This window comes from Pieris brassicae, chromosome 6 (assembly GCF_905147105.1).
Source record: "Pieris brassicae chromosome 6, ilPieBrab1.1, whole genome shotgun sequence".
Classification (NCBI taxonomy): Eukaryota; Metazoa; Arthropoda; class Insecta; order Lepidoptera; family Pieridae; genus Pieris; species Pieris brassicae.
In genome coordinates this window covers 917,061-1,038,956 of record NC_059670.1, presented here as the reverse complement: position 1 = coordinate 1,038,956, position 121,896 = coordinate 917,061, and the positions used below count along the sequence as shown (strand labels likewise).

The 121,896-nt window shown below is 34.2% G+C and overlaps 4 protein-coding genes across 13 annotated transcripts; 2 read left to right on the top strand and 2 right to left on the bottom strand.

Moving 5' to 3' along the window:
* Nucleotides 1-228: 228 nt before the first annotated feature.
* Nucleotides 229-40,156, bottom strand: LOC123710893 (myc box-dependent-interacting protein 1). Of its 4 annotated transcripts, none has more exons than XM_045663183.1 (10): nt 39,968-40,156; nt 8,243-8,378; nt 7,784-7,974; nt 7,475-7,579; nt 6,846-7,016; nt 5,868-6,006; nt 4,352-4,564; nt 3,795-3,938; nt 2,558-2,700; nt 229-1,934 (listed from the first exon to the last, which is right to left on the bottom strand). In XM_045663183.1, exons 1-10 carry the CDS (start codon nt 40,034-40,036, stop codon nt 1,854-1,856), a joined length of 1,392 nt encoding a protein of 463 aa, XP_045519139.1. In that variant the 5' UTR covers nt 40,037-40,156; the 3' UTR covers nt 229-1,853. The 4 variants fall into 4 exon arrangements, with proteins under 4 accessions (XP_045519139.1, XP_045519141.1, XP_045519142.1 ...); XM_045663185.1 differs by having other exon boundaries at nt 4,352-4,555; XM_045663186.1 differs by lacking the exon at nt 4,352-4,564.
* A 319-nt stretch (nt 40,157-40,475) lies between these two features.
* Nucleotides 40,476-44,546, top strand: LOC123711407 (meiosis-specific nuclear structural protein 1). Its single transcript, XM_045663981.1, has 9 exons — nt 40,476-40,621; nt 40,698-40,874; nt 40,980-41,210; nt 41,691-41,920; nt 42,924-43,088; nt 43,392-43,470; nt 43,546-43,749; nt 43,996-44,180; nt 44,268-44,546. Exons 1-9 carry the CDS (start codon nt 40,619-40,621, stop codon nt 44,470-44,472), a joined length of 1,479 nt encoding a protein of 492 aa, XP_045519937.1. The 5' UTR covers nt 40,476-40,618; the 3' UTR covers nt 44,473-44,546.
* A 3,349-nt stretch (nt 44,547-47,895) lies between these two features.
* Nucleotides 47,896-53,392, top strand: LOC123711199 (trichohyalin-like). 4 transcript variants are annotated; one of them, XM_045663653.1, is made up of 8 exons: nt 47,896-48,020; nt 48,104-48,180; nt 48,895-49,118; nt 49,400-49,564; nt 50,108-50,186; nt 50,417-50,620; nt 52,424-52,577; nt 52,820-53,392. In XM_045663653.1, exons 2-7 carry the CDS (start codon nt 48,121-48,123, stop codon nt 52,574-52,576), a joined length of 885 nt encoding a protein of 294 aa, XP_045519609.1. In that variant the 5' UTR covers nt 47,896-48,020; nt 48,104-48,120; the 3' UTR covers nt 52,577; nt 52,820-53,392. The 4 variants fall into 4 exon arrangements, with proteins under 4 accessions (XP_045519609.1, XP_045519607.1, XP_045519608.1 ...); XM_045663651.1 differs by having other exon boundaries at nt 48,099-48,180; XM_045663652.1 differs by having other exon boundaries at nt 48,099-48,180; nt 52,424-52,588.
* A 2,068-nt stretch (nt 53,393-55,460) lies between these two features.
* On the bottom strand, nt 55,461-66,490 carry LOC123710921 (IQ and AAA domain-containing protein 1-like). 4 transcript variants are annotated; one of them, XM_045663231.1, is made up of 19 exons: nt 66,373-66,490; nt 66,106-66,272; nt 64,969-65,165; nt 64,429-64,630; nt 63,962-64,096; nt 63,609-63,723; nt 63,104-63,252; nt 62,164-62,323; nt 61,483-61,650; nt 61,082-61,230; nt 60,558-60,711; nt 59,963-60,066; nt 59,206-59,351; nt 58,115-58,266; nt 57,741-57,840; nt 57,064-57,187; nt 56,205-56,324; nt 55,939-56,008; nt 55,461-55,634 (listed from the first exon to the last, which is right to left on the bottom strand). In XM_045663231.1, exons 1-19 carry the CDS (start codon nt 66,454-66,456, stop codon nt 55,482-55,484), a joined length of 2,649 nt encoding a protein of 882 aa, XP_045519187.1. In that variant the 5' UTR covers nt 66,457-66,490; the 3' UTR covers nt 55,461-55,481. The 4 variants fall into 4 exon arrangements, with proteins under 4 accessions (XP_045519187.1, XP_045519188.1, XP_045519189.1 ...); XM_045663232.1 differs by having other exon boundaries at nt 60,591-60,711; XM_045663233.1 differs by having other exon boundaries at nt 55,593-55,647.
* Nucleotides 66,491-121,896: the final 55,406 nt, after the last annotated feature.

Genomic DNA, 121,896 nt, shown 5'->3' with positions numbered 1-121,896 from the left:
ATTACGGACATCGTTACTGTAACATTCAATAACATGATTCATAATTTAGTTTAATTCCATAGTATCGCAAATTTTTGATTGATATTGATGGGCAAATTCGGAATTCATGATAAATCACTCCTAGAGGAGATTCTTAAGAGACGCGATTTGTTCTCAGCCTGCACATAGTTGTACATACTAGTGTATGTACAAATATATTTAATATAGGATATAAATAAAAATCACACGTGTGAGAAACATTTTATTTGCAGTTGTAAAAACTGTACAAATCCTAACAAACTTACATATTATCATCTATTATGGACCTTCTCATGGCACTGCTGACGACAAAAGCCAAGAACTCAATCTGATATTATCATAATTGTTTGTGTTAAACTCCAAATAAAACAAACAGATCCGAATCAAGCTTGGCCTTTGACCTCACATTTGCTTTGCATTGAAAACATTTTTACTTGAACTGACGTAAATTATTGGAAATTTCATAAAACCTGATGATCTTATTCTATAACTTCATCTTGAAATTGGAGCGATACTATTTTCTATACTCAAAAGCACCGTTTTTGACACGAATATTGAAGAAAAGTTAAAAATAAGGGACATGCTAATAATAATTAATTTAATGGGTAATGATAAAATGCTATGTTAAAATTTATCTATACCATGGATGATGCGTGAAACAGGTATTGCCAGTAAACAAATGCCAGTAAATAAAACCACCCCTAAAACACATCCCATCCACAAACAATGTTAAATAAAGCATACCAGTTTATAATTAGTAATCAGTTCACGATTAAAACAAAAACAGGAAATAAAATATGTCTACTTACAAAGCAAGTTTACATTATTGAATAATTAATAAAAAAATATAATTAACAATAACATAGGGTCAACAATATATTGTATTTTAAATGATTTTATATACATAGATCTAAATCTAAGTTGTGTCTATAAACAAACATACAAGTGAACCTAAAAATAATTAAAAGGAATTTCTGTTAGCAGTGCCAATTCTTTGACAATATTTTTTTGTATAGCAACATTGTAATTGAAACGTCAAGACGCTCAAAGTACATTATTTTTAAGTTTATTTGAATTTTTGTTCTGTAAATTTTATATTTATAGCTATAGAATAGTTTACGGTATTCAAAAATATATCAAATTTTTTGTATACCTACAAAATTTATATATTCTGACAAAGGTTTACACAAATTTTTGGGCTTTAAGAAGAATTATAAATAATAAAATGCGTTCAGACAATTGTTTAGTGAAATGCAGTGATTTTTAAAAAGTATCAAGCGAAGAAAGTGAACAATAAATAATTCATGTACATTCTTAATCATTATTTTATACAATTAATAAATAATATTATCAATGAATAAGGTCACTTTTTCAACTGAGCAATTTGTTCAGACGTCGTCCGTTCCTTAATCCAAATGTATCAAAAGTGAAAGATATGTCGGAAGTTGTAAATTTTAAGTGTTAAAAATTATATTTGGTTAAAAATACGAATAACAAATGATTTTATATTCCAGTTAGTAAAAGGTTTACAAAATCGATTACACTCTGCATACGTCACTTCATAATAAATAATTCGTTGTAATACAACACCGATAAATAGAATCTAATAATTCTCAAAGACTACTCGCTACATCTCGAAGACAATGATATCGGGACTCAACTCGGGAAGTATTTCGATAATAAACAGTTTAGTAAATAATTAACTATATTCTTGGAACTGTAATCGAAAGCATACGGGAAGGATGATTTAATTTGGGAATTTTGCAAATTTTAGATTGACGAAATACTCCATAGACAAAGGTTTCTGCGAGAATTGGCGACAGGCGACCGTTGGCTCAAATGGGCCGAGTGAAGTTGGCCGGGAACATGCCTTTCTCGTTTGTCGTCTCTTTTATACCCATCAACCAACCCTCCTCCTGCGAAAGCGGGAATCAATATTTCAATACGAACAAATGTAACTAGCAAAATGTTTTAATATATGTTATAACGATATCATTTCAATATCATCTGTCGCCATAAGATTTAAATTCAACGAAAACCTAGAATTAAAATTAATTCCATTTAGAATCAGTCGGACCAACAAGAAATGGCTTTGGTACCTAACAATTAAAGAAAACACTTTTTTAACGGAGTGAAGCTATGTATAAACTTATAATTATTTTTTTTTCAAATTAAAATCTCATCCGCGAAAATAGACGACACAGAGGACAGTGAGTCATTTCTGCAAAAACCCTTAATCCTGGGATCCGTATCCTCCGGGGAAATAAATACAGATAATAAAACTTTCTCTACGGCTGTGATACTTTTGAAACTCAACACCTTTTGTCTTCAGTCACCGTGACCACGCACGCTGTAAAGCACGCGAAACGTCGGAAAAATTATCTAAAATAATTATAATAATACGCTATGTATTCAATGCGTTAAAAAATTGTTTTCTTTAATCTTCAATTCAAGGTTCTCATTTTATTCAAATAATAAAATAAATTCATTTAAAGATTAATTATATTATTAATTTCGTTTTGATATACGAGTTCCTCACCTGCTCTTCCGGATCGTCGTACTCCACGACGCGAATGGTATCCCCGACCTCGAAGGAGAGCTCGTCGCTATCTTCACGCGTGTAGCGGTACGTCGCGCGTACGCGGTACAACGTGCCTGCCGGCAGACCCGCTAGCGTTGCCCCTGGGAATTTTATTACAGAGTATTAACGAAGACATACACGCAGAGATAAAAACGTCTAGGATTTTGGTTACATTCCGCCATTACAGTACGTACGTGATCAGACAATGCTTCAAGCAAATAAGGTCAATTAAAATAAATATTACCTATGAAATTGAAGATTTTTACGTTTTTTATTATTTTATTATTTATGTTCCATAATTGTCATGTATTTTAGAAAATATAGCTTATAACATACACATGTACATATATCATTATATGATCTATGAACTTTAATGATGCCACAATGCGAGATGTATAATTTATTATTGAATTTGTCGTAGTTGGCTGATCGGTGCCTCTGTCAGAAAACAATATTTCTCGACACTATTACACTATACACGAGCACAAACCGACGCGTTCTCAGTTCATTGATTTGTCCTCTGCCTTATTTAAAAGTCAAAAACTTTAAGTAAAATGAACAAAAGCTAATAAAAAGATTTTTCATAGGAATAAAATTAGGACAAGGAGGAGGGCCTAACCAAATAAAGACAATTATGGGTCTCAACATCCCTACTGCACCGAGACAAGCTGAGCATCGATTGGCGTGGAGGCAGCAAGCCGAAGTATCGCATAGGAATTTTCAAGGGAGAACTTTAAAAAGAGGAAGAAAATTATAAGATCCTCGTACAGTATATAGTTTAACTTAAAAATACATACAATAATTACTTTAGACGAACCATCTTAAACGATTTAATATGTTAGTACATTGTGTTAATACTAGCAAAGCGTTATCTATAAAAAAGCAGACATACATACAAAATAAATATTTACAAAGATTTATGCCCCGCCTGAAAACAAATTTAAATAAATATGTTCGTTAGTTGATAATATAAATAATTTTTTAACCATCGAAAGTATTAAAGTAATAAAAATATTGCAAATTATATATAAGAACTTCTACAACAGGGCTAATTATTGTGAATGGAAGTAGAAAGCTTATTCCTCAATACTTAAGGTGCATTTTACTACAAAGAATATTGAAGCTTTTAGTGACCCCACCTTGTCAGTAAATATATATATCCAACATATACAGTATACACGATGCACACACTCACCAACGGGTATGTCATACACATCGTCACTCTTCACGCGATTGTCTGTCTCTTTCCCGTCTACCGTCTCTTTTCCATCTACCGTTTCTTTCTCTTCTTTCTTCTTCTCTTCCACGTTATTATTCACCGCCTCAGTGGCCGGTAAACCTGAGAGCATTGTGTTCCTAGATACTACGACTACACTGCATCACGCTTCCACGAAAATCCATAAACTTGCATTTCTATAGTTACGTCTCAATATTATTCACATTAATTTATAATTTCTCGTGGAATTATAGATTATAAAGCTAATAATAGATATCGAGACTAAATACTGGATGAGGTGTTTAGGGCGTATTTACATTGTTTTTTACCTAGCGAAGAGAAAAAAGTGCAATTGAGAATTGTGTAAAACCTAAACACGCTACTAACATATTAAACACTGCATTACATTTGAAAAAAACGCGCCAGTTACTATGGCAACCGTTCACAGAATAGACAATCATGGCAGTTCCACTGATATTCCAAATTTAAATCACTCATTTACCTGTCTCACCAAAGATGGAGTTATCGTAACTTACCGACTGGAATGTCGTATAATTCCTCGACTTTTTTGTCGTCTTTCGTGTCGTTATCCCCGTGTCCGTTGACTGCGGAAGGCAGAAGGGGCGATCCACGAGGCGATTCCTTCTCCCGGGGCGTCTCGGGTGAGGCGCGGGGCGTCTCCGGCGAATCCTTCTCCGGCGTCGACGGGGTATCCGCCCGGGGCGAGGGGGGGGAAGGCGCTACACACACTGACACGTACACACACATGCCCAAACATTATGTAAACGCCGACAGTTGTCAAATTCAAAATCTCCAACCGTATACAATTAATCATACTTTCTCTTATTTTTGAAATAATCTTTGGTTGACAATAGCGGTTGTAAGAAGAATTAAACAAATGTTGCCATTTATTTTGTGTAAAAACTCATTTAAATTGTATTACTAAATAAGTTTTACTACAAAACTAGGATAACACGGCACAGTTTAGTTGTCAGTCAAATAAAACATGGGCACGTGTCGCACAAAACATTCTCAATTTATACACATTGTATTATTGTTGTCGTGATATAAAAACACAAACGAATTGTTAATTTAGAAAATGGTTGTAATAACTTGTACAAAATACTTTTGAAACAATCGGGAACAATTGGCGGGTTTTTTATACCTTCAAATATCTTTAATAATGAAGACCACAGATTATAAAGAGATATCACACTTCGAAATAATTTTATATTAGTTTTTAAAAATTATTGAAAAAATCTTCGCGATTTGTTTGCACGGAAGGGAGCGTTCAATTATCACGTAACGAGCTTCGGTTCTTATAAGGAATGTACGATGCGTTACAAGAGTTTGGACAACGAGGCGTTACTTAACTTTGTTTTTAATACGCCACATAGTGTTTAGGTAAACATTGTCATTTGGGTGGACACGTAACGTTTTACTAGGGGGAAAATGGGATGCAAAATTTACAAAATTACATTACGTAATACTAAGCGCTTGCCACTAATATATAAGTGTACACAACGTTGGAAGGATTTTGTAAATAATAAAAAGTAAAATTGGAGAAAAATCGAGGCTTAGTAATAAGTACGACTCCGTCATAGTTAGTGTATAAGACTCTATTAGGGAGCTTTCAAGTATTACGTAACGAATTTGTGGGGGGGGGGTGGTCCTCCCGTATTATATATATTAGTATTATTTCCGTCTTTACACCACATAATGGTAAGTTTTAGGTTAAAAGAGTCACTGGGGGGTGGCGAAACGTTTTACTATTAGATACAGAAAACGTTAGGACGGCGTTCCATGGGGGGAGGGGGGGGGGGGGGGTTTAAAGAATCTATAATCTACGTTATTATAGTTATTGAAAATATTGCTTTTAAAACTTACTAATTTACAGCATTTATTTAAGAACAAGTTATCACAACCAACAATTAGTTTTCCAACTTTTATATTAATTAGAAGTTATTTATTATTATTCAATTCGCCAAATACGAGACATCAAATAGCAATTCCACATTTGAACGCAAAAGACTGAAGTCAGCAACCACTCACTTTGCACGTTGGTGGGTGAAGGAGGGTTACCGTTGTGGGAAGTGAGAGTGGCAGACTTCACGTTGTTGGATTTCTTGTATGAGCCGCGTTGGGAGTCCGTTGCCAGCTTGTCCGTTATTGCCTCTAGTTCTAAGAACACCTGGAGTCAACAAACAAACAATTACTAATGCAACTGGAAGATGATATGTTTTATAACAAACATTAACGTTCATTGTACATTGTTACCTATGTATCTATATTAGACTGACTCGTGTACAAAAAATATTGTTAAGGGCTTTAGCCCTGAAATTGTGTAGTTTTTACTCAAAAGGAGAGATAGAGAGAGAAGATAGGGGAACATCTTACACGATCGCCCGTATTCCATGTGAACTCTATTTCTTCCAATAACGATATGTGATACATGTTTGGAGTTTATTGGAGTTTACTCCTTAAGAAACGATTTGAGTTATAATTGAGTAAAATCGAGTGTAACACGAAAAGTTGAGGCGTTACGTAGAAAGAGACAAACATATATATCTGTAGGATTGAACTCATTCTCTCTCTAAAATTGGATTTGTATAAATTGAACACAATTATTATTTATATTGTTTTGTAACATACTTTATGTAATACGCTTTATTGAAGTAATATAAATAATCCGAATAAATACAGATATATGTTTGTTTCTCTTATCATTTTAGCAGATGCGTTGATTTACCCTTTTTTTCTATTCGATATATATCATAATTATCGTTCGTAAGGAGTAAACTCCAATCGTGCGTCGTAGCTGACACGCAAACACATTTTTTTTCCTATTTGGATGTAGTTCTCTCAAGCAGTGATGCTGCATCCTTGGGGATCACGCTGTACAATCGCTATCCCTATTAGAAGTTACGGACTGTCAGCGCAGTTCAATTTGGTAGGTTTAAATATAGTATATTGTACCAATATCGGACATAAATAAAACTTATATACAAAAGATATGGGAAACAATATAACCTTGGAACTTTCCGAATGGAACAATTGTTCCGCCGAGAACAATGTCTGCAAATTGTTCACATAGAACAACACGCGCGAGTCGAACAACGCTGGCAGTTCGTCGTGGAGCTCCGAGTTGAGGATCTCGTATGTTCGCTTCGCCTCTTCCAGCTGCTCACGACCCTTCGTCACCTGGAAGCAGAGATTTGTGGGTGTAGTAGCCCTAAGGACATGGGAGACGATTCTGCTGCTCACTAAAGTAAATAATTTATTGAGAGCAGTGTTAGCTTAGTGACTTCAGGGTGAGACTCTCATCCCTGAGGGCGTAGGCAAAATCCACGACTGTGCACCAATGAACTTTCTTTCTGCGCGTTTAACACTCATTCGTACTGTGAAGGAAAACATCGCGAGGAAACCCAAAGTGTCAGGCACAACCTGATAACCTACTCGCCTATTAGATTGACAAATGATTTTCATGATGAAACAGATGCAGAAATCTGAGCCCCAGACCTAAAAAGGGCGTCACTGATTTATTTAAAAAAAATATTTATTTACAAAAAGTGATGTTGAGGTACTACACTCACTGTGATGTGTTTTCCTAATATTTCATATTTTCAAAAAAATAATAGGATTTAGAAAGAATCTGTCACCTTGACGTCGTCTCTTCTCTTTGCAGCGTTGGACTGCAGGTTCTGGAAACTATGCCTCTGTCCGTCATAGTCCACTAACTTGCGACCACGCTTTTCTATTTTTTTCTGGAAAATAACGGTAACAATTAATAAATTGAATAACTTTTTTTTTAACAAATAAAAGGGCCGGACGTTGTCGGCCTTACAACTGATAACTTTTGAATGGCATTATATAATTGCAAATACTAACTTTAATCAATTAAGATTTTACTTTGTTTTTAAAATTCCTGTCCTGTAGATATGTGATTGACATGAACTCAATAAACTTACCCTGACTTCAGGAAACTGATTGGAGTACGTGTTGAGCGGTATCAGCACTTGATCTCCAAGCTTGTGCGAGAAGTCCTGCCACAGCATCTCCATGTTCTGGGCCTGGACGTACAGTAGGTCGTGGCCTGACCACCCACTCTCGTACACCTCTGTGATTGCCTCCATTAAGGATTTGGACGCAGTTTGAACAGCTGTAATTGCAATAAAACTATGTTGCTAAAGTCAAAAAAAATACAAATTTTTGTGATGGTAATTAGTAAAAAAATTAAAGAATTTGTGCAATATAAGTTATAGTTCTTATCGTTCTCTTCTGCTGCCATAGAAGACAGCACACAATTTTAGGTGTCTATATTTCTATATATATGTGTATGTGTTACATATGTATGTAACTCAAATTAACAACAAATATAAACATTCTTGAATTCTAATGTAATTTTAAGTTCATATAGATTCTCTCACCACGTATACATCTTATATAATTGTTGAATTCCTTTTGAAGCCGAACTGCCTGCTGGTGCTGCCTATTGAAATTCTGAAGGTGTTCTTCGAATATGTCATCGAGGGTCCTGTCTACTTTGCCCAAGTTTTGCAATAACTGTAACAAACGTAAGTTTCATTAAAATAAATAAATACATTGTTACAACCTTTTCTTTAAGGACCTCAGATTTTTGTATCTGTTTCAATCTAATAGGCAAGTAGGTGACACAGTGCCTGACACACGCCTTCGACTTTTTGGCTCTAAAACAAGCCGGTTTCCTCATAATTCCTTCACCGTTCAAGCTTATGTTAAACGTGCACATAGACAAAAAGTCCATTGATGCACAGCCGGGAATGGAACCTACGACTTCAGATATGAGAGTCGCAGGCCGAAGCCACTAAGACAACACTGCTCTAGTAAGTTTCATTAACTAGATTGTTAATAGTTATTTGCATTTTTATTAAATCACGATTATCCCAGCCGCTATAAAGGTGAAAATAAAAACAATACAAGGTCAATGACACGTTGAATCAGCATGTTTTAGTATTCGTAACGTTATCGCGTGTCATATCAAATTATGGCGAACACTTGTCGCATCGGGCTACCGATTATATATCTTGCATTATGTTAAGAGGTTTTGTATGCCTTTTTTGAATAGAACAAAAACGGACAAGGGACTCATCTGATGTTGACTCTTAATGTAAAAGGGCTGTTGCGTTGCCGGCGTTTTAAGAATTTGTACGCCCTTTTCTTGAATGACCTTGAGTCGCAATGGTGCCATTTTCATTGCCATTATCAAAATGCGGCCGTTAGCTGTTTAGTGAGTACTGCTCCAACGTGAGGTCACACGTTCGAGACACAGTCCATAATTTATTTATACGCGCTCTAACTATTGTACTTAACGGCCACTGGTTAGCGGTGCAGATAAGACAGGCAAGGATTGCAATTACTACTGGATTTTTGCTTATTATAAAGTTCATACGTAGACATGACCCTATAGGCACAAAATATTCTCGATATTCCTATAAGCAATGTAGGTAGACTTTAAATTAATTCATTTTACACATCCTTACACATATTCACACACACAACCACACATGCTTAGGTTTTATTTCCCCGACCGCCAGCTCTACGCCAAGGGCGGAACTTTTCGCCACTCTTTTTAATCGCTAAGTTTTGAGTCATACGAATTGTTTGAACTGTCATCATTTATGTTCGTCAAATTTATAAAAAGCTTTATTTAATAAATTTAATTAAAATTAAATTTTTATTTATTTTATATTCTCTTTTGATTATTGTTATTTTGTGTGTTTCGTTTGTAATAAATGTATATATCTCCGTTTTGTGCATAGTAAAACTTGTGCAAAGTCAAAGTGCAGGAAGCCGTATAGTTATTAATAAACAATTCCTTGGAATTGTACTGAACGACATCTGAATGTACAATGATTGGGACATCCAAGAGTTCCTACAAATGCAAATACAGGCTACCTTGTATGGAACTAAAGCCTTTAATCCGTTGTCAACGACCGACCATTTGACTTTTAAGTTTATGTAACACGCGATTCATACGATCAAATACTTTGAAGGGATTTCATTAAACAAATCTGATATTTTGCTTATTTCATGGTAATAAGCTAATTTGTCCCTTAGTGTGAAGTCATGATTCTGTAGTCGCGTAGCGCCCCCTTTGTAATATCTATACACAATTATTTTACATCAACCCTCTCACAGAAATTGTTATTTAGATTAATTTGAAGGCTGACATAGCTGTGTCATCTTGACTTTTTATATTTTAGACCATTGTTAGTAAACCACCTCTGTATTTGCCCTCCTCGGGCAGCGTTCAAGTATTACGTAACGAATTTTGGGGGGGGGTCCCTCTTAATTGCTCGTTATTGATGTAAAGAGTCACTACGGTTGTTCACGAAACGTTTTACTATTGGATACAGAAAACGTTGCGAAACGGCGCGATTCATGAGGGGTCAAGAATCTCCAAAAATTGCGTGATGTAATACTGGAAAGCTCCCTAATACATAATTATTACTATAAAAAAATTAAATTGTTCCTTTAAGAAACTTGAACGATAGATAGGGTTTTGTAAAATAATAATAATATTCAAAACATAGTGAAAAACTGAAATTCAAATTCCAAATAATTTTTATCAACTATCGAATAGCCATCTTAACGATCAAATTCCCCTGCGAGGCTTGGGTAGCAGCGTAATAGACCTTTTTCATATACGTAACGAGTATGTTTGTTCATACATTACCCGCTAATTATATGCAAAACACTAACAACCCACAATCAAGTGTAACAGGCGTATCGTGTGACGTCACATCCGTTACGTTCGTTTTCGTTTTCGATTGTCTTTGACCGAGGCCTCCGATTACGGTATTGTCTCTGTCAGGTTGTAATTACACTTTTTACTTAATCAGCTGATTAAAAGTTACGTATAGTAATTCTTAACGTTTACAAAGTCTCGTGAATTTTTATTTGACAAATAAACTAGAGGAAACCTTTGATTAGTTACATTTTCTATATTATGCCTAAGTCTTGTATGCCTGACGTGTTTACGGTTGTCTTTGACGGTTTTCTAATGATGTTTCCTTAATCGTATCGTCGATCAAGTATTAATTGAGCACAGAGGTAGGAAAATCCATTGGTACAACGTCGCAATTAGAACGCACGACAAGCAATGGTTGAGTCGTTTAGCCGTAAGGCTTTATTAGGCAAAAACCTTTTTAAATAATCTCAAGTTCAACGCACTCCAAAACTGCTATTTTGACCTGACGACCAACTGTCGCACATAACTGTCCTGTTATGCGTGCTAATATTTAATAACGACAGTATATCGTTGATAATTGATAAAATACCACGTAACTTGTAATCTGTTTGTAAACATATGACATATCAGTCAAGTTAATTATCTCGAGTTTAATTAGTTATTAAACAATTTCCTATGACCGAGAAGGTTAGCCAGTGACGTTGAGTTGACCCTATAACATACGTACTATAAATCTCAACTGTTTGTAGTTATATGAAATATAGGATTACAAAATAAATAACTATAGAACAAGAGAAACGAATATATAATGTAATAAAGGACGTTGTTATTGGCTTTTGTAATTAATAGCTGTCTTCCGAATACAACAAAATCAATTATACAATTCATTATAAAAACAATATGACTTGAAAATAATTATTGTGTTTCACAAGTTACCGACAAATAATCGGCAATATTACAAGAAAATCATTTTCATTGTATTTTTTATTTACGTCATCTCTTTTCATTTAAGCGTAAACACAGTTTGATAGAAAGAGACTAAAGAGTATTTTTGTGTCAAAGCTGCAATTAGAACGATTTGGTATTTATACATTAATTAACATGTATTGTTTTGCTTACTACACGTCCTACTTGGTGGACGCCCTTAACTAAACAGACCTCCCTAATTCAAGTTAAATTTTCGGACCCTAGACAAAGAACAAGATATACTACTCCATTCTCGGTTAATACAATTAAAAAAACTTTTCTCGTAAGCCTAATGGCTTCAGCATGCGACTCTCATCCCTGAGGTAGGTAAGTTTGATCCCCGGCTGTGCATCAATGGAGTTTCTTTCTATATGCGCATTTAATATTCACTCGAACGGTGAAGGAAAACATCGCGAGGAAACCGGCTCGCCTTAGACCCAAAAAGTCGACTGCGTCAGGCACGGGAGGCTGATCACCTACGTGCCTATTAGATTAACAAATGATCATGAAACAGATACAGAAATCTGAGGCCAAGACCTAAAAAGGTCGTAGCGCTATTGATTATTATTTTGTTCGCTACGTAAATAATAATAAAAAATTAGGTTTTTTTTTTAAATGTAATAGCAGGCAAACGGGCAAGAGGCTCACCTGATGTGAAGCGATACCGCCGCCCATGGACACTCACATTGCCAGAAGGCTCGCAAGTGCGTTGCCGGCCTTTGAAGGATTGGTGAAGTACCGTCTCGCCTTGCTGAGCACACCAAGCTTTTTGGAGGCTAATTTAGCCTTCCCTTCCAATTGACCGCGAAACTGGACGTTATTCGATATGTCAACGCCCAATATTCCGATGTTAGCTGAGGCTTTAAGGAGAGTGGCTTCAAAGAGGGGAGTAGCGACAAAGGGCGTATTTTCTATACAACAGTAGGCGGTCTAGTCCAATTCAATTGACGATTGTCTTCGATACCGTCATATAGCGTATCCGTCTACGATAATATTCACCGAAGTCTTAATTAATTTTTTTTTTCTAAACACGTGTAAATCTATTTGTGTATGCAATAACCTTTAAATTTATGCCGTCCTTCATAGCTTCCTTAAACTGAACATACAACAATAGTTATATCTTGCAAAGGCTGTTTCAAATCAACTGAAGACGATTGGAGAAAGTGAATCACAACACAAACACTCCAAGTCAAATGTATTTTATGGCACGCAAAGGAATTAATGAATCGCTTCATTTATTTTAAGCTTTTAAATGTTAATCGTAATGCGAAATAAAAATATTAATTTACTATCAACACTACATAATGTTTACGATGATATTAATTCAATTCAAGTAGGCAATTATGTAGACTACAGCGTTCTCTATTGTATAATTTATTTTATTTATTGTATACATATTCGGAAAAAAGAGGAAACATACACTGGACACAGTTTCTGTCCATCAGGACATCGAACAAATGAAAAGCTTAAATAATATATATACAATAAAAATATAATTATTATATTGCGTATAAAATCGCGTCTAATCAATACTATTCATTATAATAAAATGTAACAAATCATTGGATTTATATCGGTGCAGTCTTCTTCTTTGGTACCATATCCCATCACTCCTCCATTATCTAGATAGGTCTCCAAAGGAAAAGTAATTTCAACAAAAATCCAATTTTCATTATATTGTTCACGTTAAATTGTGTCTTCTTTCGTGTTTTCTAAAGTAGGTTCTATATCGTTAATATGTCATCTGTTAAACCCAGTTAAACTACAAGTAAATTACCTTTAACACGACAAATAAACGGAATTTTGGAAGTCGATTAGAGCACATATAAGAAATCAAGAGTTTGATCATATATACTGATGTGCAATGTATATTGATGCACAATCTGTACGGTGGCAACAACAAATAAGCCCAAGCGGCACTCCCAGAACAGAGCACTGGCTAAATATAGAAACGATAAAAGTTGTTTGATATTCGCAACATACATCCTATTGGACTTTCATTACTGCTTATTTTAAAACGACAAAGCATATGATTCAGTTATATTCACTCCCTAAAATCTCCTGGACATGGATTTTCCAACATAGGTTAGGTTCCTTAGATTAGGAGCGTCGCATATCAAGTGCGAAACAATTTTTTTTAGAAAAATCTGTCCGTAACGTAATCTTTTTTTTTATTTTTTTATGTAATAACAGGCAAACGGGCAAGAGGCTCACCTGATGTGAAGCGATACCGCCGCCCATGGACACTCGCATTGCCAGAAGGCTCGCAACTGCGTTGCCGGCCTTTCAAGAATTGGTACGCTCTTATCTTGAAGGACCCTAAGTCGAATTGGTTCGGAAATACTTCAGTGGGCAGCTGGTTCCACATAGTGGTGGTGCGCGGCAAAAACTGCCTTAGAAAACGCTCAGTTGTGGAACGACGGACGTCGAGGTGATACGGATGGTATTTTGTATTTTGCCTTGACGTCCGATAATGAAACTCGGCTGCGGGTAAAAAATAAGCTCAAAACTCGACGGCTGGACAAATTTGAGTAATTTTATTATACTCCTTGAACTCTGACGAAGGTTTTGATTGAAACTCGGATAAAGGAGAAAAGTCATTTTCTATCCAAGCAATGTTCGCGGGGGCTACTAATCAATTCCTGCAACAACGAAGCTTACTAACCGATTGAAGGCCATTTTGTTTCGAAATAAATTTTCATTTTCAATTTACTGTCTAATCAATAAATCCTATTGTATAAAACATTCAGATTAGAGAATTAGTGATCAAAGAAAAATTCAATTATTTTACCTGTACGTACCTTTTTTTTTTTTTTTTTTTTTTTTTATAAAATAGGGGGCAAACGGGCAGGAGGCTCACCTGATGTTAAGTGATACCGCCGCCCATGGACACTCTCAATGCCAGAGGGCTCGCGAGTGCGTTGCCGGCCTTTTAAGAATTTGTACGCTCTTTTCTTGAAGGACAAAAAAATTAACAATTCCTATTAATGAATTAGCGAATCTTTTTTCATACACCAAGTCCGTGACGAATGGGCCACAACACAATTAATGAAGCATTTGAACGGACAATAAAGTTTTATGTAGTTCATTGTTCATGGTCTCTAAGGCTATCTTATCGGAACAAATTACTAATTTCCCAAACCAACACAGTATGGGGAAAAACTGTAAATAAATTTTCCGAATACAGTAGCCTTATTATTAATCTGGTATGTCAGTCAGTGTGCAGTGTTTCCCAACGTCTTGTACACACCACAGCTATAAATTCTAATGTAATATATATATATAATTTAAATATTTAAAATTATAATTGTTCACTGAACCCCCTGTATAGGGGCAATCGAAAAAGGCTGGATATTGCACTGTATGTAAGTAAATTTTCTAGTAATTTCCTCCTATTATATCCTCCTATATCCATTTAGTTTCTTCAGTGAAGCATATAATGAAAAGTTTAAATTCCAAATAATTTTAATAAAGATTTTTCTATCCTTGCGCTTGATGCTTCCTACACAGAGATTTTATATTAGGTTCAAATTGGGTCTCAAGTCTTCCACATTGTGTTATATCCAGCCGATTTTGATTGCCCCCTATAACCCCTGTGGGGTCCCACATGGGACTGGGAAAACTGACCTAGTAGTTTAAGCATGCGACTCTTTACGTCCTATCAATAATTTTTCTTTCTATTATGTGCGTAATTATTACTTGCTCCAACGGTGAAGGCAAAAAATCACCAAAAACTCCAAGAAATGGCTCAGACACAGGTATAATCTACTTGAAAATTTAAATTTAAATTTTCAACGACACTGATGGCTACGACCAAGACTAGGGGTTCTAGCGCCATTATTATTATTTAGTCAATGTTAAAAAAAAGTTTAAATGTTATGTAAACCTTTTCACCATTGATCTTTTGCTGGTTAAAAAAAAATATCAACACAATTAAGAGATCAGCCGTGAAGAACCTTGACCTTGCGCGTGCTATCAAGTTAGAAGCACAAACTGTGTCCACGACCGTGAAGGTCCGCGGAACAAGTAATTGTTGCCGCTACGTACATCATAAAGCCTTAATTCGCCGTAACATACACCCATACATACAGGTACTCTTTTGAAAGGAGTATATTTTTAGAATAAAACTCAAATGAATTAATAACGAACCTCAGTTACATAATATATATACTACATTATTTTTATTTCGCAAAACTATGCTTAAGATTAAAAAAATTAGATTAAGATTAAAAAAATCGTAATATTTTGAATATATTTAATTTAAAAGTCTGGAGAAAAAAAGTTACACGTTACACAAGTAAGGATACTTTATTATGTATGTATTAACTAAAATAGAAATTTCAGACACTCATAACAACTAACGAGTACTTTTAAAGCACATAAAATAAATGTTAGTAACCCACCCTAAACAAGTTGTGGAAACAATCATTATCACTGGAATTTACTGACTAATCATTTGCCATTAATACAAGTAAGGTCTCAAAGAATAATAACATCTAGACTTACATAACGCCCTTCGGATCTTTAGTTTGATATGCACATAATGACATCATTTCAAATGTATTAATGTATATTCAGCATCCTTATGACTTGTACAAAAACATGCGCGTCAAAGTTATTGCAATAAACAATTATTATTGCCACAACTATAAAGGTATCAATAAGGCAAGTAGGTATACTTTATTAAAAATATTTTCGTATATAGATATGTTAAGGTCAGCTTTTCCAGCAGGAAAACAGAGTAAAAATAATTTACGCCGCGATGATGTGCACGCTCCCACTCGGAGGTCGTATCACATAGGGAAGACCTTAACTTAGCGTTCTGTGGTGGGCCAGCCAAAAACAATCCCATTCTTTCAATGCGTCTATTATCCTTGAAAATTGTTCAAATGAGGCTGTATCGCGTATAATGTTTTACAAATAAATATGAGAATAGAAACAAACGTGTCCGGTGGGTTTCATAACAAGGCAGTTATTTCTAGAATGTCCGACACAAGTGTGATGTTAACCGCGAATTGCGAAACGTAACCAAATACGATATATATTGTATCGTGGGATTATGTCAAAAGCTTTCTAATACATATTTAAAACAAATTATTACAATGGTACATATAATAAAATAATTTAATCAACGACGCTATGACCTACATTTAGGTCTGGGCCTCAGTATTTTTAAATCTGTTTCATGATCATTTATCAATCTAATAGGCAAGTAGGTGATCAGCCTCCTCTGCCTGACACACGCTTTTCCATGACCGCGAATGTTAAATGCGCACATAGAGAGATAGCGTTTGAATAATAATACTAATTCTTAAACATCTAAAAAAATCTACAACACAACTATCCACTGCTTTCACGAATCCTATAAAAAAATGATTTATGGTTTAAATTGTCTAAGGGTTAAATTTAGAACTCGCTTTCCGTATAATTAATACAATAATATACTAACTCTAACCTTTGATCATTAAGTGTAGCTTTTAATTTTAATCAATACCTGTCGTTCCAAGCTATAAAATCCTTGCATTAGTTTGTACAGACATGAAAACAGACAGTCGAAATTTAGTGGCAATAAACGTATTCAATAGATAAGGTATACTATGTATTGTAATGAAAAAACTATTACCTATGTAAACTCGGTAAGAGTAGTTACAATATTCCTAGCATGTTTACGAAAGTACCACCTCAGTAGACCGCGTTATGAAAATACCAGTTTTGACACGGTCATGTGCATCGAATAAATAACGTGGTGTCTGAACCTGTTAAAGCAACGGGAATTCGAATTGGCCATCTAATCGAAAAACCTGTTAGTAGTGCTTATTAAAATAAAAAAGTAGTACTTTTCATTCACTACAAAAACCGCTAAACACGCACAATTTTTTTGTTATTTCAGCTGATATTAAAAATATCACAATTTCAACACTTTTTCGTTATAAAAGAAAATACCAAGATGAACTGATTCCCTTGTAAGACTTACTTATTCTCGAAATTAAAAAATACAATCTATAATACACAGAAAAATTACAAACGTTGTATTCTGTTGGCAGTAGATTTAACTGTATTATAAAGAATAGTTTGGACGCGTAAGTTATTTTAAATATATAATTCTCATAGTCACAGGAGGCTGACAACCTACTTGAATTTGATTGACAAATGATCACGAAACTCTTAAATAAAGAACGCAGACGTCTTATTAATAAAATAAAAAAAATATAAAGTAATATTTTAATTTATTAAGTCGGTAACATTTCATTTAATATTTGTTAAATATCAAATGCTAGCTTTAATCATAAATATTTTAACTAAACAGTATAATTATTTAGGACACACTCGACTCGACTAAAGTTAACATTCTTTAAAAATTGAAAAAATAGAAAGTTTTAAAACACTTGTCTTGTTGCCATTTGTACCCAGAACGGATGCTGGTACCATTGTTGAGCTGACAATACACACATCAATCAGCTAGTGACGATATTTGTGGTGTTTGCGATATCCAAATGCTGTGGTTTGCATTTGCATTGAATTATTGAGTCCTATTACATAATATAGTTGTTTCAATTAACTGAGCCAGTTTATACAAGCACACTGTACATGTAACCAATGAAATTTTATACTACCACAGATAATGTTTACGTGTTTGAATATATGACATTTCATTTGTACAGACTATTATATGTTCAATTGAATAAACGAGCTGCACTTGAGGGCCATCTGAACTTATATTTAGGCAAATACTTATCTCCTGATAATCGCAAACCTCGAGAAAGTAGGTTACAGGTCATGTTCTAATAATCCTATTACAAGATGCATTGCCTTGCAAATTGAGATACTAATATTAAAAAAATGTTTATAGCAATATATTTCTTGGATTGTATCGTTTAATCTGCGGTTAAAATTGAACTGAGCTGTTGCCCCAGTGACTTCACCGTTTGCTTGCTTGAAGTCGTAGGTTCGGTCCCCGGGTGCGCAACAATGTACTTTCTTTCTATATGCACATTTAACATTCGCTCGAAAGGTAAAAGAAAACATCGTGAGGAAAACCAGCTTGTCGTAAACTCAAAGTCGACTGCGTATGTCAACTGCTTGCGTATTTGATTGACAAATGATCACAGATAAAAAGGTTGTAGCGCCACTGATAGGTTTCAATAAAATTAACCTAATAATACAAAATAAACGAACGGTTCCACGGTGGACTTATTCTTAAGTTAGAATTACTAAGCTAATATTAACAATTAAGTTAATAGTCTTTCATCGTTTGATTAAATGATTTGGGTGGTATTTTTAGATAAACTATCAGCGCAATGTCTTAAAAAATGCACCAGCCTCTCGCGATTACGTGTTGGAGGACATCCAAGTGTAACAACGTCTGCGGATTGGCGCATGAGCATATTTTTATATTAATAGTTTGAGAATATAAACGTTGTTATGTGTTTGATTTGTATAGGGCAGAACCTATGGTTATAGTTGATTTATTTAATAAAGTAGGTATTATACATTCTCAATGATACAAAGAATTTAATACATTTATCAAATGTTCGTACACTGAACAGGATTAGGTCGGATCATCCTAAAATAGAATCACGAATGCTCAAAACGGACGAACTGGATGTACTTGACCAGGCCTGGCTTAAGGTATTACAATTTTAAAAAAACTTATCTGAATAGTAAATAGCCTAGTACAAAGAAAAATACGCTTTCAGTTTATTCATAATATCACAAGTTATACTTATTAACTGAAGCTGTTAAGAATTTTACCAACGAATTGAGTACAACATTTTTACAGTTAGATGTCATCTACACATATTGGCAAAGTTCCCAGATTTTAATAGAACTTTTTGTTCCAAGCTCACTAAAGATTCTTATTAAATCGTAGTGTATTTAAAAAAATAAGCCTAAATTTAATATTTCCTTGTGTACGAAAACTGTATATATAATGCAACTATGCATTTATTACTTTTCAGTAAATTAATTTGTGTAATCATCATTCTAGTACGAAACGTTGACGTCAAAGTATGAAAGATGAATATTAAATACATTTGTACTTAGTATTTCTATTTGGCAGTAGCGGACCCGAGAGACGTTGTCCTGTCTTAACTATGAATATTGATTTCGAATTGGTATAATTAACTAATATGCTTTATGATATACAACATTTTGTGTTTGTTTTTCTGGTGCGTATATAAATAGTTTTGCTGGTTTTCCGACATATAACTGGCCATGTGAAAAACATGGATTTCCAAGATTAATGCCACAAACAATTAGCGACTGTAATTATTTTATATGTATTTTATCAATAAAATAACTCCAATCGAAGCATTTATTTCAAACGACATTCATTTTTCTTACATCCTCTTAGACGATATTTGCTGCATGCATTCTGTCAATGTTATGTCAAACGTCATAAGGTTACATGAAAAAAGTTTGAATGATAAAGGCGCTATGCACTAAAAAAAATTGCAATTGTAACAAAAGTATTCTTAAATTTTCAAATTCTCCCTTTTCCCACATGAACTCTAGCTTCAAATAGACGTTACAAAGAAATCTTATTACAAAACACTGTCCTACATAACATTAAATCGTTGGAAAAAACGGAATATCAATAATATTTAAACGTCACGGCCTTGCATAAAGTCGTGCTAATTATCTAGCGCTGTATGTTAAGCTAATATACTATGAAAACAGATACATAATACACACAATGATTAAACTGATAATACTTTTTAAAACACGTTGACATTGCGGTTCATACAACAGAAACTATACTATCGTTCAGTAGTAAAATAAACATACAAGTAAGCGTAAAAAGGTACCCGGAGAACCTCAATACCTCGTCTACATGAAACAATAATAGTGTAGATTTGGTTTGCTGAACTTAGGTAGATCATTAAAAGAATTCATTACGTAGTATACTTTAAAAGGCTGTATTTTTTTAAGAAAGCAGTTGAAGACACAATTTTAACTACACAACACACACAAACTATATATAAATAAGTTTTAAGGAATTTATAACTAAGTTTGTTATATAAGAGCCTCGAACCCTGTGACACTGGTTTTTTTTACTTCAAAGGGTTCAGAAATCTTACACATTGTAATGCTACTATGCTGCTATGCTATGCTAATGTACTTAAAATGAATAAACACATTTTATTTATTTTACACTCAAAGCCTCCTCTGCCTTGCCTTAGAAGAATTACTACGTTCTTAGAGTGGATAATAAAACTGTCTGACAGTATTGTAAGTGTTAACTTATTTTGTGCATGCACCCGTACAAATGCTTTGCGGTATAACTGAAACGACTGTCGAGTGTAAATCAGAAACCCACAAAGCCTAGCTGAACGATTTTAGTTGCGAATAAATACCCTCTATTTGAATGTAAGGCATATTAAGAATTATGTTTTTATTATGTAATTTCTTAAGAAAATAAACAACCTTTTACGCCAGTAAAAACTGAACAAATAATCATGTACTTAAGCATTAAATGGATTGGTACAAATAAAATCATTTTATTCCAACTTATGATACGATATTTATTTCGCTAAATAACTTAGATGTCAGAGCTCTCTTTCTCGACAACCACACTTGAGGCGAACAGATCAATATCAATAGTTAACAATATATCTTCTTTATATTAATCGGCCCTCAATATTTATATTAAAAATGTATTGATTAATATTCATATACAAGATCCTAGGTTAATTCGAATACACGAAACTGAGATCGGGTCACGGACGAAGGGTTATACTCAAGTTTCTCTGAGTTTCTTGAAGTTTCATTCTCAAACAGCCTTCTGAAAGTTCTATGTTTCTTGACAAACCAAAAGACATGTATCAATATAATTATAAGAAACAATAAAGGAAAAATTATGCTTAGTTTCACGGCCAGTTACGGCCATGTTAGGCCTGCTATTAAGATTCTGTGATTAGCTGTAACGACTGTAAATGACAGATGGGTCAAAAAGACCCTTACTTGTCCAGGAAAAAAAGAGAAAACGCCCACCAGCAACCTGGGAATAAAAAATAAAAGCTATACGATAGCGAGGAAAAGTAGTAGCGAAGATGAGAGACAATGAGAAATACTTTTGAGAGGCTTTTGTTTACTAATATTAAATATAATAACATTAACTTAATGGAAAAAAATGGCGCTACAACCTTTTTAGTTCTGGGCCTTAAAATTCTGTAACTGTTTCATGATAATTTTTTAATCGAATAGGCAAGTAGATGATCAGCCTTCTGTGCCTGACGCACGCCATCGACTTTTTAGGTCTGAGGCAAGTCGGTTTCCTCACGATGTTTTCCTTCACCGTTCGAGCTAATGTTCTGCGCACCTATGCGCACATAGAAAGAAAGCCGGGGATCGAACATACGACCTCACGGATGAGAGTAGCACGCTGAAGCCACTAGGCCAACACAACACTGCTCTTAATGAATTATTTAAAGTAAATAATTTTTTCTATTAAAAAAGTTTGCTGCAGAATCGACTCCCATGCCCAACATCTGATTCCAGGTGATAAACTTAATGTAATCCTTTTTATACTATACGTAATCGAATGTAGGAATTTTTTTTAATAGCCCATTTATAATGTAAAACAAACGCGATATTTGTTGACAATAAATAACATTAGAACATAAAACAATGTCCTCCAGCGTCAATCCGTATGTTCATGACACATACAAATCTATATATTTGTAACAGGGGCTACAGAATTCAGTTTATTTTGAGACCTATTGTCAACTCTTCGAGTGACACAATAGACAGTTAACAGGTCAATTTGCACCTAACACTAATAGAAGTTCCAGGCGTATGAAACTGAATACCGCACACAAAAGGTTCTTGTAACTGTTACGAAAGGTGCATTTAACAAATCTTAATAGTTATGTAAATGTTTGCAACCATTTGTCTGCGAACCTTCTAAAGTAAAGGACATCAAAGCACTCTTTTGTCACCCACCTACTTACTCGTGTTATTAAGATGCAGTTACGGCATTTCCTGCATCTTGTTAAATTGCAGGAGTTTCATGCAAGTCCTCGCCCGCTCTACGATCTTCATTTTATTAAATATACGAATTAATTAATTGATTTAATCACACATATTTTACTACAAAAAATTATAAAACATATCTCTCATCTCACATATAATTATGTAGATACTCGAAGATAAATTATCAAAGAAAATGTTAGGCCTAGAACGAATCAAAGGTATTTGTGGAATAAAAATTGAGAGAGTAATGTTGGCCTAGTGGCTTCAGCGTGCGACTCTCATCCCTGTAACTGTAGGTTCTATCACCAGCTGTGCACCAATAGACTTTGTTTATATGCCCATTTAACATTCGCTCGAAAGTTGAAAGAAAACATCGTGTGAAAACCGGCATGCCTTAGCTTAAAAATCTACGGTTTGTGTGTGATCACCTACTTACCTATTAGATTGACAAATGACCATGAAACAGAAACATAAATCTGAGGCCCGGACCTAAAAAGGTTTTAGCGCCAATGATTGATTTATTCAATCAATCCGTCTCCAAAAATCAAGGGTACACAGCACACAATACAAACACCATTGTGAAAAGACTACACGCAATACGAGAAAATAACATGTTGCAACAATTTGAGCCGGCATTTTGATTTGAGTAGGAAACATACTTCAAAATTATATTACATTACAAATCGAAACTAGCATGCAACGTTGCACAGTGTAATCGCAATTACGACAATTACAATTAAAATTTACTAATAATTGAGATTGTTGAAGACGAATTACGATATTTCATTATAACTTTATACAAATTGGGTTTTATAATTGATTTATATTTTAATGTATTTATGCAAAGTTTACTGCATCATACATAATACTTTATATACGGTATACGTTGCAAACACTTTTATCTAACATATATGACAATTTAGGTAAACATAAATAAATTAAAAATACCAGAAACTTTTGTTAAACAGAAAAAAAAATTATTAGCAAAACGGCGGTTTACATTTGCTATAAATTCCGTGATAATTAGCATGGTTTTTTTAGCATGCTAAACTAAAGTGGTGCTAATTAAGATGCCGATATACATTTGCTATGCTATTTTCATCACAAGTTGTCTCAAAAGCGACGAAAGCACTCGCATCGCAAGTAGAAAATATGGAATCTCTAATTATTTTGCAAGCGGTGGAAATTTTTCGACAACTTTACCTTCTTAAGTTCTGTACTGTAAGAAGATCGAATATTCTTAATTTTTAGTTTCACATCATTTATATTTATGTTTAAAGTTTAACCGCACTTTTTTAAAACCACAGATAACGAACCACAGAGCGTGCTTTATAGCATACCACATTCACATTTGCGAAATGCGTGTTTTTTAGATTTCTTGGAAAAAGAATGCTAAAAACGTATTAAAAAGTAGCAAAGTAGTAGTAGGCTGATTTACAGCCTTTAGTTCCGAGATCGGCACTTCACAATGCTTTCTTGAAAAGTAATCAGCCCACTACCGTATATATTAAGCTCTGAATAAGTTCTGTTTAATCCGTTATAATCGCGAAGAATTCAAAAGATAGGTGCCTAAACTCATATTATCATAATAACGATATAGACGAACTTTAACAAATCGCCACGTCTCTATGGAGCTGACTACTTAAACAATTTATGTTAAACAGCTGTGCCGCTGTTGGTTTATTTTAACAATATCTCCACATTTTTTAACACATACCTTACTGAGTATTTCTTGATTAAATTCAAAGTAGATTGAAAATTGAATTTTCGTCTATTCAGACAGAACAGTAGCTAAGCTGTCTCTTTTTATCACAAAAGAAAAGGACTAAATCTAAAAAATGAAACAGAAAGAGATTTTCCACGACACTTATAATGCCGTGGATATTGGAGAGTGTGATACATCGAAATAATACTACCAAGAAGAGATTCATAACGAAAACAGAGCGCGATGAAACAAAAAACATAAATTGTTGACACTTAAACAAAATATCTTAATTTGTGGGAAATTAGTATAACAAAAAGTGAAACCATATCAAAACAATGGATTTAGTAAACGAATGTGAAATTTAAAGTGAAAACTTCAAGTTTTAAGAACAATGAACGCGCGTAAACTTGACATTTACATAATCGACACAATAAAAAGCAGTCTTATTCTAGGTTACGGTTACATTTATAAACCTTAAAATAAAACGTATTTTTTCACATTTCACACGGAAACATTTATTCGGATAAGAATCAAATAACACTAGAGCAGTGTTGGCCTAGTGTCATCGAGGTCGTAGATCCGAATCCCGGCTGTACAACATTCTCTGGAACGCCAAAGGAAAATGTCGTGTCAAAACCGGCGTGTCTTAGCCCCAAAAAGTCTACGGCGCGTGTCAGGCACAGGGGGCTGATCACCTACTTGCCTACTTTGATTTATTCCAAGTAAAAGTACCTAACAAACGTGAGACATAGTAACTTTATAAAATCCATTACAATAACGTGAATACAGCATCACCGACCGAACAACTAGTGTTAATCTTTACTTGTACAGATTCATATAGACTTTTTTTTACTATTTGCTATTTTCGGAGTGTCTCGAACGCGATGCGCGAAAATAGAAAGCAACTGAAGACAAGATGTATGTCACTTCACAGGTGGAGGAAAGCGTGTGAAGAGGACGGACGTATGCCGGAACTCAATTAAATGAACAAAGAAAAGGGACAGACGTCTCGTCTGACAAGTTCGGAAAAACATTTTCATAGAAACAACCAGTTGCCGCTTAGCGAAACGCATTCACATATCTGGAGCGAGATGTGATTGATGTCCCGTCGAAGCCGGGCGTGGTAACAAATTTCTGCGTTTGTTTTAGTCATTATTTATCAGTGACATATCACCCGGACGCACAGATAAATAATGCAAATATTTTTTGGAGTTTACTCCTTAAGAAACGATTTGAGTTATAAGGCCCGATACGGAAATTTTATGAGGAGTAAAATCAAGTGTAACACGAAAAGTTGAGGCGTTACGTAGAAAGAGACAAATATATATATCTGTAGGATTGAACTCATTCTCTCTCTAAAATTGGATTTGTATAAATTGAACACAATTATTATTTATATTGTTTTGTAACATACTTTATGTAATACGCTTTATTGAAGTAATATAAATAATCCGAATAATTACAGATATATGTTTGTTTCTCTTATCATTTTAGCAGATGCGTTCATTTACCCTTTTTTTCTATTCGATAATATATCATAATTATCGTTGGTAAGGAGTAAACTCCAATCGTGCGTCGTAGCTGACAGACACACACATTTTTTTTTCATATAACCACTATAAATAACAATACTAAATTTAAAATTAATAAATCAAAAATAACGACGTTCGTTTCACAATATTTCTCTCTCCGGAAAGCCAAAAATAATTATCAATGTATCCCAGTCGGTGGATAAAACTAAGTTTTTTTTTTTAAATAATTGAATTAATAATTTGAATTTATGAAGAACCTGCGATATAGGCTGGGCCTATTTCATCACTCACGCGTTTGCCTTCGTGGTATTTTGCAGGTGGACCTTCACTTGCCGCATTCCACCTGATAAATAGATAACTAGTGAAAATAACAACGATTGCCTTGTTAGCTTTAAGGTAAAGGAGTAAAGGAAACTAAATTTTTCGGCTTTTAAAAAAAATCGTCCTTTCCAAAGCTATTTTTCTCTATATAGTAATGGTAATGGTTACGTCAAAAGTCCACTTGTATTGGTTGGTTGTATTTAATTATTTATTTACAGCATATATGTGGACAAATTTCAACAAAATATATCATAAAACAATTATACAATCCAGTTATTTTTATTTAAATTAACAGAAAACATTTTGCCATCAATTTTTGGTTGCAATTTTGCTTTACAAGTTTTGTTACAAAATAAAATTCACTCAAAACGTTATCTTGACCTTCTACCATCGTTTTTCCCGGGAGACTCTAGCCAGGAACAGCAGATAATGTTACGTTGCATCACCAGCTCATAAGTGATCAATGCTCTATGAGTGTGAGATCAAGAGTTGATTCAGGGAGGCATAACCACTTAGGGAGTGGAAGTAAACCATGAAAAAATGCAGTTTAAGTTTACTAATTTAGAAGGCGAACACTAAAGTCGCTTTAGTTTGAGATTAAATCAAAGTCCGCGCTAAGCAAAATAAACACTTGATAGAAACATTATATGTATATAAGTATGTTATGTAGAAAAGCTTGATGATTAATTTTCATATGTTCATGCAAAATTACATATAATATATTGAAGTCATAGTGGCACTAGCATAAAACGTCGCGATCCCGAAATAATCCAAACGCGTAGCATTAATTCTTAACCCCATTTTCTTTTTAGGTCGCTACGTTACCAGGTTTTAAAATCTAATAATCAGATACCATTATTATGGTTTAAATAAATAAATAAATCTGTAAATGTATGTATTCAGATATACGTATCATTACAATTGTGTAAGCCTAATGATAGTGCACGACTGTTAAACCGTCAAGTGTTCGTGAGTTGAAGACTCTGATCGTCTTAGATACAAAAATCGATTCTCTTGATAGAGTAAAATTATGCAATAACAATCAGAAATGTGAACCAAGTTTTTTCTAATACAATCATGAGACTTAAACATATATTATACACCTAATCCTTTCGAAACTATAATGTTAATAATATTGGCTGTAGAACAGTTGATTTACATAGACACCAATATACGACTGGAAAACAAATAAAAACTGTGGCGATACAAACTTTTTAGGTCTAACTTCACATATCTGTATCTATTTCAGTATCATCTGTGAATCCAATAGTTAAGTAGGTGATCAGCCTCGTGTGCCTGACACATGCCGTCAACTTTAGATCTATGGCAAGCTGGTTTCCTCGCGAGGTTTTCATTCACCCTTCAAATGTTAAATGGGCACATAGAAAGTCCATTGGTGCACAGCTGGGGATCGACCTCAGGGCTGAGAGTCGCACGCTGAAGACAACACTTCTCTATATAGGATTATATCAATAAATATATTATTTTGATTATAGGTAATAGCCTAAATAAGCAAATAAATGTTGGCATAAATACAAGTTGGTGCGATTAGTCTAATTGTGAGTGATAGCCCAAATATTCACACGGCGTTACGACCTTGTTTTCATTTTCATTCGATCAAATGAATATCGATCGTTTATTGGAATCCGAACTTATTTCAATTACACAAAAATGTGTTTGTTTTTATATGCTGCAACCGAATGGCATACCCCTGCACTGTATTTTATCAAACTAAGACAGCTTAGCCATGGAGAATTTTCTATAGTTATTAATAATAAATTTGTAGGAAAATATAGTTACTTTCCGTATACTATGTATTATAAAATCGAATGTTTGTAGGCATCTCTTTAACATACACAAACAAAAATGTATTAATTAATTACACCGTTTAAACAATACAATTGTTTTGGGCATAATAATTATATCAAACAATACTTTCTGCTACAGGAAAATTTAATCATATTAGTTAAGTATCATTATTATTAGCATCAAATCTTCGTCTTAACAATAGATCGACCCCCAAACTTCAATCCCATAAAAGATTAAACAATTACAACGAATATAGACAACACCAAATACAAACATGGCCACAATATAAATATATAATTTGTATACCGAATTAACGTTAGCTAAAATTTTAATGACACACGCTAGACTTTGAAAAGATCAGCGCTACTGTATCTAGCTTCCCAGACAGGAATAGTCACCTCCCTGGCCTGGCTGCCGTCCATAACGGAGTCAATCGTGAAGCGCCGTAACATTCGAACAATGCCGATCAATTTTTAATCCTAAACCTTTAGATTTTAGGTTGACATTCGTGTAAATTTCATCTGAACAACGATCCTATGTCTGCTTCTTCCATAGTTTCGGTTGACGATGAACTCAATACGTCACTAAAACTCTTCCGGATGATGGATAGTTATTCTTAACCCTATTATAGTAAATCAGAACATTAGAGGTGCAAGGTTATACTGACCTTGTGAGAGCATAATCGTGTCACAGTTTGTGCCGACAAATGTTTTTTTCTTAAATTTAAAATGAGGCAGGAGGCTCACCTGATATTAAGTGATACGGAGGCCCATGGACACATTGCAGGGCACACAAGTGCGTTGCCAGCCTTATAAGAATTAGTACGATCTTTTCTTGAAGGACCCTAACTCGAATGGGTTTCACGTACAAACATTTTCGCTCAACCACATCCTCAAAAGCTAGAATTTTTTTTCGGCGCATTGCTTTCTTTTAATACATACGTTATTTAAACGTGATCTATATAAGCCTGAACAAACATTACAATTCATAGTAGTAATCAATTTTATTAAAGGAAGTTTCCGTAATATAAATCAAGAAATCTAAGACAAGCAAATAAAAGTGTATTTTTAGTGATACTGCGACTACTGGAGTCTGCACATTGGTTGCGCAATATGACGGATAATGAATTCTGCTTATCAACGATTCTAAAGAAAACACTTTTTTACCCGATTGAGGCTATGTATTATTATAAACTTACAATTATATTACATAATTTTTTTCCGACGCTTCGCGTGCTTTGCAGCGTGCGTGGTCACAGTGACAGTGAAGACCAAAGGCGTTGAATGTCAAAAAGTATCACAGCTGTAGAGAAAGTTGTATTATCTGTATTTATTATACATGTTCATAAAAGACAATACAACGATTCTAAAATTAAACAATTTTTTACTAAATCTTTTTCCGCACAACAGCAAATGCCAACATCATGTTCACACAGCGCAATAGATTAAATAGCAAAACCTATGTAAGTGATGTTAATGTGACGAAAATAGTAATCTTTCAAAACATTTTAGTATACTCTACCTAAGTACTTGACAGCCTTTTGCGTAACATTTTCGTGATGTCTCTATTAGGAGTGTCACAAGGCAAACAGCATCATGTATCAATTCAAATATAATTCAAGCATAATTCAAACATTGATAAAATATTTTACTTCGACTAAGTGCATACATAATATTTTATTTTGGCGATTAATTAAATATAATATCATTTAATTGATTAAAATCTGCGTTTCCTATACGTGGACATTAAATACAATATTTTAACTTAAAATAAGTTAATAATATATTGACATCTAATGTATAAAATTCTCAATTTCACGGTGCTTGTCATTAAACTCCTCCGAAATGGCGATTTTGTGTGCATATCAGTAAGGTCTGCGAATCGGACAATATTTATTTTTCATCCAACTAAATGCCACCCCTAAATTTTTATTTTTTAGACAACGAAGTGAGATATATGTCATTGCAATAACATGCAATAATATATATTTATAAGTTGTATGTACGTGTATGCATGAAATTATACAAGAAAATATGAAATCAAAAATTTTACACACATACACAACAAATATATTAGAACATAAGGAAGCTAGCAGAGGTAAAAAATAAACGAACAACCACAAAATAAAAATACTAGTTATAATAACTAAAACTAAATAGAGCATGTTAAACAAAGTTAATCATAAGTTAAATATTAATATGATTTTATATTTTTAACTACCAACGAGTCAAAAAACGATATATATAACACACGTATACACCATTATTTAAGAATGGATACAAATCCTAGTTTTTGAAACTAGATCTAGCCATTAATTACTAAAGTTATGTCACGATAAGTACACTGACTCCGCACACCGGCATTGACAAGCTGCCAAAGGAGTCAATGTGTTCGAAGTATGCAAAAATAAACCAGTTTCGCATTTAACAGTTCTCCAAGAATACCGTTTTATTAAATATCTTCGCTATTCATTTTCCCAAACTTCTAAAAGTCAAGTCAAGTCTAAAGACTTGAAGAATAAAAAAATCTAAGACCTCCGATCGCGATTGATATCTGTCTTGTTATGAGGCAGTTGGCAATCAATCTTGTTTCTAAAGGTATGAGTGATTCAGAATCGCGAACATTCTCGTAGATCGAGTCCATCATATGTATTCAGAGACGCTCCAAGTCAAAATTAGGCTCAGTTTATTTTACGTATTATAAGTAATAGAAATCGTCGACGCAAACGGTCAAATACATAGCGATATATACATATAATAAATTTAACACATTTTAATTAACTACTAGTACTAGTAGTTAATAATAGTTCTAATCCTGAGCCTTCTAAGCGACTAGAGGTAAAAGCTAGTAAAATCAAGCACTACCTATTTGATGTTAGTCGCGTAGGATGGGTCGTCCACCTTTAGGTCTCTGACTAACACTTGTTTTGGACCCGGGCCAAATAAGTTGAAACCAAAAAGGCCGCAACACTTTGCTCGCTTTATGAATATTTAAAATAATTATAAATCGGATATATTTCAAGGCTCACCAGTTTAGATGGTTTGGTATAAAATATGCCTAAACATTTCTTTTTAAATGTTATTATTGTGTTTCTCTCTCGCTGTAATAATATTACATACAATATGGCATACTTTTAGTTTTTACATTAATTTTGAGTATTTGACTGAAATAAAAATTTTGAGTATAGCACGACTTTTTGACTGAAATAAATTGATATAAAAAGGAATATATCGCTAAATGACAGAACAGTTTAATACTGTGTAAAGTAAAAATTGCAGGAGCAGTGTTGGCCTAGTGGCTTTAGCGTGCGATTCTCACATAGATCGCAGGTTCGACCCTCGGCTGTCCGCTAATGGACTATCTGTGTGGGCATTAACCATTAGCTAGAACGGTAAAGGAAAACATCCTGTGGAAACCATCCTGCCACAGGTCACCTACTTGCTTATAAGATTGATAGATGATCATGAAAACAGATTCATAAATCTGAGGCCCAGACCTAAGAAGGTTGTAGCGCCACTGATATAGTTATAAAGTAAAAAATACTATAAATTTATTAGAAAGAGACTGCTCTAGCTGTGATCTTCACATCTTAAATACAATTTGCATTCGGCATTCGTACGTACGTACAAGACGTAATTATCAATTACAGTTACCCGTAATTGTACGACCTTGCTACCAGAAAGGATCCATCACCAACTTGTGACTATTATCTTATCAGATAACGTCAATGGCAGAGGAAAAATATAAGATGGCATTTATCGAGATGGACGTGTATAAAATAACAAATATTAACATTTTTATTTCTGAAAAATAATCATTAAATATTTCTTAAATATAGCCCAATTCATAAGATAACCGCCCAAGTGCGGTTTTAATGTATAATGTTAAAGACGCTCACTAACCGAGTGTTTTAAATATACAATCTACTCCCTGTTGAATATACTCTTGTGCCTAACCACCGGTGGCACGGTAACATATTTTATATATATATATTTGTACGAATGATGTAATTATACAGTATAGTGGTTAGGTAGTGGTGGGGCGGTATATATAGGCCGCCAGCCCTCCTTTTGATTCAATTATATTCAATTTTTTTATATTGTAATGCAACCAAGTGTTAATAAATAAATCAAATATACACTGTCTTACTAAGGTCACACTTTTTTTTAGAATAGATCCAAAAATATCATAAGATATATAAAAGAAACAATGCGCTCAAGCAACGCTATAGCACCTTAACCTTTAATTGTCAAATGTGGCAATTAAAGGTTAAAAAAGGCACTTCGCTTATCAGCACTTGGTTAAATTTAACAAGTATTCAGTTAGCATTGTGTCATGAACATCGTGATTGTGCAATGATAACGTATTACATACCTGTCCCGTCACATACTACATAAGTAATATTAAGTACCTGAAACAACCATTCATATTACATACGATAATTAAAAAACATCTACACATACTATTAGAACTAAAGTTAGTTCCATAAGTAATATTAATTTATATACAACTAGCCTTTTTTTTTAAAATCAATTTACAGATCCCTGCGGGGTTACTTTTCGTCTAAAACCCAACATCCCCATCTGCTCGCTATAAATGGGAGGCACGGTAATAGTTTAACTATACAACATAGTTCTGTAACATAATTACCGTAACAGTACATTTTACGTCGTTTTTGCAAAATTTCTTCGAGAACGTATAAAAATATCGATAGTTTCGGCATTATGCACTCGCAACGCCCGTGTTAAGGCAATATGCCACAAATTCGTTCTGCGTCTAGGGACTCATAAATAAATATATAGATTCTAACATAGAATCTTAGACAGGCCTTAATTATTTATTTATTAAAGTACATCACATCATATCAAATGCATTTTCTATAGCATAAGTTACAATTTATCTATTCTAAAAAAATATATATGACAATAATTATAGAGATTATAAATTTTACATAGAAAACAAAATACTACCGAGTATATCAAACTCTGGATAAGTAGTGTTTATTCTGTTACAACTTTTTAAAGCAACTAAAAATAAAAGAGCCGTCTCCAGCATAGAGTAAAAATAATTAATCCAATCGCGACCATTCAAATTGAAGAGTTTCAATTTTGATTTCGGATTTCGTTGGTTCTTTGTTGGATTAATGCATTCCTTTGTGGTGATCTGCTAACAAATCCTATTTATTTAAAATACTGCTTAAATACAGCAAATAATACACCTGCCTTGACACAACTCCGGATACGGACTCGCCTGTCTACAATATGACACTGAGAATTATATCATATTTCGGCCATACAGTGCGGAGGCGATGAAAACTTGGGAGACACTGATCGTGGTTGGTAACACAGAAGGCAAAATATCACGTGGCCGTTCACCAACCAGATGGACTGATCAAGTGAAAGGCTCATCCGTCCTCGAAACTGTACACTGTAATAATAGAGGCGCTGCACAGAAACCGGTGGAAACAGATTGACCGCTCCAGATGTTTCCCTGCTGAACACGACGCTTACATGAACTGCCGACTGAAGAGAGAGAGTCCATACTCGATACCACATAAGACGATACCTCGATACATACCCATAATCACTCCCGCTTAATCACTTGATAAAGTAAGGAATCCCTAATAATTACTATAATGCATTAACCTTATCTTGATATAAATATATACTGATTTTCCGACTTAAGTACGAGAGAAAGTTTTCATGTGAGGGAGTAAGTAAGCATAGAAAGAGGAATTCGCTTAAAGGCAAAATTCTCATCCACTCGCTAAGTATTTAGGGCAACGCAATCTCTGAGGAAACCACAACAGGTATTTACATGATAGGTCAAATTAGACAATGTGTTGCACGGAACAATCATGACGATAATTATAGTGTTTTCGACATAATTACCTAATTGAATCTCGATCTATTGATGATAAACTGCTTTTGCGTGAAATTATGTACTAGTAATAAACGTACTAACACAATTCTTATTAAAGACACTTGCGCGCCCAGAGCTTTAGGTACTAACGTAGAACTTACGTAAAATTTTGACTGCCATCCATGTTTTTTGTGCGTTGATACTTTTTTTTTAATTCGGCAAGTTCCGACTCTTTTATTCCGAACACCGCTTTATATCATATATAATAAAATAAAAACAAATAGCCTGTATTCGGGTACTATAATAAGGATTACATTAAGCTTATTATTATGTATATTTAATATTAGTACATGACCTACGTCTCCTGCAAATCCTTCCATTTTTCTGAGACGAGAGCATCTTCGCTAATACTTTTCAATATTTCCACGCTACCTCTTTCACTCAGCTTCCCAGGTTTCTCGTCGACATCTTCCCTTCTTCTTCTTTCAAATTTAATATATAATACATAATATAGTGAAGTCTGTGCAAGACACGAGGCGATAACAAAACAGACAGTAGACTAAAAATTACATGTAATTTTTGATATACGGGAGTCACTAGCGCGTCTACCAAACCATTAAAACCCTTCCAGAAGGTTCTAATGTCTATAAAGAAGGAATTCAATAATTGTGGAAGTGAATGAATTAAACAAACTACAGGTGTCGAAAGTAATTAAGATAATATCTTTAAGCTTGTCCGAGTTTCTGATTTAGAGACTGGGTAGGCAATCGTATTGCTGGCAGATACAATTGACACAAAAATCTCTTCAAAGACATAATTAAAACGTTTACGCGATGGCAAAATTCTTTAATATAATTTACCTTGAGTATAGTTTTTAATTGTAGAACTTTTAACGATTTAAACATGTTAATTATCAATTATATACAAGAAGAACTTGATAATTTGCTTTTCTTTGTTTAGCAGAAACCCCACAGGAGCTATACAAATATTAAAATGTATATACAAAGTTTTTATGTTAAGATAAAATTGCAATAAATTAACATCTTCGCAACTCAAAACCCATTAACAAACACTAAAATGTGCTAAATCTACATTACAAGTGAATCCTTGAGGCAGAATGTCTTATCAATATGACCCGGAAACTGAACATTGAGTCGTGAGGTATACCTTAGAATTAATCCTTCCAACTTCGCTGTACATGCAAGATATAATCGAGAACAAATTGATTACTATCAACTCATGCGGAGTACTAACCTGCCGTTTTGTGTCACAACCGCATTGCATGCAGATATTTGCCATTAACTGCGATACCTTAAGTATGTCGTGCAGAAACGAGGTGCGTGCGCGCATAAATTTAGCATTTTTTTTATTTAATAATAGTCCGGAACGAGTCGGTTGTAAGCTATTGATACGAAAGTGGACCAATTGGCAAGTGGCTTAGGAAGTGGGCGAATTGTGACGGCAGCTTTCGTAATAGTTACCGAATATTCAGTTGCACACTGAGAGTGATCTTAACCTGCTAAATTATCACTGCCATTGGAGGCTTAATGCTCATTCATATTTTTAAGTTCATCTATGTAACTTATTGGATGCATAATTAACCAGTCGTCGTAGGTAATCTGCCATTTACGAATTACTGAAACTTCGGTGTGGAGTAAAATTACAACTCTGAGAATCAAGCAGGGACTGTATAAACACGATATATTTCAATCAATTTGATTTTATAAGTTTGTCACTCACTGACTGAACGATCACCAAACTTTAAGTTACAATTAGTAGAAAAAATATTTATCAAAAACTTAAATGTGTATTCATATGGTCACTATAAGTGTTAGGTTAGCTGTTTACGTAATTATTGGATTTGGTCATAACTTTTTACGGTGGAAGAACTGCGTTGCAAGACTTGGTGTTATTACAAGTTATGTTTTTGATGGCATCATAACATCGATTCTAACGTTACCAAATGTCTTAAAACTTCGGTCACGCACAAATTTGACAACACCATTGGGCCGAATCAGCTAGTTTCGGATCCTGTTTCAGACTAACGTTTTGTTGTCACAGTTAAGTAATAAAGCGAATGAAAGTGCTCGGGGTGGGCGTTGCGTGGGGTTGTTTGTCTGTGGGCGCACAAGGACACGGCCCACACAGAGGCGACATTGAATTATATTTCTATAAATTTGAGGTAATACTAAGAAATTAATAATGATTTGGAAATCATTTAAATGGAACGAGTTTTTTTTTGCCAATAGGTAATATGATAATTTGGGACCAATTAATACTTTGTATCAATTATCTCTTAAGTCTTAGCCAGGCGCAGCATGCCAAAGTGGTAAATGGAGGAGGTTGTGCGACTGAATATCTTTTTGTTTGCAACATATTTATTTGATTATTTGATACAGAAATAATTCAGAACACTAATGAACCAGGTAAATTATAACGTAATGTAATATCTGTGCAATGATGTCAGAGGTTAATGACCTCTTCATTAACTTCTGCGCAAAAGCAAAATTATTTTCCCTTATTCAATATACCTGTTTTCTTAACACAAATACCAAGATACCTGTTACTTGTATTATAAGTTACAATGTTACAAAATATTCAGCCTTTATCATTTTTACTAGAGGAAAATCATCGCAAAGATTAACATAACACTTGATAAGGTAGATAAATAGATTCAAGGTTAAAGTTCTAAATCTTTTATCTCCCACCTTTTATATGGCTTTAAATTTAAAAGGCTTAAAGGGTTATCAATGTTGAAACATTTACTTGAGAAGTTTTGAAAAAATATAAGCTTGCCGCGGCGGTGAAGACGGCTTTTGGAAACCTATAAATCCTTATTGGTCAACAGCATCTATACTACAATCACAGAAACGCGACAAATCCCTATCTTTCCGCTCGACGAAACAACAAAGCGAGTAGGTACGATTTAGATACGGGAGTCAAAGTTCGGGCTTAGACTCGTTCTGACTAATTATAATCTAACCGGGATTTCATCTGTATCAAAATTTCGCATAAAATCAATCAAATTTAAATATATATTTCACGTTCATTGCAAATCTAATCTCACAGACATACATCCAAAATCTTCAAATTTGTTATAGCTTGGAGATTTATGAATTTTCACAATTCAATCCCTTAGTAGAAAAGATTAAGTTTCTGTGTATTGAAAACTATCGTAGAGAGTACACAGTACACGCAGAACATCGTGTCTCGTGTCCAACGGGGGCGTAGAAAGTAATCTTGACAAGGTAAAAATGACCTTACAATTGTGGGTGTGGATTTGCATTATAAACATAGAGACTTTCAAATTGCTTAGTGTGTTACTAGTTTACGGCTATTTGATTACACGATTCTTAAGTATACTTTCTTCGAAAAAGAACTAGTTAAACACTTGAAAGATGTATCTACACCATTAAAAATTCCTGTCTTTGCCGTTGGCTTGAAATACTCGAAGAAAATCTCTGTTATGTTAGATGTATAATTAAATATAATATACTTATTAAGTTAGATGTAAAATAATTTAATTCATGGACCAAATAACAATAGGAAAATATATGGATACAACAGGGAAATAAACGATTTTTTTTTCTCTATCAGTAAATGTTTTTACAGTAATTATTAAGTAAAAATTTACATGGACAAATGGCACTATTTACAAAATTTACATAAAACAATATTATTTACGTTGAAATATTTCCGTATTTGAACATTTTGAAGTACCGTACGTACTAAACTACTAAAAATTTACAGAAAAATATTCCAAATAAATACTTCTATTTAACGTTCAAATTTCTATAATTATATACTACGGTGTATGAAAATATTTTCGGGAATCGCTCGGCGAGTAAAAACCATACAGGTGATGTGCGTCGAACACCCGATAAACACGATGATATCACAAACCGGTCTTATTGAGCCGACCCATTAAGGCAACGAGAAATTCCATTCGAATAACTTTAGATTTCTTCAACTTTCTTCTTTTTATTAAGGGACAAGGTGTGGTCTACAATCTCTTGCACTTAATATAATACTCACTACGTGTCAGATTAGGTCTCACTTCGGTTTGATATTATTTATGCAAAAATTAAACGTCTACGTAAGGTGCATTGCATATATACTTTCTATCTATAATGTATGTAAAAGAAATTTCCCTCCTCATTAGTACGATTCCCGCTGATAGTTTAGCATCTATCCCAGATCTTTATTCACTGTCTGCATCTTAATTCAACATATTTCGTATATATACGATAAAGGTTTCTTCTAATGTACATATGCAAAAGGTCTGGGAGTATTCAATAAAATAATTAATAAACTAAAAGTATGATAAAGGACTGGCTTATGAACGTACCTTACACAGTGTTGGAGATTCACCTGAGACCGAATATGTAGTTAACCGTTACATTCACATTCTCATTAATTAATTAAATTAAAAAAATAAATATACATTTACATACATTATAAATTTTATGAAATGTGCTATTAAGTTTGTTTTGGAAAAGCTGGGAACCCTGACACCTATTTTGTTTCCCAAATCTTACTTTTTATAATGAATTGGTGTCAAATAATTAATACTAAATACATATCTTTCATAGAACCTCTTGAATCAACTTGGGAACTCTTGAATAAGATTATTAATAAAATTCATTAAATAGTTCAAGAAAAATTTGGGAATCATCTACAAATGACCCCTACAACATTATTTATTGTTATATGTAAAACAATAATGTACGAATAGAAAATATCACAAGTAGTCAATACCTTAAGCAAAACATGTTACATAGCAGAGTATTGGCATAACTAGATAATCTGAACTGCAATAAGTGACTACTTTTACAACATTTCCCAAACTGGTGTAGCATATAATGAAAGAAAGTAAGTGTTTCTCTTAACATGGAATCAAAATATTTTATATAATTTAATGACATGCATTCATAATTTTGTTTATAAAAGCAATTTCATAATCATATATAAAACTGTTTGTATTAATTTGAATGATAATAGGTATTTGACAGATGACATACCATTTTATTACTAACGGGAATTGAATAGTATTCTCAAGTTACAACCAATAATTGGCAATCTAGCTGCTATTGTGTGAAGGCATCAGTTTTTTGTGCTTATAACATGTTATTGCTAGCCTTATTGTTATAACTGTTGGGGGTACTGACCTACAAGTTTATAACACTTTTCTACACTAAAATTATAAAGAGAGAGGATTTGATTGTTTGTTAACATAAATAGGCTCCAAAACTACAAGACTAATTTGAAAAATTCTTGAATATTTAGAATCTACATTAAAATTCTTTTGTACATGCGAAACTTCAATAATGTAAAAACAACACCAATAAAAATCCCAATATCACATACACTGTGCAAACAAAGAGATATACTACACTTTTAAAGATGACATAAATATCTACAAATCTGCAATACCATGTCTTATTATAACATATTTAATAAAATAAATAAATAGCTGTATGAAGATGGGACTGAACAATAGTTGTACATAATACTATTTTTAATAAAAGCATATAACATTAATTTATTAGCTAGTAATACTTTTCTTATATTTCTCATTCAATTGGCATAGTGAGCTCCATGTTGTGGGCCTGTTGCCAGATAGGGTCAATATCCTAATGTGAGAAATGTTGCATGTTTAATTTTAAAAATTACATATACATGTAAGATCACAATTGAATTCAACAGATGGATAATAATATAAAAAAATATTATAAATTAATATTCACCCCACAAAAATAAATTTGATGGATTAAAATAAAAAATATGGGTTTACTTTCGGGAAAATTGAATAACAACATTTTTTAAATACAATAGCCTTATATCAGTAGTATGAAACTATACTACTTTTTTCTTTCACAAAAATTCAGGTCACACCACCATTTCAATCCAAATTTATCACAACTGACGCAAACTATAAATAGGATGCTGCGTGCCCTGGAGATCTGCTTATCTTACAATTAACAGTATCAATGATAAGTCAAGATGGAGCAAGTCAGCTGAGTGTGTAAACAAGGATTACGTCGCTTGATAACCCAATATTCTACAGGTAATCAACAGGTTAAATTTGACCTACAACCGGCCACCTCTCATCAAATTTTACACCAATACGAAGAAATGAGATTCAAGAGACTCGCTCCTTGCAGAATCTTTCCGGAAACTTACTTTCACAACACTTGCACTAACAATCACCTGACCAATGCACAAAATGTATAAAATATTGAAAGATAAATACCTTTTCTTTTGCCCTTCCGGCGTGTTTTTGCACTGTTTTCGCTATTAACGCACCTTTACTTTCTGCCATTTTTATCACTGTTTCATTACCAATTGTCTTTATTTTATGCACTATCAAACGACAACCAATTTCGTTGCAGTGTTGTCTCACGGATTACACGTCAAAATCCAAAGGCTGTAAAATTACGAACTGAAAATTTAATGGCTCTGACAGTGACAATACATTGACCACAATTCGAGAAGATTGATAGTCATTGAAGTTGACATTCGATCTTGAAATTATATATAAATTAAAAATTTATTTAAAAATTCCAATATTTATTGATTAGATATACGATTCAATACCGTTCAGTGTTATCGTATGGTTGTTGCATAAATAAGTTTAAGTTCGGGTCATTCAAATCCAGAACGATAATCCACAGAATATTATTTTCATTTTACGATCCGCACATGTAGCCGGTCTTCTTGGTCTGTGCAGTTTGCATAAAACTGTCACAATTTCGACTTCCTAATTCTTATTCTGTAAACAACAAATATCGATTTGTTTTTGTTTTTAATAACAATCACACGGATTTTTAAATTACCTTTACATAATATATACGCTACAAAGCAGACTTGTTTTATATTTTTCTCTAAGTTTCGTATTTAAATCATGGTATACTATATTATTCAAGTCAATCATTTATTTAAGTAATTATACACATGTATAAGATTTTACTTTCTGCTTGTAGGAACCAAAAACAGAATTGCAGAAAAATGCAATTGCTGAAGCGCGCCGTAGAGAATTGGAAACATATCAACGAGCTTTAGACATTCAATGGCTCAACAGTCGAATGGAAGACGGTAGAATGGGCCGGTGTCTGGCCCTAATCCAGCGAGAGGCTGAGATGGAGAAAGACTTTCAGGAGGTAAAATATTAAAATCATAATTAACTTACAAGACTACGAAAACACAAATAACCAAATCCTTAATATAAAACTTTCCTTAGTTAACCCAAATAATTATCTATCCAGAGAACAGATCATGCTGCAATAGTAAATGCTAAAGCCAAACGCGAGGCAAACTTAGGTATGGAAATAGCAAAGGTTCGTCGGGAGGAAGCATGTGAACTACTTCGCCGTCATTACTTACGTGAAAAAGATCCTAGTCTCCGTGAGCTTATGAAGAAGCTGCAAGCTGGATATGTGTGTAGAGACTTACAGCAACAGATTTTGCACAATGAATATAAAAGATTACAGGAAAAGGTAAAAAGTATTAGGTTAATTTGCTGATTATTATAAGATGGTGTAAAGCATTTCTCTTAGCAAACATCTAAGTAATTAGTACAGTATACCTTAAATATATCTATAGCCTATATAAAAAGCATACAATTTTATTAACTCTTAGATTTGGCCTGTGCTGTTGAATATACTGTATTTATCTATTTTATTGTTGCAAGCTAAGTGAGACTTGTGGTAAGTTGAATATTTCTTTTCTTTCCTTAAAGCCTGTAAGCCCCATTTTGTCATGACAGATAACTCTTTTATTTTTCATTACATAAAAGTATGTACACACATATGCAGCACATATACCATACTAAATTACTTAAAAATTATAAAAATACTTTTTATTTTAATAAAAAATAAGCTCTGTCATTAAGTAACTTTTGTAATGTACCATTTATTCTATATAATTAAGATTTAGTCATAATATGCATTCATTTATATTTTCCTATTATGTTTCAGTCTGAACAAAATGTGGCAAATAAGATCCTTCAAAATTGTCTCTACAATGACCAAGAGGCTAAAGAGAAAGAAGAAAAGGATAAAGCAGAAAAGGAAAAGAAATACCGTTTGGAATTGCAACAACAATTGGTGAACAGACAGCTACAGAAGCAGTGTCTCTATGAAGAATCTCTTATTGAAAAGAAGATGCTAGAGGATATTGAACGGACAATAGCTGATGAAGATCAGAGGTAATCGACATTGACATTTGAAAAGATTTTAAAATGATTGAAAGCATTTCTAAATAAAAAAATATTTAAGGTGTATCATATTTCGGACTGGGGTAGACTAAACCTAGTCCAATTTAACCCCAAGAAGACACAAGTTTGCACATTTTCCCCGAAAAAAACACCCTTTGTTGCTACTCCTCTTTTCGAAAACACTCTTCTTGAAGCCACAGCCAGCATCGGAATAATTGGCGTTGTCATATCGAACGACGCTCAGTTTCGCGGTCATTTGGAGGGAAAGGCTAAATTAGCCTCCAAAAAGCTTGGTGTGCTCAGCAAGGCGAGACGGTACTTCACTCCGGGCCACCGCTTGCAACTCTATAAAGCGCAAATACGGCCCCACATGGAATACTGTTCTCACCTCTGGGCGGGGGCTCCCCAGTACCAGCTCCTTCCACTTGACCGTATCCAACGAAGAGCGGTTCGAATCGTCGATGACCAATCCCTCTCCGAGCGGCTTGATCCTTTGGCGTTGCGTAGAGATGTACCCCACATCACTTTGCATCATTTACCGCATCTACCATGGAGAGTGTTCAGAGGAGTTGTTCGGATTAATACCCGCAGCTGAGTTTCATCATCGGACGTCGAGGCAGAATACAAAATTCCATCCGTATCACCTCGACGTCCGCCGTTCAACGACTGAGCGTTTTCTAAGGCACTTTTTGCCACGCACCACCGCTATGTGGAACCAGCTGCCCACTGAAGTAATTCCGAACCAGTTCGACATAGGGTCCTTCAAGAAAAGAGCGTACAAATTCTTAAAAGGCCGGCATCGCACTCGCGAGCCCTCTGGCATTGAGAGTGTCCACGGGCGGCGGTATCACTTAACATCAGGTGAGCCTCCTGCCCGTTTGAACCCTATTTTATAATAAAAAAAATCATTTAATTTTTTTTTATAATTTCCATTGCAAAGACAATTGAGCATTAATATCAGTATTGTTATAATTAAGTTAGGAATTTATTTCAGAGAGCTACAACAAAAACGAGAACAAATGGAAAAATGTCGTAATGAAATGGTAACATTCAAAAAAGCACGGGATGCTTGGAAAGAGAAGCAGAAAGCAATGGTGATAAATGAGGAAAGACAGATTGAGGAGCAACTGAAAGCTGTTTCTGACAGGAGTTCCGCCATGTTAGTCTTTACTTTGATAATGTAGTAATTAAATGTATCAAAGTACAGTTATCCCCCTATAACGCGAAAGACCCAGATGGCGTAGTCTTACGAATTTAATAAAGTTATAACTACATAATTGAAACAGGAGCAAAAGTATAAATTTCACACTACAGAAATATAACTAGAGAAATCTCCTTTTTAGGAGGAGAAGAATATATACGATAGGAGGGAAATACCGCGTTATTTGGGGGGCGGTAATCGCGTTAAGTTTTTCATGTACACTAATTATATTATATTTACACTAAATGATATTTATTACAGAGTTGCAGAAAGAGAAAGAAAAGTTAGAGAAAAAGAGGCAATCAATGAGAGAATTACGGCTAAAATATTAGCTGATGAGGTATGAGATGTTGTTCAACTATCTCATTCTCTGAACTCTCTCTGAATACTTATCAATTTTTCATATATTTTTTAGGCTGAACAGCAAAAAAGAGAAAATATCATCAAAATGCTCCAAGAACAGGAGCATTTAGAGAAGTATGTAGAAGATGATGCAAGAGAAAGAGACAAAGCAGAAAGAACCAAAAGAGACACAAGGGAATCACTCATGTCTCAAATGGAGAACAGAAAGAGATTAGCTAAAGAAGAGAAAGAGAAGGAGCTAGTTATGAGGAGACAGGTGCAATGTTTATATTTAATACTAGCTTCTTTATTAATAATAGGTTTACATTCATCATCTACTGTAATGTTACATTATCTATATGTTAAATACAAGAACACAATACAAGAAATATCTTAAAGGATTATTATATAAGTATAACTTCCATATTTTGAGGTGGAACTATTGAGTGATTCCAACCCAAGTTCTTACGAATATTGAGGAAAAATCTAAAAGGATAGTAGCAGCAAATTTGTGTTATTACAGAATGAAGCAAAGATGGCTGCTGATGAGGAAAAAGAGAGAGAGAAAGAACGCAAGAAGAGGGAGAAGAGCGAACAGTATAGTAGAGATCTCCGCAAGCAAATAGAAGCAAATTCCAGAAGGAGACAGATAGAGCATGAAGGAGAAGAGAACAGAGCTAAATATGTTTGGGATTGTGATGCATCCTGGTAAGTTTCTTTTATGGTTTCTTCGCTATGACAGCATTAAAAAACAATTGTTTTAATTAAGTAATCTACTGCTATTTTAATTTCCAGGCGAAAAGAAGTAGCAGAAGAACGCAAGAAGATAATCAAAGAACATGTTCCCAAAGTGTTGGGCTTTCTTCAAGCGGGAGTTCTCAAAGACGAAGACGTGCCACAAATACGGGAGGTGACGGATTTTACTGTAGATATTACATCAAAGAAGCTGCAAAGAAAACCCAAATGCAACGCTCAGTGTAGAATTATTAGAGAATATTAAATTTTGTGACATTGTTGATTTTTATTATTAAATGCTGTATGTTATACAACAAAAGTAACGCATGCTCATTCTTATTTGTGACATTTCCAAAAAAATTGCTGCATTTTAGTCGAAACGCAGCGTATGATATCTTTCGAAGTTTAAATTGACATTTGACAACAGACAGCGACAGTCTAGACAACTAGAGGTGAGTCGTACTCACACACGACAGACTAGGTCTGTCTTTTACCGACATACGTATATACGTACGAGTGCAAGTACTTAAAAAACCAAGATACAAAGATTGGTTCCACGAGTATCTATAAGTGTGCAGCTGTGAGTGTCAACAAAATATAGGAATTAAGTACCATGAGTGAAGTATTTGTATAATGCTCCACAGACTACTGAACACAACAATGTTGGGCTTTTACTTTTCAAAACTAATAGACTTTTTTACAGCAATGCCAACTGCAACATGAATTTAAAAAATATAATCTGAAAGAGATATGCAATTTTTTTCAAAGTAAATGAATTATAAAATTATTTACGTTGTTTTTAAATTAATTGTAAATGTACACTTAACACGAAACTTATATTGTTAATTAAATAATTAAGTAAATTTTTACTCTATTATATAAGTAGTAGTTATTTAATTATAATTTAAATATAAGGTCAACTATTAATTACTCTATTACTGGAGTTAAGTATCCCAACATTAATTAAATTACATATAATTTTTTATGTAATAATTAGAAGCGGAAAAATATGTAAACAATCATCGCATGAGCCCTTTAGTTTATAAGTGTCATTTAGATTTTTGATCCCTTAGATAAGCCAAGTATGTTTTTGTTAGCGTCGCAATCAGAATACCCCTAATTTTATTATTTTATTAAGCTCATATTTGAAACCATTCAAAAGTGAAAAATCATTTATTCATATAGGTAACACAATGCACACTTATGAACGTCAAAAAAAGAAATATACATAAATGCTTCTAATTTTATATTTATTGCCAGATCTCAAATCAAGGGCGTAGAATGGAAGAGAAGTATTTGCAGTAAACTCTCCGCCACTCTTTTTAATCGCCAAGTTTTTTTGTTTTACACAACGTTTGTAAGGAGCCGCAACCAAGATATCATGTGGAACATGGTGTAATACTATATTCCACATGATATCTTAAGTAATAAATAATAATAAAATAAATTAAAAACAAAGATTTGTCTCAGATTGTCAAAGATCCTCAAAGAGGCATGGTGAAATAGGAGCACGCACTTACATTCTCGTGGAAACAACTCGTACTAGCCATATTTTAGGGAGAGAGACAACCCGACGCATGGACGCCGCCACAAGCTATGACATTTAAGCGAGCATAACGAGCCTTGAAATGTGAACTTGGGTACATAACAAAATAATAATAATACTAATTATACTGAAATAATTTGATACCATATGGATCACGGTTTGTTTCCACTTTACATTAAAATAGTCGTGGATGTTAACGATGGCCCCAGAGTCTGGAAATGCAGCCGAGAGATTCAGTCGCGTTACATTTTTATACTAGACAAATCATATCCAAGACATATGATCGTTTAAATATGCATTTATATTATAATACGCCTTAGTAAACAGTTTTACTTTTATGTACGATTTAAATTTATTTATTGACAACAGCTTTTTCTTACTAGGGATTTTGTTGAAAAAACGTGTACAATTGACATGGAAAGAATTACTCGTTTTATTCAGCCTGGTGGTTGGTGCGCTAATTTTGTCATTATTATGAGTACTATAATTATGGAAGCTATTCTTCTTTTTAAAGATATCTAGTTTTTAACCCGCTTCAAACAAATAGTTTTATTTGAACATCTCCATACAAAAACCGCCATCATACTTAATTCTGGATACTTTTTTATAGAACAGGGGCAATCAGCAACCTGATCTTAAGTGATATCACCGCCTATGGACACTGTCAATAGCAGTGCACTGGCGGCCTTTCAAGAATTGAGAACGATCTTTTCTTGAAGGACCCTAAGTCGAATTGGTTCGGAAATACTTCAGTGGGCAGCTAGTTCTACATAGTGGTGGTGTGGAACGACGGACGTCGAAGTGATACGGGTGGAGTTTTTTGCGGAAAACGTGCAAAATTGTGTCTTCTTGGGGTTAAATTGGACTAGATTTAGTCTACCCCAGTCTGAGTGTACGTGGAGTACGTAGCAGAGTTTTATACTAAGTATCCCTAGTACTGTCGTCCGCTTAGCAATGAATGTTTCTAAGTTGCAACATATCATTGATATGCAGAGGAAACAGGGTCGGGGATAGGACACAGCCTTGTGGGATCCCAGCGTTAACGGGTTTGATGTCGGTACACGCTCCGTCGATGACGACCTTGATGCTCCGATCGGCCAGAAAGCCGGAGATCTAGTCACATAGTTTCTTGGGAAACCCGTAGGCTGGAAGCTTCAAGAGAACCGCTTTATGCCACACCCGATTGAAGGCGTTCACTATTTCCAAACTAACCGCTAGCGCTTCCCCCTTGGGCTCAATGTCTTTTCCCATCTATGTGTAAGATATACAAGAAGCTGAACGACCATGACATAAGCCATACTATGATAATCGCTAATCAGCTGGTGACCCTCTAGATACCTTTAGTGACATTAATAATGGATTCCCTTATTTTAGAGAAGTTTGGTTATAGCAATTGAGCAATAGTTGGACGGATCAAGCGGTCTTCCAGTACCGGAAAAAGTGCGTTATGATCGGAGCCCGCTTGACTTATTAATGTCTAAGGAAGACAATGCTTTACAGACAGCACTTTGCCAGAATATGATTTCTGGCATCAAAAAATGACACCACGAAATGGTCGGTGATCTCCCTCCGTCATCAAAGGTCGAGTGGGACGCGAAGAGACAGCCCAAAAGGTCGACTTTCTCCTTTGAGGTGTGGACAAGCGAGTCATTCTCCCTGTGGAGTGGTGGAATGGAGGGCTGACAAAAATTCTCTTTGACAGCTATAGCTATCGCCGCTTCCGTCAATGCCTTAAAGGATTCTTGTTCTTGACTCGAGGCCACCTTGCAATAACGTTAAAACCAGGCCTGTGACCTGCCACCGATTGGCACCTCAGAAAATGGAATTAATAGTTCCGTGCCCTGCAGAACCACTTCAGCGACAGAGGCAGCAACGGAATCTGGAGCTTCGGACGAAAAGGATATCGGGATTCCCATCACTCACAGACGTGTAATTCAACATCTCGTAGTTAGACGTTTTTGTTACGCGTTGAGTGACTGGGGCTGAATAGGTTTGAAAAATGTTTTATTCTTACGAGTTTGTACTCGTCGCGGGTCGCTGGACAAGAAACGCTTTCGTGGCAAATGAAGGACTTAGTATTTACACGTCTCAAGCGAAACCTAGTGTTGAAACCTGTGATTTGATGTACTGTGCACGCCTCAGTCCTCACTACTCACCTCTTCGCTTGAGTCTTGACTCTTGACACTTACTGCGATTTTACCGTTAAAAGACGCTATTGAAGAAAAGCTGCGCAATAAAAGTATTAAAAACAATTATACTACAAACCGGTATTAATTTTAATTGTATAAATACTAAGATTATATATAATAAAAGTAAAATTGCAGTAATTGTAATAATTTTTGTAGTACAGATTTGTAAGGCGTAATTATGCAGAATTTTCCCGGTGGTGATTACAAAAATGTTTCAGAAAACGAGCGTAAAGATAAGGTAAGAAGGTTTTATTAATTTACACTAAAAAATTTTTAACTTATACTATGTAAGTAACCCGTTTATGACGTAATATCTGCAACGAACCGGCAAGCAACGGACTAGCCCATACCATAAGGAGGCTAAAATTCTTAATGCAATGCGCTAGCTTCACTGCGCAATTACTCCAATAGGTAACGATGTTTTAATTCAGAAAAGATTTATGAAAATCTCGACCGGTGGAAATTCCTACTTTAATTTTGTACGTTTCACCACTAAGTCGGCCATTTAATCGTTACGTTTTCGTTGTGCTGTAAATATATGTATAATTATGAGCCTCGAAAATGACAAATATTAAGGCGTAAGGCAAGCTTCTAGAAAGTTTTTCTGTAACTGAACCTGCACAGGAACATAAATGAACACTTTTAATTAACTTCTTTTTTGCTTTTTTTGCTAAATTTGCTATTTACGAATCAAATACTTTGTATTCATTTTTCTGTATATAACAATGGCCCCATTTAGGCGATCAAAGTATGACTGAATTAAATTCTTAACAAAAGAAATTCCTTATCATTAATAATGACTTGACAATTTGTAGTTTCTTTCTAATAAAAAGTTTTACTAATAAATTATAGTTTATTGTATGAAAACACCTCTTTTGGTAGTGGATTTCTTAAATAGAACATTTTGTACTGGATCTTGTTTAATTTATGATATGAATAATGTACTTTACAGTCTGATCTTCATACTCATATGAAAAACCTCGATGACTCCTTCAATGATGATTCCTACAAAGGGAAGGCTCAAGCTAAAGTGGATAAAGATATTAAATATCGTCATGAACTAAAAGAGCAGTGTGAGGACAACTATAAGAGGGCGCAGTATGATTATGAGGAGTCGCATGCTGAGACATCAAGAATCCAACAGGCTGGGAACTATATGACAGAACAGTATCACCAGTAAGTAAATTTTTTTGCAACTAATTTATAATTCTACTATTTAAATCTTATTCAATAAATTCTATAAAATTTGGTGATATTGTAGATAGTTAGATGGATCAAGTAGATTATTTAAAACTGTAGTTAGTGGAAGAAAAAGTTACTTAATTGTTTTTGCAATTGCATAAATTAGTAATAGATAAAATTAAACTTAGACATTCATGCGATTAAGACAAACATTTATCCTTAATATTAAGGATGAGTGATGCAGGACTACACTTTAAAGTCTTAAACAATTTCAGAGATCTTCAACAAAAACATGATGATTCAGTAAGACTTCACGACGATATTGAGAGTTTTAAGAAAGACTGTGTCGATTTTAGGGAATTGCAAACAGCATTGATAAATGTAGAGGAAGACCGAATTGAAAGACAGAGCCACGAGATCTCTGACAGGAGTTTAGTGGTGTAAGGTCCTAGCGTAGTGTCTTGCTTTGTGCTCAATTCTGAATTGATGTTATTAAACTTTTATATTATATGAAATTTCATATAAATTACTATTTCAATTCAGAGTTTCATAGCATCATTGCTCACAAAACTTATTCCTTCACCGCTTGAAATCCTTAATATTTTAATTGATGTAAAACAATTTTTTTTAATCAAAATTAGTCAATTCATGGCTTTATATCAATACTAATTACCTCAGCTACCACATTTGTGTCTTTGAATAAAGTGATCTCTGGTGAAAATGACATTTAACTTTGATTGTAATTATACTGAATTGGTTTCTATCGAAAGCTGGAAATAATGAACCTGGATGCTATTTCGAGATCTGTGTTATGCAAAGATTTGAAGTGTCTTACCTGCACGAAGCACTTATTATTGATTTAACTAAATTACACTACCCGTTGCCAAGCAATATCCCTTCAGGTTACGAACACCATTTTCCATAGCTCTTGAATATAACAACATAATGAATAGAACATAACTGTCAGAGAACACTTATTACAGAGATCACGAGAGGGAGAGGAAACTTAAAGACAAGGACGAATTGAACACCAGAATGTGTACTCGTATGGTGGCTAATGAGGTGAGTCCATATTATATATATAGGTTCTATTTCCTTTTAAATATTAAGTGAAATGTAAATTTTGATGTAAAGCTATACAGTTATGCCTAATTGTTCAATTTTATTGGTTTTTTTTTAACAATTTTGTCATTTGCTTTTAATTAAATTTTCTCATTACATACAACTGAGTCCTTCCAAAACTCTATTTAATATGGACTCACATCACTCAGTTATTCCTAAATGCTCTCCAGGTGGATCGCCAAAATCGTGAAGATGTCAGAACCGTCAAGCACGAAGATGAAGATCGTGAGAAGTTACGCCGAGAGGACGTGATGGTTTACGAGAAGAAACAAGAGGATAAAAAAGAACTGAGTGACGGTCTTCTTACGCAAATAGAGGAGAACAAGCAATCTGTGCGGGATGAAAAGCAGAGGGAACTCAATTTTAGTGATCGGGTGAATAACTCAATTTTTTTTAAGATTTAAAGGTAGACTCAGACTTGTTTGGTATTAGTTAAAGGTTACTTTAGGTAATTTCATCATCATCATCATCATCATCATCATCATCATCATCATCGTCAATGGCTACACAGCCCTTTGTGGGCCTTAGCAAGAATATTTCGCAATTGTTCCTGTTCATCGAGCTCTGTTACATCTCCATCCTACTGAAGCAGCCTCGGTCTACCGGGTTTTCTCTCGCCACCAGGTTTCGAGTTCTCCTCGGGATTCTTTCGTCCGCCATTCGGTACACATGTCTCGACCACTCGAGCCTGTTGCACTTTATGAATTTTACAATGTTGGATGTCAAGGATGTCATAAGGTTCTTCATTTGTTGGCAAGATACGTTCGAGAATCATCGATCCGAAAATAAGGAGAGCAAGTCCTTCTCGATGACTGCCTGGGTTTCTGGAACATAAGTGGACATCGGTCGCAGCAGAGTTTTATACTGAGCGAGCTCGGTATTCTCTTATTTTAGATTATTAGCACTAGTCACTATTAATAATAAACCCGAGTAAATAAAATCCTCACATTCTTCAACGCTTACGTCTTCCGCGTCAAAGGGGTTTCTTGCTGCCAATAGTGTTGTCGTCCTATACTTTGTTTTTCCACATTTCACTTCAGGCCCAGGCTTTTGGAGGCTTTTTATACATTCCGTTAAGTGGTTTTGTTTGGCGTGACCTTTGAAATCCAAGTCGTCATATAAAATATAGTACTTCAGCATCTCTAAGGTATTTCTCCAATACCAAGTTGTAGGTGGTGGCCGTGGGCAGTGTTGGCCTAGCAGGCTTCGGCGTGGTACTTACGTCTGTCGAGTTTTAGGCTCGTCGTAGGTCGGCGGTGAACCGATAATTTTCTACCTATGTGCGCATTTAACACTCGCTCGTAAAGTGAAGGAAAACATCGCGAGGGAGCCGGCTTGCCTTGGCCCAGAAAGTCGACGGCGTGCGTCACGCGCGGGAGGCTGACCACCGATCACCTATATGACTGACAAATGACCAAACCGATACAGAAATCTGAAGGCCAGACCTAGAAGGTTGTAGGGCCAAGGTCACCTTCTCTAAGGCCATTACGTGGGAAGTGCGGGGGAGACTTTGTACCTTAATTCGCTTGGTATATTGACCGAGGTCAATTTAAGGGTTCAAGTTTAAGACGTAGAACGCAATCGTAAGCCGATTTGATATCTATAAATAGATGGCGTGTGGGTATTTCGAATTCCGTCATCTTTACTAATATGGTTCTGAGTGCAAAAACTTGGTTCATAGTAGTTTTATTTATTTATTACAGAAATACATACATTATCCTTACAGACTATGGCAATACGATAATGTCGAGAAACGTCGCTCGTCGTTTGTTGGGACAAACCATATCGATACTGACCAATCGTATTCACGACGTAATATACTTTAGGTTTCCTAATCTTTTGGTTTTTGACTTAACAGTTGATAAGGCTATCGCAATCTAGACATTTGACCGAGCCTGGCACTTCATTCTCGGATATTGTTCCTCATCTGTTCGATTGCTGTTGGTTTGACAGAGTCAGAAATTGGCCTTCGCCCTGATGTTTCAGTTACTGAAAGACTCGTTCCCTAAAATGGAAGACACGCATCAAACTGATATATTCATTTTAACATGAATACTATCACTAAATAGAACTTATAATATTTTATATCTGTAAGAGACTGTCGTATTAAATTTGTTGTCTTGATTATATTTTTGGTTAATTTTCGATGTCTAAAGCTATCATCGATCGATTCGTAGGCCAACGCTCTGATGGAACTGGAAGACGAGAGAGAAGAAGAGAGAGCTCGCAGGAAGAAGGAAAGGGACGACCAGTACTTTGCGGACTTGAGACAGCAGATCGCGGACAACGCGGTTCGCAGGCAGAAGCAGAAGGAACAGGACGCCATGTAAGGTGAGAAGATGGTGAGTCGATGATCCGAGTAGGGCTATTCGCAATGAGTATAGGTCATTTAATTTGTGGGACGATAACTCGGCATTTAAATCAGAATTGCTATCCAGGGTATGTCTGCGGCTTTTAATTTTAAGAAACAAATCTCTATCTCAAATCAATTATTGTCTGTTTAATATGTTGATCTTTTTTTTCACTCCTGTAGAAGTGTACAAATAACGAACGATATACTCTTTTTTTTTCAGGTGGTTAGGGCTACGTGCCCGAGCTTGAAGACTGCATACAAAATCTCATTATAAAGCCTGCTATTTTTATTAACTTAGCATTAGTCATGTTTTGTATTTTGCACATCTAATGTATGCTCACTTAAAATTCTCTCCGACTCAGATTCACAATGACATCCGATAGATGGCGCTGAAGCCTGACATTCCGTATTCTAACCTTAGGGTCGTGTCAGCTGTCACGATTCGACATTAACTGACAGCGCATTGGAAGTAAATACATCTCCAAATGCACCATATTTGCAATCAAAAAAATCTGAAGTTTAACAAATTTCTACTTGTTACGGAGAGATGAGACTCGGCGAGAGGTTCTCGAGGACTGTGCGCTCTTCATTGAATAAAATCACTTGAATTAGAAAATATGGAAACGGAGGAATATTAAATAAATGCTCTAAAACAATGTAAACATTTTGGAGCATTAGGAAAGCTCAGCTTTTCGTAGTTGCATTTAAATTTTGCCTTTTGCCTTTAATATGGTGATATAGTCATTATTATCGGGCTTATGCTTTGATGTGAAAAATAAATATTGGAACTAAATGTTTTTTTATTTAATGATGTCCGTCATTTCTTCCCGATATCGCGAAATATTGAAGTTTATAATTACAATTTTACAGTTAACTTGTGTCTGTCCGATAGCGGGTGAGTCAAATATTGAATGAGTAAAAATAAGTTGCTGGGTTTGGTATACGTTAAAGTGTTGGATTGAACCGTCTAGGCGACGGTAATCTTAAACGTTAACACATGGTCTTTAATATATTCATGATCATGCGCAAGCGAGGAGTATCTCGATTGAGGCGCGGGCGGGGGAGTACTAACGGCATGCTGGCAGTAAAATATGGAAGAATGGATTATAAAGGCTTACATGGGTCTTTGCTATGGACTGCATGTGCCCTTTTAAATTTTATGATTAAATGGACTAAAGTTAATCTACTAATATTATATTTAGGACAATATTGTAACAATAATAACCATATGGACTTATAACGGTCTGCTTCAATAATTATTACCAAAACGAAAAAAAAACTATACATTTGTTGCGACATCTTCAGACTGCTGCTACTAATAGTACGAGGAGGCTCTGAATTGTGTGCTTAAAGTGCTTTCTACCACTGAGCACATGTTACTCTCCACACCAGACTGGTCGAGGATCTTCCGAGGAGGAAGAGTTTTGGAGACGGGAAACTGTCTATAACGGTAATAATACGATTGTACGCTTAGGTCTGAGGTTAAGCACCTGATAACCTATATTATTAATTTATTCGGCTTTTGAATTTATGAGAATTAAAAATCTTTTCATTTTCGGATATAAGTGTTAACGCATCACACAGACAAAATACTTAAAATGTTTTTTTTCTCTTATCCATATGGATAATTGTTCATACGTACTTGTACATATGTATGTAACTTTTCCACTTTTATTATAGATATTACCTATGTTTTTTTTACAATATAACGATGTGCAAGTAAAATTAATATCAGGTATGGCATTTTATATTAAAAAGGGTAGGTGTAGGATGACAATGATGTGAAGGAATAATTGCGGATTACAGATTAGATATACCAGATATATTAAGTTGTAAGTACTTAGTAAAATTTAAATTGGAAACGTGAGTGAATGAACTCCATGTCGTATTTTCGGTTTTTGGTGTATTTTGTGTGGATCAAGGAAATATATACAATTGAATTACTATAAACATTAAAACCGTCGATATAAAGCTTGTTTTTGAAAATAAAATTTGAAAAGTTTATTTACAAACTATCACCCTCTCCTAAATAATCAAAATAAACCTTTTATTCTTAACTAAGAAGGTGATATGTACGAACATAACCACTGCGATAACTATGTTCTAATTAAGGGGACCCTATTCTCCGTGGATGAAAGTCGCAGACATAACACCTTCGAATATCATAGAGTACCAATAATAATTCTTAAAAGGCCGTCCGGGCGCACTCGCGCGCTCCCTGTTATAGAGTGTGCAATATCAAATATTAAATATAAATAATTTCAGTAAACGTACCAAGATACTGAACACAATAAATACTCTTTTGTAACATTTAATTTTTAAAGTAACAAAGAAGTAAAGATTTTTCTTCGTACCTCTTGTACCTAGCTCATAAGTACGGTTATTTATGAGTAAAGGCCTTAGACCGCATCCTATATATATACAATATTCTTTAAAATATTAAATTCATATTGAACCTACAGTTGAAAGGGCTCGCATTTGGTCGCAATAAAGAAGTGAAATGGCCGCATCAGCAGTTCAGCAAACACGGTCCCATTGAGATAGATAAAAATCGCAAAATCCCTCCATTCAGGTTAAATTGACACTCCATACGGGTTTATTTGTAGAGTGCCATTACAACGGCTTATCGCCCTACAACAGACTAAATTTGTTTTATAAAAATTTTTGCTAACACTTTTTTATGGTAATAACTTTTGCCAGGATTATTTTTTGTATATATTTAATACTGGCCATTGTACGACGAAGTCTCGTTCGCGTGGAATATGGTTAACCTATATCAAGGAATTGAGACTGACCCTTCGTACCCTGTATTATTGAATTACAGTTAAAAACAATTAAAGCATTTATTGAATAAAGATTAAATGAATGCGATACAAAACATTTTATTCAGTTACTTTTTTCTTTTTGTTTTTCTCCATTTTTTCCATCCAACGTTCAACGTTGATTTTGAATTCAATTTGGTCTTCGGTATGTTTCTTTTCTATATTTCCCCAGTGTGTTTTCTCAATGTACCATTTGTGGTACTTCTCATAGTCCTGTAAAGTATTGCTTTATTCTTCATATACCAAATTTGTTTTGTGCTCATTTTTTTTAAAATGGAATGGAACATAGGTACCTTCTGTTGCGGCTTATAAGCGATTGATATTTATGAAAGTACTTTTTACTAAGTTTTAGAAAATTTATATTCGTATTTTCCACATTGCTACAAAGTCCGAGCCTCCACTTCAGCCTCTACGCAATTGTAAGAGATGAGTAGGTATATACCCGATAATCTACCTGGGGTACTAAGGCATCCTTAATACCTCAGGTAGATGCTAGAACGAAACCAATGCTACTAACTTCCGGTTCATCGTCGCTTTGTAAAAAATAATCGTAGATTTCATCGGGGGACAATCCACTGGCCGCTATTCTGTAATGACATTAAATAAACATTATTTTTTCTCTTACGTAACGTTAAGTTTATAAGGTATGTGTCATTACGTAAGGCAATTTTTGTGAGAAATCTTCCTACGATATACACTTAGTTGTTTTCATAAGTGTTTTCAGTTCTACCACATCGAAAAACTTTTCACGGAATTCTTAGATTTGGGTTTAAATGTACATACTTGATACTTCGATTCGCAGTTATGAATGCTTCTAGCATTCTCTTGAGATATCCTACAGAATGTCCCTGCAAATGACGTGCGACGCTCTGTATGTCCAATGAAGGCGGTACTATTCTGTTGCTAAAATCAATGCAATAAACTTGATTATAATTTGATATATAATATATGTAGAGTACCAGGTTGGTGTGTCCACTTACTTCAAATTAAACAAAGATTTTTTGCAATGTACGATATTTGTTATATTTTTATTTAGTCAATTAATCTGAGCAGTATTCTTGGCACGTTAACTTGTTTCGGTAAGAATGGCTGATGTCTGTATTTCAAAGTTCAAACTCACACTTACCACACATTTGGTATACTATACTACGCGAGTTTTACAAAGAAAATACGTTGGTTTCGATAATTTAAATAAAACTTTTTACGGATATGTTGCCGTCTTGCACGGTAGGCTGACGAGCCTAAGAAGTTGGTAGGGAAGATTGGGAGAAAAACGCTCAAGAGAGAGATGGAGCCAGTTAGAGGCAGACAGAACTCAAAGGTATTCATCATCCAAGTGAAGCTCCTTGGAAAAAAAAATAATTATTTTGGTATAAAATTTTTAACTGTATCTTTAATGAATTAGAATAAATGATGCTTAATTATTAATGATAACTATACGTTTCAGTAACAATGGCCGCGCCAGATGTTTCTTGTCTTCGGTTGAAAAATATACCTAATAATCTTTAAAGGTTTGAGCTTTCGATATAACAAAAATCTTTGTCTTGTTTCGGGTGTTTCATAATTACTCAATTGTCAATAAATACATTTTTCTGGAAGCTTTTACCGTATAAACAGTTTCAATTCTTTTGAAAAAAAGTACCTTGAAACCCAATTCCGTAATATAAGTTGCGTAGTTGCATACAGAATGGGCGGCATAAGAACCACAGTCGGAAAATGTTTGGTCATCTGTTTGCTTTTGGTTAGCCAAGGAACAACACACGATCCTGTAACAACATGAAGTTATATATTTTTGATTATTTATAATTGGAGTTTACTCCTTAAGAAACGATTTGAGATATAAGGCCCGGTACGGAAATTTTATGAGGAGTAAAATCAAGTGTAGCACGAAAAGTTGAGGCGTTACGTAGAAAGAGACAAATATATATATCTGTAGGATTGAACTCATTCTCTCTCTAAAATTGGATTTGTATAAATTGAACACAATTATTATTTATATTGTTTTGTAACATACTTTCTGTAATACGCTTTATTGAAGTAATATAAATAATCCGAATAAATACAGATATATGTTTGTTTCTCTTATCATTTTAGCAGATGCGTTGATTTACCCTTTTTTTCTATTCGATATATATCATAATTATCGTTCGTAAGGAGTAAACTCCAATCGTGCGTCGTAGCTGACACACACACACATTTTTTTATAGATTATTAATTTTATTGATTGACATACATTTCGATTGATAATCGCTGAATGTAGACACTTAGTTGATGGATGTCGAATAGAATTTGTTTTATATTAGACGTATAAAGTTATACCTATAAGAGAAATTTTGTCCGTTTGATGAATCTTTCTGGTTAACCGTTTCACTAACAGCTTCCTCAGCTCAGTGGAATTCGTTTCTTCACCAACTGGAGCCTTTAAATGAAAACATATAATCCTACCGAGCGAAATACTGAGATGGATAGTTGCACACAGGCTGAATTCATAAGAATTGCATTATTTATTAGTTTTATTGATTTATGTATTACATTATATATAAATATATTGTTTTATTTTGTATTGTATTAGTATTAAGTTCCTTGAAAAATAAGTAATAAATAAATAACTTCACCCAATTTGAATTTAATAGTCTATCAGTAAAAAGAGATTGCCTGTGGCAAGCTTCAATGCTAGTCATAATAACGTATACCTTTTTCAAGTACAGTCTGTTGATATGCCTAATATAGATAATTGAAGGTTGCGTAGCGTGAGCACAGAGCAGCAGAGCGGCTACCAAACTTTTTATTTCATCCTTCGATTTGTTTTGAAATTCCAATAGGTTCAAGTCATATAGAGTTGCATCTGTAAATCATATTAATTGCGTCTTCCGTTGAGACGTTCAGACGACAGACAACAGTTTCAAGTTAAATGGTTCATACACAAAGAGAAATAGTAAAAGTTACGTTTGCGTTGGTGATAGGCGCTTTGTTATATATTTGTTGTTTTATTTTATAATTATCTATAAAGTTTTTCATTAATATATATAAATATAATATAAAAAAATTCATAAATGTGCATTATATATCACTGCATCTCTAATAAATTCTATTTTTACTATTCAGCGTAGCATTCTTTTCTAGAAGTTGAAGATTTATTTGGTTTTAATGAATATTCAGCATTATAATCGAACTCTACGGCTTGTTTAACTGGGAAGCAGTGATGTATGATCCCCAGTGAGACAATGTGTCGTCTTAAAGGTTCGCAACGCCGAATTATTGAATCTAGTTTGTTAGCGATAGTGGTGGTTTTCCCATGAAAAGAACAGTGGCTATGCAAACAGAAGATGGGCTGACGACTTAAAAGAAATAGCATGAAAAGACTAGCAGACTCTGAAAATAGAGCCACCTGGAAAGGGTTGGAGGATGCTTCACCCTAGGTGGGTATACCCGATATCCACAGGCAACTACAACATTTATCTATAAGAAAATACTAACAACATTTGAAATGGAAAAAGGCTTTATTGAAAAGGATTACTAAAATTATATTTTTGTTGCACCTAAATAGATTTAGAATTGAAACTAGTTAAAACGAAAAAATGAAAGCTAGCAATGCACTCGCTAGCCAGTCCATGAGCATACCGCGAATACTGAACATCAGGTGAGCCTCCTACCCGTTTGCTCCCTGTTCTATAAAGAAAATAAGGTAGCTAGTATATAACGTGCGCGTGATTTTTGTGTAAGTATTTTTTGCTTAGTTTATATTCTGGTAAATAAATAAAAAGAAAATCATTACAATTCATACCATTAATAGTTGCCATTATGTGAACTAAAACAGTTTTGCCGCTACCACTCGGTCCAACGAGGAGAATCCTTCTAAACCCGTGGATCACTTCACGACATCTCTCCCACCATACACTACGGATTTCACCACCAAATGGATGAACTAGCCTGCAAAATAAGGATTAAAGAGAAATTATATTGACAAGCGGGAGTTCAACTCAGACAAAACGAGTTTAGTTTCGTTCCCTCTTTTCGCGAGATTTCAATTAAGAGAAGTAGCTGAACTCAAGTGAATATTTAAGCAAGTGTTAAGCACATAAAATTCATAATTTTAGCGTGTTATTCAATTTAAAAGGGCATTAAAGATACGTATCACAATGAGGCTAGTACACTAAAATTAGTACGGCTGTTTGGTGCGACGTTTGTTCGTTCGTATACATTACTAAGTTTGTCATGTAAAAAATAAAATGTTTGTAATGAGATATAAAGTTCTTTAAATATTTAATATTAACTCTGGTCCAAACAAACCGAAAATGATCTAGAGGCAAAACATATATCCGTTAGTAGTGTATGAGGAACTATTAAGTTTACCTTTTGTAAGTCTGTGGCGTTGCATATATCAACCCCATAATTAAGACCCTTACACAATATAACTTTCTATAATAGTATTTTTTTATGATAATTTAGTAAAATTAATTGTATTTACGGAATTGAGTCAAAAAACAATACATTAATTTCCGTTTTATTATATAAAATATATTGCAATAAATTAATCATACTTTAAGTCACATTTTAGTTTGTCGCCTACAAAGTTGTAGTCACCCAAAAAATCTTCAATCTTTGTTGTAGGATGTTCAACTAGGATGCCTTTCACAGCTAAGTCCTAAAAAGTGGACTAAATGAGGTCAATATTTATTTCATAAGTTTGATGCTTAAACCTACTTTAAATGCGTAATTTATATTCATATAATGATAATAGATTTATTGTATCTTATCGTAATATTGTCTTTACATTAAAAAAAACAAAAATCTAATAAAAATGTTAATGCCTTATATAAGTCTTATACTTAGAATAAACATTCTTAGTTACAATATTCCTGATTGATATAAAATCAGTAGCGCTACAATCTTTTTTGGTTTAGGTCGGATTTCTGTATCTGTTTCATGATCATTGACACGAATGACACTCTAACAGTAGGTGATCAACCTTCTGTGCAAGCTGGTTTCCCCACGATGTTTTCCTTCACCGTTCGAGCTAATGTTAAATGCGCACACAAAGAAAGTTCATTGGTGCGCAGAGGATCGCAGACGACCTCAGGGATGAGATTCACATGCTAAATAAATAACTCTATTTCTGACTGATCTGAAACTAACACATAATTTATCAAATAAAACATCCTCCTGTACTATTTTAGGTTTGCGTTTCTTTTTGACTCGTTGCGCACTTTCCTTTATATTTTCTGGCATATCTTCATTATTCCTTTTATAGTCTTCTTTTAAAGCTGCCATTAACATTTGGTATTCCCTTCTAGAAGGTAATAAATATCCGTTATTGTATAAATGAGTACATCTCGTGGCTATGTTGGTTGCTTAGCGTTTGACTGTTTAAATTTTCGGGTATTTATTGCTATGTCATGTAAGTTTGCTTTGCCTTCAATCTGTGATGACTACAAGATCCAAGAACAATTTTAAAAAATATCAGTCTGTAACTGAAATTGGGAAGGGACCACTGTGATTGTAAATTTTTCCTCGTTAACACCTTTTACATAGCTAATTATTTTTCATAAAATGCAGCGTTTAAATAATGCAATAATTATAATAATGTTTTCATATTTACAATACAACCCATTCATTATTGATAAAGTGATAAAATAATGTTAAAGTTAAAGGATAAGGACCTCATATCTTCATCAATTGATAGTAAAACTTCTTCATTAGCCTCACAATATATATTTTCTATGTCTATTTCGTTTATAAATCCTTGTTTAACTTCTAGAATATTCAATTTGTCCCAGTCTGACCAATGACTTTTATAATCTTCGATAGACTGAAAGTTATTAATTTTAAAATATGTATTATAATTAGCTCTCATTAACGAATCCAATTGTAGTCAAATCATGGTTGAATCGTTATTTAAGATTCCATATTATGAACATTATTCTTATTAAATTAACTTGCCGCTGTGGTAAAAATGTGGCTTTTGGATAAATCATTACAAATCAATATATTTAATAATAGTAATAATATTCCATATCAAAATTATATTAAAATAAAAACAACAACTTTACGTAATTATTACCTCTATTAAACGAATAACTTTCTTTGAAGCTGGGAAATTGTATCCTGGATGCATATTTGGATTTTTCATGATTTTCTTTAACAACTCTGCTTCCAGCTTCTTTTTTTTTATTTCCTCCTTTATTATGAGAATCTCTTCTCTTTTTGCTTCAATTTTCTCATATTTTAGCTAAAGAGACAACTAATATATATTTAATTGAATAGCTACCTAATTATGTTTATTTTTTACACTTCATTGCCTTAAACATACATATAAAAACCGGTTACATAAGTTATTAGGCAACGGCGGCCTGATCGCTAACAAGCGATTTCTTTCAGGCTTTTTGGGAAAATATAAAAAGAAACACCATAAACAAAGCGTATAAAAAAATATCCAAAACACAAAATTATCTGAGAGACAAGAAATAATAATTAAAAATAAATCAAACTACAATCTGAAAAAAGTAATAATAAAACATTTGTAAAAGCTAATCTTTGAGTTAATGTATCAGTTGCTAATAATGGAGTAGAAGAGAAATATTTAAAAATAAGTCTTTGTTGTTTTAGTAGGTGTTTTTTATTAAATAAATGATTTATTAATTATTTAGAGAGTTCTCTATTATTTATATATTACCAACTACATGTGGCAATTACAAGAAAACTTTGTTTTAAAAAAACCCTAGTTGTAAACAAAGGAGACTACCTCAGCTGCTGTTTTATTCTTTTTAGCTTTTTTTTGTTCCATATATGTCTTATACAATTCTAACCACTCAGACGGCGTTGGCAATTCTTCTTTTATTATATTTACCAAACCACCTTGACTTTCTTTGGGTATTGCATGAAAAAACTGCACTTCATCGAACCTAAAAATATGATTCTTCGTTAAAGTTGAATAAAATTAAAGATGGTACTACATTAACAGATAACTAAAAAAAAGGCTAATTTAATACTGTATTAAAAATACAACTTAGCATATATCATACATATGTGACGGTCGAACGGCTAAACATACATTACAATAATAATATTAAACTTAGAAGTAAAATTTACTACTAAAAAAAATTGAGCAGACAGAAAAAATAAACGGTTCAAATATCTTCGTCTCGCCTTTTCTCCAACTTCGATTTTGTACCTGTTTGCGCAAAATCGGTGTCAGTCAAGAAGTAGTAGTCTGATTGATTATTGGATGCCTTTTTTTATTATACTGACGCGCGATAGCTGAACCAGCGCCTAGTATTTTAGCAAGGAAAGAGAGCTTACGGATACCCAGACCCACACAGTACCCTTCGAAGTAGTTCGACTCTTGGGCCGTGGGGTTCAAGTGCACTGGCGCTAATTAAAGTTTAAAGTTGGAGCCTGGTAGATAGTACCGGTGACACCAGAACTGGTGCTTGTCTCGCTCAACAAATAAGCATCGCAGTACAGCGAGGAAATGCTGCCAGCGTTATAGATATACTGTCACACGGACCAAACTTTTAAATTGGTTTTAATTTAATTACTGTGTAGGTTAAGGAGATCGCAAATACTGTATATTTGATTGTTATGTTTAGGTTTAAATAAACTTTAGTTTACAAATGAAATGATTTTCAACAATATGACGGAATTTTTTAAAATTCTTATCTGAAAGGAACTGTTTTAATTACCATCGCTTAAACCAATCTCGAATAAAATCGCGATAATCATCAGCAATGAAATCTTTTCTTTGTCTAAAGAAAAGATTTTTCTTATTAATATAGTCATTTTTCCATCTTTCAGTAAATTTGTCAATGAGCTTACATCGTTCTAAATAAAGCTGAAAGAAAAATAAATTTTTATTCATATCAATTAAGCTTTTAATCCTTTTTTCGTATGGCTCTGCGTCTTCTACAGCATTTACCATGCATAGTGTTCAGCGGAGTTGTTCGGATTAATACCTGTAGTTCAGTTTCTACCGTCGACCTGGACGTATTGCCCACCTTGCCACTGAAGTATTTCCGAACCAATTCCACTTAGGGTCCTTCAAGAAAAGACCTTTCTAAAAAGGCCGGCAATGCACGCGAGCACTCTGGCAATGTGAGTGTCATGGGCGACACAGTAACAGGTGAGCCTCCAGCCCATTATCCCTGTATATAATAAACAATAATAAAACTGAATTAATTAAAAATAAACCTGTCTTTCCTTCTCTTGATAGCTGTTGTGATTTATGTGTCTACAAACATTCATGCCTAAAAGTTCTTCAATTTTACAATGTTTTATTCTTATTCGCTTCAGTTCAAAATATTTCCTGAAACAAAATTCTAATTTTATTTTCAATGTAATGTTTTTCGGCTACATTTCATTGTGGAAAACAGACGCAAAATTGTGGTCTGCTGTATGTTGGTTTTGAATCACGTTTATAATAGACAAAATTGTTTTAATTGTAAAATATAATATATAAAAGATACAAATACCTATAATAGGTACAAATAGGTACCTATAATATATTGCAATTATTTTTATCGATAAACATTCTTACAAAATACCTCATCACTTTTTGAATAATTGTAGCCCCTCTTTCCCTGATCTCCAAACGTGCTGGAGGCTTTAACGTCCCACTTAGTTCTTTTTCCCAAAGTATTCGTCTTTGATGTCTCAGTATATTTTGTTGTGTGATTTGTCTAAAAGAAAAGTATTTAATTACATTTTGTTTCTCAATTTTACGACATTACCATTATATCCGAGTAGATCCTAGTTGTCGAATAATCGTTTTTAACTCTTTAAATACACCCGATTTGAATTAAATTCAATATTAGGTAGCTGAAATGTGTTTTATTTATGGACAGCCTCCATAATAAGGGAAATCAAAAATAAATACTAAGGCTTCGTTTTTTTAAGTGATGTGAAAAACTAAATTACAAGTAACAGGGAAAATAAAGGAATGGAAATTTTTACGTTTCAAATGAAACTATCACAACGAAAGTGTTGTTTGAAAAGGTCCTGATAACTTTACCGTGTCTTTTCGTGTGCTTGTATGAGAGATAACAATTTCCTTTTTGTTAGTGTCTCTTCTGATATTTTCTCTTCAACTTCATAAATTTCTGTAATATTTATTCCCTTAGTTTTTGTAGATTCTTTAGCATCGTCAGGCAGATCCCACCAATTATCAATTTTAGGTTCCGAGGCTGTCTCTTCAAAATTCTCTTCTGGATTTTCTTTGAAACCAAATTGCACGACTTAAACAAACGATTGTTAATTACACTGATTGTCCCCAATGGGGCGAGGGGCACACATTTCTGTTTCATCATATCAGTTATTAAACAGGATATTCCTTCTGTGTTTACAAAACGAAACAAATATTAGTTAGTTATCAAATCTAGGTCCCCGAGATAAACGCCATTAGCACTGTCACTTCGGAAGTAAATTTTTACTTTAGTTAAACCTGTGTGTAACGCCGATGAATTTATACTTAAAGAGATTATATTAAATGGAACAGGTCTCATTTTATTATCAAAAAATTCGTCTATTTCTTTAAATGTAATTTAAAAAATACCTTCTTCGCTTTTGTATCTGGCTTTCTGAAAGGCTTCACTGATAATGCGTTGAATGTTTGCAGGTCTAATATATTTGGAAGGCAAGCATTTTAATTCCGTATCAAACGGTGTCAGTTTATGTTTAGTTAAACCTCCACAAAGGAACTCATAATAGCTGCCATCAAGTTTTCGAAGTTGTTCTTTCAGTTCTAAAATCCTGAGTAAGAATTTATCATCTATGTTCAATTATAATGGGTCCGAAGTCACAAAGTCAATCATATTTATTATACTCGTATATTATACGCATTCAGTTAATTACATATCCTAACGTAAGCTGTCAACACGCCTCGTTCATGTGGAAATACACGCGGAAAAAGTGTGAGTTTCTCATTTAGACAGACGCCTTAAAAACAACATTATAGCGTAATAAAACGCAATGGGCCGCGTAAAATTCAATTGTGTATCGTAGAGTTCTATAGTACTGACTACAGAGCATCAGATTCTTTAGATTCATAATTACATTTAATTTAATAAATATTATGTATCACGATAAAAGGTTGTAACACCTTATGTACCTATTTTATAAAACATTAGTATTACCTATAGTAATACGGATGTCTTTTAAGATAGACACATCATTTAGTTACATGTAGTATTATTGACAAACAAAGTTAGAAACTGTTCGCGCTAAATCGGTGTCAATCAAAGAGGGATGACAATTGTCGATTTGACTTTGACACACGAACCGGAGATGGTAGGTAGTTAAATTTTAACCGCTGTCGCGTGCGCACAAAATATATGCCGCATACCGTATAACATTTACTTTTTTTTGATTCATCATTGAAGGATCTAGTGTTTGGAGTGAGATACGCCACTGTTGATGATAAGTGCTAGTTCTAGTATTATCGATTATCGGATTCCTTTTTTTATTATACTGACACGCGACAGCCGAACCAGCGCATATTATTTCACCGAGGGAAGGGAGCACCCTGGATATAGCTTCCGGGTACCCTGGCCTACATAGAAACGATAAGAGTTGTTATTTTTAGGAACACCGTCACATATTGCTATTTATTGTGTGAATTTAGTCAATTCAAACAATTTTATAAATGTCGCGTTGTTTTTGAACAACTATAAATTGTAACTATTGACAGTACCTGGATGCAATGGTTTTTATGATCTTTTGTATATACACTGTCTTCTGGACTTGTAGATTTTGTTGTAGACAGTCCAAAGCATCATTATAGCAGCACATGTAGCTTCCCAGTATTCCAGAAATTCGAAGGACAGCATCGCACAGCTCTTTGTCGTGTGCTTTACGTTCCTGTCATAAATAAATAATACTTCATTAGTGGATATGAACAGAAAGTGCCCCCCCCCCCCCCCATCTCCGCTTATTGTTATTAAATTGTTTTAAAAACAACCTGATAATCTAAATCTACAAATATTGTTCTTTCTAAGTTCTGAAGTGCTTTTTTCCACTGTTGGAAGTTATAATCACTAGACATTTTAAAATTTTGGAAATGACAAATTAAAACTCTGAGATTGTTCAATCTCGGTGGTCACGATTTGAGTAAAGGTCCATTACATCGAAACGAGGACTTGTTTACAATACGTGTTCATTAGTTCATTTCTTTCCATTTTTTGTTATCGTTTCTTGAAGTAGGGCAAATGGAAAAAATATATGGTGGGGTTGAGTAGTTTTTGTATCCATTTTGAAAGATCGATACACGATTTACATAATTTCGCTTGATAGAAAAAATTCCAAACATAGTCAATTTTTGACACTTTGAATTCATTTTATGACGAAAATGTATATCGAATTTGATTTTGAAATTTACACGGTATATTTTAGCGCAAGTCAAGTCATCCATTTCAGAAATAAAAAATTGATAACATTATATTAATTTTATGTTTTACATAACCAATTGCTATTGCGGGCCGGCGCGCCTCAGTGCTCCAGCTCTCCATTGCGTACCGCAGTCCACCCCGAGACACTGACACAGCAATTCATGCTGGGATAGGACCTTAAATTAGGCTGTTAAAGATTTTTTCATGATTTAGTCCCGTTAATCACGAATTATATTTTTCTACATCATACATACGTATGCGAATGTAGGAAGAAAAATCGGTGCATGGTTGGGTTCAAATATCAGACTAGAATTTGCAATACAGTTTTATTACAGCGTTCAGCCAAGAAAAATATTGTAATATCTCAATGAGATGGTTAACAGTGCCATTTAGTGGAAGCAAAGGGCAAACGATCACCATTACGTGTTATCGCCTGAAACGGAAACCCCTACATCATACCCGATGAGGGAAATAAGCGATCGCACTTGACGACGATGTCCTTTCATCTTTTCACATCATTTTAAGTTACACAACCACCAATAACCAAATATATTATTTACAACCTTATAACAAAGACACAAGGTTTGAAAGTTAAATGTGAGATATTCTTTTTGGTTATACGTTTCGGTCTTTAAATGTACGGATGCAAAACAAACTTTATGTTATGTAAAATATGAACTTGTTTACTATATTTAATGTTTTGAGCACGCTACAAGGATCGATTTGCCTTTTTCCATAATATACCTTAGTTCATTAGTGTTCTCGTAAAGTGCAATTATAATTTTCCATTCATGACATAATATGTTATATATAAAAATATATTACTAAATAAACTAATTCTTCCCTATTTAAAACTAAATGTTGTTTAAGAAGTTATTGTGTCGCGTGTAAGTCACTAACATACTTAATTTAAAATTGTTTATACCTATTAATTAAAATACTGAGGTCGAATAACTAAGGCACGGCAAATATTAACATAGATAGAAGAAGACATAAATAAAACATTTCAATTTTCAATAAAAGGTGTTTCAATTCTATAAAATATTTTTCTAAACAACTTACAAGCGTGTGTCAGAAGCATATATCAAATTTCTGGGTCGTGTCGTATCGCGTTGTATTCGTTGTAGCTTCCTGTCGCGCTCAATGCCCGCCATCTTGCCACCGGAAGTAGTAAAGCCTTCCGTAGCGACCTCTACGTAACGTCGGTGTTCATTATGTTTTTAAAAAGAATATTTGAAATGACCTTTTCGGGAGATATCATAAAAATAAATTATAATTCCTGGCTAGTATTACATTCAATCCTGAATTTTGTTGACTTTGGTCATTTTACTAGCGTGTTTTATTTTTAAAAAGAATATTGTAGATAGTTATTTGCTAGCTGACAAAACTGATGTAATAAGAATTTGGAACTGTTGCATGAACACGCTTTCTTTAAAACATTTAGGATTGTGTTTTGTGATATGTTTTTCAACAATAAAAAGTGAATTGAAAAAAATTCACAACTCTCAAAGGATAGGTAATCGACACGCTAATGGAAGCCATCAAAAACTCTCATAAGAGATCTCATAAAAATTCGATACACCCTCAGGGGATGAAAAATAAACTATTTTGTATTCAATATTGAGGCGTTATCGACGCTTACATGTTATTCAGAACATGTCACAAATGGAAAACACGTTCATTGTGATTTTTCCTTAAAATATAAAGCAATAATTCACGTAAAAGAAACTTAGTGATTACCGCACAAGACGTATATTCCCACCGTTTAGGCAGGAAATAGTATTACTGTTATGATATGAAGACAAATTGCCTCACAATTTTGAGACTATACGGAAATAATTAATCTCTTCATCGTTTGTCCTAAATCTTGTGAAGGTTAAATATAACAGTCATAGTTGACGTCTATGCAAATAAGTAAAAAAACTTGTCTACAAAATTGTTGACACGTATAATCGTGCGCTACAAACTTTAAAACTCATAACAAAATGAACACAAAGAGATTAAAACAAGACTAATTCGATTGTAGTTTTCGCTCAAAGTATTATTAGAGATAATATAATTGTAATAAACAACGCGAAGACACGCCATTCCAAATTAACTTTGGTCGTAAATTGGGCACGCAAACAACTTTCAAATTGGCCCGCGGAGGCGACGTTTTCGCTAAATACCTATAAAAATGTCCACCCGTAGTGAAATATTGTTACTAATAATGAGGTGCAAGTAAAACGCGATCTTAGGAAGTACGCACTATAGTTTCCTGATAATATAAATAAACTTTAAACAAAAAAATACTTAGTAGTACAAATACAAATTAATTAAATAATTTTAACAAAAAAAAATATGAAATTTTTAGGCGTTAATCCTCGAGTACATTATATAAAATAACGTAAGCATCGTAGCTTTTTTTTACTTGGGGATTTTCATTGCGCAAATTGCCACCGTGCGACTGCTGAATGAGAGAGGGTTATGGGGTACTCGTGATTATGGATACCCACTAAAATCAGCAGAGCCTTATCCGCTTTCCGATATGCGATACGGCTGTTTGTGAAGATACTTGACACAGCAAGTATCCTTTACAGAGCGGGCCCTTCGCTTTTAGTAACAGCTAGGGGAATTCGGGTCAAGTACTTGCAGGGATAGATCACCTTCTTTTGAACGCATGGACTCCTGCTTGGAAGATATTCGTTGCTAGAGCGCTACGACGCTACGCTCCAGCATCTACGTTACAATGTTCTACGAATAACTGAATACCGCTATTTGATTACCTTAATACATTATTTACAATACAAAATCGCTTGGGCCTATGGCTGGTGCCTTCACGGTGTAGGTTCGTATATAAATTGCAGCACTTACCACGTCCGAATGGCACATTTGGCTGATAGCGCGTCGAGATATACTTTACCGCGCTATGAGTTATCGCCTTCTATCTTTTATGTGAATCTCAAACTTACTTGACGGCAAAGGAAGGATGTGTGTACCGTACAAAAACGGGAAGATCGGGATCTATTAAAAATATATTACATTTTTGACATTCTAGTCTAGTAGTTTAGGTCAAGTCCGAATTATGTTTTTAAAAGATTTGTTATTAAAAAAATGCAAAGATGTTTCAAAATTGTGTTTAAATAAAAGTAACTTTAAAATATAAATGAATAAAATTCTTTCAAGTATGAATAAGTATATCATCCAGTCCACGACAACCCAGAATAAAGATATGTTATACTCTAGTTGCATTCATATTTTACGCTGAACGTATAGTTTAGAAACAGGCATATTTTTATTAACTCTATTGAGACGAACATTACGTAGTTTATATAGGGATATTTTAATATATTATATTTATTTAAACTATAACGACTCTTTTCACGTGCTGACAAATTTTTGACATTAAGATGTGGATGTTCCGATAATCAAAATAAACGTCCGCAAATCGTGATCCGCACTTAGACGCTCACTAGGTCCGTTATACGTAACGTCCAGGCTAACTAAGCCAGCCTAGCACCTTCCAGAAGCACAGAAGTCTCCTGGGCACTTCACAGGCTTCACGGAGTGACCTCACTGTTCCGAGGATTCCTGTACGTTGTTTAGCCACAGTTAGCAGTGCATTCCAGGACAACGTGGGTGACTGATTCCTCTGCGCTGAAACAGCCTCTGCACATGGGGTCTGTCGTGTCGAGGACAAAAAGATGTTTATTAAGACAATGGCCCGTAATTGACCCTATCAATTTTTTGAGATTAGTTCTGGTGAGGCTTAGAAGTCGCTTTGTCATTAACTGCTGGCAGAGCGAGTTTGAACAATTTGGAGTCCACGTTTCGCGACTATCTCACAGGGTTGAAGGCACGAGACCCTAGGACCAATCCCTTATTAGCTGGACCGACCAAGACAAAGCCTGTAAAATTATGCATCGCCATCACATCTTTCAGAGATTTTTTTTTTTTTTATAAAATAAAAAAATAAAAAATCTCTGAAACGCAAACGGGCAGGAGGCTCACCTGATGTTAAGTGATACCGCCGCCCATGGACACTCTCAATGCCAGAGGGCTCGCGAGTGCGTTGCCGGCCTTTTAAGAATTTGTACGCTCTTTTCTTGAAGGACCCTAAGTCGAATTGGTTCGGAAATACTTCAGTGGGCAGCTGGTTCCACATAGCGGTGGTGCGCGGCAAAAATTGCCTTGAAAAACGCTCAGTCGTAGAACGGCGGACGTCGAGGTGATACGGGTGGAATTTTGTATTTTGCCTCGACGTCCGATGCTGAAACTCAGCTGCAGGTATTAATCCGAACAACTCCTCTGAACACTCTCCATGGTAAATGCGGTAGAAGATGCAGAGTGACCCCACATCTCTACGCAACGCCAAAGGATCGAGCCGCTCGGAGAGGGATTGGTCATCGACGATTCGAACCGCTCTTCGTTGGATACGGTCAAGTGGTACTGGGGAGCCCCCGCCCAGAAATGTTATGTTATTAAAATGTTACTAAAACACAATATTTTTTTCAAATATTTAACGTATACGTAAGTAACAAAAATATAAACAAGAAATAAAAACAACTCATAAAAATTCAGAAGCCTCGTTTACGGAAGTCAGAGAAAAATTTAAGACTATATATAAATATAGTCTTAAATTTCTAACACGACACCAATTACAAGTTTAGCGATTTTACATTAAACAAAAGAAAGTAATACTTTGAAAGACATTACACTTAGCTTTTGTTGCGATAAAACAATAGGCTACGCCTTAACCTTGGTGTTATATGAAGCTCACGTCAATAAGGCCAGCACATAAACAGACAAAGGCTACCCATCATCGGGAACTGCATTAGCCCGCCTGTAAATTTTGCCTCTTAATCGTCTGCTACGATCGTATATTTCTTGATTAAGAGCTCGTAAAAATGTCCCCCGGAGGTGAAATATGTCCGCCGGGCCGAGAGATTAACCCACGGTTTGGAGCAGCGGTAAACAATAGGAGTTGCGGATTTGTGGAACTAATTCTTGAACGGCAAGGTTAAAGAATCTTCCTTCCTTGGAGAGTGGAGAAATGTGAATTAATTTAGATTTTCTCTGAAATATGTGCAATAGTGTTTATTTTATTGCAAATAAAACACGTTTTTTTCGTATACGTATGCAGATATGACCAGACGTTTTGAACGGGACTGTACCTTTTTCCAATTACGAGTCCCAGTGCCCCGAAATTAACTGCGGGACGCAAAATTGTACCGTTTTGAGAAACCGCGCGAAAATTTGAGCAGCAGAATGTAAAAAAACCTGCCAAGAGTTTCATTGTTATTTGATACCGTCAATAGCTATATCAAAACAAATTTGTTCTTCTGTTCAATTTAACAATTTGTGATTCGTAACTTTTAAGCCAACTAATTTTCCTAAATATAAATAACTTTTAAAAAGGCGTTTTTTTATTGACTACTGATTATTTGACCTAAATTAAACCAATGTCAATGACATAAGAACACTTATAAGACATATATAATGCTAAAAAAAAAAGTTCCATTCCTATCGCTGTGGTGCCAATGAATTGGAATTATCTTTTTTTATATAGTAGTTATCTATGTCTAGCTGTACGGTTTGCCGTACGAAGTCAATTGCGTATGTAATAGGTATGTCTTAGACAAACTATGCAGAAACGTGTTTTCATTTGAGGTTATGTAGATTTCATATACGTCAGTTCATAGATTATCCATATAAAACTATCGTCTATATGTTAAGACGCCAAGTTATTGACATTTAATTTTAAATCCTACAACATTAAAAGACACTTTATCTGTAAATAAAGCAGAAGATTGAAACTGAATTCTTTAATCAATCTAAAAATCTATCTTGTTTCTGACAATTTGGGATACATTTAAAATTAATGACAGTAAAATAGGTTTCGCGCAAGCAGGAAATGATTAGTTGCAGTTAAAATGAAATATCCCGCAGTGGGTCTGCTTGCGAGAGTAATAAATCAGTTCGGTAGAAGTCAGGTGTTCTGACTGAAATATGTGTTCGTTCTCCACGGACAATGTGCCTCCGATATTTATGAAAACACTTTTTATTCTGCGGCTTCCTGGCTAAACCAGGCTATTCTAATCAGACAATATTATTCTTCGAAAACTATTTTAACTAAAAGTCAGTTATTGAAAAAATTTACAATATAGCATGGGCAATATACATCGCAATCTGACATTGTATTATTTTCTAATAGTTTCTTATACTGAGAAAAAATATTTAGTATTTTATTTTATGAATCAGCTATTGGTGCCCGACACACAGTCGTTTAACGTGTACGTTCATTGTAGTGCGTAACATAGTTGAGAGTTCCATCCAAAAATTATATTAATACTTTATCATTGACGATATAGTCTGAAAAGTCCATACGTACGTAAACCTTGTTCTATATTTTAAACATTCATCAAAGTGAAAGAGGTACCTAGATTTATGTAGCAAGTAATTCCTCAGAGGTTCGACCTCACAGTCCGTCTATATTTTATGTGGGACGAATGACGCAGAGCGAAACCTTTAGATTTACAAGGACAGTTTCATCGTCTTAACATGAATAAGTTACGGTGTTTCAGGGATTTTCAGATCTTAAATTTTCCGATGTACTTTAATAGTAAAAAAGTATGATGCATACATTACTATTTTCATAGAAAATATTCATTTAGCTGGTATAGTTAACTATTAATTGCCGAGAGCCGTATTAGCGTTGTGGCCATGAAATTTTCCACTCTGATGTTTTGCGTGTTGTGTGTGTTATGTTTTTTTTTAATTATTTTTAATAAGGTAGATTAAGAAGAAATTAGATTTTCTTGTAAGAATAACTATTCCAACTATTAATAATTCCAAAAATGATTTTGGTGCATGTCCCTTATGTTTCAAATACAAATAATAAGCAATTAATATAATCAATATGACGAATGTTTCTCGGTATTTTCTTAGTATTTATTTTCACTTCCGGAAATGATTATGTCACAGGGGATACAAGAGTGCTTATCAGATTAACCGCGGGACGAAGGGTCTGCGTGACGGAAGGCGTCGGGAGAGGAATGAATTTGTCAGAGTTGCCGTCCGCCTGCACGCCACCTCATATATCATGACTGTGACGACAGGGAAAAGGCTCTTTACACACGAATATTGAACATTAAAATTAAGATTTCTGACATATCCTGAAATAAATAGGTAATTTATAATATTACATATATTTTTTTAGAAGCTTTTCTGTATGAGAGTGTACCAATTCATGAAAGGCCGGCATCGCACTTGCGAGCCTTCTGTGAGTGTCGATGGGCGGCAGTATCACTTAACAACAGGTGAGGCTCCAGTGAAGAAAAAAAATACTAGAAAAATTACAATAAAACAATAATGTAGGCATTGGCCTACGTGTGTGTATAATAAATCATTTTAACTAGACTTAAAATATTACTCGGAGTAACAATACTTTAAGTTTACCATCTACACGAATCTATACTAACCTCTTATTTCTTAGATTACGACAAAGATAACATTATTTTTGCATCTGGTTTTACTTTATCCTTTTTAACCTAATCATACGATGGACCTTATAAACTATTTGTAATCTATATTGATATATAGTACTATCAGTATATGTATTTTGATTACATTATTGATAAGAATACTACATAAACTGCAATAAAAACTGGTTAAACTTCCTAATGTATTTGACAATACATTATAAAATAATACAGTGGAAAGGGTTTTGTTTGTTTTCACAAAAAAGCTCAACTTCTGGACCTCATAAATTATTTTACTAATAGAATATTACATTATCCTTTTGCATCATATTTATTACAAACATTTTTGAAAAATATTAACATCCGTGCAAAGTTGTGATATGATTGGGGTCCTATATTTAATTTAATTTAAATTAGATTAATTATCAATGTGCTTATGTGTGGGAGTTAGGGATCGTTAAGGTTCTTTTATAGAATCAGTTGATTTTAAAAAATGTCCAATAAGGGCCTTCAAAAACTAAATACATCCCATCCTAGAAAATATTTAGATCATACGCTTAAGAAAAACTGTTTAGGGAAATGTTAAGGGAAAAGGGAAAGATCGTTTTCATCAGGTAATAAAACATTGGGGGTGAGTGCAGTGAGTTATGGGGTGAGGTCGGGCGGGTGAGGGCACGCCATACATCACTGAACAGGGATTACTCTAACATTGACTTCCCTTGTTGTGATATTGTTCAACTTTAAATGAATTATGTAGAAAAAGCGCCCTTCCGGCTAACACTGTTCTTCCCGTTTACATGGCATCAAAGGTTCCAGAACAATGTGCTTTACATTAATAAAGCATCCACAAAGATCTTAATGTCGATACAGTCATAAATAAGGTAAAATGGTTTGCTTTAACAGGCTACACGCTTGTGAATACTCAGGCAATAGAACTATTTGATACAACAGGAACAAGACACCTAAAACTTGTAGTATCTCGGACACACGAACATAGTGTCAAAACATACAACACTAAGACTTTTAATTAATATAACCTTAGTATAAGCTATTCACTAGTATCGTAGAAAATTAAGTCAACATAATGTTATAGTTTGTATACATACTTATTAACCATAATTTTTGTATAGAGTAGATTGTAATTAAGGTAAAGTCGCACTTTGTTTTTTGAATTTTATTGCAGGAAAACAATTTTTTTTATATTGACAATGCAGTAGAACTCAAGAAATTTAAATTTGTTTACCAAAAACATAATACAGATAAGACTCATTATGCTTCGCCTCTTTAATACTTATTGTTGTTGCCCGCTCTACGCCCTTGTACTTACGAACTGTTAGTAAATGTAAATTTAGAATCAATTTAACATCTTTTCTGTTGACGTTCAGTTCAGTTGAGTTTATTAAATGACGATCAAAATTTAAAAGGTAATAAATGGTTGTATATTTATTTATAAATGAATAGCTATTTATGCGTTTAACTGATATATTTATTCTAATAATTTTGTTCAAGCCAAAGACAGTTAAAACATTATTTGTCTCTGGCCACAGCAAACTCAATATCTGTATAAAATAAATGACATGTACTGAATATCCTCAGTAAGTAACTCAGTAAGTAGTCGCAGTCAAATAAAATCGTTTAAACATTCGGATAAATATAAAGTGCAGTTAACAACACTCCACTGAATATTCATAAAGATAAACCAAATTTATGCGGCCGTAAACTCCGCGGACTGATAAAGAAACTTGTTTCTCCTCTTTTCTCTTTTTTCCCATTTAGTTTATGGATATAGGTCACTGCAGTGCTGTGGTCATGGTTAATTTGAATCTGAATTGTGATGAATACAATAAACATATTTATGTGTTTCTTTTTTAAATATAAATTACTACTGATAGCGAAGCTTCTGATACAAATCCTATCCCTAACATCCGGGGGGCATCAAATAATGATAAGAATTAATAGGGATATAGAAGTAAAACATTTTATTTTATTTATTTATTTATTTATTTACACTTCGTTACACTACAAAATAAAAAATAACATAATTAAATCAAAAGGAGGGCAACTGGCGGCCTTATCGCTTACGAGCGATCTCTTCCAGGCAACCACTGTGAGTAAAGAAAAAAATAAATGTATTAAATAAGATAGGCAAGTAGTGCAAAATACATGTAATACACAGTTATTAAAACAAAACTAAACAGGAATAAAATATTAAAGATACATTAAAGAGTAAAAAGACACATAAATCACGATAATTTAAGATAAGTCTCACGTCAGTTAGTAGTTAGTAAGAAAGTTCGGGATACGATGTGGACAGGTAATGTTTGTACAGAAGAAATTTAAAGGAAGATAAAGAAGGAGCTAAGCGAATAGGGACGGGAAGTGAATTCCATAGCCTAACTTCGGAGACCTTAAAGGAATCGCCAAGAAAGGAGGAGTTATGAGATGGGATTTCAAGGGTATAGTTTTCGGAAGAGCGTAAGCTATAGTTATGGGCTCCCAAAAAATTGAAATCATTTTTGAGATAGGAAGGAGTTTTAGGGTTGAACAGGATGGAATATAGGAGATGAAGAACATGAGCATCGCGTCGCTGACGAATTGGCAACCAGCCTAGCCCCTTACGGAACGCAGAGATATGATCGTACTTTCTTAGACCGAATATAAATCTGATACAGAAATTTTAGTATGATCCCAGGAAATCTAACATAATGTACGTCGATTTATTATAACTACTGGACAACGGAAATATAAATGAAAACTTAACTTACAATGTATTGATTAAAAACAATACAGAACAATGGAAATACAAAAGTTAACGCCTTACAATAAAATATAGCAAACACTACGTATAATGTTGTTCGCTAGGCGTTTATAAATATTTAATCATTACATTGGTTTCCTTTACGACACTGTTTTCCCACGCCAGCATTATTCTGTCAGTTGGTAATTATAGTTTCTATGGACATGCCACACCGATGCGCTGACGTGGCGTTCGCAAAACGGGCCACGACAGGCCGACAGTTAATATAGTTATTGCAAGAGAATTATTTATATTCGCTTTTAATGACAAAATTATACGGCAGTTATGACAAGGCCGACAACGGTTCGCTCTGTCATTATGTTATTGATTACTTATTAAAACAGGTCATAGACGAAGCATTTCTTGGAATATGATCTTTAAGTACAAATTTAAATAAAAATTTCTACTTAAAGTAATATTTTATAATTTGGCTTCAATCCGTGCAGCTATCACGGGGCGTGAATATCACCGCTTCGATTTATGACACTAACAATCAATATCAATCATATCGCGTTGTCATTTAGGAATGACATATGTGAATATATTTTTTTAAGATTACTTAACGAACTTACAAAGATTTTCTCTTAATAGGGTAAATATATAGTATCGATATGTGTCATTCTAGTTATTCAAGACAACTATATATGTTTATATATAGTTGTCTAGTAAAGGGTACTCAGAGGGTTCATCTATCAGTGAAATTTCGACCAAAGACCATTCCGTCGAATCTTTATCAACGGTTGAGAATCATAGCATAGTAAATTTAATTAAAATTTTAGGTTAGGTTCTCCCACTGGGAATCTAATCCAGGCGTCACTTTTAATTACGTAACCGCTTAGCAACGAGCCAATAGAAGACACCATAAGCATAGTTTGTTAGTTGTTATACCGAAAAGCAATCAATTTAATGATAAATAATTATACAAGAAAATGTAGGAGAACTTATAATTGAGATATAATAGAGCTTAATTCTATATAATTCTACCTTGAGTTTCGTATGATTGCTGGATTATTGGAAGTAAAAGTGTACTTGATTTGTTTATTTATTTATTTATTTATTTACACTTCGTTACACTACAAAATAAAAATAAAAATTAACATAATTAAATCAAAAGGAGGGCAACTGGCGGCCTTATCGCTTACGAGCGATCTCTTCCAGGCAACCACTGTGAGTAAAGAAAAAAAATAAATGTATTAAATAAGATAGGCAAGTAGTGCAAAATACATGTAATACACAGTTATTAAACAAAACTAAACATGAATAAAATATTAAAGATACATTAAAGAGTAAAAAGACACATAAATCACGATAATTTAAGATAAGTCTCACGTCAGTTAGTAGTTAGTAAGAAAGTTAGGGATACGATGTGGACAGGTAATGTTTGTACAGAAGAAATTTAAAGGAAGATAAAGAAGGAGCTAAGCGAATAGGGACGGGAAGTGAATTCCATAGCCTAACTGCGGAGACCTTAAAGGAATCGCCAAGAAAGGATTTGTTATGTGTTTTGTAAATTTTACTGTTTATCAAATATTTTTGATTCACTTGACGGTCATTCTTTTTAAACCTCAATTAGAATTCTTTTAGCCTTCTATAGAAACAAAAGATGAATTATTATTATTCAACGAACCATGCAACAATGAACTATAGTTATGAATGAAAGATCTTTATACCACCCAAGATAATCTATGGTGAACTATCTAATTATTTGATAATTCCAAACCGTTAAGCCTTATGTATTATGTACATATTTTGTTTTTAACTAGCTTATCCTTTTGTTTCCTTTTGGTGTCTTTGTTTATTTTTTGTGTAGTTTCCCAACCTTATACTTAAAACTGGCATAAAGTAAAATTATGGCGATTATATAAAAAGAAGCCTTATGTAATCAATAGATCTTATTGAAAACTCGTTTAAAATATTTTTTCACCGTAATTTACGCACTTAACAAATCGCTTTTTATAATGTCTAGTTTATGTTATATCATATGTCATTTTTATTTAAACGATATATATATATATAAATAATTATATTAATTTCACAATAAAATATTTTTTAGATCATACATTATTAACAAGGACTATCAAATGTATACAAACGAGGTCACAAGCTATTTAGGGCTCAAATTCTATAATCTGTTTTTATCTGTATTTGAAAGGCGAGCTTGTTATCCCATTGTCAAATTGACAGCGACATGTCACCGGACAGTGAATGGGCGGGAAATTGTTGAATTGACACGTGTGTACGTAGACTCGAATTACATTTTGGGCAAAAAGGTTTTACATTCATTTTATTGTACTAGTATGTTATATACTTAATTTGGGTACATTAAAATGGCAGACATTTAACTATATACAATATACATACATTATCATGTCGAAACAAAATAAAAGTTACAGAAAAAAACACATGGTTAATAAGGTATCGTTTATACTAACAATTATAATTATTTCGTTGATAAAATAACTCTATTAATCAATTTTACTTTTGTTATAACTATTCTTAGGGTATATTACCTGCGTACTACGCACACTACTTAAATTATTTGTGAATATAAGACAACAAAGGAGTATCTTACTGGTAATTCAAAAATTAAATACGCTTCCATAAAAGATGGATTAAAGGGGATCGAATACGAATTCCATTGTTGTGTGTTGACGATGTCGTATTGTTGTGTCGAGTGCTAATTACGCGCGTGAATAGGCGCCTTTTGACGGCTCCCAAGGGATTTGTCATTACAACTGCCAAAAACATATCTTTATTTCACTCAACACTAAACAGAATCTTATTTCTAGACAATAAGGTTTAATTTCTACTGTGCCATATTAAAGAAAATAGGCGGATAATAGATGGTTATCTATATTTCAATCATTTTATAATCTTGGCTTATTTCTAACTAGTTATTGAAGGAAACGTAGTAGGTTTGCATGTTGAGTGTTGACTTCGATAAGTAAATTATTAAATTACATGCTTGAAGTTGATTTATGAGACTGTAAATTAAGACTTTGTATTTCCTGTGGCTATTGCTATTAAGAATTTTATAATATAATACTTTCTAAGGAAGACTTTTGTTGTAAGTGCGTAGTATTGTTGTGTCATAATTACGTAGGCAAATGTATGCAATTCATTCGACTTTTTGATCAAAACAATGTCTACGGATACAACTGTCATGTCGCTTATACTTGACATTTGCAATGAGGATTTCTTAAAATGTCCCTTTGGCGATTGTAAAACCGCAAAAAAAATATAGACTGCCATATGTAAGTCTATTATTTCGCCTCAATAGCCTCATTCGAGACCCTTTTACAATTGCATCAGATTTAGCGGCAAATACGGCTTATTTGTACGCCCCACAGAGTCGAATGACAGAATCCTATGTCAAAACTTAACACGATTTTATTACAATGTAAAATGCCTACCGGATTAAAAGCAAATGAATACTATTGTATTCACAGTTGCACCGTTGCACAGATTTGTACGTTGATGTTTCTGATAAATTTGTTGAATTCCGAAGTTTATTTTATTTTTGTATTTAAAAAAATGCCGTAGATTTTATGTACAGAATAGCAAATACTTTCCGATCTAGATCTAGTAATATAAGATAGAATTTTTATTTTTTATGAAGGTTCTAGAATAGACAATTAAAAGTCTCAAAACTGGGATTTCAGATAGGCAGATTTATGTGCCATTTGGGCATCCCGTGCACCGAAAGTAGCAGAGGTAATCTCTACCATTCAGAAACTGGGTGAGCAATACCCACTAAAACTACCTCGGGTAGTTCCTTCAAATCCGCGTTAGAGGTATTTCCGAACCAATTCGACTTAGGGTACTTCAAGAAAAGAGCGTACCAGTTCTTAAAAGGCGGTGTTTCACTTAACATCAGATGAGCCTCCTGCCCGTTTGCCCGCTGTTCTATAGAGGTCGCATTCTATAATTCATTCTATGAGTTACCCTACCTACCTAACTACAACATTTTTTTCCAGGAATCATATAATGAACAGCTAGGTTAATCGAGGACACGAAACATTTAGCTCTAAAAATGGTTATTAAATACCAATAATTATTGCAAACGTTTTGAATAACGTGAAATAATTGATGAAAACTGTCTTCCTTTATCGATAGATGGCGTTAGATGTACTATATCATAGGTCTGGCCTTGTTTTTCAACAATCATAATACTTTTTAATGTATTATTATTTTCTATTAGTCACAGAAAATGAAATATTTTTTATGACTCACTTTACGTTAATTCATAGGTCAATTACTTATTTACCTTAAGTATTTAATTAAAAGTATGTATAAATTCAATGTGGTTATCTTTGCCTGTATATTTTGGTGTCTTATTTATATGTATTTTAAGACAAACTATGCCAAATCTACATACTACATACAATTTAATTGAAAGGGGCTTATTATCATTAATAATGTAATCGTATATCACGTTCAACAATTACACATCGTAGGTACAAGTAATCATTGCGAATTTCTAAACGATGAAAAAAGTAGTGGCCGGATGTTTGAGGGCGTTGATGTAATCTCAATGCCAAGTTTTCTGACAAAAGAAATCCGATACACGTTTCAATACATGACATGTTTGTGTTTACCACATGCTGATAGTGTCTGATGACAATTATTATTAACATCTGCCTTCTGCCCGTGAATAATGGACTTCATGTTTATTCTGTAATATATTAATAACACCTACACATACAATTTATACTACACTACAATCCATGCGGAATATTAACATGAAAAAAGCTTTTAGAGCTTTTGATTTAATTAATTGTGTGTGTTTTTATAGTATAGGCCAATGATTATATAATAAGGTTATCGAACTCCATTTTGGTGGGTCCGTTGCCGGCCTTGAATAGATACTCATGCTTAAAAAGGAGATAATATATAAGATAGGATTTTATTTAATATCAAAATAAATAAATCAGTGGCGTTCCAACCGTTATGTTACCTGTTACATGATTATTTGTCAATCTAATAGGTAAGTAGGTGATCAGCCTTCTGTGCCTGAGAGACGCCGTCAACTTTTTAGGTTTAAGGCAAGCCGGTTTCCTCATGATGTTTTCCTTTCCCACATAGACAGGGTCCATTCGTGCATATCCCGTGATGGAACCCACAACCTCAGGGATGAGACTCGCATGCTGAAGGCACTACTGCTCTATAAAAATCACTTTAATCAACATAAAACACGTTTTTTAGATTAATGTTATTTTGTTTATTTACAGAAAACATGAAGAAAGGTCGATTTTCTAAGTACATATATTCATTGAAAGCCCTGAAAACTCTCAGGAGGGCACAGGACGGATACTTTGGCTCCTATGGTATATCGGCCTGATTTTTTGACTACGAATTTTAAATATTATTTTCGATCAAATTTATTAAAATTACAAATTATTATCAATTTGGTTATAACTAGAAGCGAGTTATAATAATTGGCAGTTCTAACAAACTAACCACAAATTACGGTTAAAACTGACGATTGGGCCCCACCGTATTATTTGAACTCGGTTTAATTATACTTAATGTTAGCGTTTATAAATAATAACACTGTATTTTGGGATGTTTAGATTATAGAGTCCGATCCAGTTTGATGGCTTTGATCGCTTTATACTCCCCTAGTTACGGCCCGTGGCTTTGCTTAGATAGTCTTAACTTATCATTTGCAGTTATTCTTAAAAAGTTTACCAACGCTTAGCTTAATTTATTTATGTATACCACGTAATGCTATTTCATAGTATGTTACAAGTTATGTATTCTAAAATACTAAACATACATTTTATTTAAAAAATTACACTTTGAATTTTAGCTTTTTAATGATAATTTTTTGCTTATACAAAAACAGATAGACTAAAAGGTTAATGTTTGGTGGACTCACTATCCGCACTTAGACCCTCACTAGCTTCTGGCGAAGTAAGTCAGTTCAGCTCCTTTCAGCAGCATAGAAGTGACCTCAGTGCTTCGAGGATTGTTCGTTGTTTAGCTACAGCATTCCAGAACTACGTAATTCCTCTGCGCTGAAACAGCCTCTTTACGTGGGTCTGTCTGTAAAGAGATGACAATGACCCGTAATTTTCCCTATCATTGTTTTGATATTAGTTCTGTTGAGGCTTAGAAGTCGCTTTGTCACTAGCGGGTTAACTGCCAGCAGAGCAATTCTGGACTGTCTGCAGTCCGCGCTTCGCGACCATCGTTGATATTGGAGTTCTGCAGAAACAGATAGGCACTTAAAAGTGTATTTTTCATTGATCAGCACACTACCGAAGTAAGTTCTGAATAAGTAGTGTTTTATTCTGAGTCCTAGTATGAAATAGGTAAGCTTACTTGTATACAGATACCGTAAAAATTAAAATTGAAGTGCTTTGAAAATTCAGCGAAGAATTGTTGAGAAATTGATTCCCAATCAAAACTAATTGAACTCGTTTATTGGTTTGCTCGGGGCGAGGGTTTTTGCAAGTCAAAATAGGTGAGCTGTCTCCGGTCGAGTTGTCGGCTGATTTTATGCAAATACCTATCGTTTATTATGCAAAGCTGAAAGCCCTAGTAAAGCACTTGTGTCGATGTTTTTATTAAAATACCGTATTTAAAAAGTACAGGATTTTTTTAGCCGAGTTAGGCTTAGCAATGTGAACCTTAAGGTACAACCTTCCCAATTCACACTTGCTCGTAAGCTGCAAAAACCATTGACCTCACTCACTATTTAGCGCTATTTATTGATTAATTCAAGTCGTAGAAATTTTAGGACCCATACATCTGGTTCCACAGTATTTCATTTATATTAGAATCTGTACAAATTGTTGAACAGCCCTCATTCAACAATGGTAGTGTTAAAAATAAAAATAAGTTAACTAAGTTGCTATCATCTAGCTATAAGTATTGGTTATAGCATCATAATGTTTTAAATACAGTGCTTTAATATATTTAAAATAAATCAAGTAGCGCAACAACCTTTTTAGTTCTGGCCCTAAATTTTGTATCTAATTCATGATCATTTCACTATATTGTCGTTGAAAAGTCAATCTAATGGGCAAGTCGGTGATGAGCCTCCTGTGGATATCACACGACGTCGACGTTTGGGTCTTAAAGGCAAGCCAGTTTCCTCACGATATTTTCCTTCATGTTTGAGGTAATGTTAATTGGGCACATAGACAGAAATCCTTTGGTTATACAGCCGGGGATCGAACCTATGACTAGGCAAACATTGCTCTTTAATATATATACTATTTATATTTGCCCTTTGAGGAACAAAATATCCTGGGTTAACAATCATAATTTAATATGATTCGATTTGTTTTGTTATTATTTAACTGTTTCATATTATTACTTAACGAATAAAAGTAATAATGGATGAATGAATTGATACGACCAATCAGAGCCCAAGAAAAACCGCGAATGGGGTGACGATATATTTCTGCGACATATCGATAAACCAGTACAGCACTATTCATCTAGTGCGGGGTCACCAATTAGCGTTTTAATTAACTATACGCATAACTGGATTGTTTTTGTTGCAAATTGTTTCACCGCAATCGAGACGTGCTTTTGTTAACTTCCAACAGCAAGTGCCTATTGAATAATGATGTAAATATGTTGCCAGACAAAAAAACAATGCAATTGTCGATTCATTAGTTTGTTGATAGACCAACGAATTTATTGTTGGAATATATTTGCTGTGTACGTCAGTAAACTTCAGGGGTCTTAGATAAAATTCTAGCCTAAGCCGTTTATTAATTGTTATATTTTATGATTTTAAATTATTAATAATATTATTGTTTATCGCATAAACGGCTTCTATTAATATTAGACCAAGTATCTTGCTAAAAGTATGTTATCTTTTTCATTCTAACAAATATCAAAGACACATAATTTCCGATTAATACAAGCGAAGCAAACTATATTGTCGTTGAAAAATATTAGTTACTCGGTACAGAGTACAGTCACCATAATATTTATTATTTGAGAATATATTTGTAATCATTTACCATTTTTATGTTGTTTTATTTTTATCTTTTAAAATATGATAGCAAATAGTACATAGCGATAATTAGCATTATAACCTAATTGAATTAGTGTTATAAATCTCTAAGAAGGTATTTTCACCCTGCTGTTAATATCTATATCACCTCGACGTCCGTCGCTCGACAACTGAGCATTTTTAAGCAGTTTTTGACGCTATGTGGAACCAGCTGCCCACTGAATTATTTCCGAATTAATTCGACTAAGACTCCTTCCTCCTCCTTCGAAGAAAAGATCAAGAAGAGCACCAATTCTTAATAGACCAGCAACGCACTTGCGAGCCTTTAGACATTCTTCTGACTCCTTTCTAGTAATGACAATGGGCGGCGCTAACACTTAAGATCAGGTGAGCTTCCTGCCCATTTGCATTCTGTTACATAAAAAAAACTTGCAATGACTCCCGTATATCATTATGCATCAGGATTATGTTTCGGGCCAATTATTGACTCCGAATGTGAAATGAACTGAATAAACTTAGAGCTAATCCTTAATATATATATCCTTATAACGGCATAATTTGACATTAAAAGTTTACCTTACCTTGCTAGCCTTATAAAGAAAAACAAACTTGAACAAAACAGACCATATAGAGTTATAATCTCAGATTTTTTAAAAGTCGAGATTTGCAATTACACATTTGTTTTTAAAAAAAACATTAATTCCTTGTGGGCCGAACTTGCGACCGTCTCGACATGCTGAGCATACCAAGTTCTTGGAGGCTGATTAAGTCTTTCCTTCCGATCGACGTGTCAAGTAGTCCAATGCTGGCTGTGAAGAGTTTTTTCGCAAAGAGGAATAGCGACCAAGTGTGTTTTTTTAGCAGAATATCTGAACAAAGTATGAAAATAATGCTCTGGGATTTTAAAGCTAGGCTGTATCGACACCAAAAAAGTGACAACAATTTCGAACGCGCTCTCCTCGTTTTGTGGAAAGCCGTGATGTATGGTCACCCGAGTTTGCAGGCGATAAGTTACAAATTTAACGACAAAAAGCTAGGCCATTTAACGTGAAATACTGTGGTGGAAGACAGCTTTCATAAAAGTTAGCGTTCTCCGTGATTTAGCGTTCTCGTTTCCTACGTCATTTGTTTACGCTAAAATGTTGTGCGAAATTAAAATGTATGTTCTCGTTACCGGATATAAGTTCCCAACGTCAGGATATATTCAAACAAAGCTATGCTTACATATATAACGGCGATATTTTTAGTTTAAACTGTTTGATTGAGATTTACAAAATTGATACTTTCATGTAATTCTAATTACATGTAATTCATGTTCTTCACCTGTTTTTTTTATTTTCCACCTACTCTGTGGCCGCGCTTTGGTGCTCGTGCTTAGGCTAACGTGTCCACACAAGTAACATCCCATACGGATGCTTGTCATCGTCTCCAGCGATGCCTGATGGCTCCAAAATGGCTGGAAATAAAAATTGTAGACAGTTACATTGTGTTAGTATTTACATTTTACATAAACCAATTCAAACTTTCGAATTCCAGCCATAACCATGGCTAAGTAAAAGAAACTGTGTCTATCTGTTCGCGGTGTATCATCGGCGGTCGTAAATTCGGAATATCGGCCCAAACGGACCATTAACCGTGACTAATGGGGATACCGCCCGCCCAGCCTTAACTATTATGTGCCTAGTAACTTTCAAGTTGATTTCATAACTGGGGTACGTTAAATATCTTTTCACGTCATCTACTACTAAGTAACAAAAGCTTGGAATGTTAAACCGGAAAATATGTAATACACAAAATTGCTATCGCTTGGCTTATTAATACGTAAAAATATTCGAATGAGATATTTGGAATTACAAAACATAAATAAACACACAATTCTATTGAACATCCTTTTATGTCGTTGTAAGACGAAGATCGATTAGACCAATCAAGCTAAAATCATGCTTTTGTTAAAACAGTACGTTTTAGCGTTTAAGTGACAATGACAAATGATAATGGAGTACGTAATAATATTTTTTTAGACAATGACCTACTATTAATTCCAACACAAATATATAGTGTTTACAATATTTTAAACATACAAAGTAATAATATTAATTAAAAATTGATAAATAGAAAATTAAAACGAATTTTAAAAGTTTGGTCGCTGTGGCAGTGTATCTTTAATGGGAACATTTCCTCGCTGTATTGCGATATTTATTCGTTGACCGAGGAAAGCACTAGCTCTGGCTTCACCCGTAAAGTCTACCAGGCGCCAACTTAAATCTTTAATTAGCGCCTGTGCACTTGAACCCCACGTCCCAAGAGTCTCTACTCCAAAGGGAACAAAATCAACATTGGAGGAACGATTTTTTACCTGTTTTTTATTTTCCATTTACTCTGTGGCCGCGCCGGCTTTGGTGCTTGTGCTTAGACTAACGTGTCCACACAAGTAACATCCCATACGGATGCTTGTCATCGTCTCCAGCGATGCCTGATGGCTCCAAAATGGCTGGAAATAAAAATTGTAGACAGGTACATTGTGTTACTATTTATATAGGAATAATACTACTAAAAGTTTATAAGTAAGGTTATATCATTGCAACTGTTACTACAGTAGAGCTCATAATAAGAGAAATAAATGCTATTTTAGCTGGTCATAAAACGTTAACGAAAATCGACAAGTAGAAAAGGAAGCGTATGATAGGAACGATTGTATGCAAACGCGCCGACTTGTTATCTCATTGACACGATCATTGGATTGCCCCTCGATGTCCCTCTAAGCCCCCTCTAGCCTTCACCCCCTGAGGTCGGCACTTTGATGGTCAATGATTTCAATTGAAATGCTGCAAGGGAGTAATTTACAATAAGAATACTATTTAGCGATCTATGTTATATATTCTAAGTAACAAGAGCGATTGTTCATCTAATATTATTGGTGCTAATTTTCTACGCTAAAGAGTCTTGTTATATTGTCATTTATATATTATATTTTTTCTTAAAAAAACCACAAGTAATACTGCAGTTGGTTCATTTGTATGTTATATTTAAAATGAATAGACAACAAATTAAAGAGATTCGGAAAATACTTGTTTTATCCGTCTATAAGCAGTGTGTTTCTTTGTAAGGATATCTGAAACAATTGAATCGATTTGAGAGCTTTTTCGACTGATCAGATATAATATCATTATTTGGGACTATTTGTTTCACGAATTAGACAACAAACAACTAAAAACTAAGTATGTGTGTCGCAAATAAAAAGCCCGTATAATTTCCCCTTAAACAAATGTACACGGGCCGGAAGGATCGCACAATGAGTGCCTTATCATCAGCATCATCACGTAGACAATGCACTCCCGCGACGCCTGATTCGTATCACGACGTGTGCGGTCGGGGCGGGCGTCTAGTCTTGTTTGGGACGTGCCAATATTAATAAGTGACAATAAAATTTATAATCGCTTTCATTATTTATTCAAATTGTGCATATTCTATTCCTATATGTACTAAACTATCTTCTCCGCCTCTATATGATGGTCGAATTTATTTTTAAAGTTAATTTTAAACATCGAAAATGTGCCTTTAAAATTGGACATACAGTAATGAATTTGTATTTCAGTCCCAAACGTAGGTCAATTATAGCTCTAGAAGTTCTATTTTTTTATATCTACCTCAGTGAGGGTTTATTACCGGCCGGGGCTCGAATGCACACCCTTATTGTTAGGTCACATACTTTACTAGCCTCATCTGCTCTGTGTCGAATTGTGTTTATAGATAATATGTAAAACTAAAACTCGCATACAAGTATTATTGGAAGGCATACCTTCATACCTTCGTACCTTCGTAGTACATATACTATACTACGTGCACCGTACACACATTTATATAACAAATACCATGTTGTGTTACCGACCAGACCGACCGATTAATAGCAAGCATTCCAAACAAAAACCCCTGGGAACACAACAGTACATTCTCAAGAAGAATACCTACCACGTATCTCTTGCCAATTCCTATTTCAGTGCACGTTCTAAAATCATGCAATTTTTTTGACGAAGATTCCACCACCTCGATGCAACGATAATTAGGATTCTGAATAGCACCCGTCGCCGGTGGTCTAAGCTATTGTTATTCAGGTCATTTCGAAGGATGTTTGTCGGTCTGTACATACGTGATTAAACAAATACATCGTTAATGAATTGCTATGTGATTACGAGTACAATGGTTATTGATATGGGTTGTTGACCTTACTTGATTTATTATAGTTTTCTTGATATAAAGGAGTATTTCGAAATGTAGTATTTGCATATAGCGTTGACGCTATATTGTTTTTTTTCACATTCTCATATTTTTTTAAACATAATTAATGTTTAATCCACTTAAGGAAAATAAATTACAATTATTTTCAATATAACAATAATTTTAAATTAATAAAAAGAACATTCAAACATATTTAAAAAGGTTGGTGCATATGGCAGGCGCAGTGCACCTTGAGCGCTGGATTTCCTCGCTGTATTGCGATACTTATTCGTTGAGCAAGGAAAGCACCAGCTCTGGAGTCACCGGTACTACCTACCAGGCGCCAACTTAAATCTCCTAATCCTCTATTCCAAAGGAGACAAAATCCAACTTGGAGGAAAGACTCTTATATTTGAGCCGTTTATAATTATTTTAATGTAGTTATTATTATGTGTTTCTTAATGTTTATTGAAGAAAGGAAGTACATTTTATTTAAACAATATACGCTACCACAATCGATGAAAAGCTCCAATACAACCCTACATATCTTGTATTTGTAAATTGTGTCGTAACAAAAGCTTAAAGAAAATCCTTGATGGCAAAAGGTCATACGTGTAACAATCCAAGTTAAGTGTCCGCCGTCAAATCTCACGATCCGAAACCCTGTTAAGGTAAATTGGTCTATTTAATCCCGAACCGACCACGCAATTACATCGGACAAACTTTCCCAAGTCGATAATTAAACAGTTAGGATTCGGGTCGAAGAGACCAATAGTGTAGGGCCATCGTTCGGCTGACGTTTTGTGAATTTTTACTGCCGCCCGCCGTGACCAGCTCGATTGACGGGTTTATTGTGTCCGCGCTGTTCATACCATTTCCATTTGTTACGAGCTGTGAATATTTGTTACTCTTTTAGAGTTGACGAATGGTACTCCAAATTAAAATGCGTATAGGATTTCAAATTTCGAATACTTTTAAACTTGAAGTATGATATGAAAAAAATATTTAAAATAAATTATTTTAAAACGGACATAAGTGCTAATTTTTAATGTTTTTAACATAGTTTTTATGTCTATTATTTCGTTTAGTTTTTATAATTTAACTATGTAAAAGTCAAATCTACTTTAAAGCAGTGTATTGTACGAATACAGCCACAAATTAATAGCTACTAGTTGCTTTGAACTGCGTATAACGCATCTATCGATTCCACGTAAACAAAGACATGGCTCTACAAGTATAGAACCTACATGGGACCGATAAAGTTATCATTCCAATAATTTATATCTAAATTAACACAATATATCTATCGTTCATGTGACAAATCCAATTATAGAACTACAAGCAATAACAAGTAAAGTGTGGAAGGTCGCGAGATCAAGGAAATAAATTAACATGAATATTATCGTAAATTAGTCGCTACATTCATCGCTTGTAGATATCTTATCGGCTCAATATTTCTTTGATAAGCGGACGTACTAGAGATAATGTATTGGCCATTAGTTGGCAGGTCAACTGATGATTATGTTAATGGTTACACTGTTCTAGCTATTAATAAGATAGTGCTTCTCATGTAATCAAAATAAATAGAGAACTGCTTTTGCTGTCTGCTGTATCTGAGAGTCTATCGAGCTTTATGGAAAGAAAGTTTTAATGTAGAAGTAGAAACAACGGTTTCATAGTAACACGTTCTCGGCTTTCACTAGTTAATAAATAAAATCAAAAGAGCAAAAGGCCTTTTTGCAATAGGTAAAATACAATAAAATTGTATATTTGTATTATTTTAAATACATATATAATTAGCAAAACTAGAAATTATTTTTTTTTAAATTAATTTTTTCAATTTTGAATGATGATTATTACCATTTAGGTTAAGAATATTGTAAATACAATTTTTTCTAAATATGTATGTACATGCATGTTAGAAATAAATGGTCATATATTAGCAAACATGCTAGACACATTTTAAAATACGATATTAGGCCAAAAAAGCCAACCGTTTCTGTAAAACATATTTTATACCAATCAAGATTCTGTGATTTACAATAAGTAGTTGTTTAAGTTATCGCTATGTGTAAAGGCGAACCGCGGAGTGGCTTATTAATGACAGACCAAACCCAACTCGGTTCGACTTAATGCGAGAGTCATTTGTAATTTCGTCTCATTTTGTAGCACCCAATAATTTTCTTCCGTCCCTTTATATAAAACGATTTATAACAGCTTGTTAAGCTCTCCATAATATACCTAACACAGATATAGACAAACTCTTTTAGATTTGATTAAACCATTAGATTTTATAGCAGGAGCATGGCCATGGACTAAGTAAACCTGGCGTACAGATGCAAACAAGGCAAAGAGAGCCGGAAAGACTTGGAGCGCGGTGAATTTTTTTTTTTTTTTGAATGGAATCTCGCTGTTGGCCTTAAGGGCCTTTACAGCTCAGCTCGGGCTGTTTTGGCGAGCGTAGCTCGGCCAGAATGGCTTGTTTTCCCGCGGCTAGCGCAAGGGCGTCTCCTGTGAGACTCGAACCTCGGCTTGGGCCGTCGCGGGGCGGTCAATCGCCTGAAGGGCAGGACGGAAGCTCACTGGAGTGAGCGAAGTGCGAAGTAAAGGTCCTCGCCTTCCCCGGTGAAGGCGGTTTTTTACCCTAGTCTGTGAAGGAGCGCGGTGAAATACGAGGGTCGAGACCAAACGCGATGGAGTCTCACTGTGGACGCCCGCATTCAGAGGTCTTTTCAGAAAAGTTTTTAAACTTATTAACTGTCCTAACGTGATTACCTGGATCAAAAGTGTGCTAAACATTATATTGTATTCTTTCCTTTCGATCCTGGATTAATTCCAGAATGGGTCCTGTACGGTTCCTGGGCCATCGGGGTGTACTGGCTCGTACAATTCCTTCAAGATAAAGACCCTATTCTTAAGAGGCAACGCACTTGGGAGTCTTCCAGTGTGAGAGTCCGTAGTATAAATTAATAATGGGATGTTTGTACAAAGAGACTTAATGTAACAGGACCTAAGATAGTGGGATTTTCTTACAGATATCAGGTAGGCTTACCACGATAATTAAGAGCTTGAAGGAGGTTTTTAAGAGGAAGCGAGAAATTTATAATTTGTTATATTGAAATCTGATTTATTGTAATAAAACAAAATCTGAAATACTCCTCAATATCATTTTGCACCCTGTAGTATAAAAAAATATTGCATTTCATTTTCTATGTATCTTTACGATAGATTTAAAACACACAAAAAAGTCAAATCAATTATTTTATTTATTAACACTTCGTTACATTACAATATAAAAAAAATAACATAATTAAATCAAAAGAAGAGCAACTGGCGGTCTTATTGCTTTCGAGCGATCTCTTCCAGGTGAGTAAAGAAGAAAAAAAATTACATGAGATAGGCAAGAAGTATACTATTACATATAGTTATAAAGAAGAAACTAAACAGGAACAAAAAATAAACTAAACTGATTCTGGATGACAGGAAAAACAAAAAGTCAAAAGTAAAAAAGTGAAAAATTTATCCCAATTAGACCACCTAAAATGATACTTTTGAAAGTTAAATAAAATATAAAGACTGTACTTATACTTACTCTTTTAAACTAGGATTTACAATATCTGTATCCATTAGTTAAATAATTATATGTGAAGTCAATGATAATGGAATAAAACTACTATACTGGTCAATTATTGAAATCTTAGTATACATGTTCCACATATTTACAAATATCGAAACCGTAGAATATTATAAGTTAAAGAGTAATAAAAACAAAACACTTACGACACGACTCGTGTCGTTCGTGAAAAAGCACCTTTACAAGCTCGTTAAAGCACAAGACAGACAGTATGTAATCACACGTCAGTAAGCTGTAATTTGCAGCACTTTACAATCCTCTCAATCAAGAAAACTTATGTTTTTTGTTGCACGTACTTCATAACTTGTATTTTAAAAGATAATGCGCATATAGGGCAGGAACTACCGTGGGATTATGTATAAAGATTGTTACATAATAATGATAAATTTTAATGAAACTAATTTGCATTATTTATGTATCAAAACCTTTACATAATGTGGTCAGCGAGAGACTTTCTCTCTGTCTTAAGTTTTAATACGTAATACAATAAATATCCAGTCAAATATATACATACAATTAATGTCAAATTCAGTTGAATACATCCTTTGGAAGGATATATTCCAGTTTTAGCTCACGACATCAGCATTAAAATATATGCCCTGAGCAGTAATAACTGTTCTATAGTATAGAATCTAACTTAACAAAAAATATATATGTTAACGATTCGTTTGACATGTCGTAATTAAAATACCATCTCGAGAGCTGTCTCAAGTCGCACAACAAAGATCTAATCTCGGATCCACTTTATATATTTTTAATTTCGTCCAATACCAAATGCGAGTGACGGGCTTCCAGACGACAAATAAATTTTTCAAAAGAGTTTTTAATCAGTCCTAAAGTGATTTATAAATTAAACAGGGGCCGTGTTATGAAGAAATATTGCGGGATGTAAGGTTTGTGTCCATTGTAATTTCATGTTTAGTGATGTTCAGCCAGTGGACTGTGAATTTACATTTATATGTAATAGCGAGCTGCACTAGATAACTAAATATATAAAGACGGTGGGACCTTAGAAGCTAACAACTCTATAGATCCCTAAGCCCTGCATTTGTACCCTAAAAATAAATAGTAAATATATCAATAAATACGGGATGTCTGACACCGTCACATACGGAGCCCTACTGTTGTCCCCTCAGAGGTTCATGGTTGTGGGATTTTCTCGAAACTATAAGGCAGGCTCACCACGATAATTAAAGAAGAATTAAAAAATCACAGCGTAAAAGCCACATTCAAACAAACATTATTATTTTTTTTCGCTTTATTTATACAGTGCCATAAAATCTAATATAATTATTACTTATAGTTGTCGTTACAGTGGAAACGCATTTACAAGAAAAATAGCGGGAAAAGATCGCAAAAAGCTCGCAAATTTAGTCATCAATTATCATTATTAGGAGAGTGTCGGCAAGTAATTGAGCTTTATAAATGGCGGCCGCGACGGATGTCATAAATACTGCTGACGTGGCATCTTTGCGCACGCCGACACAAACTCTTAAACTTTCAGCATTCAGTAAATTATCTTATTTTAGAGTAAATGTTCAAATGGGAACATGATTTTCATGAATTTTAAGAAAATACAAACTTTTTGAACAAATTGTCTCTATGTGTTCTGTTGGTTTTACAAAATAATTGTCTTAAATGTATAGTACCTAGGTATCACTGAAAATGTTTAGAAAATGAAAAACGGCTTAATGTAGAAAATTGCCAATACTTATATTGTTTTTCGAAGTAATCTCAGTTCCTCTCTACACATTGTCGCATTCGATGGAACCACTGAGAAAAGCAGTGGGCCCATTCTTCCTCAGCGGTCGCCTTTATGGAATTTTCGTACATTTTCACCGCATCTTCAGGGCTCGTAAAGCAAAAACCTCGAATTTTATCTTTAGCTAGTAATATAATAATAAAAGTCGCAGTGCGCCAGGGCTGTATGGCGGATGACTCATTATCTCGACACCTGCCATAGTCAAATATTCACCAATCCGCTTTGAGGAGTGCGCTGAAGTATTGTCGTGGTGAAGGAGGATCCTGCTTCGAGGGCGCTGCTGTAGAATTTTTTCCAAGACAACAGGCAAACAGCGATTGACATACCAATCTGCAGTAACTGTCCTTCCATCTTCACACAACATCTTTCTTTCTTTAAAAATAAAAAAAAACTTAAAAATTTACTCTCATAATATTTCCCTAACGTGCCAACAGAAGTATAACTTCAAAAAGAAAACGAAAATTAAATATTAAACATACGATAACTTAATATCTTATAGAACAACAAAAAACAATCTACTGCTACATAAAGTCGTACATTATATAATATTTCCTCACATGCTCTTTGGTAAGAAATATTGAAATATTTTTTACGCATTTATTCATTTATAAAGGCCGGCAACGCATTCGCGCCGTCTGGCATTGGGTGTGCATGGGCGGTATCACTTAGCATCAGATGAGCCTGCCCGTTTGCCCCCGTAAATATATAAAAATAATAATATTATAGAAAAAGGTGTTTACATTAATTGATAAAAAGTAATGTTTTACCCCAAGGGAATAAAATGTTTTTAAATTAACATTGACACTTGTAGAATGTCAAATTAGTCCATACAACATCTTCATTGGAATAGTATTATAACTACAAGTACTTTTTGTTCGAAATATTCATCGTTGTATACCTTCCTTTTTCTTATTTTGTGGTAACAGCTTGTATGTAGCTTGACATATTGACAATGGGAATTGTATTATTGAACGCCCCGGCTCTATGAATATGCAAGACATTGTCACATTATAGAATGTCCCCCGGCTGCATCTGTCTGTATGAACGTGATATCAGACAATACCCTGTACTGTAAATAAATAGGTGTATAATTTGTAGGCCTCTTAACTAAAATAAAATTTACGTAATTCAAAGAAAAGGAGGGCAACTGGCAATTTTATAGCTTCCGAGCAATCTCTTCCAGGCAACCTCTGCGAAACAATAAATTAAATTAGATAAGGTAGCTTACCTTGGAGAAGAGAAGATGGAAAAAACCATAACATATGGTAGTTATTTAGACAAAACTATGGGACAAAAAAAAAGCAATTGTAACATATGTAAACAGTGATCAGGATAGATCAGGACACACGAAAAGGAAGAAAGATCAGTTCCACATCAGTACAAAAGTTAGGGATACGATGTGGTCAGGAAATGTTTGTATGTTGTTTGAAAAGAAGATTCAGAAGGAGATTGAACTGGGAAGGAAAGTGAACCTACAAGTCAGAAGATTACGATCAAATTTTTACTAGAAAAGGAATTACAATTGCGTTAGATCTATTGATCAAATTCTTGCAGGAGCTACCAAGCTATTTGAAGATTAAACATATTATTCTAAAAAATAGTCATTATAAGTAGGTATTAACTGTCCATAACTCCTTGATACTGGCTTAATATTGTGAACTTAAGTTGTCCTTATAAATAATTCATTGTATTAAGTTTACAAATAAGTATAATGTGAGATATAAAAATTAATAAATTATTCATCGTTGATAGAGTATACTAAAGTTTTTATCGGCATCTGTCTTCGACAAAGGCAGTTAAATTTAACTGCTGTAATAACAGTTAAGTGTTCGTGACAAGATGTTCCATTGCAAGTTAATCTCACATTATTTATCATATTAAAACGATAGCTCAGTATTATTTTTGTAGTAAGTAAGTAAGTACTATAACGTGTTAATAATTATCGAAGAGAATATAAGGCACACTACCAGCCTGACTCGGCTTTGCACAATTGAACATTTTAAAATGTTTTTGAAATAAATATAGTTTATGGCTAATGATAAACGACGCATTGACATTATTAATATTATTTTAAATTGGTCAAGCAGTTTTTGTTCACGTAATATTATTTAGAGTTTACTCCTTTTGCAATTAATTAGAAGAAGTCACCGAGGCTTCAGCGCGGGGGTTTGATGACAGGGGTGGTATATTTCAACCCAGACCGTGCTCCAATAGAATTTTGCAGTCAATTTGCACATTTTAACATTTGATAATACGTACAACGTCGTTAGAAAACCGCCGCGCCTTAGACGTCAAAGTCAAAGTCAAAAATCTATATAGATTATAGATATAGATAAGACCTATATAGGTAACACAATGTAACTGAATGTCAATAAAAAAGAAATTAAATATTTCTTAATACATTAAATGCTTCCAATTTTACATTTACTGCCAATTCTAAAATCAAGGGCGTAGCACGGAAGAGAAGAACTGGCTATCAACTCCCCGCCACGCTTTTTAATCGCCAAGTTATTTTTTTGTATTACACAACGTTTGTAAGGAGCTGCAACCATCATACCATGTTTCACATGATATCAGCAGGAGGCATGGTCAACATAACTAACATCACCGCATACACGAATTCAAGCACGACCAGACCTACGCATGTTAGAAAAATCAAATCATGTCAAATATGAAATTTATTTCGTTGATTTTTCACCAATTCAAATCTATGCACATAGCGATTCTATGTACATATATTTTATGAACGCTACATTACGTTGCTATATGTCAAAGCAACGATACCACTGAAAAATGCATAATAATTCAACATGTTTTTATAAACGGAAATTCCCTAAATTAATGTCAGTAATTAATCTCTGTTCCGTTAAGGGCCAGTTGTTTATTCGTTAGCAGATGAAAAGTTAAGCTATTAAGGGGAATATTTCTTCACTTTTTTTCCGAGAGCCCTCTTAATCTTGCCTGACAAATTGAGATTCAGATATTAATTTAAAATACGCCTACTGTTTCATTGTTTCGTTTTGTTTCTAATTAGCTCGTTATGAAACTGTGTTTAATGCTTGTACATTAATATTAAGATATTCTTTATTGTTTTAAATAATGGCATCGTTAATTGCTTCGGTCATTATTTTGTTTAGAATAAGATTAGTTTTCTTTCAACCGTAAATTGCAATCGAGACATCGTAAATAATAGCAGTACATACAGTTTACGACGACATCGTTTAGAACAACATACCGGTTATATTGACCAAAATCCCGGCTGAATTCTATATATTAGGTACTAAATAACAACGTCATTGGTTTTTACAACCAAATACGAGTAGTCCCTTCGATGTCGTTATAACAGATTTTGACTGTAATTTATGTGAAATAAATATTTTTTTCAATCATTTAATCCTGGGTCAAGACTTCCAAAATATCTTCATACTCCGGCGATATTATTAATAAATTAGTAATAGACTAACTAACAAGAAATATTGTTATTTGACACTTTGTAGTGCATTTTGGAGTCGAACATAATTTATTTTTTAAATTTCTACTTATCCTAAGATATACAGTAAGTGTATCTAGAGATCTGTAACTAAGTATATTTTACTTGGTAAAATTCCCAACTAAATACCATTAAAAAAATTGTTATAACTCACTGTTATTCACAATAATTATTTCATACGATTATCCCATTTACCTTAATAATCCTGTTTCCCAACTAAAAATAATAATTAATATAAAATGACTTATGGATACGTCCTAGATACGTCATATTATCTAAATCTGAATCGAAAATAAGCACAGACTGCATTTACAGTGAACCGTCACTCGAATCGGTGATAATTTATTTTATTACATCTTAAACTGTAATTTATGAGTCCGCTGTGTATTTTGAAGCAACATTAATGAATGGATTCAATAACTAAACATTCGTTTCGATGAAGTCATTTCTATATTATTATTTATTTCGTAATCCTAGAACTAACATAAACTATAAAACAAAAAACACTTTTATATTATAAATATGTAGTCAAAGATGGAATACATAATATATACTGAAACGTTCAAACATTTACGAAAGGAAAATATACGAATTCGGCTGGGTTGTGTGATGGTGTGAAAGTGAGGTTATGTACGTGAGGGTGTGTGGGGTGTGCTCATGATGCACAGGGTTTAGTGTTAAACAAGTCAAGGTTTAAATATTGGTAGTTGTATGTCCGGGCTGCGTGATACAAAAGTGAGCTATTTGCATAGTTGATGTAAGGAACGTGAAACAATATATTAGATAAATTCCAAACTTTATAGCTTCATATCGGGCCACGTGACTGCCGCATGGTGTAAAAGTTTATAACGCTTTGAGTCCCTAATTTCGTGAACACAAACAACCCGTCACGATAATTTACTTCAAGAATACTTGCGTATCCATAGCTTAAAATAAACAGAGCTAAATTTGATAAACTGTTCCCGAAGTTAGAAATATACTTGAACGAAGTATGAAATTTATAGACAAATATACAGAGTTTCTGTGGTTAGGTACTTTAGCTACGAGAACAAAACCTATAAAAAATGAATACTTCGAGAAACGTGTTGTACTATCAGTGCCACGGAACATTGTTGTATGAATAATTTTTCCATTCAATCAAACGTTTCTCGATACACGACACAATTTATTGCCTAGACTTCATTCGAAGCGATAAAATGCTATTGTAGTGCAGTGCATATATAGTCTATAAGCAATGCAAATTATTCTAGCTAAAGCATAAGTGCATTTTATTTGCATTAAGAACTGAAAATGATTTTTGTATAAAAATAATCTTACAAATGTTTTTATATTAGTCTACGTTATTGTCGTAACTGCGCGTTCTGCAGTATGAACCTGTAATTTACTTTTGGATCTGTGCTTTGCATCCTCCATCCATTTCTCGCCGGAAACCTGTATGATATTTTGTTCTATTCCTATTTCAAAACAGTCTGAAAAATTAGAATAATTAAATACGCAATGTATTAATAAAAAGTCGTTGGTTGCGCCGAATTCGCATTTATATTAACAGAATAAAAATATATATTTAACAACCCGCGTCGTCAGTCGTTTCTTTATATTATAAATTTGCAAACACTATATAACACACGTGAATTTAAGTATAGAGTGATTGAGTGAAACTTGAAACGAAACTATAAAATATTCTATTTCTATACATAGATGATTACATATATCATCTTGAAGAATATTCATATTATTCATACTAAATTTAGTAATATATTTAATGTCACTAAGGATATAAACTACACAGCAAAATACCTACACATATTTACTGTAAAATTTACATCACCTTTTTGTGCAAAAAAGAAATCGTACATTGCAAGTGAAACGCACAATTTATAAATCGATAATAGACCGGAGAGAATAACATTAGTACTTAAACTAAAAGGCCCGAAAGTTTAATTGACATATTAAGTTGCACGCCTCGTTATTTCCTCGACCAATAAAGCCTACATTCAAATAGTTCATTAGCCGGGAGTCGAATCAGTGATCCTTTATATGCGAACACTGTTCACGTACTTTGTTTAAAGTACTTCTTGTTATGTGACAGACATACTTATTTGTTTCATAATGTATTTCTGTATTTGGCTATCGGATAATTTATTATAAATAAGGAAGTTTTTGTAGACTGTTACTTGGACTTCAACCCAAGTTTCAGTATTCTTTAGCAACGTCTTGGTTTTGCCTAAGTTTCCTCACATCAAGCAAGTGTTAAAAAACATAAAAATTTTTTTTGTTAGGCATTCAACCTGAGTCAAAGTGAGCACGTAATTAGAGTCACACGCTTAACCATTGCGGCAATACTGTTGAATATAACGCTACTAATTATATATTTTGTGTATATAAACAGACCTAGGTTAGGTTAGGTATATATAAGTCATATCTCAGTATGAGTAAGTCAATATGAATTACAGTAAAATTCAAATAAAACAAAAAAGTAATATAGGTCTGAAATATTCAATGAGAGCATAGTATTTGTCTTTCTAAAGAATCTAACATTTATAAACAGTATAATAAAATCGGTCGGTTGCGAATATCGAACTTCTAAACCCAGACAGAGATTGATGAAGGCACCATCAAATGTTTCGTATCAAAATGCAGATCATGAAAACGCAATTTGTTTTGTTTTATGGGGAGTACGGAGTTACGGTCGATACAAATTGCCATTTATCGATCATTAATCGATATCTTTATTCGGACTGCGTTTTGTTTCATTGCCACAAGATTCCATTCGATTGTTTACGTTTTTTATTGCGTAAGAGGAAAACTTTCGTCTGATACGTTCTCGAGGACCACACACATATGGCACTACAATTGTTGCCAAAACATGATTTTAACGTTGTTTTATTTACACTTGATTTTGTATTGGAGAGCAGTATAATTAAGAATAGAAACCACAGTTTATACAATGAGATTTTAAAATGGAACATATAGTGTGTGAGTGAGACAAGAGCTGGGAGAATAATGTGTTTAGTGATAACGGGTGCTAGGTTAGGTTTTACTAGATTAAACTATAATTAACGATAATAATTATTAATAATGTAATGTTATATACATAATGTATTTGACATGATGTATTTGATAATTTAATTAAAAAGGAGTGGCATTGCGATGATTTTACAGGTTATGTTTTTTTATTTCTGTGCTTGACACACGCCTTCGATTTTAGGTTGTAGACTTATTTTCTTACGATAATTTCCTTTATCTTAAAGCAATGTTTCCTAACCTTGTTTGTGCCTTAGCGTTTCTAAAATTCTTATGCCTTTCACCCTGTGTAACATTAAGTAAATTTTTCAAACATATAACAAAAAACTGAAATACAAATTCCAAATAATTTTAATAAGTTTTTAAATAGCTAACAATAAAATTGGCCCCTTATGTGTGTGGGCTCCTTAACGTAAAGCAAGCAAGAAAGAAGATATCTATTGGTTCACGGGATTCGAATTCAGCCTCAGATCTGATCGTTTGCCGCCACATCCGTAGCACATCCACAGTTATGTTGGATTGTTTAATTGTTGTTCAGCGTAAAACGTATGTAATAGTTAAAATCAAATGTTGAATCTAATCTGGGTGATGGGGCGATTGGCGTTAAAAATAATCTCGATAAATCCACTTCGAGATCAAAGCGTGAACAAATCGCTTGAACGAAATACTGGGACTAATAAATTGCGGATGTGGCAATGTTTTGGTTGGTTAGTTAAATACTGTTCATTAATCGTACAAATACTGTTGTTAAAGAATGAAGAATGTGTTACGTTACCTATTTTAATCTAAAATTCAGTTTTTATGAGTATATTTTTTGGTTACGTGTAAAGTGAGTGAGCGGATAAATTTTTGATAAACGATATGTATTCAAATACAATTAAGTGAAATGGAACTCTTGTCTATTGTATATGTAAAAAATATTTTCTTTTTGGCATGTGTTGGTCTTAATTATGATTTAATGGATGCATAGGAAAACCTTTTTTGACACGTTTGGCGTCGATACGACTTGTTGCATCTTATAGTAATGGGCAGATTTCAAGCCAAGAGACGGGCTGGTAGAAGGAAGAAGGAAGAAGGAAGAAGGAAGAAGTCGAGGTTGCGGAATGTACGGGAGGGGACCAGCATCACATCCACCTAGAGGCTTTTTAGACGAGCGCAAGCCCGGCAATTCAAGTTGTTAACAGCCAACCTTTAGCAACAAAGTGGCACTAGAAGAAGAATAAAACTGGAAAACTCCAATCTATGAAATAAAATTTGTATGTTATTCTTCAATATAATTACTTCATATTAAACTCTCAAGAAATATATTTTGAATGAAATATGAATGAACGATTCCTAAATCTAGGGTGCATCGTGATTTACTCGGAGAGAGGTGAGGCGCGCGGGGCCGGGGGTGAAGTACTCGACTAATAAAAAACACCCCGACGCCCTGACTGATGCGACAATTAATTTAATCCCATTTCTCTACGTCTTCCACCCGTCATGGTTGCCACTGTCTACTTTTTATTTGAGAACCAAAACACATTTTAAGAAATCATATTATTTTCTAGGATTAACTAGGATTTATTATTTATTTATTTATTTCTGACTATACACCTATTACTATACGTTAGTTTGGTAATAGGCAAGTTTGTGACTGTTAAACTTTTAATCACAAATTGTTTAACTATTGTTTACTGCCCCCAAAACCTGTTCATAATATCTGAAACTGAATTGATAATAGCATAGCATTGCCCGAAGAACGGAACAGCCGATGGGACAAATGGAGGTCTCGTTGGACGGCCTTCCACTTGGTGAAGAGATGACCTGGTGAGGCTCCACCCTGGCGTCGGGTGCAAAGAACGGGGTCGTAGTTTAAGTTTAAGGTAGAGGCCTATCTCTAGCAGTGGATGTCAAGAGCCTGAAATTAACGAATTGATAGTAACGTTCTGGAGTTTTGGGTACAAGATTTTCTCTTCAATCGTACTCTAAAAGAATATTGGGATTTACGTGTTCAATCGACAGCCCTGTGACGCGCGAGAAGCAGACATCAGCGCGGCAGGCGGCTATTAAACAAGACTAATTGAGCGATAAATTTCAGATGGGAACGGTAAAAACGAAGAGAAAAATCCTAGATGAAGGAATATTGAAAACGGTGCAAATTGATTACTGTCAATTAGCGGCGACACTTCGCGTCCTGACCAGATGAAGTCACCGTTGATCGGAGGGAAACGGTTTTCAATGCATTTCCACTCGAACCTGATACGTACAGAGTAATCTGGCGTTTGAAGTCCCGTAACCCTCGATGTCAGACCCTAACGCAGAAAGCTCCTTTCAGCGACTAATAAGTAATTTAAGTCTAGCCTTATTTACTAATAAGGATATATTTGATATTTCAAGATAAGCTCGGTCTTATGTGTGTACTATTATTTAATCCAGGAACTTCGGCTTGGTTTTTACATTGTATTTATTGGCATTTAACACAAAAGGAAAAATTATAACAGACATTATAATTATACGATTAATTTTCACCACCACTATGTGGAACCAACTACACTTAAGGTTCTTCAAACAGCGTACCAATTCTTAAAATGGCATCTAGCATGGAGAGTGTCCATGGGTATCCGTAAACAGGAGAATCTTCTGTCCTTTGCCCCTGTTCCTAAAAAACAAGATTATATTTTTAAAATTTGTGAAGAACAGATTTACTAAATACACTTTTAAACGTTCAAAAGAAGTCTCCGAGTCTGTTTTGTTCCACTTATGCCAGACCCAAAATATCACCTATAATAAAAATGTCATAATGAATAAGCCCGACGTAACCATAAATTCGTATTAATTCTAGATCATCTGCTTTTATGAGCGCATTATTCATATTGTTAAATCATAACAAAAGCCCATCTTTTTGTGTTCATGACTGATTGTACATTCATACGAACAAAGCGGGTATAAACACTCGACTATAAATTTCATATCGATACAATTTATTATTCGTTATCCAATTCTATTTTCAATAGACACTGTTTAATATATTTGGCAGTGAACGCGCAATGGATAGCAATCTGTCTAGCGGGGTATTTTGTGTCGCGGCTAGTGAGGTTCCGACAAGTCCGGGAGTCGTGTCGATTAATAACATTTACAAGATGAAAGCCGTCGGGACGTTAGTCGCGGTGCACACCACAAATAAAAACGAGCTTTATTTGATATCTCAGCTGGGGAAACTTAGGGTGACTATAATATGTGATATATATATATATGTGATAACACTCTGTATGTAAAAAAATACAGCTGCTGCATCTTAAGTATGCTGATGTAGTACTAAAACTTATCAGCCTTTTAGGGCAATGCAAGTACTCTTAATATTAATAATAGCATTTTATTTCAGATACTTTTACACTTAAACGCATTTATATTTGTATCATTTCGTTTTTTAATATCTGTTTTTTTGACAAAGACCTCTTCCAAACCCCGCCATTTCTGCCTGCACTGTGCAACTCTCTGCCACCACCTGCTGTTTTCTTTATATCTGTGCTCTTAACATTTATTATACACTCATATGTTTATTGCGCACATAGAGCTCACTCATACATTCAAAATACATTATAAGTTATATCAAGAATTCTCAGCCATCATTCAGAAATAATTTCGCTGAAATATCCAGCTCCTTTGTCAGCATGAATCATGGTCACAGCTCGGGCGCGCATGAAATATGCTGTGTGCAACTAATAGGTGGGACGGGCGTTAAGGAGGGCATAAATTAGTCGATGTTGTGACGCCGCGCTACTCGCCGGCCATCTGTTTGTCGATATGTCACGCCACAACACTACACAATTATACAGAGCTGCTTGTACGTAGGATTGAATATTTTATTAGGAATTATTTAGTGAACCACGCATTAATGGCAGTGGTATTTCATTAAATTTTTGAGGTTTATTACTAATTACAGTTTCCTTAATACCGCCGCCCATAGACACTCACAATCCCAGAGGGCTAGTAAGTAATTTCCCGGCCTTTTAAGAATTGGTACGCTCTTTTCTTGAAGGACCCTTAGTCGAATTGGTTCGAAAATACTTCAGTGGGTGAGCAAAAACTGCCTCAAGAAACTCTGAGTTGTGGAACGACGAACTTCGACCCGTATCACCTCGACATCCGATGATGAATTACAGCAGTGATAAATGCAATAGAAGATGTATATCTTCACGCATAAATATAAATTGTACGTCAATTTAAAAATCGATGTTTTCTACTGAATAGTTAAACATATTAAGGAAAGGAAGGAACACGCTTTAATACAAGGACATTTAATTATAACTTTCTGACAAATATAGTTCATCTCTATACAGATCCAGCTACACCGCGTTGTTATTTTTAAGCCAAAGCTCCCATGCGATGATAGTTTGCGACATTTGTCCCCCCTCCCCACGGCTTTTTCTGCCTCTTAATTGCCTCGCATATATCTTAATGCCTCGGCGGTTAATACTGCTTGTTTTGTGGGGCAAACAAGATACGGATAGTTTTCAATAACAGTCGCGCTGAGCCTGAAATATTGTCGGATGGTAGCTATAAAAATCATGCGTTAGATACGACGCGAGATCGTTAATAAAAATCATGTCGCTCCGTTATAAGCTTTATAATATTGCTTGAAGGCCGGTTTTGCTATAAAGTTGTTCGGGTTTTTGTGTCAGCTGTGTGAATGATGTACGTTAATAAATAAAGATTCCACGGCTAGGTTAATCGCGTTGAGTCGCACACGGACAATATGTTATTGTCACATTATTTAGGAAGGGATTAATTCGATTGAGCACTTTATTACAGAGTTATTTCCAGTTCTATCTCAAATTAATTTTACTCGGCTCGAACTTTTTTATTTTCGACGCGTGGCCTTCGTGATATATTTTTGATTTTATTATTCGCGTGTCTCGTGAAATTTTTCAAAAGTAACATCTCTCGTGTGATTTATTAAAATAAAAACATTAGGTTTGATGAAATTTAAATTTGCGAAACAATAATTCTCTCTTTCATCTCTAAACTTTATAGAGTTTCGTTTATATTTTATTTGTTTTGATTTAAGCGTGTATTATATATTGTTTACGATATTATTTGAAATACTTTATGAAGGCAGATCAAAGTAGTTTAATGATATTGTAATGAATTGTGTTTTACTTGTTAAAATTAGACGCGAATAAGCTTTTAATTTCAATAATAAATTCCGGTCCTAGACGCGTTTCCTGAATCGTGAGACGAAGCAGTCCCGAGGGATTAGAAATGCTTGTCACCCTACGATTAATGTTTCTCTTCAACGTGAAAAATACGACCAAGTGTTGGTCTTTTGATGTAGACGTGTTGAAAAATTGTTGTGTTTTATGTTTTATTAAGCGTCGTTATTTTAATTTGCTCATTTCGTTTTCGTTGACATTGAATTAGTGACATGATTAACCTACTCAGTACAGTATACAGTAATCCAGTGAAGGTTTTCTGTTTAGTATAAAAACTTATAATTTTAAAACAGAAAAGTGATAAATTATATTATATACACTATTATGTAACGAACCCGAATACATTACATAGTTTTTTATCATGTATGGAAACATAGTCAGTCGTAAACACATACATTTTAGTTACTATAACTTATTACTAGCAGTGTTGGCCTAGTGGCTTCAGCGTGGTACTCTCATCCCTGAGGTCGTAGGTTCGACCCGGCTGTGCATCAGTAGACTTTCTTTCTACACTATGAGCGTATAAAACATTCGCTCGAACGGATTATGCAACAGATACAGAAATCTGAGGCCCGGACCTAAAAACATTGTAGCGCCACTGTTGTATTTATTTTAAGTAAAGATATAAGTGCCTAATAATCCAAAACAAATATTTGTTTGGCATTATTATGACGTGCTTGTAGATTTTTGACGTGTTCGTTCCTCGTTTCTCAAATAATTTATTGGGTCAAGCGATTAACAGGCATTTCGTGTAAACTATCACCGGAAGTTGTCAAAAATTGCCCCGAAATAAAGTTATTATCATAATTTATTGTGTATAATACGAATTTAACATGAAACTTAACGCCGCGGCCCTCCCTTTAAATTCATTATGGCTTAATTAAATGAGGTTTAAAGAAATTTCAATTTGTTTCCCTAATTTTTGTCAAATCGCGATTTTTATCAGTTCAGTGAATTGGATTTTCCATGGTTTTGATGACGCGTATGTGTTTTCCGTGTTTTCATATGTTTCATCTCCGATATCGACGTTTAACAGGTATCATGTTACACAATTAATATACTCACAGTGAAACAGAGGTTAAGTGAGACCTGGATAAGACCTTTATTACTGAGAAGTACAAGTTCAATGTACAATGAAAAAGTTCTAGGACCTCGAACTTTTTCATCGAATTTCCTATGTTAATAGGACTTTTCGAATCTGGTTTAGTGGGATTTGTGCTAGGATGTTTTCGATCTATAATTTTTTGTATGGGACAGGAGGCAAACGAGAAAGTGGGGCACTATGAGTAAAGTGATAACCTCCGTCCCTGGACACCTGCAGCGCCAGGGACTGGCGGGTGTGTTGCCGAATTTTCAGGGTATGGTTCACTCTTTTCGTGGCCCCTAAGTAGTTGGACCTGTACTGGCAGCTGAGGAATTGGGAATTGAAAATCTTTAGTTCAATTTCCGTGTAAGTGAGAAAATCGCGTGCTTTGTTTGTCAAGACTATTTAAAGTCTACAAATAAGGTAATAAAAGTGTAGAAAATATAACACATCATCAGCATCAGGTATATTTCGAGCTCTATAAGCTGAGACTTTTTAAATTATTATTTTTTCTTTATAGAACAGGGTGTAAACGGGCCGGAGTGCCCATGGGCACTCTCAGATTCAGAGGCGTCGAGTGCGTTGCCGGCCTTTTAAGAATTGGTACGCTCTTTCCTTGAAATACTCTGAGTCAAATTCGATTAGAAATACTCAGTGGGCTGGTTCCACATATTGATGATGCACCGCATAAACAGCCTTAAGTAACGCTTACAATGTCGACGTCATATAAGTTTCCGTTGAGAGCGACTTTTACTATCACATTTACATTAATACACTGTTATCAATAGAGCTTTTAAAGGCGTTATAATACATTTTTTTTTCTATACATACAGTGGTTGCCTGGAAAAGATCAAAAGAAAAAAAAGGAAAAGCGATAAGGCCGCCAGTTGCCCTCCTTTTGATTTAATTATGTTAATTTTTTTATTATATTGTAATGTAACGAAGTGTTAATAAAAAGAAATGTTTACTAAAAATTCCGTTTCATGACCCCGTTGCACAAATGATATTTTGTTTACAAATCCCAAGTATTAAGGATGCAGACAATTACATACATTTAAGTGTAAATGCACAGTATAAAGATAATATCAGTAGCGGTAATGTACAATTTAAAATGAAACAGTAACTCAGCACCGCCCGGGGATCAACAAAAAATAATTAATGGTGCCACTAATGAATACGCCCGGCTCACTGAGGTAGCGTCAGCCAATTAACGCGTTAAAAGGATATTATAATTAGCATATGCAATTCTAGGATGTATTTAAGATAAAAGGTATTTTTGTTTTTGTGCCTCACACAAGCGTTGTCTACGCCTAGAGGGTTAAATTAGAGGCCGAGTACACTAAAGCGTGTGATATTAACGCCATTATGATATTTCTAACAAATTTAAATAAATAACGACATTAGTTTTAATTTTGTTAACATGTTGAGCAATTTTCAGACAAATTACAGGTTTAATCACGATTTAAATTTTGTCCAGAAATTGGACTTGGTAACAGATGGGAAAAGCATTTAATAATGAGCGTTACTGAATAAAAGAGGTCACCATATCGGCGATCTATTTCAGAGGAGGCATATTTAGGTGAAGGAGTATTACTCACATTGTGCACAAAATAATTTCCGTTGAATAAATACATCCTCAGGCTTTTTTAATTATTACGATTTGCAAAAATTCTGAAGAAAAAAAAACACTCAAGGATGTCAAAAATAAGAAAACATTAAAACAGTCGTAGTGCTTTACAACTTTGCTCCCCGAGGCAAGCGATATATTAAAGTACTATTGGAGAAGACACAAAAAGACGCCTCGATGCTTTTGAGATGAGGTGTTCACCTGGATCCAGAGAGTGATGACTGAAACAGTCCTTCAACGATTCGGGTCGACACGAAAGTTTATGCAGACTGTTAAAATTTGTTAAAACGGAAAGTTGCATACCTGGGACATGTTTTGCGTTATCATCGATACGACTCATTGCAGCTTATATTGATGGGCAAAATTCAAGGTAGAACATGAGTGGCAGAAGGAGTCGCTTTTGTAGAACGTAGGGGAGTGGTCCGGCATCATATCCGCCGAGGAGCTTTTTAGTCTATCGCAAGATACCTGGCAATTCAATTGAACAGCCAAGCTTTAGTAATAAAGTGGCACCTGAAGAAGAAGAGATGTATGAAAAGTTAATTAATTTATAAAAATAAATACACAAAAAATCTTTCACATTAGGTTAATAAATACTACTTGTACTAGCGTATTAACCTACTTATTTATTGAAGTTTACCACATCATACATTATACTATATATACGGTATATGCTACAAGCTTTTTTTATCTAAAATATATGTCAATTGTTGGTAAACATAAATGTTACAAAAAATAAAAACAAACAATAAAAATAAAATTAATCAGAATAAAAGCGAAACAGCGGTATGTATGTGACAAAATCAAAAGTTTTTATTTCAAATAGGCCTTTGCAGGCTCTTATGAAACGTCTAGTTGCACGGTTCCAAAAAGTGGGTCTCATGGAGAAGAACCGGCAAGAAACTCCATGGACACTCTTCTGTATGTATGTATGTATAAGTATGAGATCACTAAACAACGCTTTCTTTAAAATTGACCAACCCACTTCCGAATCCATCCAGCTTCAGATAAGTACTGTTTAATCCGTTAAAATCGTGAAGAATTCGAAAGAGAGGTTCTTTGTAGTATTGTATGTTGTGCTCAGTGCTCCCGCTAGTACCTAATCCTTACTAATTAAATACAAAACATACATTCATTGCTATCTGTACCGGGGCCCTAGGGTGAAGTTAGCCCTGATTTATTCGGATCATTTCCTGCACTCTTGCGGTTGTTTAGCCGACTCGTCGGTAAATTAACCGAACATTCAACACTTCGCTGCAAACTACACGTTTCAGATCACTATACAAATTGGAAACATATTTCGTGTGTGACGTCACGTGCAGCCTAAACAATATTTCGTTGTGATAATACACTTCTTTATATGGAAGGTAAATGGAGAAAATAAAACATTGTGATTTATTTATTTTCAACACACAAATATGCAGTACATATATACAGTATTCTTAACCTACATAATAATAATAATTAAAATAGCAACGTAGCCTAGTGGCTTCGGCGTGCGACTCTCATGCATGAGGTCGTAGGTTCGATCCCCTGCTGTGCACCAATGGACATTCTATGTGTGTTTAACATTTGCCCGAACAGTGAAGGAAAACACCGTGAGGAAACTGGCTTGCCTTAGACCCAAAAAGTCGACGGCGTGTGCACAGGAGGCTGATCACCTACTTGCCTATTAAATTAGAACAAATGATCATGAAACAGATACAGAAATCTGAGGCCCAGACATAAAAAGTTGTAGCCATTGATTTATTTATTTTAATTTTATAACTAAAACACCGGTGTCACCGGTATCTATAAATCTTAAATGATGCGATGTGAGCTTTTTCTTCTCTTATTACTAATATTATAAAACTTGATGTGACATTCAGGATTTGTGTCAGACCAACAGATGTATGTCAAAAAGATTATTAATCGACGTCCGCGACGTTTTAGCGTCTTAAAGCGGTTCAAAAATATTTTTACAAGTTAACTAATCCACGTGCAAAGATAAAAGTAATATTTCAAGAGTTAAAGCCAACTATTAACCGCCGACTTCCTTCGTGATTAAGCTTATAATAATAAACTAACACGGATATCCGAACAAACATAACATTTGCAACGATTGCCACCTTTAATCTTAAAGTGATAAGGTCGGTTATACAAGTGCGATCGGTAAAACTAAGTGGAGGATATGATATGTTAGTTTAGGGTTTAAGGCCTAATTTGTACGACCGTTAGCGGTCTGTGGGGCTCCAATATTTCAGTTCGCAATGTTTATACGGGATTTTATGTTTCTTATGTACGAACGACTTTCTTTATCTGAATATATATTAATACTTATTCGCTACTGTACAATAATTTGATTTATTCGGAAGCATTTATGCAGCTTACACATATTTTGTTGTGTTAAAAGTAATGGTACGTCAATTAATTGGTTGTAGGAAACTCTCCGACACTCTTTATAATGGCTATGTAATTTTTTTATAAAACAGTAGGCAAACGGTCATGTGGCCCATCTGATGTCGTGACCGGTCTATTAAGAATGTATATTCTTTACTTGAAGTATCGAATTGGTTCGGAAATACTTCAGTGGACCCTATAGTGGTGGTGCACGGCAGATACTAAAGAACCGCGTAGTTGTGGAAAAATCAACTTTTACACTAAAATAATTATCAGAACGACAAATACACACATCGTCTTGGAGCTGTATATTGTGTACCCATACAACTCATAATGGTAGTAAAACGTTGCACGTGTTCAAGCAGCCTATGCTTTGTTAAAGGCGGATAACCGGGTATTTATTTGTGGGATCACCTCGTGATATATGACCGGAGATTATCCGGAATCGTTTGCAGAACATCGTTACACCGATTGTTCTGTTAATAGTGTCGTCTTGGATTTACACTAACAATATTTATAGTACGACCCTATCGACACCTGTTTTGATAAATATAATTTAAATCTCTATTCCTTTATTTATTAGTAATTTTACAGCTACACATATCCATATTAAAAAACAAAACACTTAGACAATATACAAAGCAAAAACAGATAACATTGAATAAACGAAATATATGAAATAGAAAACACAGTTAATAGTTAAAAAATATATACAAAATTATTAGCTAAAACAAATAAATAAATCGGACGACTGATACAGCTTTTTAAAGTCTGGCAGTTTTTTAAATAAAACTTTATAATTATTGCTGGAAATGTTGTTTTTCGGTGCTCCCATTTCTGAATCATATTTGGACGTAAAAGTTTACTATACTAATTGTATTAAATATTCCAACAGAATGCAAAGCTTAATTTATTTCTCAAAATCCAGAAATACGCGCACATCAGTTCATTTAGCTGCTAGTGTGTTTATTTTCGTAATAATAATAACAATTTTCTGTTAAAGCACGAAGCTCGTTTTCCTTCATATCAAGTCTTTATTGTAATTACGTTAGGTATTAATTAAGATAAGTAAGTATATTTATAAATACTTAATTTATTTTAAAACGTCTCTAAAATATTCATATATTTAAATAATACGAATGCAAAGAATGAACATGAGAAAATATATTTAAATAAAAATGTGTACCTCGAAATTTTAATATAAACGAACTTATAATTTAAATATATGGATTTAGTACTTGATATAACGATGTTTTTGCAGTGGTTTATTCGAGACGTCGTCAATCTCCTGACGTCGGTCATGTCCACTGAGCGCCACTTCACTCTCAAACATATGCCAATTTTATAACTTCCACATGACAAAATTACCCTTTTATACCGTATTTAATATGAAAGTGCAGTTGAAAATCGTGTGATGATAACTGCAGGTAATTGTAAAGTACCGATTTCCTGAGCAGCTTGCAGGGAAGTGATAAATAACATAAGTGTTGGATTGTTTCGCGGAATGAATTTATTACGGGCATTTTTAAGCTTTCAAGTATTTAAATGTATCGAGTTAAATCGGCCCTTTAGTTTGGTAGGTTTGTACCACTATAGTTACTAACGTGCGGAAACACGTCTGATTCGGGAAAATAAAAATGCCTAGTTAAGGAATTCATGTAGGAACACCAAATTAGATTTCCGAGACTACAAAAGTGAAAAGGTTAAAGGTTGGTGGACTCAGTTTCCGTCCGTTGTGGGTAAAGTCCTGGCTAACTAAGCCTGGCTCTTTACAGAAGAAGCACAGAAGTGGCGAATCCAGTTAATTTATATAATAGAAAAGAAACAAATATTAAGTTTCGCTATATCATATATTTTGCTGAATGCATATGTAGCTGTCTTCCCTGATGTTCATTAATCGTTAACTAATCTGATCGTTAGCTGATCAATGTTTATTATATATATAATCAATATATTATAACAAATACGTAAAACGCTTGATACTCTTTTCTTTTATAACTCTCTTTCTCTTTAGCCCGTAGCTCATGTCTAAGCTTCGCGGTCAGCAAGTAAACATCTTGAGCAGAGAATCTGTAAGCATTTGTATAGCCTCGATATTCATGTGATGGTGAAGTCTTTGTTCGTGGGCTCCAGCAATCAAAATCTGTGGGTATAATTATAGTATTTTTGACGTATTACCTAAGCAGTTTTACAGACCCCACCCCACTCTCCTCTTGTCAGCAAAAGTAAGCAAAGCTCTCAAACATAATAGTACGTTAACGTATAATTTTTTTGTGGACATAGACAATGTGTGGGTAATATATGTAACAAAGTAAATAATTACTGTTGACGTAATCACCAAATAAGAAAATCATACACCCCCCCCCCCCCCCACCCCCCTATAGTGCTTAAGTAATACTTGAACGGCCCCTTATGTGTATTTATAATTTAATTAAATAATAAATGAATGTATAGACAAAACCTCATTAGCCATACACGAATGATTAGTCATGTGAATCCATCCAATCTGACAGTATAACTATTAATACAAGTACTGGATCATTTTTCTTGCTTTGTACCGAAGTGCCGCGTCACGCCCCCGCAACTCACGCTATAAATTATTTATTGTATGCGTTTTACATAATAAAGTAGATTGATGATGTTTGTTTGCACGATGACAGCTTTTTACGTTGAAGGCAAATTATTTGTTTATTCATTGAAACGTTTTGAGCCGGTTTACATGTTAAAGAAAGATTCGAGACTCAGATACGGATAATGAGAAAGTTTCGTCTAGTTTTGTGGTAATAAAATAATATTTTCGTTCTTTCTGTATGGTGTAGAAACGTGGACAACCTCGGTTCAAAGATACATTATTTCTCAAAGAATTACATCTTAATATCCAGTCTCGAGAAAGGCAAACTCTGAAAACTTGTCGACCATATGCCGACAAGGAATCATATCATATTTCGGCCTGAACCTGGAGAAACTCATCGTGGTTAGTAAGACAGAAGGCGATCAAATGAAAGTCTCGTCGTCCTCAAAACTTATACACTGATAAGAAAGGAGCTAAACACAAACAGGTGCAAACAGATTGTCGGCTCCAGGTGTTTCCTTGCTGACCACGACGCTCAGACATGAGCATGACTAGGAAGAATAATCCTATTGTATTCTATATATTGTATTCTAGTGCGAGGAGTACAGGTCAATTCTATATAATATTTATTATACATTACCAACTTTTCCTAATAACAACTGAGATTTATTTTACCACAGGCTATGAAAGTCCAATACACACACGACATGCGGGTGACACAGACTCGACGGTAATTTAATCAACATGCATTCCGCTGCATGTCCACGTGTCTGTCATGTGACAATTATTGCTACAAATTGTAAAAGTGTTCATATATTTTGCACTTCCGAATTTTTGCTTAATTTTGAAGCAATTTTATTTGATAAAATTAATCTTAAAGGCCCGACGAAAACTTAGTGGCCCTTATCTCCTTTAAAATCACTGTGACCATTCAACTCGTAACATATAGACGCTATCGTAATATTGGTAGAATATTCCCGACATAGAAAACCTTATAAACCCCAGTTATTTGGTAAATTCTGACCTATAAGCAATAAACATGAAATACAATACCTTTTCGAAGTAAAAACAGCATAAAAGACATTACGTGAGCAATATGTCAGGAATATGAGCCGCCGTTCGCTGCTAAACTTTTATTTGTTAAGGGAAACTGTTATGTCCAACTTCGGGGTGAGGCGGAAATGGCTCCCCGTTGAGGGGCCCAAAGTGACGACGCTCGTAAAATGTGTAGTGTCTCTTTTGGAGATAATGACGTAGAAAATATGTATCGTGTAGTTTTTGAACTCCGTTGTTGGGGACGAAAGTTTTTTTTGTGGTTTCCATTATTTACACTCGTAGGTATAAGGTACGATGTCGTAAGAAAACGCCAAAAAATCGATGAGTTTTTTACATAAATTTCATCAGAAATTATACTGCGTTGATCAGTTTGGTTCCTAAATTATTTATATGTTACAAAGTTTTCTTTACAAAACTAATATGTTCTGATTTTGCCTATCGCACCTGAAGCTGAATGCTTTGTACTTACAGGAGATTTGGGTGTTACCAAGTAGAAGGAAAATTTTACAGAAATAAATAAACAGTTTCGTTTTTGTATTAAAACGACTAAGAGAAACTGTTAACCATGATACGGTATTGGCTGCTTATCATGCATATGTTTAATCTATACTTAGATATGGAATTATAGTTTGGGGAAATTAAGTCGAAGTAAATAAGGTATTTAAGGCTCAAAATAAATGTTTTAGGGCAATATGTGGAGCAAAATGTATTGATAGTTGCGTACCTTTATTAAAGAAGTCCCTGTATTTATATTTTTGAAATGTCCTTTTTCCTGCACAATACATATTTTTTAAGTCGAATGTAGAAGTAGACATGGGGAGGAATTGGCTCAATAAATGGTTATTTTCGTGAAACAGTGTAGTTATATAAATTTAATAACATTTAATATGATATGTACGATACAAATAATAAAAGAATTTACCAATTTTAATACGATTAATAATGTAAAATGTAAAACTCCTTCAAAGACAAATTTGCGTGCCATTGTATGGCAGAATATACGAAATTACTATTGTACCATATTCTTGCAATAAATTTTTATTATTATTATAGGAAAAATACTGTGATTATTAAAAATATTTTGCCGTCCTATAAACTACTTGCTAGTTGTACTTTTCATTAAATAAAATCGTTTGCTTCAAAAACAAACAATTACCTTACAATAATATTTTTATAATATCGTAGATTTTGTTGTATATAGTTTTTAAAAAGTTGTCGGGACCTTTTTTTGGGACTACAGATTTTTAGCAAATATAGATTTTATTTCATATTTTAAGAGAGCCTGGTAACTTCATCATACAAATACACCCCGCATAACAGAAACCTCTGGCCCACATTGTCCTGCTGCTTTTACAAGCCATGCTACACCAGTTCCTAGCTGTAACATATTAATTACTCTTCGTATATTGAAAGGGGAGATAATAAGAATTACCTAAATAGATTCTTAAATAAGAATATTGCTTTTCGCATTTTTTAATGTAATCACCATCTGGCAGGAGGCTCACCTGATGTTAAGTGATACCACCGCCCATGGACACTCAAATTGCCAGAAGGCTCGCAAGTGCGTTACCGCCATTTAAGAATTAGTACGCTCTTTTCTTGAAAGACCCTAAGTCGAATTGCTTGGGATATACTTCAGTGAGTACGGAAAAAACTGTCTTAAAAACGCTCAATTGTGTGACGGACGTCGAGGTGATACGGATAGTATTTTGTATTATGCCTTGACGTCCGATGATGGAACTCCGCTGCAGGTGTTAGAACGAACAACTCCTCTGAACACTCTCCATAGTAAATGCGGTAGAAGATGCAGATATACTCCACATCTCTATGCAACCCTAAGGGATCAAGCTGTACGGAAAGCGAGTGGTCGTTGACGATTCGAATCGCTCTTCGTTGAATACGGCCAAGCGGAAGGAACTGGTGATGGGGTTCTCCCGCCCAGAGGTGAGAGCAATGTTTGCGTGAAAATATATTAAGAGCCCATTGTTAGATAAAAGGAACGGTTCTGCTTAGTGAAGATCTTCCTTTTTTACAATCAAATGGTTTAGTTTCAGCTCTTCTAGCCCTAAAGAAGAAAACTACATTCATTCATTATTTGATCATCGCTTTAATACCATCGCTCAGTCTGTTGGCCGCGATATAACGAGGGATTAAACCCGCCGAAGTTACGGCCTATAACGCTACACAACCCTAAACAATTACTGCGCCTAACTTGAGCCATAACATAACATAAAGCGGTAAGTGGCGTATTAATACAGTGGTGCAGAGCGGCTTTGTAATGCCACTTCATACGAAATGCGCTTGAATTTTATTTCCATATATAGCGTTTAGCATAAACGTGCGAGTCTCAACTTTTTACGAGTAGATAGTAAATAATACTCAAGCACGTTTATTCTTAAAAAGCCGGCAACGCACTTTCGAGCCTTCTGATAATGTGACTGTCCATGGGAGGTAACATTTCAAATCAGGTGAGCCTCCTGCCCGTTTGTGTCGTATTACATAAAAAATAGGTTATTATTAGCAGGAAATATTGGTTTTAATTATTGTACTCTCCAGTTTTAGATAATCTAATTATTACTGATGTAATCATTGCATCCTCATACAGGTCATTGTTGGTGAAACATATGGGTGAAGCGGTTTTTTTTCGATTGACTGAAAAAAAAGAATTTCATTTAAAAGCGTCACAATATGGCCTTTGTTGTAATAGCAGAAACCATTATTAATATGAATGATAAAATTGTTCATTAATTTTTTTAATCAAAAAGTTTTTATTTCAAATAGGCCTTTGCAGGCTCTTATGAAACGTCTAGTTGCACGGTTCCAAAAAGTGGGTCTCAAGGAGAAGAACCGGCAAGAAACTCCATGGACACTCTTTTCAACAATGGTTTAGCTTACAACGGGTAAATGAAACGGGCATGAGGCTCACGTGATGTCAAATGACACTCACATAGCAAAAAGTCTCGCAAGTGCTTTGACAGCCTCTGAATAGTTTGTATGATCCTTTCTGGATGGATCCTAAGATTAAACTAAGGTTTGAACGAACGAAATCGTGGCTTGTATGAAGTTGCCGTCTCCTGTTCACATTACCGATCCTATCGCAGTATTAATAGCGTATCATCCAGATATCTCGACGCTCGCAACGTTATGGATGCCCTGTTTAGAACTAACTCGCTGATAAATTCTGTATTATGCACATTTTATGTCGGCTTATCGTTGTTTATGGCCAAATTAAGATTTTTATTACACAAAGTACAGCGTAAACGACCAAAGCGATTGGCGTTGCTCTTATTACGTCCTTTACTTATATTTTGGGGTTAAAAAGTCTTTAAAAGTAACTAATAAATTAAAAAATATCCGTTTTATTTAGTGTGATATAATTGATAATAGAAAATAATTATCATTTGTCACTGTGAACTTACAAGTAAGTGTTCTTTGTAAGTAAAATGTACGAGGAATTAACTAATGAATTTTAATTTAGACTACAAAATACCTATGCAAATAACAACAATAAATTTGCATTCGTCATTCGGGCATCAAATGCCACTGTTAATCACGCAACTGTAAAGCGAACAGTTTTAATTGTCACTTCATGTAAATCGGCGTTCGGCGCCATCGTGACACATGACAGTTCACAACTGACAGCTGACAGGCCAGTCGTAACTCGGGCAATTGGCGTTGCTGCAGCCCTGAAAAAAGATTTTCAGAGTTTTTTTACGAATAGTTATCGCGTTAGAACGTTTTCGGCTTAACGCGAGATGTATTCATATTGAATGTAGATGTATTCATGAATTCCGTACTGGTTCTATAACTCTCATAGCGTTCTAGCCTGAGAGTTTAATTTATCTAATTTATTATTGTTGACGCAAGATTGTACTCGTAGTATCGTAAATCATCTTCTTTAGATGTTACAAGCGTTTAGGTTTCTATTAATAAAATAAGTGCATCACCAAATTGAGCCCGCGTGGCGTTGGAACCTCAAAATTGTATTAAAAAAAATAAACAGATATTACACGTAATAAATAGCGTAGCAATAGCAAGCCCGCGCAAGCAAGTCGTTTGCCATAACGACCACGTCTTTCATATTTTGAATACTTACGCGAGTTATAAGAATTTACGCCGCTCTTAGACCCCTGTAATGGGCGTATAAAATCTTATGACCACTCAGCTCTTATGTATTGACTTTTACGGGCTCTTTCATGTTACAGGCATTTTAGGTTTCAATTTTTCGTATTTATTATCCAGGGTGCCATAGATAAATGTTTTCGTCGTGACTTCATTAAGAGATACGGTTATGTGGCACAAAAGTATTCCCTGTCAATGTTATAGGAAATTATGACGTTATATTTATTTATTTATTTATATGTCACAGATAGCATGTCAACATTATAAAACGAAACACTTAGACAATATATATAAATCCAAAACAAAATATACCAAACAGAAAACATATGTCAATCAAATACATTAATAGATTAAAAAAGAGGACTGACTTTAAAGTTTAAACAATAAACAAACGACAAAATATTTTAAAGAAAAAACTAAATTGTCTTTACACATTTAAAGAAAAGACTTTTTTACCGGATTGAAGCTATGTATTATTATAAACTTATAATTATTTTACATAATTTTAAATTTCTCCCGCCCGCGTTTCGCTTGCTTTGCGTGCGTGGTCACGGTAACTGAAGACAAAAGGCGTTGAATGTCAAAAAGTATCACAGCTGTAGAGAAAGTTGTATTATCTGTATTTATTTCCCCGGAGTTGATATCGACTAAAAGATGACGGATTAGTTTATTGTTACTACTGCTAAATAATGTCCAAGACATTCTGTTTCTTTTCAGACACTCTCTTGCATAAATTGTATTGTAGTTAGCTAATACTCGCAACATTGGCGAATAATGCAGATAATTCGTGTAAATTAAGTACATGGAATAATTGTGGATATCTTGTCGACAGCAACTATGGTCTATCTATCCGCCCATTAAGAATAGCGAGCAAAAATAATAAATTCATGTCAAGTTAATGTTCATTTGTTATTAAGATCTATAGCTACACGACTGACTGTTAACTTCCTCATGCCGTCTATTTTACAACTTGAAGCATTAAAATCCTATAAAATCATGATTCAGGGTCGCATGTTGTGTTACGTTTGTCCTTCTATTTCAATATTGATAGCATCAATAAAATTTGCGTAGCGTAACAAATCATTTAGTTATAAACGACATGTGTGCTAACAAAGCAGATAAAATAAACAATAGACTGGGAATCTATTAACAATAAATCAAATGCTAGGACACAACGCGATTGAGCAATAAATATCAATGAGTTTAATGTTCCCGCGCAACACACGATAACTGTCACCCGCCGCCATGTTGGAACCATTGATTTATGACGTTTTGTGAGCTGTCAATACGTCGTATAGAGTTATGAATAGACAGGTTACATAAAACTCATATTTTGCTCGTCGTAGTACGGTCATGGACTGTAATGCATTCTTTTCCACAACCTTGGGAATAAGACGTTACTCCTAACACTTTATTCTATTAATTAAATAACATAAACAGTAATGTTGGCAATGTTTATAAATGATAACTCAATCCATACAAATGCAAAAACCTACAGCCGTCTTTAATTCATCTATTTGTATGCCTTTAATTTAGGCTGGTACTACTATAGTCTAGATTACAAAACCTGCTCATTACACTTGGTCTTTCAAATATATTAAGACGTTCTTTATGATAGTCGTTGCGCAAGAATCGTGATAATGACCCGCTCATAACTATCAATTGGTTCTATGGCTTTTCTATTATCAATTTGTTCACATTTTATATGGCGGCCGTCAGGTTTATTGTGGGTCATTTAATTTAAATTTTATTGTATAGTATAACCAAAAGAGAAATATCAAGCTTCAAGTTTGATTTTTCAACTTGCACATACGATTTGTGTGTGTGTGTCCAATTTATAGCATCTATTGTTATTCTAATAATAACATTTTTGTATACAATTCCTCCTTTTTCTAGGTATGTTGCACGTGCTAATTAAACTGAGTTTTCATACATATATGCTTGCTTTCCCCCCCAACCCTCTTTGTCTCTTTTGTATTTATTTGGTCAGATCAACGGGTAGGCCATCGACACTAACTTCATCTCTCCTTCCTATAATATAAATAAATATATACATATACTTACTTGTAATAATTTGACTTAGTCCGTCGTAGTCTAAAAATAATAACAAATTAATTTACGTGTAATTAAAAACGTTAATCTTAGTTTATTGCACATTAATAATGTAAATTATAACCGATAAAGTTTATCGCATAAGAAATATTTCTGTTTTTATAATAAATCGTTGCGACCTCAATAATTACTTGTAATTCCATAATTTATTACGTTCAACTTATAATTAATTGCTTTTCGTGTCAAACACCATTTGCTCATTTATAAAGCGAGACGATTAAAATTTCATTATGTATTTTTCAATTTATATTAATTAAGTAAATTTAAATTTGATATTATGTAAATTTTGCTATTTTTTAATGTGTTAGTTATATTTGATTGCCATTTACCTATAGATAGAATATACCTATTTTACCAACTACCAACAATGATCATGATGTATAAAGTTGTAGTTCCTTTTCCTTAGCGATTAAAAGAGTTTCCAGTTTTCAGAGTTCCAGAGAGTACAGCTTACTAGCCAGTGGACTGTGAAGTGTGTTTTAGCTTTATATGGATTGAATGTCAGGGGCATCTATATAGCAGTATGTATTGGCAAGCTTCACTAGATAAGTATATATATGAGAGGGTGAGACCTAACACATTAATAGTGA

Excerpts from the sequence above, each read along its gene's own strand:
- LOC123711199 (XM_045663653.1), top strand. The coding sequence starts at position 48,121 with ATGCAGAATTTTCCCGGTGGTGATTACAAAAATGTTTCAGAAAACGAG. Across the intron at positions 49,119-49,399 it reads ATGACAGAACAGTATCACCA|AGATCTTCAACAAAAACATG; the intron begins GTAAGTAAATTT and ends AAACAATTTCAG. Across the intron at positions 49,565-50,107 it reads TCTGACAGGAGTTTAGTGGT|AGATCACGAGAGGGAGAGGA; the intron begins GTAAGGTCCTAG and ends CACTTATTACAG.
- LOC123710921 (XM_045663231.1), bottom strand. The coding sequence starts at position 66,456 with ATGTCTAGTGATTATAACTTCCAACAGTGGAAAAAAGCACTTCAGAAC. Across the intron at positions 61,231-61,482 it reads AAGTTATTCGTTTAATAGAG|TCTATCGAAGATTATAAAAG; the intron begins GTAATAATTACG and ends AATAACTTTCAG. Across the intron at positions 56,009-56,204 it reads ACTGCGAATCGAAGTATCAA|AATAGCGGCCAGTGGATTGT; the intron begins GTATGTACATTT and ends ATGTCATTACAG.
- LOC123710893 (XM_045663183.1), bottom strand. The coding sequence starts at position 40,036 with ATGGCAGAAAGTAAAGGTGCGTTAATAGCGAAAACAGTGCAAAAACAC. Across the intron at positions 6,007-6,845 it reads TCCATTCGGAAAGTTCCAAG|GTGTTCTTAGAACTAGAGGC; the intron begins GTTATATTGTTT and ends TGTTGACTCCAG. Across the intron at positions 2,701-3,794 it reads TGTGTATGACATACCCGTTG|GGGCAACGCTAGCGGGTCTG; the intron begins GTGAGTGTGTGC and ends TAAAATTCCCAG.
- LOC123711407 (XM_045663981.1), top strand. Across the intron at positions 41,211-41,690 it reads ATAAAAGATTACAGGAAAAG|TCTGAACAAAATGTGGCAAA; the intron begins GTAAAAAGTATT and ends ATTATGTTTCAG. Across the intron at positions 41,921-42,923 it reads ATAGCTGATGAAGATCAGAG|AGAGCTACAACAAAAACGAG; the intron begins GTAATCGACATT and ends AATTTATTTCAG.